Source organism: Aythya ferina (assembly GCF_964211825.1).
Source record: "Aythya ferina genome assembly, chromosome: 1".
Lineage (NCBI taxonomy): Eukaryota > Metazoa > Chordata > Aves > Anseriformes > Anatidae > Aythya > Aythya ferina.
In genome coordinates, this window is record NC_140296.1 from 110,272,376 (window position 1) to 110,407,592 (window position 135,217).

The 135,217-nt window shown below is 50.7% G+C and overlaps 2 protein-coding genes across 3 annotated transcripts; one reads left to right on the forward strand and one right to left on the reverse strand.

The window, feature by feature from the left end:
* The first annotated feature begins 8,703 nt into the window (after positions 1–8,703).
* ADPRH (ADP-ribosylarginine hydrolase) lies at positions 8,704–21,833 on the forward strand. The gene is made up of 5 exons (XM_084527362.1): positions 8,704–8,883; positions 9,707–10,053; positions 16,058–16,418; positions 17,134–17,995; positions 20,990–21,833. Exons 1-4 carry the CDS (start codon positions 8,828–8,830, stop codon positions 17,519–17,521), a joined length of 1,152 nt encoding a protein of 383 aa, XP_084383488.1. The 5' UTR covers positions 8,704–8,827; the 3' UTR covers positions 17,522–17,995; positions 20,990–21,833.
* Positions 21,834–22,187: 354 nt separating this feature from the next.
* Positions 22,188–105,648, reverse strand: IGSF3 (immunoglobulin superfamily member 3). Of its 2 annotated transcripts, XM_084527144.1 has the most exons (10): positions 105,221–105,647; positions 81,023–81,400; positions 53,553–53,963; positions 52,101–52,490; positions 50,020–50,421; positions 45,035–45,439; positions 31,375–31,785; positions 29,404–29,811; positions 26,474–26,899; positions 22,188–25,209 (listed from the first exon to the last, which is right to left on the reverse strand). In XM_084527144.1, exons 1-10 carry the CDS (start codon positions 105,273–105,275, stop codon positions 24,959–24,961), a joined length of 3,537 nt encoding a protein of 1,178 aa, XP_084383270.1. In that variant the 5' UTR covers positions 105,276–105,647; the 3' UTR covers positions 22,188–24,958. The 2 variants fall into 2 exon arrangements, with proteins under 2 accessions (XP_084383270.1, XP_084383271.1); XM_084527145.1 differs by lacking the exon at positions 50,020–50,421 and having other exon boundaries at positions 105,221–105,648.
* Between the last annotated feature and the right edge of the window lie 29,569 nt (positions 105,649–135,217).

The following is a 135,217-nucleotide window of genomic DNA, read 5'->3' on the forward strand; positions in this document are numbered from 1 at the left end:
AATGCACGTGTAAAAATGAATGAGCTGAGGTATAACATAGCATTTGAAAAAGAGTCTGCCTTCTACATGAGGTCTGCTGGGTGTTTGTCCTGCCAGCTTGGGGAATTGGTAAGTATGACTAAGGGCTGACTCCCTGTTTTGCTTGAGTTTTGCTTGTCAAAATCTTGTTTTGATTTTAGTACCCCCCAGTTAATTCATATTGTATGTGGTTTCTATGCTGCACACTTGCAAGAATCCTGAGAATTATTTCAGTATGATCAGTCAGAGAGAGGGACAAACCTCACCCTGGCACATTCGCCCCTCAGTGATCCCGTGGCATCTGGTTCAACGTGCTAACCCAGTGAAAAACTAACTCACTAAAATAGACTTCCTTTTCTGTGCCATCTTGGTGAGATGCATCAATTTCCTGGCGTATCAGACGAGCCCTAGAACCAGCATCAGCAGCAGAACCTGGTGAGTTGAGGTTAGAGAGAAGGGACGGCTATTGATTGCAAACAGAGGGCATGAAATCAGCACCAACTGTCCTATACAACAGTGTGAATACTGCTCTGACATAGATCTGTGTCAGAAACACTGATTTCAATGGGAGTCAGACCCCAAGAGCAGAACTGTATGTGCTCGGTAGAGGGGTTAGTACAAAGAGCCTCCAAAACCTCTCTCTGCAGTAAAGTCACGCTGACACCCTGTGGGATGGCTACTCCTCATGTTAGAGTTGTTTTCTTGCCAAACACAACATTTTTTGGCAGATTTACTTATTTAGAGATAGCTATGTATCTGTCCTTGCCGATGTGTCCGCAGACACAGATCGTGCTAATGGGCACACAAATCAGGCACCAACTTGGGAAGTGCAGACTCAAGGTTTTCAGGAAGCAAAGCTCAAAAGGACTCAATTCCAGAAACCTGCCAGGTTGACATTTGAAGGTGGGAGGGGGAGTTCAGGAGACAACAAACAAAAGCAAAAGCCCCCACAACCTAAAACAAGAACCAAACCTGAAAACATTTGAACCTCAAGCCTAAATGTGGTGTCCAGTGTTGGTTTGTTTCTTTTCCCTTTGAACCTAAAAAAGAGTGATTTTCTGTAAGTGCATGCCATGGGACTTCCCCCTTTACATGGGTATCACACTTTTTTGGACGAAACCCTCAGACCTCTGGGGCATGGGTACTTGTTTGTGCCTTCCTGGTGACTTCAGGGACACCATCCACTTGCCGTGAGGTTCAGGTGTGCCTGCCTGTTGAATTCAGCTCCTCCACCAAAATGTTGTCTTCTGCTTATGCCACTGGGAGAGGGCACAGGCTGAGGTGAGGCCCGAGACCTCACCATACTCATGAAATTCCGTGAGAGGAGACAAGGCAATTTCATGGCACAGGTGCCGTGCTTGGCCCGTTCAGCAGGCATGCTAAGGCACATATACATGTATACACACAGATTCCCTCTCTGGCATTGCAGAGCTGAGCTCTTGTTTACTGAAGTATGAGCAGGTATCACTGGCAACCGTGGGATCACCTTTGGAAATAAGAAGAGCCTTCATAAACACCCTAAAGTGTCTTCAACCTGAGGAGACTTTATCTCTGCTCAGTTTTCTCCTCAGCTGCACAATGGTGAGGATTCATCATCATTTATGATCAACCAGAACTGCCCTTCCCCTTTACTTTCCAGATGGCAGGGACAAGCTGGGAGCACGATGTCCTACAGCCAGGCTCTGCACACACAAGCTGTGACTTTTTGCTGCTGACTTTCATCCTGCTGCCCTTATTCCAGTCCTCGGTGCCGTCAGCTCTCCTTGCTGCAGGCTGAGTGATCTCTGTAGGGACCAGCCCTTCAGATCTGACCAAATCTGATTGATGCCTGTTTTCTTTCTGGGTAAACAAGATCAGCCCTTTGAGGAGCCCAGTTAATAACCTCTTTCCACCCTGCTTCTTTCCCTTAAGACAGAGCCTCCTGACATCCTTTCTTTAGGTAAATACTTACGATACTCACATTAATCCTGTTTCTCCAGCTTAGTGGTTTTGTCTGTAAGAGCTGTCTTTCCAAAGTCCTCTGTCTATGTAATCAATTATCTTATCAAAAAAAACAACAACAAACAACCCCACCAACCTACCAGGATAGCCTGGCATGAGATAGATAGCCTTGGTAAACTTGTTTTGCACTGTAACTCTTTTTCCATGAACTGAGGCCAGGCTAGTGGGCTGTTTGGAGGCCCTGGCTCACGTACCTCTCCAGCCTTGGCTGTGTAATGATAGGAACGACCTTTGCTATGCTCCTCTCAGTGGCAGAAATCCTTACCACTGGGCTGTGTTTTCACATGCTATCTCATGAACTTGGGGGCAATGTAGCCCCTCGCTTCCCCCTCCCACCACCCACGGGTACAACCGCCTGCTTTCCAGCTGGTGTGCAATCAGTTCTTCTGGCTGGCTGCCTCCTGGCCGAGGCATGAGGCACTACGGGTTCCTCATCCTGCCTCAGTTATGGCTAGACACATTTGTGTCAGGCCAAGCACGGCCTCCCAGGTTTTGCTATCGCAGCCAAAACAAGCCATGCATGGCTGGGTTACATCAAAGCGGCTGCCATGCCAGGGATATTCCGTGGAAAAACGGAAAAGGCTGTGGAGGCTGGGGTAGGATAAGCAACGTTTCATTTCCAGCACATGCAGATGACTGAACAGCATGGAAAAGATCTCACCCTGCGCTGCCTCTTACACCCACCAGCTCTCCGGCAGTAGCTGCTTTGACAGAGCAGAAACCAATGCATTTCCCACATCCAGCACACACCTGTCCTGACACAAAGCCTGGTCCCTGAGCTCATGCTCTTGTCACATCCGTGTCAAACAAGAAGCTGTTTGGCGTTCTTGCTCCTGAGGGCTTGGGCGGAAGCACAAGGGAGGGGTCTTCTATAAAGAGTGTTTCCTCCCGTCTGATCCACATTGAGGGATTCACAGAATCATACAGCCATAAACTGGGTTGGAAGGAACCTTAGGGATCATCCAGCTCTAATCCCCTGCCATGGGTAGGGACACCTCCCACCAGCCCAGGCTGCCCGAAGCCCCATCCAGCCTGGCCTTGAGCACCTCCAGGGATGGGGCATCCACAGCTGCTCTGGGCAACCTGTTCCTGTGAGGAAGAGGTGGTGCAGAGCCACTGTCCTTGTGTTGTATGAACCCAGGGAATACTGGGTTCATGAAACTGGGTTCATGTGAAACCAGGGAATACAAAAGGAGCAGCATCTTGGTTTCCACACCTCCCTGTGCCTGCTGGGGCTGTGATTTCCTTAACTTTCAAATGACTTTTGACAACGTGTGGTCTAACAGGCATCACCAGTCAAATATGTTTGTTTTTCTTCCCAAGCCAGATCCTCTTTTCGCTATCTTGCAGGTCTGTGCAGCCATCTACTTGGCAGGTCAGTGACAGGTCATCTCCTCCCAGATCTCACATGCTATCTGTTTTAAAAGCAAGAGGTTTCGTAGTTAGCAACAGCCTCTGCCTAGTGATTGCCGTCAAGGGTTCACCCATCCTTCCTGCCAGACCAGGGCCTTCCTGGGGGCAGCACAGAGGTGCCTTTTGTGGCCTCCTCCAAAGGCGTTGCTCCTCTGCGAGCGTGGGTACGTGCATGGGGTGCGTGTGAGTTCGGAAGTGGGGAGGGCAACTTACACCACCTCCCCGCCCCTCGTTCCAGCAGGACTTCTCCACGCATCAGGGCAGTGCCACCATTGAATTGCATCACAGAAAGTGCGTAAGTAGAGAAAGGAAGCAGGCAGATATTTTTAAGCCTCATCAGACCAATGGATACAACAGCGTTCAGTGAGCTTGTTCATGTGTTCCTCTTCTGTCACACACCAGCACTTCCCAATTCTCTGAAATCCAATTCATGAAGAATCAAATGCAGAAGTAAACTTTAAAATGTCGTGCCTTGCCATCCTTTCTGCTAAGCATTTTCCCACTAATTCTATGACCCTTTGTTATTTGGTATACGGCTACAAATGGGAGTCTTTCCAAGGAATGGCAGAGTTTTAGGGGGAGCTGGTGAAGAAACAGCCCGAAGAGAAAGACAAGAGAAGAGGCTCAGGTCACAACCCAGCATAAGAGAAATCCCACTGGTGGAAAACAACCACCCAATCAAGTAACTCAAAGACACCACAGGGCTTTTCCTAACCTATCATATCTAGGATTTTGCCTACTTTCAGTTTAAGTCATTCAAGTTAAGGAAAGTCATCCTTCAGCCCGGCAGGTCCTGGTGCTGTAAGTGCTCCCTGATAAGCTAACGGGAATTTCTCAACACCATTCCCACACATCTGCTCCCCCAGGCCTCATCCAGTGCCCCCATCTCTACCCCACTCAAGTTAGCTGACTCTGGTAGGATGGAGACCCAAGTGGGCTTTACGCTGCAGACGGATGACCCTCACCAAGAGCCTTCAAATTATCCTGCTGGTGGTTGTGGATTGAGCTGGCCATAAGGCAGGCTTGGTGGGCCCCTCTGCTCGCAGGCACGACACCCCTCCAGTGTGTTCCCCAGCCCCTACATACTCTGAAAGGACACAGGTGCAACTGCCAGCAGTTCATGGAAAGAAAGCAGCCCACAAACGCCTTCGTACTGCAGGTGGGGAGCACAGTGCCAGCACTGGCACACGACTGAAAATGAATATGTCACTTTATTTACATCAAGGAGCAACTAGCCCGCCAGCCCCAGAGCCTCATATCTGCCGCTTGAGCCAAATCCCACATCCGCAGCAGCTGACCAGGATTGCTTCACTGACTTCCCCGGGCTCATAAGCAGGACCTGCAGTCTGCCAGGGTGGTTCCTGTCCCCATACATTCCAATTTGCCAAAAAGACAGCTATAAACCCAGCGGAGAGGTGGTAAAGATGAATTTGCAGTTCTTTTTACCAGATTTGGATGAGGGAGAGGTGATTGCAGCCCTCAGCTCATCCAGGAACTGACAACCCTGGGATTGACATTCCTGGATATCCCTGGTGGCCATCTCAACGCCTCTCTCTCTGTGGTGAAGAAATTGATTTTTTTTTCCCATTTATCTTCTACCCTGAAGAACCGCGGTTACTTGAAACAGTTTTTTTTTCCCCCTATTTTTTTAAATGCATGTTAAAATGGCTTTTGGAAGCACTCTGTAGAGAGGTGCAGGTAACACAACGCACAGATCACACTAATTTTTCAGTTTCCTCTTTGCCCCGGCCAGAAGCTCCCTCAGATGGTTTGTAGAAGGAGCTTGGAAAGAAAGAGGCAGATACTTCTACAATGCAATTTTGTTTCCTGAATGAGAGGCTGAAGAGCAGTATTCCCTGAAGCCAAGTCGGTCACACGGAGGGACTTCCTCTGCTGTGCTCTCTAAAAGCTGCTTCAGCCAAGTCCTTCAAAACTTCTCTTGTCAATCCCCCAAAACACCCACACAGGATCCCATTTCCAGGCAAAAACACCTCTGTACTGGCTTTCCCTCAGACACAGGCTGTGTTTGGAGTCGAGGCACTTGCCTGCTTACTCAGTCGTGCTTCCCTGGACAGCACCAAGCGAGGTGGGAGCCCCCCGCTGTCATGACCACGGGAAGGCAGGCAGCAAGAAGAGTCTTTGCCCCACCAGATGGAGAAGCTGAGGCAGAAAGCTCCTCAGGTGAAGGAAGGGCAGGGCCAGAAGCACCTGCTGATGCTGGCTGCAGCCACCAAGCCAGACTGAGTGCAGCAGCCCCAGCTGCCCCATGACGGCGAGCATCATGCGCAGGGTCACGCACCACCACCTCACCTCCACTCAGCCCATGGAGGGCTGCAGCGAACTCTCCAGGTCCCCAGCAGCCCTCACGTGGCCCTGGAGGCTCCTGCTTTGAATGTCGGTCACCGCGTGTTGCAGTGTGTTGTTATTTACTGGCCAGTGACAAAGAAAGACGCACACCTGGGGACTGAGAGCTAGGGTAAGCCCAGAAGTATTTCCCCACTCAGAAAAAAAATGCCAGCTGTCATTACAGAGAAAAAAAAAAAAGTGCTATTAAAAGAAGGAAAGACTGCTAGAGATTGGCCCTGGTCCAAAATGAACATGTGTGAGGGCCCAAAAGACTCTTTGGAAAGCCACCTTTTAATATAAGGGGCAAGGGAAAGGTTCACACTAGAGGTGAAGAATGGAAATCCCAGATGGCCCCTTGCAGCCCCATTTCAGGGACAGCTGTAGGGTTTAGAACAGAGGCACTGCCAGGTTCAAGAGAGCACAAGTTTGAGCTGCCATCATGTGTTTTTAATTTGCACATTATTCTAGATTTTGGCCTGAAGGCCTCAAGTAGTTCTGTGGAAATGTCCCACAGGGTCTAAACCTGCACATGGTCCCAACACTGCAGTCTGCCCTTCACAGCCCCCCAGAGTCAGGCTCATCTAGAAAAGGCACATTTTTTTTTAGTCAGAGAGAATTACCCTTTTTTTCCAGATGAACATGAAGGAAAATTCTGAGTCTAAGCAAGTACTAACCACAGTGTCCAACACATGGCAGGGACATGTCAGTGAGCTTCTCCAAGGTGGTACTTTCCAGAAGGCATATCCTGGCCGTAGGTCCACCGCAACCTAAATTTTCATCTAAAAAAAAAAAAAAAAAAAAAAAAAAAAAAAAGCAAAAACCCCAGAAAGGTGCAATATCATGAGTCTTTAACTTTTTGCATGGCTTATAAACAGAAGGTCACCCTTGCCAAATGGGTCCCCACCTTCCCATGCTGTTGGATGAGTCAGGGCAATGCTGCCCTGCACCGACCCCAGGCTGGTGGTGTGCCTGATGGACAGCGCTCTCTTCATGCATCCCACAGGGTCCCTTTGGGATTAACACATTCATTCAAGCCTGAAAATTGCCCCTCTCCTTACCCCATGCTTGCAGGCTCCTGACGATGGCTCCAGCTGGTAGTTGCTCAGCTGCTGCCTGTCAGTGAGTAAGTCTCGTTTTTTGGTGACACATCTGAGATGTTGCTTAGCTCCAAAGCATGTTTTGGTTTTATTTTTTAGGAATCTGAAAGAGATCAGGAACCAGAAAACAGTGGCATGATCCGAAGATTTCAGTGCCACAGGTATTTTGTGCTAATGCAGAGGAGTGCTCTCATTTTCCCGGCCATTTGGGGAACCCTGCAACATTCTTTTCTTCTGCCCTTACTGCTGCAGCAGAAGCCCTTCCTCACAGAGAACCAGCAAAAAGCAGGAGGGGTTTTCCCTCTCGCAAGCCCAAACCTTAGGAGACAAAAGCCCTGTTTTGCTTTTAAGCATAGGAACAGCCTGAGTAAATTCTGAGCTGCTCTGTATAAAACAGACCCAAGCAGAAAAGGTCAGCAGGCACCACTGGCTCTGCTGATACACCAGAAACTTCTTTTCCCACTTTCTTTTCTGTTACTATTTTCTGTACCAGATACTTCTCAAACTCCACGTCTACAGCAGGGTGGCAGAGAAGCAGTAAATACCTGAATGGACACTGAATACCAAACAGCCGAGGCCACTGGGGTGGACGCTCCAGCACAGCTCAGCGTTCTCAGCTACCTGAAATCCCCCAGGGCCCAGCTCCAGCCGGCTCTCTTACTTGCCCCCAAATTCCCCAGGGACTCTGCTCTGGCCCGGCACTGCAGTCTTGATTGCCCTGAAATCCCCCAGGGCTGCAGCTCTAAAACTACCACTGCTTTCTCTCATAGCCATGGGGGAATTTTTTATTTTGATTTTTTTTTTTTTCATATGTAAGAGCTGTTGGTACCTTCTTACATGAATCAGGGCTCCAGAGATGCGGCATGCGCCTGTCAAGGGACCATGATTTGATGAGAAGGTTCAGCCTCTGCAAATGGTGGTCCAAGCCATGCTTATTCTTATTTCTTGCTCCTACTTCCTTTTTCCTTTTCCTTCTTTGCCCATTCAGTAGACACCCTCAGCTACACAGCCACCACCAGCATAAAAAAAAAGAAGTGTAAAACTTGTAGGAGGCAATGGTGTCATCAAGCACTTTGAGATGCAAAGAAGCAGGACCACCAACACAAGACAAAGCAGGGATCTGTCCAGAGGAGGCCTGGGTCTGTGAGGGGTTTGTGCTGCCCCATACAGAGCTCCAGGTAAATGCTGGAGACTTGCAGGGCCCAGGGGATAACTTGCGCTAGCACCCAGGAGGAGACTGGTGGTCTGGCTAAAAGGGGTATGTGTGTGCTCAGGAAAATAGTGCATAGTTTCAACAGAGAAGCAAAGGAGGGGATGCCAAAAATCTGTCATTTTTACTATTTTATATTCATTTTATTTTATTTTATTTTATTTTAAGAAAATAATCATCTCCACGTGGTGCCTTCATTTCCAAATTGACTGTATGGCTCCTAAGGGCACAAAGACAGACTAGAACCCCAAAAATGAAAGGGGGGAGGTGTGGGAAGGAAAGCGGGGGCTGGCCAGGAGCACACCAGGGGGCTGAGCAGCAAAACCACAAGGCAGGGGACACCCTGGGAGCGAAGCCTGGCAGTGTGGCGGCAGTGGGGTCGGTGAAGGCTGGTGCTCCCCTCCGCCGCCACCCTGCTGGCCTCGGTCTTCCCCCCACCCCAAGCAGTGACCGGGGACATGGCCGCTGTGGTGGCTTGTGCCAGAGGGTGGCTGCGGGGCTTGCTCGGTGGCCCTGCTGCAGCTGCTCTGTGTCTGGAGAGGGATCTCAGGGCTTTGCTGGCAAGCCTTCCGCCTCCCTCCCCCTCTTCCCGGGCCGGGCCTGTCGCGGCGGTGGTGACGCAGGAAAGAGGACGTACTGCGCCATCACCGCTGCCGCCATCCTGGAGGCCTCAGCCGGGTAGCCTTGGGAGAGGTGCTGGTGGCAGGGCCCGGTGTCCTTGGCTCGGCGCTGTGTCCCGCCAATGGTTGGGCGAGGGGGTGTGACGAGCCAGCACCCTGCCTTCGGCATCCTGGCCGTGTAAGTCCCGACAGGCTGCAACAGCGCTGTGCAGCGGGAAGCAGCCTCCTCTCCCCCCGGCCAGGCGAATTACGTGCTTAACCTCAGAGCGTTTTTTTAGTAGCTTAATTTCTTCGCTGTGCCTCTGGTTTTCTTTCTGCATTTTTCCTGGGTCATGTGACAAAGGGAGACTTACAGGATCCTTAGCGCATATCGAGGCATAGAAGCAAAAAGCAGCAGACCCAGAAGTGTTTTGGCTGGGGGGGGGGGGGGGGGAAGTGTTGCTTAAAATATCTGCTGGAGTGCCTGGTTTTGCCTGTAAGAGCACATGTTTCTGTAGCCAGCCTCCGGAGATGGGCCAGCTGTTGGTCAGAGCCCCTCTCTGCCACTTGTACCAGGCTCTGCCTTATGCTGCTAAGGGTGAATGGACTGGTGGGTAAAAGCGGGCTTCACTCTCAAGTTATTCTCATGGTACGAAAATCACAGGAAGCCTGATCCTATCTCCTTACTCCTGTGGGTTATATCTGGAGAAAATGTGGGTTTCCTTTACTTCCCTACGCATTTCTGCAGTACTGCCATTGCATTTTGGTCCCTGAACACACAGTATCATCCTGGCCGGCTGCTGCCCTGGCAGGACATGCCCTGCTCTCCCTGCCTCAGGGCCAGGGGGATGCGTATGCTTTGAAGGAACATCATCTCTGAGGGAGATGCAAGTGCTAGGCCACAAATCCAGGCTACCGGAGGTTAGCAGTAAAGGCTTGTACTGAACTGAGAAAATTTTTCTTTACTATCCTCCTCTCTCTCTCTCTTTTTTTTTTTTTTTTTTTTTTCCTTTTCTTCATAGTACTTTCTGCATTGAAGCAGTCCTGGGGCAAAAATTTTGTCCTAAGGAGATGGAAAACTACGTGGCATCTATGGTGCTGAGTGCACTTGGAGACACGCTGGGCTACTACAATGGGAAATGGGAGTTCCTGCAGCACGGCCCAACCATCCACAAGGAGCTGGCGGAGATGGGCGGGCTCAGCAACATCAGCATCAAAGGCTGGAAAGTCAGCGATGACACAGTGATGCACCTGGCCACAGCCGAAGCGCTGGTAGCTGCTGGGAAAAATCCACGTTTAGAGCATCTCTATTCCCTGATTGCAAATAACTACAAGGAGTGCATGAATGACATGGAAGGCAGAGCTCCAGGTAACCTCTCCGCTATGTCACCTTGGCAGAGCTGTCCTCTGGCCCTCTCTCCTTGTGGCTACTGACTCTCGCGTTCATGCTGCTTGGAGCCAAGGCTGGCCCTGCTTCTGCCCAGCTTCTCACCTTAAGGCTCTGCTTTTGGCTGTTTATAGATGTAGCATTAATTGTATTTTTTGTACAGCCAAAAGTTTTCTACACTCAGTAACTCTTTCAGGATGAATTGAGAATAGAAAAAGGCAGGCTGAAGTGTTTGGGCCATCTCAGAACTAGATGAGAAAAGATACTGTTTTGCCCACATTTATAAGACATTCTTACAGGTGTGTTTGAGGCCTGGCCTTGAACTCATGAGAGGAATGAGAGGGTTTTCCACTGGTGAATGCTGTTTTTTTTTTTTTTTTTTTAATTATTATTATTATTATTAATTATTATTATTTTTTACTGTCTTTTCCTACACCCTTGGAGGAAAAACACAAATTCAGTCATGTATAATGTGCATCTTGAAATGCTGTGTTAACACCTCTAAACAGAGCATTAATAGAGAACTTATTTTAACAAATGCAATAAATTACACATAAAAAATATTTAAAGGCAGGGAAATCCCTGCTTGGAATAATTAAGTTCATTAAACCCAAAGTCTACCTTTGGCTAGCTCTGAATGGCTACTTTCTGCAACTGGACAGTCAGGCCACATTTAAGATCTCTGAACCTTGTAGGTCCAGCCTCTCTCATTTCTTGGCACGACCACAGTGCTGCCAAGTTTGGGGCACGAGTTGCAAGGACTGGCAATGCATAGCAGCGTTTGGGAAGGATACATTGACAGGCTGCAATATCCAAGCTGCATGCCATGTATTTCTGCAGATCCTGGTTCACCCAGGCCTGCTTACCCAGCATCTCCCTGAGGTCCCCATCTCTCTCTGCAGATGGCCCAGCCTCCTGCAGATGCTTGAAATAAACTTAAATAGGATCTTCAGAGGCTGGGCCTCTACTTTGGCTAGTGCATGCAGGATAAGTGTCAGGAAACACTCAAATGCTGCAATACTATACAAAGTTTTAAAAATGAAAAATGTTCGGCTGGACTCATGCCTATCTGGATTGGCCAAAATATAGCACGAATGTTCTGTCTTGACATTAAAAGACATTTTCCTGGGAAAGACCAAATCCTGCATTGTTCTCATTGGTAAGCCAGATAAGAAACTTGAGCAGGAAAGTGTTCTGCGTACCTTTCCGCAGCCACTGCTTATCCTCATCGCCAGGACTGAAATATCAGCATTCCGTAAGACAGATAATTTCAGTTGTCAGTGTAGATTAATTAATAAAATATTTAAGAAGAGGTAATGATGCTTGCCAGGATAGCAGCAGCCAGCAGGTTAAAATTTTGACAGAATTATTGCTGTTTTGGCAAAGGAGCAACTTGTAAGTCCCCTAGCTGATGGGGTCTGCCAAGGTGGACCAACCACAGCTGTCAGAGAGACAGCACCTGGAAGTTATTTTTGTCTCTGATACCTAAGCTTGGTGACTACAATCTGAGATGAAAAGGAGAAGAGCCTAAAATTGGAATGTTAGTAATTAATAGCTAAGTATAATAGCACACCTGCTGCAGTCCATATGTGAGTAACCAGGCTGCAGCATGCCCACAAGCAGCTCCCATTTGGAAGTAAGGGATCTCAAAGTAAATTTGCTATGGTGACTAATTGGAGTGACAAAAGGTCAGGTTATTTGGCTGAACAAAGAGATGGAAATTCTTCTGTGAGCACTGGTTCCACGGATGCTTGCCTCATAAAATTCTGCTATGGAGAGAAAGTAGCATGGAAAAAAATGGAAATCTGCTGAAAATGCTCTTGCAACAGCATTCAGGAGTTCTCCTGCTGCAGCCACAGGAAAGGAGTTGAACAGGTCTTAGCCTCTGAGAGCTTAAATCTGACACTTAGCTACCTAATGTTCACTGCCTTACTACAAAAGGGAACACCTAATCCATATCCTCAGAAGCTGTCTGCATTCCAGGGTCTCCATGTTGTATTTGTAAATAATAATGGTAGACGTTGCATGTCAGTAACTTCTTAAGGCATTTCAGAGTAAATAGATGATAACTGAAAACAGAACCTGAGATGATGCTCTTCTGAACAGATTAAATACTCACTGGGGAATTGCAGCTTTTAAGGCTGAGAATGGAAAGTTGCCGCTGCAACTTTCACCCAATAGAGAGGAGATTCCCCTAGAATAGTGGGGGAAAGTCACATTGTTCACCCACACAAGGAAAGCCAGACCTGAAAATCAAAACCCACAGTAACAAAGGGATTCCCACATCTTTATTAGTCACCAGAAGGCCACAGTGGGGTCCCTCAAATAAGCAGCCCCAAGAGAGAAGAGCAGTCTATCTCACTGTCTTAATGGCAAATTAATCCCTACATCCATTATTGCTCTTTGTGATGTGCCACAGGCCCAAATTCATTGTTCTTTGCAGATAGCAAAGCCAATGAATTAAGTGACACAAGAATGGCCATATTTCTTTTTCCATAATGTTACACTTGCCTGCAAAGATCTCCAGGAAACCTTCTGCTTCAAAGCTGTTGCCTGTTGCTCTGTTCCTTTTGGTCTAAGTCCTCTACCTATAGAATTTTTTGTGACTATGTCATTGTTTGAACTCACCTTTATTATGCTTACTGACAGACCCTAACCAGCTGGTACTGTGCTGTTACTGCTCCCAGCACATGCCTGTGCTCATGAAAAGTCAAAATAAATGGCACAGAAGCCTAAAAGCCTATTCCAGAAATAGCATCCAGCTGTACATGAAACTTTTCCAGATTGGCTTTTTTTTTTTTCACAGTGCTTTTTGCTTGCATTTCTTTTTTCCTTAAAACAGTATTACATTTAGTTTAGTTTGCATGGAGTTCCTAACCAGGATTTGGTAAGTGTCCAAGATAGAATTTCTGGATTCAGAAACTCCCACAAGAGTGTTTTTTGTTTGTTTGTTTGTTTGTTTGTTTTTAATCCAGTTTAAAAAAAAGGCCTAACAGCATGTTTTCAACTTAGTCTTCCTTAATCAGATTTCGAATGCTTTAATATTTTAATTGTTTAAAAGCATGAGGATAATACTTGCAATACATCACTTCTTAAATCACCAGAGTCCTACCTGTTGTATGCTGGTATGATTTACAATTTTTTTTTCATTTGCATGTTATGAGAAGTAATTTCCTAGAGTAATATGTACAGGCTTAAAGCTGCAATCAAATGTCTGCTTGCTATTGCAAAATAACAAGTCTTTCTTTACAGTTTAAGCTTTGTCATCTTCCTCATTTTTCTTTGGTAATAGCTAATGAACGATCTCTCTGCTTATCAAGCACTGAGTTGCCTGGTCCCAACGTGTCTAAACATGTCCTGATGAAATGCCCTTCTTGCAGTTCCAAGAAGATTACAGAGTTCATTTTTTTGGTGCATATTTTGATTTTGAGCTATCCTAATCCCTTTGCTCTTTCCCTTTCCTCTCGTCTTTCTGCCAGAAAGTCTGTTTTACCAAGTACATACAAATATGATAATTAGCACAGCTTTTTTAAAGCTTAGTTTTGTTTGACTGGATCTTTTTAGGTCCCATGTAGGTCTAAGTGCAATGCTTAGTATATTTAGATTTGTAAAGTGCTTCAATTTTGTGTTAATCATAACACAGTTAGAAATTATACTGATAGCACTCTTAATGATTTTAATAAATAGCAGCCAGCACTGAATTAATAAACTACACAGAAAGCATATTTAGAGGCTTGAGTGCATGCCCACTTTGAGACACCACAGAAATAACCTGCTTGGCAGTTCAGTTAAAGGTTGGTGACCATCAGTGCTGGTGGAGCCCAGTGCCACCCCTATCAAACGCTGTGCTTGCTGCTGCTTCCTGCAGAAAGACACAGCCCTGCAGTTTTCACTCTAAGTCACCCGGAGGAAGGCTGCATAAAGAATATCTGGACTGATCCAGGGGCTGGCTGGCTGTGTGGGACAGCAAAACCAGCAGGCCTTGTCTACCAGTGTGACGCCAGCATCACAGCAGAGGCCGGTGTGCAGGCACGCCAGGCAGGGCTGAGGCTGGTGAGATGGCAGCTCTGCTTTGTGCCAGTGTCACACTGCGGGGAATTCATGAGAATGAAAGTAGCCTGACAGTGTGGGCTGCACTGGTCGACAACCCTTTTTTTTTTCCTGTGGGGAAGCCTTGCATATGCTGTTCCCATTCTCAAAATTTATTTCCGATGACAGTCTGGTTGCACAAATAGTGTGAGAGCAACAGGACAGAGCTACTTTTTCAGTTTGAGACGCACTGAGCTGGTCCACCAGAGCACAGTGGGCTGTACCCTGTGCTGATTTAATATGCATGTAATGCACCAACACTGTCAGAAGAGAAGGATGCTACAGAAACGTAGACCAGAACTGTGAAAGGATCCATGTGACACTATTACTGACAGTGGACAACCAATGCTAGCACTGCTGGTATGTGGCCAGGAGCCAATCTTAAAACTGTACTTGGATTTGGAGGTATTTTTGTTACAAGGGTGCTGTAAATGCCATGTGCTGGTAAAACAGACTGACGTACACCAAATCCTACTGCCAAGCAAGGTAGAAGAGGATCAGAGATAATGTAGTATTTGAAACCTATTTCCTCTTCCTTGCACACAAGCATTCAGGCTTCGCACTTAAAATTTTTTCTTGGTCTTTGCCAGGGAAGGTTGCTGGGCTCTGAAATGTAATTGTGCAGGTGGCTTTAACCTATGAAGGGGCTATACTAACATGAGCATTATCAAAGCAGCAGCACTGGAAGAAGCAGAGTCACTTCAAACAATAAATAGCAGAACTAAGAAAGGGATGGAGGTGCGCAGCGAGGAGTTAATGTGTGGCTTCCCACCTGAAGAAGGGCGAAGTTGGACTGGGGTGTCCACTTAGAGCAGAAGGCTGAAGAGAAGAGCCGAAGTATATACAGACTGGAATAACATGGTGAATCGGTAGTTGTTATTTCTTGCAATTAAAAAAAAATCAGAGGGGAATTTAAGGAAATTGTCAAATGGCAGTTTAAAATAAAAGGAAACACTTTGCATAACCAAATCGTGGCTCAGATTACCATAGGATGTTAGAGGAGGCTGAAAGCATGCGCGGGTTCCAGAAAACAAGGGCAGCTCAGGGCTGCTAGGTCCACTGGGTGTTACTGAACGTCATCCTTTGGACCCAACTTGAGACTCAGGACGACTCCTCTGTCTGCTGAAAGCCATATGGGTGTTCTCAGGAAAACATTGCAGCTGCCACATTTTTTGTAGTTTTTCCATAGATATCTGCTGGTGGCTATGTTCAGAGAGCAGCTGGGCTGGGCAAACCTTTCAATTGACATAATACAGTTACTCTTCAGCTTATTTAGGAGAAATACAGCAAAGCTACTCATGCAAAACCCTGTTGCAGTGAGGAAAGTACAGTGTTCCTCACTTTCTGACAAACTTAAACTGCAGCAAGGGAGATCTGGGTTTATTGCAGGGAATATTTCCTAGCAGTGAGGCAGAGAAGTTAAGCACCTGCCAGGAAAACAGCAGAGGCACTTAGTCTTGCTTTGGGTCTGGATCAACGTGATCTGATGGATCTCCAAATCTTCCTTCTGTTTATGGATATCTAGATATCTATTGTGCATAATATACCTTGTTTAGATAGTATAAATGTTTTATAGATGCTATTAAGCAAGCAACATCAAATGTAAATAGTGACAATATAAATTGCATAAATAAAAAATCAGCAGTGGGGTGGTTTTTACCACCCTGGGCTTTATAATTATTTTCACAAACTGGAATTATCGTGTCTGCTTGAGAAAACGCAGGGTGTAGTGGCAATTTAAGGCAAGAGCCAGACGCGAGCAGACAATTTCTGCGTTTATAGGGAAGCCTGAATCCCTTCCACAGGGCAATGCCCTCCTGCCCTGCCTGTCTTCCCCTGGTTTCCATGCTACAGAACACTATCTCTGCATGACGTGTGGTTCTTCCTCCCTGCTCAGGTGCCATGTGTCAGAAAAACGCTGTGAATCTGAAACCGGATAAGCCGGATGGCTGGAGGATCCCCTTCAGCCCCAAAGGTGGAGGCTGCGGGGCTGCCATGCGCTCCATGTGCATCGGCCTGCGCTTCCGCCGCCCTGACGAGCTGGACACGCTGGTGCAAGTCAGCATTGAGAGCGGCCGGATGACCCACCACCATCCCACCGGCTACCTGGGGTCCCTGGCCTCGGCCCTCTTCACGGCTTTTGCGGTGAACAACGTGCCCCCACCGGCCTGGGGGAAGAAGCTGCTGGAGGTGCTGCCGCGTGCCAAGGCCTACGTGCGGGACACTGGCTTCTTCGTGGAGGAGAACATGGGGCAATGGTGAGCTGCACTGCTGCCGCCAGGCTTTGTTAAAATTAAAATAAACCTCATGTACGGGAGGGTGAGTGCTGTTTATACCTAAGTCTGAGTAATCACATTATGGTTCACTCGGAGAGCAGCGCATGCCTACCATGGGATCCAGTCGGTTCAGAAAGTCTCTGATGTCCCCCAGGAGAAAAATACACCTAACATAACAAAAAATCGGCAGGTTGTTTTAGTGTCATGTAGCTTTGACATTTTTTGGATCCAATATGAGGCAGCTAACTTGCCATCTCAACCATGACCTGATGAAAGATGGGAACCAGGGCTGGGGAAGAGCACCAGGTCTAGGGCTGAGCTCAGTCTGAAAGTCGTAACCAAATCTGGATGCGCATTCAGCGTGGCTCTGTGCACAGACACGGGCAGAGGTACGCTGAGTTTGTGAGGATGACTCAGTTCTCGGTCTGAGCCTTCGAATCCTTTGCAGCACAACAGCGGCAGGTGGTGGGCTGCCTTCTCCCATGTGGCTGGAGGAAGGGGAAATCTAACTCACTGAAATGTGTCCTTGTGCCTCTTACTGTAAATCCTGTCCCTTGTTTGGCAAACAGGGGACGCCTACCATTTTGCTGAGCTGCTGCTCCGGTCTCTCTCGGCGCCGCGTTTTCTGGCGGCTGGGTGTGTGCTCCTGCAGCAGGACTTCTCTCACACCCCGTCTGTCCCATGCCCTCTTCTGCAGGTACTACTTCGAGGAGCAATGGAAAAAATACCTGGCGAAGAGAGGCATCTTGGATGGGGTCTCGCTGCCCACCTTCCCCTCCAAGTACGGCGTGGAAGAGAGAGACTCCTTCTACACCTCCCTCAGCTACGACGGCTGGGCAGGCAGCAGTGGGCATGACGCCCCCATGATCGCCTATGATGCACTGCTGGGTGCGGGGGACTCCTGGACAGAGCTGGCCCACCGGGCCTTCTTCCACGCGGGAGACAGTGACTCCACCGCCGCCATTGCGGCCTGCTGGTGGGGGGCCATGCACGGCTTTCGGGGGGTCGCCGCCTCCCTCTATGCCCCCCTGGAGTACAGGGAACGCCTGGAGAAGGTGGGCAAGGACTTGTACCACCTCACCTAGGTAGGGGTGGAAGGACCACCCCCCTGGGAAGCATGCTTACGCCACCTGCTGCCTTTTGCTAAATGTACTTGAACGTAGGTAGACCTGTGTGAGGCTCATGTTTTCTGCTTGCGTGTGCTGGTGTGGCAGTGAGGCAACTGTGGTGTTTGGGAGCATTGAGAGGGGAGCATCTGTAGCATTAAAAGCTCTCCTTTGCACAGTGATTGTAGCAGATACAGCCCAAGATAACCCGCTAGGAGAGAGGGAGGGAGCAAACAGCTAGCTGCCTCAGGGACAAGAGAGTTTTCTCATGTGGTTATTTTAGTGGATGGTATTTTTTATTCTAAATAAATACCCAGAGAGGGATGTGTGGGTTTTGGTTGATAGCAAGTTGAATATGAGCCAGCAGTGCGCCCTGGAAGCCAGGAGGGCCAACCGTATCCTGGGGTGCATCAAGCACAGCATCACTAGTCAGTTGAGGGAGGTGATTGTCCTGCTCACAGAATCACAGAATCACAGAATTTCCTAGGTTGGAAGAGACCTCAAGGTCATCGAGTCCAACCTCCAACCTAACGCTAACAGCCCTCCACTAAACCATATCCCTAAGCTCTACATCTAAACATCTTTTGAAAACTTCCAGGGATGGTGACTCCACCACTTCCCTGGGCAGCCTGTTCCAGTGCCTCACAACCCTTTCAGTGAAGAAGTTCTTCCTAACATCTAACCTAAAACTCCCCTGGCTCAACTTAAACCCATTCCCCCTCGTCCTGTCACCAGGCACGTGGGAGAACAGGCCAACCCCCACCTCGCTACAGCCTCCCTTGAGGTACCTAAAAAGAGCGATAAGGTCACCCCTGAGCCTCCTCTTCTCCAGGCTGAACAAGCCCAGCTCCCTCAGCCGCTCCTCGTAGGACTTGTTCTCCAGGCCCCTCACCAGCTTCATCGCCCTTCTCTGCACCCGCTCAAGCACCTCGATGTCCTTCTTGTAGCGAGGGGCCCAAAACTGAACACAGTACTCGAGGTGCGGCCTCACCAGAGCTGAGTACAGGGGGACGATCACCTCCCTAGCCCTGCTGGTCACGCTGTTCCTAATACAAGCCAGGATGCCGTTGGCCTTCTTGGCCACCTGAGCACACTGCTGGCTCATATTCAGCCGACTATCCACCATCACTCCCAGGTCCTTCTCTGCCTGGCAGCTTTCCAACCATTCCTCTCCCAGTCTGTAGCTCTGCTTGGGGTTATTGCGCCCCAGGTGCAGGACCCGGCACTTGGCCTTGTTGAACTTCATGCAGTTGACCTCAGCCCATCGGTGCAGCCTATCCAGATCCTCCTGCAGAGCTTTCCTACCCTCAAGCAGATCGACACACGCACCTAACTTGGTGTCATCTGCGAACTTACTGAGGGTGCACTCGATGCCCTCGTCCAGATCATCGATGAAGATATTAAAGAGGACCGGCCCCAGCACCGAGCCCTGGGGGACGCCACTAGTGACTGGCCTCCAACTGGACTTGGCTCCATTCACCACGACTCTTTGGGCCCGGCTATCCAGCCAGTTTCTAACCCAACGAAGCGTGCGCCAGTCCAAGCCAAGAGCAGCCAGTTTCTTGAGGAGAATGCTGTGGGAAACGGTGTCAAAAGCCTTGCTGAAGTCAAGGTAGACCACATCCACAGCCTTTCCCTCATCCACCCAGCGCGTCACTCTGTCATAGAAGGAGATCAGGTTTGTCAGGCATGACCTGCCTTTCATAAAGCCATGCTGACTGGGCCTGATCGCCTGCTTCCCCTTCAAGTGCTGCATGATGACTCTCAGGAGGATCTGCTCCATGAGCTTTCCTGGCACTGAGGTCAAACTGACAGGCCTGTAGTTTCCCGGGTCTGCCCTCCGGCCCTTCTTGTAGATGGGCGTCACGTTTGCTAGCCGCCAGTCGATTGGGACCTCCCCCGATAGCCAGGACTGTTGATAAATGATGGACAGTGGCTTGGCCAGCTCCTCTGCCAGTTCCCTCAGTACCCTTGGGTGGATCCCATCCGGCCCCATCGACTTGTGCACATCTAAGTGCCGTAGCAGGTCACCAACCAGTTCTTCATGGATAATGAGGGCCACATCCTGTTCCCCATCCCCTTCCACCAGCTCAGGGTACTGGGTATCCAGAGAACATCCGGTATTGCCGCTAAAGACTGAGGCAAAGAAGGCATTGAGCACCTCCGCCTTTTCCTCATCTCTTGTAACTAAGTTTCCCCCCGCATCCAGTAAAGGATGGAGATTCTCCTTAGTCCTCCTTTTTGTGTTGATGTATTTATAGAAACATTTTTTGTTATCTTTAACGGCAGTAGCCAGATTGAGCTCCAGATGAGCTTTGGCCTTCCTAATTTTGTCCCTGCACAGCCTCGCTACTTCTTTAAAGTCCTCCTTAGTGGCCTGCCCACTTTTCCAAAGCTTATAAACCCTCTTTTTCCTCCTAAGATCAAGCCACAATTCTCTGTTGAGCCAGGCCGGTCTTCTTCCCCGCCAGCTCGTCTTTGGGCACGTGGGTACAGACCGTTCCTGCGCCATGAAGACTTCCCTCTTGAAGATCGCCCAGCCTTCCTGGACCCCTCTGCCCTTCAGAACCGCCTCCCAAGGGACTCCACCAACCAGTGTCCTGAGCAGTTCAAAGTCAGCCCTCCGAAAGTCCAATACAGCGGTTTTACTGGTCCCCTTCCTGGCCTCGCCAAGAATAGTGAACTCCACCATTGCGTGGTCACTCTGCCCGAGACAGCTCCCGACGATCACGTCCTCCACCAGTCCTTCTCTGTTTGTGAAGAGAAGGTCTAGCGGGGCACCTCCCCTGGTAGGCTCACTAACCAGCTGCGTCAGGAAGCTATCTTCCACGCTCTCCAGAAACCTCCTAGACTGCTTTCTCAGGGCTGTGTTGTGCTTCCAGGATATGTCAGGGAAGTTGAAGTCCCCCACGAGTACAAGAGCTGATGATTTTGCAACCTCTGTCAGCTGCCTGTAGAATTCCTCATCCGTCTCCTCATCCTGGTTCGGCGGTCTATAGCAGACCCCGACCAGGACACCAGCCTTGTTGTCCCTGCCGATCCTAACCCAAAGGGACTCGACCTTGTCATTCCCAACCTCGAGTTCTACAACCTCGAAAGACTCTCTAATACAGAGAGCCACACCACCACCCCTTCTATGCTGCCTGTCCCTTCTATAGAGCTTATAGCCAGGCATTGCAGCACTCCAGTCATGAGACTGGTCCCACCACGTCTCCGTGATGGCAACCAAGTCGTAGCCTGCCTGCCGCACGATGGCTTCCAGCTCCTCCTGTTTGTTACCCATGCTGCGTGCATTGGTGTAGATGCACTTCAGCTGGGCCATTGCCTTATCCTCCGGCCTTGCCATTGTTCCCCCTGGCACAGCCCCAACAATCCTAGCCTCAGCCCCATCCCCCTTCCTACCTAGTTTAAAGCCCTCTCAATGAGCCCTGCCAGTTCCTGGCCCAGGATCCTCTACTCTGCGCGGCCTCACCTCGAGTGCTGTGTGCAGTTCTGGGCACCACAGTACAAGAAGGACATTAAACTCTTGGAGACTGTCCAGAGGAGGGCGATGAAGATGGTGAAGGGCCTAGAGGGGAGGACGTATGAGGAGTGGCTGAGGGCACTGGGCCTGTTCAGCCTGGAGAAGGGGAGGCTGAGGGGGGACTTCGTCACGGTCTACAAGTTTCTCACGAGGGGGAGTGGAGGGGTAGGCACTGATCTGTGCTCTTTAGTGACCAGTGATAGGACCCAAGGGAATGGTGTCAAGCTGTGACAGGGGAGGTTCAGGCTGGCAACCAGGAAGAGGTTCTTCACTGAGAGGGTTGTCGCACACTGGAACAGGCTCCCCAGGGACACAGTCACAGCACCAAGCCTGTCGGAGTTTAAAAAGCGTTTGGACTGTGCTCTCAGTCATACGGTCTGAATTTTTGGGTAGACCTGTGAAGAGTTGAACTCAACGATCCTTGAGGGTCCCTACCAGCTTGGGATATTCTGATTCTATGAATACTGGAAAAAAAAAAAAAAAAGCATCTACTGGCTTCTGCATTGCAAATGCATTTTGCACAATTTCACAGTGATTTTGCTGTATGTGTAAGAATATATCAAGATTCCCTCTTTCATTTAACCAGGGAGTTCAATCCTACTGACTAAACCCTTGTGGAAGGTAAAGGTGGGTAAAGAGAGAATTAAGATGTTGCATTTTTCATCAACTTAGGTAGTGAACTACAGTCTTATGCTTCCATCAAGAATATTAATATTTGCTTACTATTTACCATGTATTATTCTATTAAAAAATGCTTCTTCAAATCCAGACTACTTCAGTGAAAAGTGCTTACTATTTTAAGAGCAATTTCAAAACCAGTGTTCAGTAAATAGCCCTGGCATGTCTCTGTTAAATACTGTATGCTACAATGGGATGAATGAAAGGATGGGAGGAGACAGTATGTCTGAAGAGCCAGAAGGTGCAAGGTGGCTGCAAGCTTCATCATGGATGAGTAGAGATGTACTGCTGGGGAGGGAGGAGAGCTGGTGCATCAAGAAGCATGGGTGGAAGGAGAGGCTGCCTAAAAGGGGGAACTGGCTTGGGAGTTCAGCACACCTTTATGTAGGGACTGTGCATAAAGGTACAACAAAAGCCCAAATCAGACAAAAACCAGCAGCAGTATGAATCACAATTTCAACACAGTTTACTACAGCTCTCAGGTGTGTTGTATAAAACATGTTTTAGTGCAACATAGTACAAAGTTTTTTTGTTTTTGTTTTGTTTTTTAAAAAATCCAAACATTTTTCCACATCATGCATGGATAGGCTATCTCTCTTTCATCTCAGGTTCAGTACAGAAAGTTACAGCAGAGAGAGTGGTTTGGAAAGCTTCATGTCGAAACTCATTACAGGAAGAGTCTGCCTTATAAAAACAAAGATAACTTAGAGACTGGGCAACAGACTGCCAGAACAACGGAGAAATGTCAGTGGCAAGGTACATTCTGGGACCATCACAGGAGCCGCTTCCTGGGAAAGCCTGGGCTCGGTGCAAGAACTGTTGGCTGGGCAGGGACCAGTTTGGGCCAAGGGGAGCTGTGGAAAAGCCCTCCACGAGAGCCCTGGTCCGGGGCAGTGCTGCTGGGGCAGGCAGGCTGGAGAGGAGGAGCCTGGTTCAGATGCAGCACACGCTCTCCAAGGAAGAACAGCTCCTGCTGACTTTCTCTTTTTCCTTTAAAGCTGAAATGAATTGCAGTTCCTGCCCTGAAGCAGTATGTACAAGAGATACTACATTTATGAAACAATACCCACTGGCTGCAGCTGCTGTTGTTCATGTCTTGGTTCTTCAGTTCCATTCACTTTTCATCCCACTCCTCTCTGTGCAGACTCCTTATCCAGAAAGGGAAGACAAGTGTGTGGGTGTGTGAGATATATATATATATGTATATATATAGGAGTGTGATATTATGCGTATGCTGGGGCCAGTAAGCAATTACGTCTCAGGGAGGGAGACTTTGCAGAGGGGTGAGTGCAATTTGGGCTTCTCAGCAGAAGAAGAAACGAATGACATTCTGGTGGAGGAGTAGAGGTGGCAGCGGACTCTCCTGCCACTGGAGTGGGACCATCTGCATCCCCGCAGATAAGATGCAAGCTCCTCTTCTAGCCAGGAGAGAGGATGTGCCACGCAGATCTCCCACCTGAGGCTTCACCACTTCTGAAATGTCAAGGCATCAGGGTTTAACCTACTAGTACTACAGAGCATCTGCTGAGGTCCCCTTCTCTTCACAAAGAGGGGTCCAACCCTCCCAAAGAGGTCGGCAGCTGCAGGTATGGCACCTCTCTCACGCGAGGCGGGGGGGGGTCTTGCGGCTGCACCCATCCGCCCACGTTGGCTTCAGCCATGCTGCAAAAAACAAATGGCCAGATTTGCCAGGAAGACATCAAGGAAGACAACAAAAGGCCGTTTTTGGCAAACATTTTCTTCCGCCAGACAAAACGCTTAGGGTGTATCGGGGAGGAGGCGGTTTCCTCCACAGGACACAGCAGGGGTACTTGGCAGTATGGGGTACTTGAGCGTAGGTGCCCCACATGGAGAGAGCCCTGGTTTGCTTCGTGAGAGCCATATCTTTCACAGAAAGAACAGCATTTCCTGTCACGGCAGTTGCGTACAACAAGAGCAGGTGACTTTGCCAGGAGAGAGGGCTTACGGCAAAACGGTTTCTCCTCCTAAAGCCCCAGAGATGGAAAACAGCACACGCACACACACACGTACGGGAAGATTTCTCTCAACCCAAAGGGACGTGGAAGCCCCCAGGGTGCAGGTGCGATGCAGGCTCCTTGCCCTGTCCAAGCTCGTGCTGGGAAGCCACACGAGCTGCTGGGAACCCTGGTGACATGAGGTGGTTAAGTGCACGTCCCCGCTGCGTGGCTGTGACTGGGCTCCTTGGCTGAACCATCCAGGGACCGTGAATCCAACCCACGGAGCTTTCTCTTTCCCCATTTGTAGAGTCATTACTTTGGTCAAGTTGAAGCCTTCAGAGACTGGATCCAGCCACCCGTCCCCAGGCAAGTGGGGCACGGAGAGGAGCTGCCTCATCAGTGGTGGCAGCATCTCTCTGGCATGCTGGACCGCATGAGGACCTTCTTTGATTAAAACAAAGTCAAGGCTTTCAGGTACCTTCCTTCTGTTTCCCCGCTCAGTTCCTGGAGACCAGCTAAATTGCTTTTGTCCTGATTGCAAGCGCACTGAACATTCAGTTCAATGAATGTTCAATTCCCCAAGACTGGGGAATGCTCCCAAAAGGTGTATTGCCTCCTCCTGAGAGAACAGTAAGACGGAGGCAAGAAGATCCTGAGGCTACAGCCAGTTTTTGAGATGGACCTCCCAATACCCCACCTAAACCCTTCAGAGGTGGTCCTGGCTTTGCCTGCTTTGGAAGAGGGAGCAGCTAGCTCAGCGCACCTTGGGAAAAGACCTTCTTCACCGTGGCACAGAATCTCAGGAGGAAAAAACAAGTCTGTTTTGGTACACATACACATTTACCTCCAGAGATCATCCCAGGACCAAAAGCCCCCTGGGAACTCCTCGCTGTGTGGAGAGAGGGGGAAGCCTACAGTTCTTTGGGAGACGGAAAAGAAACGACGACGAAAAAGTAACGGCCCAACGGACAACAACGGATGGGATCAAAATTAATGAGAGGAATATCCGCTATGTACAGCAAACGCACAGGCTTGGTGCTGTCTCGGTGGCTGGGTGCGTTCCCACAGGTGCTGGAAGAAGCCTCGGACCTTCCCGTCCCCACCGGCTGGGCGCTCCGCAGAGCTCAGCCGCCGCGTCGGAGCACAGACACTGAAACAAATGAAACAAGAACAATGAAAACCACTCTGTTCCTTAGGGTTCCTGGTGTGTCTCTGCTTCTCTCTCTCTGCGTGTCCTCCTGGGCACCTCTCGTCTCTTTAGTCTATGGTTCCCGGGTGGATGCTGAGGACTGGTGGCTCTAGGCAAGTGGGCGAGTAGTTGAGGTGCGGCTCTTTGATCCACAGCAAGGGGACCCCGTTCTTGCCCTCCGAGTTCTTGCTGGAGTTCCGGCTCTTGAACCGCACCAGGAGGATGGTGATGATCAAGATGCCGAAGATGGGGAAGGGGTAGAAGAACACGAAGTAGAAGAGGGCGTCATTGGAGCAGATGACAGACTGCAGGGTGGAGCCTGAAAAGAGACACAGGATGGTCACGTTTTACAGCTTCTACGCAGCACATAGCTTACGGACTTCTTCAGAAACATAAAAAACAGATGCTCATTAATCTGCTCATTATCCTGGCTTGTATTAGGAACAGCGTGACCAGCAGGGCTAGGGAGGTGATCGTCCCCCTGTACTCAGCTCTGGTGAGGCCGCACCTCGAGTACTGTGTTCAGTTTTGGGCCCCTCGCTACAAGAAGGACATCGAGGTGCTTGAGCGGGTGCAGAGAAGGGCGACGAAGCTGGTGAGGGGCCTGGAGAACAAGTCCTACGAGGAGCGGCTGAGGGAGCTGGGCTTGTTCAGCCTGGAGAAGAGGAGGCTCAGGGGTGACCTTATTGCTCTTTACAGATACCTTAAAGGAGGCTGTAGAGAGGTGGGGGTTGGCCTGTTCTCCCACGTGCCTGGTGACAGGACGAGGGGGAATGGGCTTAAGTTGAGCCAGGGGAGTTTTAGGTTAGATGTTAGGAAGAACTTCTTTACAGAAAGGGTTGTGAGGCATTGGAACAGGCTGCCCAGGGAAGTGGTGGAGTCACCATCCCTGGAAGTCTTCAAAAGACGCTTAGATGTAGAGCTTAGGGATATGGTTTAGTGGAGGGCTGTTAGCGTTAGGTTGGAGGTTGGACTCGATGACCTTGAGGTCTCTTCCAACCTAGAAAATTCTGTGATTCTGTGATTCTGTAATCTGTACCATAACAGGAGGTAGGGCTCTGACAAAAACCACCAATACTGGAAAACAGAGCAGCAGAAAAAAGCTATTACAGGGCATGATTCGGCTTTATCTCCTGCTAAGAGTTTCATGAGTGCTAAAGATCTTCCTCCCTGGTGCAGATTTTCTGATATCTTATAAAGCAGGGAGCCTTATCACAAAGCGTTTCCCTCAGTGGTGGTACAGAGGCAGCATCTTAGTGTATCTCAATTAACGGACCACAAAACTCTCACGACCTCAGCTATCTCTGAGGCCTCTAAACCACCCAATGGCTTTGAGAGTTATGGGGAGGAGACCCTAGTGCCACAGCCCTGGGCCCACACACAAGTGACTGTACGGTGAGCATGGGGTCAACCCAGCCCGCAGAGCTGGGCTACAAGCCCGCAGCTCGATTGGAACAGCACCAGTACCACAGATACGCCCCGTTGCAGACCAGGTCCAGGCTCCAAGTCCCCAGGGCAGGGGGCTGGTCATGCCCACACAAATCAAGACACACGGGCAGCTTGGGGTCCTCATCTCTTCTCACCTGCATCCTGCACGTGAACGGCGACCGTGCCCGACTCCTCCTCCGCCAGCCGGTACCACACGCCGTTGGGGTCGGCCAGCCACTCCTCCACGCGGCACGAGTAGTTGCCGCTGTCGGCACCGCCAGCCTGCAGCACCGTCAGGCGGAAGAGCACGGCCGAGAGGCGCTGGAAGCGCAGGCGGCCCTCCCAGCGACCCGTCTCGGGGCTGAAGACGGCATCGGGGCCCACGCTCAGCACCGCTTCCCTCTCCTCTTCCTCTTCTTCCTCCGCGCGGCCACCCGCCTCTTTGGCCCGCAGGTTGTACCACGTCACCGCAAAGTGGGACTCCGGGCTGGAGCGGGACAGGATGCTGCAGTCCAGCGGGAAGGACTCCTTCTCCTGCACCGTGAGGTTGGCGGTGGCCGTGTCCACCTGCAAGGTGGGGTCTGGGAGAGCAAAACGGGAGGGAGAGGTGAGTGCGGAGCAGATTGCCACCACAGCTGCTACACTGGGTGCGATCCAGGTGAAACCTGAAGGCTTGACCCCACACAGGTACCTGTGTACCTTGGCTTTCTAACCTGCCTGAGAGTGCTCAAAGGACTTGAAAATCAGTGATGTCTGAGGCACAGGAGGACAGATTTTTTTTCCAGCAATTTGGGAAGTTAATTAGGTAACAGACTCCTCCACAGAGATGACCGCAGCACAGAAGCAGCATGGACGCTTCCTAAAGTCTCTCTCTTTTCTTCCCTATTACTTGCTGCAAGGCTACAGAGATGTTTTTAGCTAACTGATATACAGTGGCCAGAACCTCAGATGAGTTGATTAAAGGCTGACTTCAAGAGCAATTAACATTTGATTTAGTCATCCTGCCAGGGAACACATACTCAGGGGATCACAATCAGCCCAGATCTAAGCTTTCATTTAAAGATTAAAAAGCCCTTCCTAATGCAGGAGTTCAGCATGAAGGGCAAGCCAGCAGCTTGAAGAGAGGGGTCCTTCCTCCTCCAGCAGCACCAGCTGGGCAAGCCCTGCCCCTCGCAGATCCTGGGGTCCCTGCAGGAGAGGGCACAGGGTGCTGCTGTCCCCCAAACCTCACCTGGGGCCCTTCCCCAGACAGGAGGTGTCCGGGTTTCACACTACAGTGCCTGTCCTACAATTCTTAAACGGTCCCCTGTGGAAAATCTTCATTAAGGCCAGAGCTGTTAGGGCTGGAGGCAACACGAGTGTTTTCAGTTCTCATCTTCACCACAGGGATTCCTACAGGAATGAGGTAAGCCCTGAGATTTTGGGGACTTCTGAGGTAAAAAGGAGGAAGGGGAGGAAATGGCTTGTCAAAATAAACACGGAGCCTCCCCCACCTCAGCAGGTTAAACAGAAAGAGAACTAAAGTCTGAAGACACTGAGGGTTGTGTTTTTTTTTTTTTTTTTTTTTTTCTTTGTTCATGATTATAGTACTGGAAGATGAGTATGGAGATCCTCACTAATGAGACATGAGTCACAAGCTATGCTATTTTTAAATTCAGTCACTTTGTTAAGTACTGCCTGTCATGAAAGAAAACCAAACACCAACAAAGCACTTGTAACAAAAAAAATTAATATATATATATATTGAATTGTTGCACTCCCAACTCCCCCTCTTCTTCCCACTCCACATCCTTCCACAATTCAGGTGGAGCCTAGAGGATTTCCCCTCACGTTCAGTCCCCTGTCCTTCAGGGCTAGCAATTTCCATCCCAAATGAGGAGCTGCACGTAGAGCTGTGCAGGGATGCAGCATACAGGGTCTGCCTGGGAGCTCTGGGAGACCTCTGCTGAAGCCATCTCAGCCAGAGAAGCTTCCTGAGCAAGGACTTCATGGACAAGAGCTGGGCTGTCCCCTGAGACAGCTCCCACTTTTTGCAGCACCAATTTTTCTCTGCAAGGAATTACCAATAAAACCTTCCCAGGACCTTATAATCTTGCCAGCTCCATCACAGAGTTACGAGGCTGACACCTTGCTGAAGTGGGCAGGCATAAAGCACCAAAAAATACTTGCAGAGTGTGTTTTTTTTAAAGCTGGAAGGTATCCAGCAAGTGAAGACTATAACTTTCGTTTGACCTACAGCCTTCCTTTAAGACAGGCATTTAATCTGGAGTCACTTGGCTCAAAAACTAGAGAATCCATATTTCCCAAGGTAAATTGTCCTTGCAGATTGTCATCTATTGGTAAAACTCACTGAACTGGAGTTTCCTCCCTGCTTTGAACTTCCTGAGAATTTTTCACCCCCCTAGATCTTGGAAAGAGCGAGAGGCATCCCGATCCCCATCTCCCTGTGTCTGGGCATAGCCAAAACAGTGGTGCTACACAGTGGGAGCCACCTGAACCTCTATCATGGGGAATAAGGTAGCCAGAAGGCATGGGAGGCTCCCCCTTGCCCATACAGAGGCAGGCTCTTCCTAGCCAGCTCCTGCCCCATGGAGAATCCCCAGCCCTGGTTCTAATCCAGACGAAGGCTTGGAGCTGGCATTGCCCACATCTTTACCTGTGGAGCAGGGAGCAGCATCGTGTAAAACTGCCTGGACACCAGTGAGGGTCTCAACCCCTCTGCTGCCCTCTTCCCATGCAGAGACCCTGCCTAGAAAGCACAGAGAGCTTCTGCCATCTCATTCTCAGTCCAAATGTGAATAAAATCTGAAGCCTGCTCTACTGAATCTGCCAAAACTGCTGTAAAAAAATAAATTTGCAGATGCAGTGATGACAAAATCCCAAGCCTGTCTAGCTATGCTCGCAGAGCTTGCTGCACACTCCTTCCAGAAAAGCAAGGGGCCAGTGAAGACACCCAAGAAGGCATCAGCATGGCCCATAGAGCAGCAGCCATGCCCTCTGCCCAGACCCTCCGCTGGTGACAGACGGACGGTGATGCAGGAGGGCAGAGAGCTGCTCCGAGGCGGTGGCATGAGGTGCTCCTCACCTGGCTGCTTCACGGTGAGGGTGGTGAGCCCGGAGAGGTCCTCTGCCCGCTTGTACCAGCGGTCGCTGGGGTCGAGGAGCCACTCCTCCACACGGCAGTCGTACACCCCGCTGTCCCGCACGGTGGCGTTCTGGATGGAGAGCAGGTAGAGGCCCAGGGACGGGCTCTCCATGTGGATGCGGCCCCGCAGGTCGCCCAGCGCCGCCAGGTCCCCGTAGCGCAGCGTGCTCTGCCGGCTCAGCCGCGCCACGGCCTCCTTCTCCGGGTGCCCCGGCCGCCAGACGTACCACTCCACCGAGAGCTGCGACGAGGGGCTGCTCCGGCTGCTCACCTGGCACTCCAGGGTCACCCACTGGTTCTCCAGCACCGTGATGTTCCTGTGGGTCTGGTTCACCTGCAGGCGGTTATCTGCGGGGGAAGGCCGGGAGAAACGCAGGGTGACTGAGGGATGCCAGGGGCCGGGTCTCCCCAAGTGCACCTCCCTCCATAGATATAGCCCTGGGGTGTGATGGAAGAGAAGAGGAAGGGGAGGAAGGAAAAAAAAAAAAAAAAAGCGAGGAAAAGAAAATGGGACTGATGTTTTTGAGGGCCTTCTGAAAATCTCAGGCTAGCAACCAGCAAGGCTGAATTTGGCACAGGGAAGTGGGAACCCCACATCTCCTCATAGGACCTGGGGGATCTTGAGTGCACAAACATCTCGTGAAGGGAAGTCACACGTGAAGCTCTTCTCATTCTCCCCTTGGGGCAGGGCACGAGCCTGGTCACACCCCAGCCAGTAAGCTCCGCTGCAGTGGGAAAAGGGGAAAAAAAACAAGGCAGAGAAGGGACAGCTGGTTATAGGGAACCACTACTGCAAAACGAGAAGTGGCACGAGGGCAGAGGCACACACGGTGTTTTGCTGCGTTGGGAATGCCCCTGGTTTTTGCTCAATAATTTCATTGATACTCGGGGGGTGATAGCAATCAGCTCTTTTAAGTGAAATGACGTGTGGTACACTCCTAATTCCTTTACAACCTCTTTTAGGGGGCACAGTGTGGACTTCCCTGGTACGGCCACAGGAGTAAGCGACAGGCACCATACTTCCCAGTGAGAGGTGGGTGATGTGAAGGAGGGGGCAAATCGCAGCTCCCCGCTCCCTGACTGCCCCACAGCCAATTCGGGGATCTGCAGGTGGAAACAAGCAGCTGGGACTGGCCGTGAGCAGTATGCTCTGGCCTGCTGCACTCCCTGCACAACCAGGTGAATTTAATCTCCAGAATTAGGCATCGGGAGCAAGCCAGGGCTTCCTTATGGAGTACTGATGTTCCGCATCAGCAGCGTGCATGGGGTGCTGGCTGCTCTCAGGGACAGTCCTTGCCTCTCTGCCTGGAATGAGGGCTGTGGCCCCAGCTTCTGGTGGCCACCTTCAGCCCATCTTTGCCAGAGATGTCCTCTGCCACGGAAAGCACCAGCAGAGCAGATTTCTCCTTTCCTGGCAGCCAGCTCCCCACCTCATTAAACTGATTACTCACATCTCATGTGCACAGCGCAAAGGGAAAAGAGACAAGGCTCCCCACGCCTGCCAGGATACAGATGCAGAGTAAAATTAAACCATGTGCAAAACATAAAAATGCTCTCCCAGGCAGGCACACACCAGTTCTCCCTCATTAGGTTGCTAGCTGACACACTTTCTACGTGACACCTTTGAGGATAAAGAAACCTGGCTCATTACAGCGGCCCTCCAGATGGAGGGGCACAGGCAGGGACCCTAAGATGGACACCAACCCGGTGTAGGCGGGTGACACTGAAGGAGAGGAAATAATGTCTCCCTGAAGGGATGTGCAGGCATGAGGATGCAAGGAGGGGGCGAGAAGGCTGTAGCAGAAAGAAGAGCACAAGCTCCCTGCTGCCCCAGCGGAGCTCAGCAGGAGATGTGCACAAGAGCCGGCGCCGAAAGGCCCCGGAGGACCCCAGCAGCGTGGCGCGCGCTACCTGGCTGCTTGACGGTGACCTCGGTCCGCCCCGACACCTCCTCTGCCAGCTTGTACCAGGCGTGGTTGGGGCTGAGCAGCCACTCCTCCACGTGGCAGTAGTAGCTGCCGCTGTCGCGGACCTCGGCCCGCTGGACCGTCAGGCTGAAGAGCCCGCCCGACGCTGAGCGCTCGAACTGCAGCCGGCCCCGCAGACCCTCCTCCTCTGCGTAGGTGCCGTACTCGAAGGCCGAGCTGTGGGTGGTCTTCAGGATGAGCTTGCCGTCCGCGTCGGAGGGCTTGTGGACGTACCACAGCACGGCGAAGTGCGAGTCGGGGCTGGTCTGGGATTTGACAGAGCAGTTGAGCGGGATGGGGCGGTTCTCCACCAGGGTGATGCTCCGCTTCGACTTGCTCACCTGCAGCTTGGTCACTGCCAGGGAGGAACGGGGACAGGTGAGAAGAGGTGGGTCATGGACATGGAAAAGAGACTCACCTGTTTGGGGGAGGACCAGAGAGCTCTCCCCCGGCTGCACACACGGCTGCTCTTGCCTTACAATGAACCTTCAGGAAAAAAACATTTAGCTGTTCTCCTACCAAGCCTTCTCTCCTTTTCACCTCCCCTCTATTCCTGAATTTTCCCACCAGGTCCCTCAGCGAGGCACCTGCTTTTCCACAGTCTTTTTTAAAAGTCTCCCTTTCTTAGTTTTGCTGTGGTTGAGAGCACCAAACCTAGTGTGAAGGCTACACCCAAACTCAGTTTCCCCGTCTCTTCAGCTGCAACCATCCTTCAGACACAAGTGCTTTTTTTCTTAGTGAAATCACACAGCTTGCAGCATATACCTATGGGCTTTTGACCAGTTCCACAGAAAACCATTTCCAGAAAGAGTGAATTAAACAAGCCCCTACTGCTGTCACACCCCGGTGTGACACGCAACCCGCAGACACACACTGATTAGGGGAGCAGCCACGGGCGTGACTGGGAGAGAAGCATCCCACTGGGGAGGACCAGCAGGGAACACGCTCCGCTCCAGCAGCCAGGAGCTCTGGCTCCAGGGCCACCGAGGACTGCATCACCTGGGAGAAGTCACGGCCACGCCACCGCTCTCAGCTTCCCAAGTGTGACTGCAGCTCCCGCATGGGCAGCTGAGCGGTCACGCAGTGTTGAGGACAGCATTAGCTCTTGTTGTAGAGTGAGATGTTGGTCTCCAACTGCCCCCTCCCTGCAGGAGCAGGAGACAGAGCCTTCCCCTGTGTGTTCAGGCTGTGCCTGATGCGGCAAGCCCTGACCCACGGCACTGACACTTGCAGAGGAGGATGTGAAGCGCCCTCATGTGACACTTGCACTGGGGGAAGCCTGGCAGCTGAAGACCAGACGAGAGGAGCAGCCTCTGGCCACACACTCTCCGCTTGAGCAGCCCTGCCAACACCTTCGCCTCTCCTACAGCGACCAGCAGCTCCTGCTGAACATGAGGCTGGGGGAAGTGCAGACCTGGAAGGGATGAGCCGGAGGTGTGAGTGTGAAGGATGCTGCATTACCCAGGACACCTGGGCACAGGCAGGAAATCAGGCTTCCCTGAATGGAGGTGATGCATGAGGGGTCCTGCACGCTGTTCCTACCCCTTTCCTGCTGCACCCCGTGGCACCAACACTCAGCCACAGCTTATAAAGGGCGTCCTGACACTTTGCGATGGTCTTCAACAGTTGAGAGGCAGAAGGTGTGTGCCGGTGCTGCTCCAGCCCCTCCTGTACCGACCTCTCCAAGCTCCCCTGGTGCCTCACACGGCTGCTTCCCCCTGAAAGGGAGCTGCCTGGCAAAGGTCTTCTGCGTACAATTAGCAAATCTCTTAAGGAAGCCTACCGAGCGCCCTGGGCACCAGAGGCACGGCAGCAGCGCGGTGCTACGGGCGTGGAAGACTGAGCCCTGCCAGGGGAGCCGTGCGGATCCGCACCCTGGAAGCCCGGCCCACGCATCCTCTGCTCGCCTGCGAGGAAGCGGCGCTGCCTCCTCTCCCCACCACGGCGAGGGCTCCTCGCTTTGTGTCGCGCCTTCCTGCTGCTGTCCCTTGGGCGCCAGGGTCTTGGATGCCTGCTGGCACGAGCGATGAGCGAGGGAGCTAATGGGTACGGGCAAGCAACATCAAATGGAAGGGAGAAACTCCCCCGACAGTGACACTTTCTGCTCCAGCACAGCATCTGAGACAGGCGTCCTGGCAATGCATTAGAAGTTTCCCTGGAGCCCACGTTGCCCCTGGCTTTAATCAGTATGCTAATAAAGCCCGGATGGCTGCGTTATGGGTACGCAGACAGCGGAGGGAGGGAAGGAGGGAAAAGGCCCCTTGTTCTTCCTCTCTGGGGGACTTCAATTCAATGGGGAGATTTAGCATCATGCTGTCGTATTTCTGCTGCACCCCCGCCCCCCAGGCACACTCCAGCCCCTTTGTTTCACCCCAGGACACCAGCCTCAGCTGCTGCACGCACGCTCATCCCACCTCCCCAGCTCGCTGTCGGCTAAGAAAGGTTATTTCAAGCATTAATCAATCTTCCGAGTCCCCGAGAGATGAGCCAATAAAGGGGAAGGTGCTTCTCAGCAGTTTCCTTTCTCCCCCCAGCCCCCTTTCCAAACAGTTTATTTTTAATTGGTACTGGATTATTTTCTGCAACCGTTCCTAAGGAAACCTCTGTTCCTATAGCAACTGTGTATGTTAAGTCGGCAGCCCTATATCTATTAAAATGCAGCCTGTACACACGCGGCGGGGTCGCTCCGCATCCACGCGCGCTGTCGGGGCGTGCACGGGCGGGAGCTGCCGGCGCCGCGCTCTGCCCACCTCGCAGCACCACCAGCAGAGGCAAGCGAGGATCTTTTACGTGGGGGTGAGGGCGGTGGGGAAGAATTCTTCCCAACTCTGCCAACAACGAGATCCTAAATTCCATGCTCGCAGGCCCTCCCCAGCCTTTTCCTACCTGCGAACACCAAGCGCTTTCCCACCCAGGTGCCACATCCTACACAGCGAACGTGCACCTCACGATGCCAGCCTGCCTCTTCCCTATTCCCTTCCGCAGATCCTTTAGGAAGAGCTCCCTGCTTTCGCAGACCAGGGGCTGCACACCACTGGCTCACAACCACCACGGCACGGGGGCTGCCTGGGAGCAGCCGCTCCGTCGGGCTGCAGGCTGGTGCGCTCGCCAACGCGGTCAGGATGCAGGAAGCTCCGCGGGGCTGCTCACACCCCTGCCATCCCACGGGAGTGTTGGAGGTGGGACCACCAGCCACCATTCGCAGGCATGCAACCGATCCAAAAGGCTCAGCTGGCACTCGGGAATGGAGATTTGGAAGAAAAAATGAATCCTGAAGTGAGTGGGCCAGGGCGATGGTGCAATACACCACCACAAAGTCCGGCTCTTTCTTTCATCCCGATGGGTAAGACCTCTCCATGGTAAAGCACATCTCGCCACGCTGCGTGTGACTTGCCAGGTCATGTCTAAAGACGCCTGCACGACATGGAAATTACCGCAGTTGCTGGTGCATGAGCGGGACTGCAAGAAGACTGACATCCCAGGCAGCAAGCCAGCCAAAACTTGCCCTCCTGACACAGGGAAACTCCCTTTCCTGGCTCGGGGACGTGTCTGGGCCTCCACAGGGAGCTGATGCAGCCTGCCCCGGGGCTGTGCTGCGCCAGGGCAGGGCTGCTCCAGCGCTGCCGAGCAGCAGGGGCGGTGGGTACAGCCACGGGAGCAGGCAGGGTTACACGGCACCTTCTGCTGCGCTGGCAGGAGGCTGATGTTCTCTTAACAGCTTCCCAAACATCTGCTTGAGGAGGAAAACAGGTGCATGTGTCGAGGTGAAGCTACCGTGCCTATCGTCTGCAAGCCATAATCCTTTGCCACGATGTCTGCCGGCTCCCCGGAGGGTGCCAGTAAAGAGGATATCACACCTTGATGTGCTGTAATTGGCACTACATATGCTGTTAAGGCTCTCAATTTACACTGGCAACAGGTCATGGTTAAAACCCTTGTATTTCTCTTAAACCAGCCCCGTCTCCTCGCCCAGCCATGCGACCTGGCTGAAGAACACAGGTGTATTGAGTTCTGCAACTGTGCTGGTGCTGAAGACATCAGCTCTCCGATGGCACGGAGACATAAATGCTCTCCTGCACCAGTACAGGCATCCCACTGTGTCTGCTGGAGGAGCAACGTGAGGCTGAATGGGCGATGCCTCACGCTGGAGCCTGGCCAGGATGCAGGGACATTACTTCCCTGCCTGGCTGGAGTGGCTGGCGAAGGCGCGAGGTGTCCGCAGCACGTCCGTATGCTCGCTAGACAGCTCACTTCATGCAGCATCCTCCAGCATCACAGTCTCCTCCCTGCATTAACTCCCAGGCTGAGGAAAACGTCCCTATTAATTTGCAGGGACAGGCACCGCCTCGGGATACCTGGTCCCGAAAGCTTGCACCTGTGGGCTGGGGACCAGATCTGGGCCACCTGGGAACCACAGCAGGCCACGATATGGCCAGGTACTCCACAGGCCAGTATGTATGGAAGGGGATTTCTACACACCACGAAGCAGGCAGGCAGTCTCCTCAAGCCAGGTATTTGATAAGCACAGATACACAAATGTTAGGGGGGAAGGGACACGAGTCAGCAGAGGAGGGTAGAAGCAGCGGCACGATGTGCAGCTCTCCTGCTGACTCCCTGCAGCGGTAAAGCCGCCTGGCTCCCTCGTCTCTGCTCCCTAATCATCAGGCTGGGGTTACAACACTCACCTTTATTAAAGCACTTCGCAATCTGTGACTTAAGATGCTCCGATAAAAAAGGTGCTCGCAGACTTTTTGCATCATCTTCCCTTGTAGGTGTCGAGAAAATGTAAGGGCAGGCCTTTGATAAGGGTTCGTTTCCCACATGGGAACTGCAGTACTCAGTTGTAGCTGAAGACAGCCTCCTTAATAAAAAACCCCCACAAAACCCACCATGCCCCCCTGTTGTGTAGAGAGAGGGGGCTGCCAGCTAGGGGATGACCGAGCTCTGCACGCCCCTGGGAAGCTGCCATGAGGCAGAAGGGGTGGGCACAAAGACAGCCAGAAGCAGACCACAGAGCCCCCGGGGAGCCCCGTCACGAGTACAGGGAGGCGGCGAGGGCTGCTGTGTCCCACTTTGGAGACCGTCACCCCCCGGGGAGCACTCCTCCAGAAGACGTGCTCTCCTGGAGAGACCTGGTGAAGTATTACACAGCTTTCCCAGGGACTGCCCTACTTGTAAAAGCCTCCGCTGGGATCTTGCCGTCTCAAGGTGAGGGAGGTGGGGACAGGAGAAACGGGGACACCGCAGCGCGAGCCCACGCACGGTTTGACACCAGGGATGGTGCCTAACAGGTCCATCGGGAGAGACCCATTTCCTCGACCCGAAACGATGCTTACGCACAGGACCTGCGTCTCTGCCCTGCACCCTTGGCTTCAGACATCACTGTGAAGGGCTTTTGGCACAGCCTCAGCTGACGCCCCAACCCTGCAGTCACAACGGCTGCGCACCCTCAGGCGCCTCGCCATTTCCCCGAAAGCACCCAGTGACCTAATTCCTGTTTGCCTCGGCTCTGAGAGACCTGTATGCAGGTCACCGCTCTGCCGCAGGCTGAGACATGTGCGAACGCTCGGCACCTCTGCTGCCTCCTCCATAAAAGCACGGATCGAGAGCCTCCTCCGCCTCCACAAGCGTTGCAAGGACACGCGCTGTGGCGATGGGAGCAGAGCAAGCACAAGCCGGCCTACTGACTCAGCGCGATGAGGGACGGGGGCCTCGAATTTCCTAGGAAAAGGAGCATACAAAAGGGAGAGACGTGGGAACTGGAAGGAGTGACCCTTCCCTCTGGTCCCTCTCTTCTCCGCAAGGCGTTCACAGGAGGGAGGACGGTGAGAGGCTCCGAGGAGGAGCTTGCTCAACGGGCTTAAGCGTCGCGCAGAAATCACCGCAAAGCAAAGACAAAAGACTTGGAGCGCCAGCACGGCCTCCCCAGGGAGCCCGGGAACATGGCAGCACAGCTCCCGACTCCTGTTATTCTCTCTTAATAGAACACAATCCCTACTGAAACTGGATTAGCGAGGCTGCAAATTGTGTTAGCCAACATGGGCCGCTGCTGGTGCAACAGGAGCAGGAGAATGGGAAATAGCATTAGACTTTGCCTGCCATTATTACTGCCATTATTAACTTGTCACTTTACTGTAGTGTTCCTATAACAATGAATTATTGCCTGCAAACAGGCTGACATGATCGAATTACTGGGAGAGCAGCTCTATGGAAAGGAGAGACAACGTTAACCCTTTCTGGAGGCACGTTCGGGTGCTGCCCCCTCCCAGGCAGGCAGATAAAAAAGCCAAGGCTTGGACTTCGAACACCACGCTGCCATTTTCCCCTTGTGATCCGCTAGTTTCAGAGCAATGCCCGAAGTTTCCGCAGCCCCCAGGTGGCCCAGGTTCTCATTTCAGGTGGGCTGCACAGACAAAGCAAAGCAGCAATGTGAGTGTCTGCAACAGAGAGGGAGAACCACAGCTGGAGCTCACCTACCTTCGCATCTGGAGGTGGCTGTGGACAACTTACCTTCAAGAAACAGAAACAAACACAAAGACAGCCCAAACGAAAGCGCCCTACAACCCTAAAAACAGAAACCTTCCTGTCAAACCCTGAAATAAATGTAAAAGTTCTGCAGGAGAGGCAGGGGGAGGGAGTAAAAGACTCCCAGCACGAGTTGTGCCTGCTGTCAGAGAACAATATACGGCTCACTGATCACTTGTAAATTAAAATATGGAGATAGGATCACTGGAAGATAAATTCAGTACCAAGCTACAGCCGCCGAGGATAAGGAAAGAGGAAAATAACACATGGAGATATTGAATCAATCCTTCAACAGAAAGATTTCAAACAAAAGAGTGCTACGTCAATTAGGAAAAAAAGTAATTAAATGCACCCAAAGAGCGAGTTACAACACATATGGCAGCACTACACACAAATTCCCCTGTCGTTCTGGAGCCTGGCTATTAAAGGCCAAACTTCCTCACAGGGTGTCAGAAAGATGGCTGGGAAGTTTGCAGAGGTGCATGCTAGTGCAGAGCTGCTTCCCATAACCATGATTACTGTCTGTCTTCCTGGTGCTCACTCTATTTACCTGAGTAGTTTCAGAGGCCACTGCTGAAAAGCTGGCGGCTATGCACAGCGAGATGAGGTGCTGAGGGTGGTATGAGACGATATTTTCTTGCTATGCAGAGAGCAAGTTCCCTAGACAGACCTGCTGTAGGATCGCGAGGTCTGCTGGACACTGCCTGCGCCAGCGCTGCTAGCCCCAAGCTGTCAGCGCTGCCCTCTGCAAAAATACAGCCTCCTGGGGAGTGCCCAGCTGAATCCATCCAAGAGCTCACTCACCTTTAACTGCTTCTTTTCACCGTGTTCATTTTCTGTGGGGGGATCACAGCAAGGCTGATGCTGGCACAAGGAACGGGGCAGGGCCATGCAGCCAGCAGTAACAGCCAGGGCTGAGGATCACCTCCCCCTGCACAACCAAGTGCTAGACCAGCTCCACCTGCCTCGTGAGACCCAAACTCACGATTCACGGCTTCATGCTGCGGCTGCCTCCATAAGCTAACTGGAGAGCCCATCTTCCCATCAGGGGAAGTCCTGGAAAAACACTCGTATAGAGAAATTGCCCTTAAATGTTCTGCTGACATTAGCTCCACAAGGTAAAATACGGATCAAGAAGAAGCTAAAGAGTGTGGGGAGAAGGCCTTCAAAACAACATTGAAGAAGCTGTGTGTGCACAGACTGCGAACAGGCTGACATTCTGCTTCTGTGCATGCATCCTGCAAGTGGGAGCAGAAGACCACTCTCAAGGTATCAAAGAGAGAAACTGGGACTGCTTTGAAATGGAAGTGAAAAACTTGCACCTCAAGAAGTAACAATGAAGAGCATGAATTTGGACAGAGCAGCACACCCTGCATACAGCGGGGATGCAAGAATCCCCACAGTAAGACCAGTGGGCACACACACAGCAGGGTTAGGGGCAGAGGTGGAGGAAGCAAACCCACGCGTGCCAACTGGGAAAGGAAAAAGGGGACCAGATGGGTCGCTAATGTGATTCTGTGCAAAGGCACAGCGCCGGGTCACGCACCGCTGGAAGCCGACAGGGAAGAGCAGCAGCTCTGGGGCAGGACAGCAGGTCTCACCCGCGGGTGGTGGAGGGGAAGGAGCGAGGCTCTGAGCACCCAGGGAGAGGAGACTGCTCCGTGTTGCAGTCACGGCTGCTGATGAGCAGCCTCCTGTCCCTGCTGAGCGCTTCTTGAACTCCTTCATCACTCAAGCAAGAGCGCAGCTATATGCCAGATGGAGCAGAAGGCTTTAAAGCAGGGAAGCAGTGCTGTTCTGCAGAGCAAAGCCACCCTGAGATCACGCAAGCAGCAAACTTGAGATAAGTTTCCAGACTTCACTTGTGTAAGGAAGTTTCCAGCTCATTACCTTTTCTTGTTTAACTGTATTGTTAGTTGCTCCCAGAGGCTAAAAGTGTTGGGTTTTGAAGAATGCACCTCGCAGCCCTTGCAAAGGCTCATTTGAGCCTCCACTGAAGTGCCCGGGAGAGGTCAGGGCCTCACTGGCCATCAGTGGTAGGAAGGGCATCTCCAGCATCCAAGCAGAAGAGGATTCCTCACACACAGACAACATTATTAAGAAATGAGAAGGGAGAAAGGCAGCAACAGCAATATCTGATTTTCATTTGTTAGGGAACACCTCCCCTTAAACTCCTCCACAAGCAATTGTGTTGGCAATTGTTTGAAAATCAGTCCTCTCCCAGCACCGAGCGTGCCATATGGCAGCCTGCGTTCCCAATTCTCCCCTGCCTCTTCCTCTCCTCGTCCTCCCAGCATCCCAGTATCCAGTTACAGCCACCACTGCCTTGGCTGCTCACCACGTCTTCCGAGGGAAGGAGGCGCAGGACACTGAGCAGTCCCTCTACAACTGCTGGTGACAGCTCGGACCACGAGGTACGGGTCCTCCTCCTCTTCTCTACCATCCTTCGGTTTTCCAGGCTGCTATCAGTGGCCAGGGCAATTTCTAGTGGAGACCAGGAGAGAGAGAGCTCTGCACCCACCCAAGCACAGGATTTTCTGGTTCACCCCGATCTCAAACAAAGTTCAGGCACAAGCATCCCCCTTCTCCGAGGCCAGTTGAGGAGCCTGCACCCTCCCCCTCCACGACAGTTTCAACTTGACAGCTCCTAATAAACCAAACTTTACGGAGCAGCCCCTGGAGAGCCCCTGGAAGCTAATTAATGCTCTAATGAAGAGCCTGACGGTCTTGTTTGCTTGACGGTTCCCAGGTCAATCAATCTGCTGTAGCCCGGCTTGTGAAAAAGCAGCGAGGAGCCCGGCACCCCTGGCGTCTGCTTGGTTATCATCCCCCTCCGCCCCTCCCCGTCCCTCCTCCCACGTTCATTACTGTCAGAAACCCGGGAGCAGGAGGGCAGATTTATGGAGGTGATTGCAGCCTCTCCCTGTGTGCCCGCTGCAGGATTAGTCACGACAGGACCGGCGGAGGGCTGACGCCAGGAGGGAGGGCGGGAGAAGATGGGAAGAAGACATCAACTTGCGGGCACAGGGGCGGCCGCGCATTTATCACAGGCTGATGGTCTGTGGGCAGCTTGCAGCTGGGGGGTGGAAAGGGCCGTGTCGGGCTCTCTAATGGGGAAGGGGGATGTGAGCGATCCCAAATGTGATGCTGCCCCAGAGCCAGCTCCCCACGAAGGTGCAGCGCTCGGACCCCTCGAAGCTCTGCCGAAATCATCCCGCAGGGGAGAGACGAGTGCAGGAATGCGCGCGAGGACAATGTCAATGCGATGCAGCAGCACGAATCTGCTCCAGCCTTCTTGCCAAGAGAGACATATTGCGATGTCCCAGCCTGCCCAGACCGCAGCACAGCCCCCCCGCCACGTCCTGTGCCGCCAGAGACTGTCTGCTGCCCTTGTCTGGGTCCTGCAGACCGCGGGGACGCACGCTGCTCGCAAACAGCCTGCCCTGTTTCAGCTGCTCCGTCCCTGGAAACTTGGCAGGGAGAACCAAGATCTACGGAGAAGCCACGAACAATGCCAGCCCGCCAGCCCTCGGGTCCCCCTTGTCCCCTGCACACCTACTGCCTGCCTCTCCTGGGCTCCACAGGGCACATGGCCAAATCCAAACACCCTCAGGCTCACTGGGGTACGAAAGAAACCGCCTGCACCAAGGGGAAAGGGCTGGTGAACCCTCAGGGGAAGCCCCAGCCTTGGGGGCTGAAGGATGCAGGTGGGCTGCAGGCTTCACCCCTGCACTTGGGGCTCGCTCCAAGCTCGGCCCATGCTCCTGTGCGTGGTCTCCTGCCAGCTTTGGCTTCAGGGAAGCAGCTGGCACGAATTCAGCCTACTTTTATTGTTCCTCCCCTCTGCTGCAACATGAGCTCACCGAGAAAGGAACAACAGGCAGCTCGAGAGCTGGAAGGAGAGCGCTGCCTTGGAAGGACACGAAACAGCCACAGGCAATCTAGCCAGTCGCCAGCCCGGTCCCTAATGCTGCCCGACAGATCCCCGGAGCTGGCTGCCTACTCCAGCGGGAAGAAGCTCAAACCCAGCACTCACCCTCGAGCAGTGCAGGTCTCTGCCCCTCCGAAGCACACAGGAGCTGCCTGGGGCATCGTGCCTGTGCACAGAGCCCTCTGCTCTGCAACCTGGTGTGCTCCAGGCTGCGTGACACCCAGGAGCAGGCCGTGGAAGGGACAAACACCGGAGTGCCAGGTAGTGCTGCTGCTGCTGCTGGGTTGTCATGCACCGCCAAGGGATGAACACCATGCCCTCCCGACGCCTCGTTTCTCTGCAAGCTCTCGCATGTACAGACCGCATCCTTTATAGGGCTTTTCCTCATGCTGCCAGTCCATGTAATGCCCCAGGGACTAGGAACAACAAGTTCAAAGGTCAGATCTAGCTCCAGATGTCACGCAGGCCACTCCTGCCATCCCACCTCCAGATCTTCAGTTCTCAGCTGGGTTCGTGCTGCAGTTACCTGCCCCGTTCACTTCCTTCTCCTGAGATACGTTTCCCAACCCCTGCTAGCTTCTTCCTGGGAATAAGAAAGGGCTGAAGCGTTTGAAGCTGCTGGCACTTCCTCAGCATTACCTGTTGGCCAACTGAAAAGCAGCACATGAAATGATGCAGCCATGCTAACACACGCAATTCAGCTACCACTCAGCCTGCATGACAACTGCAAACCCTTCCCACCACACGAGTGCCAAGAAGAGACAGCCGAAGTGTTGAAACAGCAAACTGACACACCACGGGAAGCTCCGGCACCTAGTCCCTCAAGGATGCGGGATTTCACACAGCGAAGAGATTAATGGAGCAATCAGGCAGCCACTGTTTTACCTTTCTCACCTCAACAGGCTTTAAAGGCTGACATATATCGATTGCCACTTCTGCACCTGGAATCTGTCAAACAGAAAGGTCACTCTGACAAATAGGGAGCAAGGGTCTTCAGGGAAAACTCGAATCCCAACATTAGCTTACAATCTGGGAACATAAGCTAGCTCAGTTTGCCAGAAGACTTCCAGACTTGCCTTCTTCATTGCACATCCCTTAGTGGATCTGTAGGGGAGACAGCTCACCCCAAACCCACTGGTGTATGGGGCAAGGCAGGGAGCTGGGGTGAGTGACAAAGGAAGGCAGCCCCTAGGACTAAGGCATCCAGTAGCAGCCTCAAGTTATGTCAGGTTAAGGTGACTTATGGAGCCGCAGACCTGGACTGTGACAGCGCTCTCAGGTTCTCAATTATTCTGAGGTCCCAAACGACCCCTTTCGAAGAAGCCCTGGGTAGTAATCTGAAAACCAGCATCTGCTTCGTCAGCACAGGTCTGACCGTGGGGACGTTAGGACATCCATTTGGAGGTGACCGAGGAAGGTGTTTCCCACATCATCCTGGGCCCTGTTTGGAGATGATCCAGCCAAGGACCCGGTGATGACACAACCCTCTGCAGCTTGCAAAACCAGCAAGAACCACAGCAGATGCTGGCATGGCTGCCAGCACCACATTCATGGAGAACTCAAACCATCGGCTCTTAGAGGCTGCCTGGGGCATGGAAACGAAACGCGGAGTGCAATAGCAGTGCTGGGGACGCTCTGAGGAGGAGGGTCAGAAAGGAGCCCTCCTCTTCTTGTCCATCCCCTTGCGGGCCATAAAACCACAAACATTACGCAAGGCTCATTGGACTGACAGCTAAGATTTGTGTAGCAGTAGCTCGCTGAGCAGCAGGGAGATAGGGAGAGGTAAAAACCATGGAGACCTAGATCACTTGTTCTGTTAAGGCATCCCTCGATGCTTACTGCTCCAGTAAAGAAGAACCGGCTGCCAGAACATGGCTTAAACGTCCTCCTGGCCACACTGAACTGTGGCACAGAGGCTCTCTTCTGGAAGATATTACCAAGGATTTCTCTTTCTCTCTGCGTCACACACAAATGCACGCACAGAAATATGCCATGAAGAAGCATATTACTCCAGGGACCATCTCCAGTCACTGCTGTTTCCTAGGGAAATAAGCTAAAATGATGAACATCACCAACGTGACCTTGCAAGCAGTAAAACATGTATTACAAGGCAGGGTAATCAAGACAAATGGAGAAGATTAACATGGAGATGATGGCAAGGAAGGAGGAAGGGAGGGAAGAAAGAGGGCAGAAAGCTCATGAGGGAGCTCACAGCATCCCCTGACTTTTCCAGAGGGTTGGGGAAGGTGGAGGAGAGTATGGAAAGGGCCATTGAGGGGAAAAATACAATCCCTAAGCAAGAAGGCAGGCCCTAGGGAGGCATCCCTCTGCACAGGAACATGAGGGCAGGACTGACAGTGCTGCAAGGAGCTGAGTCAAGAGCCCTGAAGGTGCTAAAAGCCCCACTTCAAACACGAACTCTAGCCCTAAGGCTGAGATAGCAATAAACCATTCAGCTCAGTGGTGGCCAACAGCTGCCCTGACCACACATCTTAGCAGCCTTCATGAGGAATAGGAGACACCATCAAAGAGTCCTCATCAACAAAACCTACAGAAGGAGCCGAAATCTCTCCACTGGCTGTACAGGGAGCATAAGCACTTTGTAGGTTTTCTGACTCTCCCTGCCAAAGCAGGTCTCTGTTGCCTAGATGTTGCTCGCTGTGAATGGGCACCCATGGACTTGGGGACTTCCAGCTGGAAAGGGCTTGGTTTCTAGTGGGGATGAAAGTCAGGCTCTTTAATCACTATCTGCTTTTGAAGATGTCTCCAACCGAGCAAGAGATGCAGCCAGTCACTAGATAAGAGCTGTAGCACAACACCTGTGGTGGGTGTGCACGTAGGGGCTTTGGTGGGAGAGCCACTCTTCCCTTTGATCTGGCCCCTCTCCTCTCTTAGAGGAGGCAGCATCCTGAAAGCCATTTCCATTTCACAGGAACAGCCCAGAAACTGGACCGAGCCTCAGTCACCTCACCTCCCAGAAGAAAACCCTGTGAACAGTTTCAAATCCCACCCAAGACTTTCACAAGTGTGAGATGTCAGTTGCAGCCACAAGAGCAGTCCTTCCTCTGGAGAGACTACTGCAGCACTGACATGCAGCCCATCCCCACGGCACACCTCCCAGACCCTCTTGTGTGCTCTCCAAACTTACCTGGCCGCAAAACCCTAATCTCCAGCAGGTTGGATGTCCTGTCTGCCAGCCGTGTCCAGCTGCTGTTGTAGTTCTTCCTCCAGAGCTCGGCCACGCACTGGTACTTGCCAGCCTCCGTGTCACTTGCCCGGCTGATGCTCAGGCGCACGTTGTTGCTGGACTCGGCTTTCTCGATGGCAGTGCGGGTCCGGAAGCCCATGTACCTGTCACCCCACTGGACCCCGCCGTCACGCGTGAAGGTGACCAGGTCGTGAAACTCAGTGCTGCCTGCTGGCTGGAAACGCCACGTCACAGACACGGGGACCCAGGATGGGTAGTGCGGCTTGATGATGCACTGGAGGTCGAAGGACTCATTGTAGGTCACCCCAGGGGTGCGGGAAATAGCTGTGACAGCAAAACCAGCCTCTGCAAAAAAAGAGAGAGAAGGGCTTTAAAGAGCATGGCTTGACTTTGCATGAACAAGCACGACCACTCGTAGACTCCATGATTCACAACCACCTCCTGGCCAAGCGATCCTCCCTCCCTGTTCCCCCATCCAGGTCTGTAGCTGGTCACCGCAGGTGAGGGAATGATGGGGAAAATGAGAAGAAAAAGTTTTCTTCTGTGCTTTGGAGAGTTGGCAGAAGTTATGTAATCCAAGAATAGAGGCAATTTATAACAGAGAGAAGGTGGTTGCTTCTATTCTTCACACAGCATCTCTTTTGTTCTCTTACAGATCCTAGCTATATACAATTACCCTCACATCTGCATGACTCCACAAGCTAGTCAACACATCTTTACTTTTCTAACCCCAATACTTTGTAGGTTTAGGGGAGTTTAAAACCAGCAATCTATTAACAATTTAAAGATAACAATGATAACGTATTCCCAGTTGACTGGCTTACATTTTGGGTCAAGGAATTTCCATTGCTCGTTTGTTCTGAGGTAGAGAGAGAAAATATATATTTTTTTACTGTTATGATTACTTCAGTGAAGCCTAGATATAGCAGGGACCTTGTTTTCCACCATCAACATCTCCAAGATGCGTTTACTTTCTGGAGGTCTCTGCTGGGCGTCCAGGTGGACTTGGTGCTCTCCTTCCTCCCACAGCTATGCCGATGATCCAGGCTTTCAACAAAGCTTTTGCTGAAGCCCCATGGGTAGAGACCCCGCCAGAAACAGGAATGTCTTCTGGATCAGCATAGAGCTTCAGCCTGCCACAAGCTTGAAATTACAGTTTGGGGGATGAGCTGAGAGCTCACTGCAACCCACAGAGCTGCTGCTGAAGGCCAGACCAGCCACAGTGTGGATATCAGCGTATCTGCACACCTCCAGTAAGTACCTCTGCAGCCCCTGTTACTCATGGCATTGCTCATGGATGTGTAATTACTGAGAAGAGAGGCCAATCTTTGGGATTAAAGCCCCTTGCAACACAGTGATTACGCCAGAGAGAAGAGAGCGGCTGAGAAGGCAGAACTGCCACATCTCATCCCCACATAAGCCATTACCTTCAGACACTGCAGCAGCTCTGGCCTTAGAAAGCCACCTTAATTTTACCAAGATCAGCTGACTCTGTAAAGTTTAATCTCCAGTTGGGCTAGGCAAGGAAACTTAATGAAGTTCTCTCCTCCTGTCTGCCATGTAAAAATCAAATCTGTTTCTCAGGTCCTCAGCAAACATGCTCATGACATTAAGGTTAATGTACAAAATCCCCTCTTCTTAGAATCACTGATTATCCCAAGTTGGAAGGGCACCACAAGGATCATTGAGTCCCACTCCTGGCTGCACACAGGACCACCCAAAAATCAAACCCTATGTCTGAGAGCGTTGTCCAAACCCTTCTTGAACTCCAGTAGGCTCAGTGCCATGACCACTGCCCTGGAGAGTCTGTCCCAGTGCCCGACCACCCTCTGGGTGCAGAACCTTTCCCTAACCCCCAGCCTGACCCGCCCCTGTCCCAGCTCCATGCTGTTCCCTCGGGTCCTGTCGCTGTCCCCAGAGAGCAGAGCTCAGCGCCTGCCTCTCCGCTCCCCTCATGAGGGAGCTGCAGGCCGCCATGAGGCCTCCCCTCAGCCTGCTCTGCTCGGGGCTGAACAAACCAAGGGACCTCAGCTGCTCCTCATATGTCCTGCTCTCAAGACCCTTCTCCATCTTTGTAGCCCTTCTTTGGACACTTGTCTAATAGTTTTATGTCTTTATTACATCGTGGCACCAAAAACTGCATGCTGCACTCAAGGTGAGGCCACACCAGTGCAGAGCAGTGCAGGACAATCCCTCCCCTTAACCAGCTAGCAATGTCGTGCCTGATGTATCCCAGGGTATGGTTGACCCTCCTGGCTACCGGGGCACACTTCTGACTCCTATTCAATTTGCATTCAACAAGAACAACCAGATCCCTCTCCACAGGGCTTCTCTCCAGCCTCTTGTCCCCGCGTCTGTATGTATATTCAGGGCTGCCCCTACCCAAGTGCAGGTTCTGGCACATGCTCTTGTTAAACTTCATGCACTTGGTGGTTGCCCAGCCCTCTAATGTGTAAAGATCTCTCTGCAAGGCCTCTCTACCCTCAAGGGAGTCAGCAGCTTCTCCCACTTTAGCATTGTCCACAAACTTATTTAGTACACCTTCAAGTCCTACATCCAAGTCATTTATGAAAACATTGAAGAGAACTGGCCCTCAAATGAAGCTCTGGGGAACCCCACCAGTGACTGGCCACCAGCCTGATGTAACCCCATCTAGTATAAACCTTTGAGCCCAACTCATTAGCCAATTGTTCACTTACTACATTATGTATTTGTCTAGCTGTATGCTGGATATTTTGTCCAGAAGGATGCTGTGAGAAACAGCATGGAAAGCTTTGCTGAAATCCAAAAAGATTACATCAGTGGGCTTCCCTCAGTCAGCTAGGTGGGTAATCTTGTCATAAAAGGAAATTAAGTTCATTAAACAGGACTTTCCCTTAATGAACCCAAGCTGGCTGTGACCAATGACTGCATTGTCTTTCAGGTGTTTTTCAGTAATTCCCAGAATAATCTTCTCCATAATTTTACCAGGGAATTTATACAAAAGGACAGCATCCACACATGTAAGCAGGCACATTTTGGGCAAGACCCTCCCCCCCCCAACAATACAGCAGAACCTCCTCACCCAGCCTGCCCTCCTCTACCCACAGATTTCAGAGTGCCTGCCCTTTCCTTCCCATCTGCCAGGGACTAAAATCCCTGCTGGGCTCTTGAGATCCTCAGAAGTTCAGGGACATCTGGTCTCATCTGACAGCACATCTCTCTTGTGGCTGTTGCTTCACAACCACAGTGTCGATAGATTTATGGGTTTGAACATTATCTGTGCTGGTTCAGCTAAAGAGTTTTTTACCCTGCCAGACTGGCAAACGATTAGACCTTAACTTGAAATGTGAGTGTCACTAAATTTACTGCATTTTTTTACTAGCACTTTCTGTAGCAATAAACCTCTCTTGCTCTTTCTTAGCACCTTCCATTATAGTTTCTTGAGACACTTCAAAAGCATTACTCTCAACAAAAAATATCAGATTCAGCAGCAAGAAAACAATATGAGGTATTTTCATCGCTAAATGTTACTGAGCTACTACAGCTTTGTTAGTTATAGAAAGAGGACTTTGGAACGACTTGACAGAACGTGACAGTCAAATTTCTCTGGGACAAGGGACAGAGGTGGAGGGACAACTACCTTCAAATTCCATCTTCTGGAACTGCTGATCAATTTCCAGTATCTTAAATTTTAGCAAGAGTGAAAGTGACGCATTTTAAAATCTCATCGCTTCATCTACCACTGTACTCCCTGCTTCATCCCAACAAACCTCAACGAGTTGCAAAGTAAAGAGAATGGCCAACACATGGACTTACAAGAGGCCAAATGCCCCTGACCTCAAGACAAAGACGCTGCTGAAACCAGCTGAGAATCTGCCTTGAGTTCTTTACAAACTAAAGTCCCTACCTGCTCTTGAAACCGATAGAGCAATGGTTTCTAGCTCTAGACAGAGCAGCCTCTGAAAGAAGGTCAAAAGTGAAGGGGAGGAAAGGGGAAAAAAAAAGCAAGATTTTAAACAGAATATGATATGACTTTAAAGTCTGGTCTCACACATCTTGCCAAATCTTAAGATTAATACTGTGGATAATTGAAAAAAAAATCTATCTTGACTTTTGAATAGCTCGCACTAATTGTTTATAGCTCTAGCATTCTGCAAATCAGGGACCTTGCAGGGATATTCATCAGTTCTTCGGTCTCCTGCAGAAAACTTTGGGAACCTGTCCAGGGCTTAATATAGCAAGGCCTGAGTGAGACCCAAGTAATTCACAATCTATGCAAAATCTCTAATGCCCTACATGCCCTCTCCTAAATTGATGTCATTTTGCTGTGTTTGAACCAGAGGAGCTATTTGGCAGAGCAGAGTACCAGCCACAACGATCACAGCCTCTAGTTTGGCTCAGTCCCGGGTCAGCTGCTCAGGGCCTCTCAGCAGAGGCAGTGAGGACCGGTCCTGATCCACAGCTCCCAAGGACTTCTGATGCTGTTGGGGATGCTCATGATTTCTGGTGGCTGGGCCAATAGATGCCCTATGTTTTGCTCTCCCAGTCTGGTGAGCTGAGACAAGGTTTGCCCAGAGCATTCAAGGAGGATTTGACGCCCACTGGGCATTGATGGAGCACCACCATGTCACTTCCCATAGCCCAGGCCGTTGGGACATGGTGCCCCCTTTCAGCGTTGGCAGTCTCTCTCCTCAGCTCCCATCAGCCATCCCCTGCTTTGCTCCTGCCACAGCCACCCCTCAGGTTTTGCCCTCAAATGCAACTGGGCACACAGACGTTTTGCACCAACCTTCACAGGAGCTGCAGGTGGGCTGCTGGTGCCTCTGTTTCACTGGCAAGCACAGAGTGCTGAGAGCAGCCCCAGGTATTTGCAGGTGACCTCCTGGATTGAGCCAGGCTTGCAGGGCGCATGGCCCCACAGCCCCCACACCTTGAGTACTCACCCAGAGGAGTGATGGACACTGGGGTACCAGCGTGCCGCTCCCCAACCATCTGCCACTCCCCATCCAGTGTCCGCGTCCACTCGGCCACCCGGCACTCGTAGTGGCCCTCGTCCGCCCTGATGCTGTTGAAGATCTCCAGGGTGAAGGAGCCGGGCCGGACCTGCTCCATCTGGATGCCCCCGTAGCTGCTGCGTTCAGCATACAATGGGCCGGGCTGCAGGGTGCCGTCCCGATCCAGACGCACGATTTCGCTGCGCCGGTTCTGCTTGTCCACCAGCTGCCAGGCGACAGAGAGGCGGCTTTGGGGCCCCACGCCTGAGCGCACGTTGCAGCCAAAGCGCAGGCTCTCCCCCTCCAAGACACTGCTGGCGTTGTTGATAATCTCCAAGGAGATGCTGGTCTCTAAGGAGAGAAACGCACACACACAGGGGAGATGATACACACTCGGCACTTCTCAGTCTGCAAGGACGCTGCTGGCCAGAGAGGTGTTTTACCAGGTGCAGGAAACTGCCCACGCATTTGGGTCCAGGCACGTCTTAAGTTCATGCGTGACCACATCCAAAAACAGTCTGTGGGCAGCGAGCTGCTCCTGGTGCCTTGCACACTCAAAGCAGGTGTCGGCCAAAGCTGGGAAAAATCTCTGCCTAGGGCTCAGGAGGCATTGCCGCGTCTTCTGTTCGCAGGTCCAGGCTGGGGTCTCAGCAAAGCTTGAGGGAATTTGTGCTGCTACAACATGCACCACATGCTACTGGCTCTGCCAAAAAAAAAGCTTCCAGCTCCCTGGGCTTTTCAATTCATGTCAATCTGATTACCATCTTGCCACGTCCATTTCTGCAACACCTTTCGGGAGAAGCTTTCGCAAACTCCCATCACTCTCAACACTAGAGGTAGCTATCAGTGTTTGGCAACATCAAAAAAAATGTTATCCTGAGCTTCCCAGAGATGCTACGGCTTGTTTTTCAGAGATACTGAGTGCTGGTTACTCCTGCTGTCTTCCGTCGGAGTTATGGACACTTAGCACCCTTGAAAAATCACGTTTGTTCCTAGAGCTGGTGATTTACGAAACCTCAGGAATGAAATCTGCCTGAAAGGTGGCTTTGCCTAAAAGCATTGCATTTTAACAACTGTCCAGTGCAAGATTTCTAACTGATTTTCAATGCCAAACAAATGAGACCAAATATTGGTAGAAGAGAAAAGAATTAGAATTTCTTTTGGAGAAATGAGGAGGAAAAAAAAAGCTTGAGGAAAGGGCTGCATTTCCCTACAAGCCTAAGAGACAGGAGACAAACGCTGCACAAAATCCTCTGTCAGCTTCCCATCTGCTTGGTCAAACCCTGCAGCTAGGGTAACCTGGGCAACACTTGCCTGGTTCTTCATGCTGCGGCTACCTGAGTTTGAGAGAGCAAAACGGAGGAGAAATAAATCAGCTGACCCTCTTCTCTCACCCTGCCTTTCACGTCTTTATCACATTTGTCTGATAAACACAAAAGGCACTCAGGCGGGCCTCTGGCAGGGCTGTTTTCACCAGGGTTGGCAGACACACAGTGACCACAACAGGGCTCCATGCTGAAGAGCAAACTGGGGCTTGAGGAGCAAGTGAACCTTGGTTTCTCCTAGTGCAAGGCGCAACCCCAGCGCCTTGTATGACAGCTGAACAACAGGCACAATCTGCAGGAACCCAGCAGCTCTTAGGATAAAGCAGGGACAAGCCACTCTCCCCATTATGCCTGCTGAATACTTCAGGGCACCCAGCTTCGTGCAGAGCATAGAGGTGTGAGGAGCAAGCCAGAGGCTGTCACACGGACCTTCACCTCAGGACCACAACTGCCAGGTTGGAGTGATCACCAAGGTGAGGACACATTTCCCCACTCACAAACCTGAGCAGCACAATCCCCTTGCTCTATTGTCCCCCTCCCCTAAAAAAGACTTGCAGTTGGGATTTCAAGCCTCCACAGCACACAAACCCTTATCCTCCCCATTCCCCTTCCGAAGTCTGATTTGGGCTGGTCACACCACAGCCTCACCAGCTAGCTGCCCAGCAGAGCAGCGTCCCAGGATGGAGCGGGCAGGTCTCTACTTACTGAGCGGCAGGACGGTGATGGGGATGTTCTTGGGCCGCTTGCTCTCCTTGTCAATGAAGTCCCCCGTCACAGTCTTCTCCCGCTCGGTCACCCGGCAGTTGTACTTGCCACTGTCCTCGAGGCGGAGGCGGTAGATCTTCAGCACAAAAACGTTGTCGCTCTCTTTGGCTACCTTGAGCTGGCCCAGGGCCTCGCGCTGGGCGAACTCGTTGTTGAGCACCGGCACGGCGTTGGGCCCCAGGCTGGCGATGAGGGAGCTGTTGAAGGCCCAGGAGATGGAGAAGTAGCGGTCAGGGACATTCTGGGCCTCCAGGATGCACCGAAACTCCACTGGCTCGCCCACGATGTACGTCCGCTTCTCCGTCTCCAGCCGGACACTGAACTCCTTATCTGGGGACAGACAGACCAGCTCACGTCAGCACGGCAAAGCCCACCTGGAGAGCAGCACACCTCATGCGAGATGGCTGCAACCTGCCAGACCCTATGTGGTCACTACCTCTTGGACACGTGCACCTCCAGGTGGAGGGGTGAGAGGCTTGGTTTGGCTGTAAGAGGCAAAAAGTATAAGACCTCCCCACCCAAATTGCCTTTTCCCCAGCCTTTCCTCCTGGGAACAGCTCTGCTGTGACACCGGGATCCAGCAGCACCATGGGATGTGAGCTGGAGCCCAGTCCTGCTTGCCCCAGATTGCTGGGGCTGAAAGGCAGGGCTTTTAGGGATATCAGAGAAGACAAAAGAGCTCTTCTTGGATTTTAGATCCTTAGCAGGAACCTGTGCTGCTGGCTGCGAGAAGGATTTTGACTTGCAAATGGGCCTCAGGCAATACAGAAGTGTTTGCTCAAAGTTTTAGTTTAAATTTCTGATGTGTCACTCTTATTTCCTCACTTCCCCACATCCTCATTGCCTGTGCTAGCACCAAGTGCATAAGGTGTATGTAAGCCTTAGCTCCCGCTGCAGCCCAGACACTGGCTATGTCAGACAGCAGGGGCTGCCGCCAAGCCCCCTTGCTGGGGTGCGGTAGAAGATACCACTGCTCCGGGTCTCAGCAGTGCCACGTGAAGGGGACCTCACTGGGGTACCCAGCAGCGAGAGACCTCAGCAACCCTCCCAGGAACAGCTGCTTTCCATGGGTGCACCCCAAGAGGCAACTGGGCTTATCTGTGGAGACCACAAACCCCACTGTGGAGTCAAGAGAGAACCACAGTGTGAAACAGTCAAGTCCCTGACCAGGCACGGCTCTGCAGGCCTTGCTCCAGCGTTAGGTGTGACGGGACCTGGGGCAGCTCTGCAGCTGGCCTTGCAGACCCTCTTATTTAGATGGTAAAAGCTGTGGTGTGCATTGCTCCCTGCTTGGGTCAGCACCTGAGTCACCTAACAACGCACAGCCCCGTTTCCCACCTCTGCTTCCTCCCACCACCCAGACAAGCAAGGAAAGAGAGAGGAGACACTGACCAGTGGCTTGCACGTTGACAATGGTGCCCTGAGAGCGCTTGCGGGTCATGGCATACCACGACTTGTCTGGGTCCTGGATCCACTCAGCCGCCTCGCAGTAGAACTCGCCTTGATCTGATGGGTGGAGGTTGTAGATGGTGAGCTTCGAGGTGGTCTCGCCCACCTTGTCCAAGCGGACGTCCCCCGTGGCCTGCCGCTGGGCGTAGCTGCCCCCGGCCCGCAGGACGAAATCGCGGCTGAGGGAGATGACCTCCACGGGCGCCTCGCCGCCTCGCTGCCGGTACCAGGCGATGGAGACGTGGCTGTGCTGGGCCGTGCTCTTGGCCACCTCGCACTTCAGCTCCAGGGAGTCGCGCTCCACCTTGTGCAGCGTCTGCGGGACCGCGGTCACTCGCAGCGAGTCGGGGATCACTGCAGCGCAGGGGGACGGAGAAGCACAGCGTTAGGGTTAGGAACCCAGGAGAGGGTGTTATGGTTGCAATTAATCACTAGGATTAGCAAAGGCCTGCCAGCTCACACCTAGCCCCAAATAAAAAGACAACCATCCCCAAATACCCGCAGTCCATGAGCGACAGCAGAAAAGATCACACAGCTGGATTTACAGCGAACAGCCACTAAAATTAGGATGAAAAAAAAAACCCTGCAGCACCGCAGATTTGCTTAATTTTAGCAGGAGGTCCTGCTACTAGAAGGCAGGCTTTCTTAAAAAGAGCTATTTATGAATTTTGCTGTCTCAAGAAACATCATATGGAGAGGATACGGCAAGCCTCCTTCCCAAGTCTGCAGACAAGGCAGCGCCAGTGAACCTGTTAATGCCCACGGTTTCACCATGCACCAGCGGAATATAATTAACACATCTCAGCTCAGTTTCATTGACAACACTGGAGGATCTGACAAAATTGGTTACGTTGCCAAAAGCTGCATCTGTTTCATTCAGTCGCTGCTACGGAGAGCAATCAGTTGCCCTGAGGACAACCGCTGGCATTATTTATGGCAGGAAATTCAAAGCAGGAGAGAGGGAAGAAAAAAGCCACAGGATGGAGTAAATGAAAGGGAATTTTTTCTCGTCCAGCTCAGCCCAGAGCATTTGCTTTGACCAAGCGTGTGCTTCTCAGGGAATTCACTGTCCCAAGAGGGAAAATACCTGGTAAGACTCATTTACGGCCAATTGACCTCATCCCTGCAGCCACATCTCCTCCTGCCTCCCATCCCCTCATCCTCCTCGCCCAGGCTCCCCATCCCCTGCCCACGGGCAGCAATAGCCTCTGGCCACGCCGTCCCACACCAGTCAGGAGCTGCCTTGCTTCTCTCCCCTCTTCCCTCCAACTCCAAGCACAGCGGTGATCACGGCCAAACTCCCCAGCTCACCACGCCTGCACGAGGAGATTTACATTTCTCATTTCAAACCGTTCCATATGATCTCCAGAGCGGTGCAGCTCCTTGCTCTTTGCCCTCCAGTCACGGGCTCTCGTAACTTTATTTTTACATCGGGTAGGTAAATTAAACCCAGTCACCATCTTGCTGGAGCTACTTTCCCACTGAGCTGCTTCAAAGGCAGAGCTCCCTGCTACACACACCAGCCTCCCTGTGCCAGTATCTAGGGTGAAAGCAGTGCTCTGGGAAGAAAGCCTGCCCATCCTCCTTCACGCAGCCAGTCTGAGAGCCCTGCAAGGCACGGAGCCGCCCGCTCCCCGGGACGGCAAGAGGAAGCCTGTCCCAGCACGGGCCCCATGCACAGCCCGCGGCAGCGGCTGCCCGGGGAAGCGCAGCTCCCACGGTGGGAAGGGAAGAGGGGAGGACCACGGCCGTGTCTCGCTTGCCACCCCATTCCCCGAGCTGCTTACAGGCTGACACAGGCACCGCTTTGCCAGTTGGACTTCATGTTTCCAGGTCATAACCTGGAGGGAGGGTTAGCATCTCCTACACCGCAGCTATTGCAAAATGCATTCCTGGAGAAAAATCCGGAGGCGGTGGCGTGCTGGAGGCTGTAATTTGACTATGATAATGCCCAACACACTGCATTGCACTCCTTGTGCTCTTTTGGTTTAAAATAAATAAATAAATAATTCCAACCATATCCTCCCCACTAGATGAATCAGTATGGCCTTTGGGGTTCACGCTGCCTTGAGGCTGTGAGCTTGAACCAGCCTGGCGTGGGGATGCTCTCGGCAGGCTGCCTGCACAGCCAGGAGGACCGGCTCCCACCCTTGCCCTCTGTCTCACCCAGCTCCTGCTCCTCTTTCCCCTCCCTCCAGCATGCCACCCAGGAGCCTGTATCACGCTTCCCCCCAAACCCAGCCTGGCATCCCCCTTGCTCCCAGCTGGCAGAGAAAGGCAGCATCTCCTGCTAGCCCCTGAGCCGCCAGCTGCTGCAGAGGGGGTGCTCGCAGCCCCCACGTTTTAAGAGCTTCTGAAACATTAAACGTCGATATTGCCACTAGAGGGTGTCAGGGGCCCAGCCAGGGACAGTCCAAGTGTCCTGCTGCCACGAGGAGGAGGAGGAGGAGGAGGAGGAGGAGGAGGAAGGAGCAGGAGGTGCTCCCCTCTCCCCTAGTGCACACAGCTCCAGCCAAACCCACCTCAGATACAGACACCTCAGCAATGTGCAAGCGAGGAGCACACGGTGAGCTACGCAGAAGTATTTACAGATTGGGAACCAAGGTGTCAACTGTAGGATAAGGAACTGGCTTACATTCACCTGGAGCAGGGACTGGAGCTCCCTGGCCCAGACTCAGTACACAACTCAAGCTCTCCAACATGCTCTCCTCCAAGCCCCCAGGACCAGCCCCATTTCCAGATGAACTCCGCCTCACAAGGACATAGACGACCCGAGGCGTCCTCGTTCCCTGGGCTGGCTCTGGTTTGTTCTTAGGTATCCAAAATGCCAATCACCCCCAAGGAGCAGGGCTGCAAAGCCGTTACAAGCTGGACACAAATCAGAGAGCTACCAACGTTTTGTGTACTCCCAGGCAAGCAGCAGACCTGCCTGGGATACCATTTCCTTGTTAGGTGATGCACGAGGAGCAACAGGCTGCAAGCCAGAGGCCCAAGCTCGTAAAAATCACCACCACAGCAGCCTTACCCTGCAGGCTCTTCAGGAGAAAAATAACTTACGCAGGGTAGGCAGCACAGCTACACACAGCTGTCTCGAGGGCCAGGCAAAAACCCGCCAGTTCCTTCTTCCCTTGGGTTTCATTATTGCTTTTACCCTCCAACACGCTTTAGGGGCACTGCATGGTGCTACCTTGTGTCCCCAACTGCCCGCTTCCTACCGTCTGGACAGAGCTACGCTTGCCAAGTGTCAAGTGTGAACTCTTTAGGAAGAAAAAATGCGCACGCTCCCCACTCCTAGGGAGCTGCTTTTGGCTGAGAAATGCTGCTCTGGATTTTACAAGGAATTAGTGCAAGAGTTATGTTTCCATCTGCCCCGTGACATCTTGCTGCCCCGCGGGGATCCCAGCTCCGTGCCACCAGCCTCCTTCCCCGACGCCTCTGGTTGTGCTCGCAAGACAGAAGCAAGCTGCTCAAGACGAAGCGCGGTGCCAACGCCACCACTTTGGAGGAGAGCACTGGCGGGCACCAAACAACAACACTAAGGGAATGTCACCTCCACAAGGGGGTGAAACTGAGTACATCATGCTGCTGGTAATGTCCCCGACCTGCCTTAGCTTTAAATCCCAAAGAGAAACCAGCAGGGGCCTGGGGTGTACCTCAACTCCTGCACCACGCCAGAGAGCAAATTCTCCCACAATTCGGAGAACTGAGCTCCTACAACAGCCCACCCAAAAGGTCAGCTCAGAGAAAGCAGCAAGCCTTCCCAGTAACAGCTCCGGATCCGGCAGCCCAGGGAGGGAAACGCTCTCCAAATTTCTCTTCCTCACCGACCTGCACGTAACCACGTGTTTCTGGTACCACGGGGAAAACGCACGACAAGCGTTAATAATCTGGTTGGGTAGGGGATTACTTTCCTTGGGTAGAGCCCAACCTGCACCGTCTTGTCTGGGACACGGGGTTGTCAAAGACGGCTTTAAAGGGAAGGCGGCTGCGAAGTACTGACCCAGCTGCTGCCAGCAGGCAGCGGGGGAACCGAAGAGTTAAGTAAAATGGCACGGCAGTTGTTTCACAGCAGCAGCAATAAATCCTCAGATTACAATAGTAGCCTTGTTTGTACATTAATGACTGGCTGGAGTGATTACCCCGAAAGAAACGCATCTCTCAAAGCAACTGGACGAGTTCAGGCAGCCAGTGGGAAAGGGCAGAGAAAAAAAAAAAAAAAAGAACACAAAAGAAACAACAAGAAGTAGAAAAACGGGGGAGAGAGAATCAGATAGAGGACATGTAAACTCGAAATTAGGTCAGCTTCCCCTCTCGGGGCCTGAACTTCTCCTTTGTTGCTGCCGGGCCCGTTAGTCACACCCGCCTGCCCCACGCGGCCCTCGTCAACGCTATCCATCCCTCGCCCTCCTCCTGTGCCGTGGGAGCAGGGTCCCACTGCACACCCTGGTCCTGCTCCAGGACGTGCCTCATGCCCGAGTGACCCCGTCCGTGTGCCCCCTGCGCCGCGCAGCCCCTCTGCTCCTGCTGCAGCTGAGGTGGGGAGCAGGGGAGGCGCCTGTCAACGAGCCCCTTCGCCTCTCTGCACCCAGCCAGTCCCAAAACACTCCGAGGAGCATCTGGTTATTAGGACGGCTAATTTAAGTGGAGAAGCTCAAGTGGCCTCATTAAAAGAAATTAAAAAAATAATCACAAAATACACACAACCAAGGATCCCAAGAGCTGGGCATGTCGAGGGGTACAGAGAGCACAAGGCCTGCCTTCACCTCCCAGCCACAGCAGTGAGGGAAACCTCTAATCCCTCACACATGCACACTTCTATTTATTTATTTATTTTTGCAGTCTTGCTCCATGGCTTTGCCTGTGCCCCCTGTCCCCCTTCGAGACCCAGCCCTGCAGGCAGCTGGGCGACAGCCAGCAGAGGTAACTGGCTCCGGCAGTGAGTCAAGGTGAATCAGCTCCCAAATCCCTCTCTCTCCCTCCCTCCTTCAGAAACTCACCTTTTTGAGGGTTTAGCACTCCCTCTGATCCCAAGCCCGAGAGCCACCGGTTAGCTCCTGCAGCTTAATGCAAGCCTAAGCCACCGCAAATACAAGGGCAGAGCACATCGGCACGTACCTCTTTCACCCTGGGTTAGGCTGATGTGTTTTACTTAACAACACTTGAGAGCTAAGAGCAGGGACGTGGGAATTTTCTGTGGCTCAGCTGGCACAGGGTAACCTGCTAAGCCCCAGCCTCCTCGACCCACAGAACAGCCGGGGAGAACAAAAAAATACCCAGCACGAGGAGCGGACACAGCCTGGTCTCCTCTGGAGCTGTGCAGGCAATGCTGTCTTAATGTTTTACACCTCCGAAGCTGCAGGTAAGAAATGATAGAAGTGGAAAGCTTAGAAAATCCTCTTTTCAGCAATTTTAGTTTAAAGCCTTATTTCTTTCAGCCCAGCGTTCTCGGGGTGGGCAGGCAGGCAACACAAACAGCTGCGCAGGGAGGGAGCTGCGCGGTGCCATCTCAGAACAATCACGGCCCGTCTCAGGCCATATTCCCCGGGGGCTGTAACCACGTTTGTGGTGTTTCAGGCAGGTGGGCTGTCCCTCCCCAAAATCAATTTTCGAGGAGGATTCTCCTCTCTCTCTCTCCCCCGACTGCGTGCGGAAGAGAAAGAGCAGACCGGAGATAAGAGCGCGGAGCTGCTTGCAGAGATTAGCGCCTGCCTTTCAGGAGCCCAGCAGAGATCACACCGAAGGTCAAGGGGAGCTTGTTAAGAGCTGCGGTTCCTTCATTCAGGCAATCACGAAGGGTCTGAGTCCTACCAGGTTCCTTTCTCCTGCCTGCCTCCTGGGACCCGGCCTGTCCCACGTGTCGCAAAGCACAGGATCAGAATTTCCGACGGAAAAATATCTTTGGTGGAAGATAACCCAGGCCAAGATGCACTTGGGAGAGGAATCCTGAGAGCATTTTTTAAATTAAGGACTCTCGAGGCTCCAAACTGAGAATATGGATCCCTGTGCCTCGTATCTAGTGCAGACCAGCATGACTCCTATAATCCAACACATTAACCATCAGAGAGGCACTGATCAGTGGAGGAGAGCATTTCGCATCACGCACAAAAGTCAGTAATACGGATGGGCAAGCAGTGCTTGCTTCCAAAACGCTGGCCCTGGATCTCCTGCCCCATCCCCTCTAAAACAGCCTTCCTACTGAGCACACAAGCAGAGCATTTCAGTCCCCGCAAACAAAGCACCGAAGGAAGGACGGAATTAGGTTTTATTCTATTTTACAGCCCTAATTTCCGTTCAGCCCCGGTCTGGGTCTTAAGTTCCCGTGGGAAGATAAAGTAAAGACGCTGGCTTTCTGCTGCACGGACGGGGAAGGAGAAATGAGAATCTCGTCTCTTCATGCCTGTCTCCAAGCAGATTGCTGAGAGACACAGGGTGGCACATAAATAGAACAGAGAAAGTTTGGAAATCTCAGAACAAAAAAATCCCCTGTACAAACTAACGGTAGGAATTTCGTCTAACGGTCCTGTTCCAAGTACGGGGATTGTTTGCAACGCCTCGCCCAGCCATACATCTCCGGCAGACAGCAGGCCATCTACCGAGCCACAGGGCAGCCTGAGCTGGGGGATTTCTGGCAGCTGGAACGAAGGACGTTGCTTCTGCTGGATATTTCCAAGCCACCGTCTTCCATCGAGGTTTTGGCAACCCCGAAGTGTTATTGTGAAGCTAGCACCCCCGTGATGAATGAAAGGCACGGTCTGGCTCTTGCAGGATGGAGTCCAAGCCCTCCAACCACGAGGAGCACCTGCTCTCTTCCTGCACTGAAGACTGCAGGAAACAGAGCTGAGACGAGCAGTGCAAATTCAGCCAAACACCGTCAGACTTCTGCCACCAGATAAAGGCTGCACTGATAAATCCAGGTAACGTCCACTACTGCAAATCCCTTTTCCCAAAGACGTTCTTTCTACTGTACTTCTGTAATTTTGCCTCTTACACACGTGGCGATAGCAAGCTCTCCTCTTTAAGCTCTCCATGCTCCCAGCTTCTTCTAGTTCAGGCAGCGGTGGTCTGGGGAACAGGGGATAAGGACAGGAAGACAGGAGCCGAAGTGCTGTGCTTGGAAGTGCATTTTCAGACTGTGTAAAGCGTTCTCCTGCTCCAGCATAGCAATCAGCTACTCTGGAAAAGCTACTCTGGCACACACAGCCAGCTGACTTTATGTACGAGTGTGCTTGCCATCTTTATATTGAAAATTTTTAAAAATATTTTTGTTTTTATATTCATTGATCTGGGCATTTCAAAGCACCCAGTGCCCTTCCCTCCTCCCAGATTTCTGTTGACCCCTCTGGTTATCACCACGAAGACAGCTGGCCACCACCAAGCTGCTCGCCCTGTAGAAGAGCACTGACTACAAGATTAGAGCAGCGCCCCTCACAGCTACAGAAGGGGACACCACTTTTCCCTACAACCTGTGCTGTGCTTGAAGGCGATGAAGACGACAGGCGGTGGGAAAGCTGCGAGCAAGAATCAGTTGACAGGAACAACCAAGGCTCTGTCATGAAGTCCTGCATCGCCCTGGCAAGGCACACAAAGAAATCCTTCTGCTCACCACGTCTCCAGCAGCAGCTCCTAAACCAGGCAGGCAGAAACTTAACAGTTCCTGCTGTACAAATTATATATTCTAACTATTTTTGTGGCTTATTGGTGCCTCATTTCACAAAGATCAAGGGTCCTGCGTTCTGCCCTTAGTGAGCTTCTTCACAAGCCAGCAGCAAAGCCCTCCTTGCAGCTGCATCCTGCCGTGGCTCTTGGGCTGCTCTTATGTGGACGACTGTCTGGGGGAAATCTCACTGCTAGGGAAGAGTAAAAGCTTTGTGCAACCCCAATGAACTCACACTGACAGCAGACTTAGCCACAGAGCAGCCACCAGGTGGTCTCCCACAACAAATGCTAAATGCTGAGATGCAACACCCATTGCAGAAAGAGCTAGACACTTCCTCTGGCTTTACAGTCTCTGGTCGCTTCTCAGCCCCGTGCCAATCACCGAGCCCTGCTGCTCATCAGGAGGTCCCCACGGGGCGAGGAGCCCCACAGAAAGATGGCTTGCTCAGAGCCAGCAGCACAGACACACAACTGATGGTTACGGACAGAAGGCAAAAGTTTGGGTCTCGCAAAATACATGTAAGGTCTTCTAGAGGTCAGTACCCCAGATTTTCTAGGATATCCCAAATCCTTTGCAGTACAGAGCAAGGAGGCATTTTAAAATAAACAGTCAGGAAATAAACTGTGCATCAAAATAAAGAAAACAAGTTTTTGGTGCGCCTATTATTAAACCCAAGGCACAGACTGTATCAAAGTAATGCACTGCAGCAAACAAACAAACGAAAAAAGCAGCAATGAAAATAAGTCAAGAATAAACTAGTAAATAGGAAGTTTCCACGATGTCTCCAGAGCAGGATCAATACCACTGGCTCCTGCAGAATCCAGGATTTTATTTATAGTGTTTCCAGCCTTCTGCCGGTGAAGCTACTGAGTGAGAGCCAAACGCAGCTGACACACTGCTGTCCCCAGGTCTCCAGACAGCTCCATTTTTCCCCGTCAGTGCCTGTTTCACCACCGCATCAGAGTGCAAAAGGCGCTGAAAGCTGTCAGCTTCCCAGCTGCTATTCGCTACCCTGTAGGTAAATGGCAAAATGACCAGCACGGAGCATTTCACTTGCGTGGCTGCTTCCGTGCGTACCCTCAGCAGAGGCAGGCTGCGGATCTTCACCAGCTGAGACACCAGCCCAGGAAGAGCAGCAGATGCTCCGCTGGCTGCTGCCTGCTCAGCGGGCTGGGGAAGGCACAGAGCAAGGGAAACATCGCCAGCTCACATCAGCCCAAAGAGACTCTTGAACAGGAACAGGGAAAAGACAGGAGACTGCAGACTTCTCACCGCAGCAGTGCCCTTGGACAGCGTCTTCTTGTATCACTACCTTTTATTTTATAACTTTCTCCTGCTGGTAGATATCCTCAGGTTAACATCTCCCTACAGACATGCAAGCTTCAAGGAGACAGGAACAGGAAAGGATTTCCTGTAAAGCTTCAGCTACTGATGTTTCCATCCAGAAATGCCACCAACGCTGCCTGATCTCCGCCTGAAGCTGAGCCTGCTCAGAGCCCGTTCACCCTCTCCAGCTCTGAGACAACGGCTTGTCTCACAAGCACCTGTAAAGTTTGAAAGCCCAAGACCTCTTGTGCAGATGCGCTACGGCATGCAAATAAAGAACATCTTAGGAGCCTGATAAGATACACAGTCTTGCATCACCCTTGCTCTGTACTGTCTGGGGGGGGAAGAACTTCTCACAACTGCCTGATCCAAGTGGCCTTTTTGCAAGCAAGTAGAACTGGAAATCAACACAGGTCGATCTGGAGAATTATGATTGATTAGTCGATGAGAGCGATCATCTCGTTGCTGAAAGCAGAGGACACCGATGGCAAATGGTCAGAGCAGATTAATTATTTAACTCATGGCAGGTGCATGGACCCACAACCCATTTAATAGGTTTTCTCCTGCCACACAATGGAAGCTTGACTGATCCCACAATTAGTACCACCCGGAGGCACAGGAGCCAGCTAGAGCGCAGTCTACCTGAGCAGAGCTTAGTACCCGGGAGGTGAGGTTTGATGTTTGCAGTTCATGCTCTGCGGGAGCATCACCATTCTGCCCCAGGTAGAAGAAAAGCAGAGCATGAAATGACAGCGTGAGCATGCCTGCCTGCCTCTCACCTAACTTTAGAAAGTGGCAACTACTTTGAGAGTGGCTAAAGCTCTCAAACGAACACTGAGAGATGGAGAGCAGTCTCAGAATAACATCTCACAGGTTTCATGGAATAGCTGGAGAAGCACAGGAGATACCCACCACATATAACTATTTCTCTGAGGAGATGAATGCACTGTTTGTTCAAACCTCAGATACTAAAGAAGTAACCTGGAAGACAAGCACGGGAATATCCCAATCAAGGAAAAGCAACTTTATCAGCTACCTAGGAATTCAACCATGAAGCAAAATAAATAAATAAATAAACCAACCACAGGAAATCAAGCTTCACTAGTCCCTCTACTCGCATTTTTCTTCTTTCTTTTATAAAATAACTCTTACCAAAACTCAGCCCGCTATCAGCTACTCTTACTCTTCCCAAAATTCAGCACACTATCCTGTCTAAACCTGGGGGAAGCATTAATCCACTTATAAAAAAAAACACCACAACACCCTACACCAAAGGTAGACCCAAGAGCATTGCTTTTGGCACAGCTAGGACATGTCCTCCCAGCTTGCCTATCGAAGTTCTGTTCCCTGTAAGGCAGACTTACAAAGTGGGGGTATTTTTAAAGGCTATCATATTTCAAATCATGGCTAAATTCCTGTAAACACGACCTTCTGAAAGGAAGAAGAAAATAGCTTTTGCCTGTTCCTTTTTCTGCTACACTAAAAGAATGAGAAAGATTTATTTTTTCTTAATTATTCTGTATTTTTTCCAGAACCCTTGCTTGAGCACATTAGGTATTCAGGTCTCCTGTGCCCTGGCAGACTCCAGGGTGACCAAAGAGCTCGTGGTACCATGACAGCGCAGCAGGAAGAGTGGAGAAATCAATGAGGGAAGAAGTTTCTATTGGACTCTCAAAGCTCCCAAATCCTGTTTTTTTCCTACTTACAACACAGCTGGGAGAAAAATTCCTTGCGAAATACTTTCCATTTGCAGCCAGTTATGGGACATATGGGATATATATATATGGGAAAAGGGCTTACACCTGAGGTTGCAAACAGCTTGGCCAGGCTGGTGCTTCCAAATGCCACCATCCTACAGCAAAATGAATTACACAGCACCACTGCGTCCTACTTCCCCTAAAATAAACAAGCTGGGAAATGATCAGAAAAGACAAAATAATGACCCTTGTTTAAGAAAAATGTTCATTCTTCCAACCATCACTAAAAAAACAAAACACAACATAAAAGAGACAGAAAGCCATTTCCCCTTAGAATTCATTGCAAGTTTATTTGAGTACTCGATCATCCCCAGACATCCTGGATCTATTAAGGACTGGTTTATGCCAGAAAAATCCATGCAAAGTGATTTCAGTTAAACTAATGCAGCCTCTTATACTTGCATGTTAAAACAGTTTTACTGCAGACTTCAATCCATGCAGTTTACTTTGAGAACTTAAGGAGTTTAAAGGTGCCCACATGGGGGAGGGGGTATTAAGGCTGTGGAAAGGATACACAGGACAGATCCAAAACTCACTGCCTCATACGGTGCAAGAGAAAGGCCAATGCCTTTCAGGTCACCAATGTAAATCCAACTGCTGAGAGCGTCCCAAAACAACACAAAAAGATTTTGAAGATAAAATTCCTAGGAGGCTGACAATCACAGAATGGTTTGGGTTGGAAGGGCCCTTAAAGACCACCCAGTTCCAACCCCCTGCCGTGGGCAGGGACACCTCCCGCCAGACCAGGTTGCCCAAAGCCCCATCCAGCCTGGCCTTAAACACCTCCAGGGATGGGGCACCCACAGCTTCTCTGGGCAGCCTGGGACAGGGCCTCACCACCCTCTGAGTGAAGAATTTCTGCCTTATATACAATCTAAACTGACCTTCTTTTAGTTAAAAACCATCACCCTTTGTCCTGTTGCAACAAATACTCATCCTTTCCCTCTAAGAGCTGCTGATGTGCCCAACACCACACCGAGCACGGCCCTGCACTGCCTGCAGTTAGATGTGACACATCCTCATGCGGAGCATGAACAAAAATGCACCACCGAAGCCTGGTCTCCACCAGTCTTCTACTTCCTTCTTTTAAGCTATGGTCAGTCAGGTCCTCGTGACTCCTTGAAGGAAAGGAGTCATACATCTGCTTTCCACCCTACAGTTCATAACTGCTGACTCTGTGCTTTTGTTAGTACACCGTTCATATAGATTTTAGGACAGGACATCCCAGCAAACTGTGCACACTGCCTCCTTCCTGAAGTGCCCCCAGCCATCCTGCTGGGACAGAGCCCAACAGACCACAGCATGGCAAACAGCCCTCAGGAGCAAAGAATTGCAAGGTTTGGGCTTGCTTTGTTTTTACAAAGCCCCCGGTACCCGTCACATATTAGAGGTGATTATGGAGCTTCTCTGCTGACATGTTCAACAGCGTACACCTTTGAAAACCTCTTATTTCCCTTTTAAGTATTTCTCTCCTTCCTGTCTTCCACTTTTTTTTTTTTATTGTTTCTTTACAGGCTCCTCATTTACCTTCAGACTCAACCATTTAATTTTTAATAAGAGGCTTCACTGTCTATCCCCTGTCTCTTCAAAGGCCCAGCTTTATTTTTCTGCCTCTTCTTGGTCCCCCCTAGCCTAATTGTTATCATTTCTAACCTTCCTTTGCCTTCTTCTCCCCTCTAATCTCTCCTTGCTCCCATCTTCCCCTTCTGAAGTAAGTCCTTTTCATCCCTCACCTCCCTCTTGCCCTCAGCCAAGCATCCAAATACATGTGGAGCAAGTGTAACCAAGCATAAATATGAAAGGGATCCTCAAATTCTAGCAAAACGCTTGCCCCTACCTATTCAAATATTTGACTTACAATGATTAAGTGCAAGAAGATCATAAATATTTTTTTACAGAGCTGTGCAGGTCTTTAATAAACCCCAGCTTCTGCCTCAATGGCAGCCAGGACTGCAGTTGCTGAGCTGTTTCTATGCATTACAGGAGATTTGCTCCAAGGTAAAAGAGAGGGATGCCTGAGCCAGGAGCTTGAATTATAAGCAAGGAGATTTCATTCCCCTGCTGCTGCTTGATTGAAATTCAATGCCTTCCTCTCACCTGCCTCTTTGTTATGCTAACCTCTCCTGGCTGGCCAAAAAGTTCCTGTCCATGCTGCCACCAAACCTGGGGAACTTCATCTTGCAAAGTCCAGGCTTGCTGGATGCAGCCCAGCACGGCCTCTTACAGGGCATATCCATGCCATGGCCAGCAGCTTGCTGCCACCCCTCCTCAGGGCAGGTAGGTACGGGGGTGTCAAGCAATGCCAACATCAGTGCCAGGGGACATCAGGTGAAGTCGTTGCCCTGTGAATGCCCATCAAGGAACATGGCAGGTTTTACACAGCACTGCCACAGCATCCTCAAAAGCACTGGGTTTGCAAGGGGTGGATTAGGACTGGAGCATGAAGTCTTCTCTTACGGTCTCCCATTCCTAGACAGAAGGCTGCTGCAAATAAATGGTAGCAAAAACTTCACTCCTTGCCAGCCAGGTGACCAAACCTGGCTCAAAAACGATATTTATCTCATTTTCTGTGTTTTGACTTGAATTTCTGCATGGCCTCCTGGGCTTTAAGCTAGCTGCTTACGCCTGCCCCCACCACAGAGATGCCATGGGTCACCTGAAAAACCTTTGGTGAAGACTTGCTGTTCTGCTCCAGAGCTAGCCCCATACCCGCTGTGCTCCTCCAGCCCCATCTCCAGCTCCCATCCTTTCTCCACAAGGGAGCACATGCTCGTTTTTGGCATTCCACAGGAAAAGCAGGTCCCACCAGTGCAACGAACCTCACAGCAGCAGGCTGCGAGCGCTGGTGAGAGCAAGTTTTGCAAAAAAAATGCCCCCAAGCCCCTACACCCCCCTCCCAGTGCTCCCCAGATGCTCTCCCAGAGGGCGGAGCTGTTTGCTGGGACCTCAGAACGGTCTCTTGCCAGGAGGAAATAAATAAATGAAATAAAACACGCCCGTGTGTGGGCTCATGCAATTTTAATCAAACTAATGTCTGCAAAAAGGGGGGGATCAAGGGGCGGGGGGGGGGAGGGAGGGATTACGGTGCCACTTGTTCAAAGCGCTCCCGTTTATTCCACATCTGCGATCCCTTCTGAGCTCCCAACAGCAGCGAGGAGCATGAGACGCACAAAGCGAACACGTCGCGCGTACCGAGCTGTCTCTTTGTTTTAGTCACTGTCTGCAGCTAATGTCAGCGAGAGAGCACTCCTGGGAGCAACGCTTCGGTGCAGCGCCAGCTAATTACACACTGACAAAAGCACCCGGGAGGGGGGAAATGAGAAAGAAAGGAAACCGAGCATCCTAAAGAGCAGAAAACGGACTGGAGATGGGAGCAGGGAGCCCAGACCTGCTTCCCACAGGGCCAGGAGATGGAGTTACACATGGGATGCAAGGAGCATGCCCTAAACCAGCACATCGTCCCCTGCCCCGCAGAGCTGCGATTGCACTGAAGGACAAAGGGTACCCCAAAGCTGGCAATGCCGATGCTCAGCTACCTCATGGGGACGTGTAACACTTGGTAACACTCTGGGGTTAGATGTCCTCTACTCAGTGCAACACCTCCTTCTGAGAGAGCTGAGAGCCACCTGCCTGGGGCTGGGCAGTCAGCAGGAGCAGATCCCCACAGGGCTTCGGTCTGAGCTACCCCGGCCCCGGGCACTGCTCACAGACAGGGATTAAAGGCAGGGAGATGAGAATTTCAAGCACGTATCGGGCAAACCCATGTGCATTCCCCACAGCGACAAATAATCGGGTGCCAAGGAGGAGATTAACCCTGTGGACCAAAGAAAACAAAGGCACAGGAGCCGGCCTGCTTACAAAGCTGCTGCTTCTTCTCCCAGACGAACACAAATCTCTCTAGCCAGGATGAAGGTAGCACCTGCACGAGAAATGCTGACTGCTGCCAAATAAATACAAGCCTCCGATTTTACGTGGATCCACAGCAAGCAACACCAAGATGTTTGTGACAGCTGTTGTGGTGGTGAGCCCACCCGAAGCTGTGACAGGACATGACTGAGCAGCACCAGAGGCCGCCCCTTGCTATCAGGCAGATGTGGCCACCCCACATTTGGGGAAGAGTTGGGAAGAGGCTTTCCCCACAGGCTGCCAACTAATGACCATGAGAGATGTCTGTGTGCTGCCTCCTTGACAGGCAGGTGTGTCATGACAGGCTTCCAGTGACACATCCCTGTCACGGCAGCGTGGTGGCCAGTCAAGAGACCTGCAGTAACGCCACCCTGGGCTGTGATCCTGTCACTTCTCATGAACTTAACCATGCCGGGCTCCTGATGGCATCTACCTGCATGCTGGCTGTCCCGCTGCTCCAGGAGGCCACCCCGAGCAGCAGCGCTGTGTCCTGGCCATCACCAAGAGGACTGGCATTTCTCTCCCGACAACTTCAACTAGCAGATAATAAGGGATGGGCTGGGCGGCCCACAGGGACCCTGTGGCGGCTGGCTCAGACTCATTGCGCTTGGGCAGAGATGGAAAATGCCTTCTGGACACTCAGGGAGGGGACCAAGACAAGTGGAGGATTCTGGTGTGGCCTAGGGCACATGCCATTGAAAACATCTTGTTAGCACAAACCGGTGGCTACTACCCAGCTTGACTTAGCCCTATCAGCCCTATTAGCCCCCTCAGCACACCACAGGAGGGGACAAGTCCATCTTCCTGCACGGACGGTCTGCAAAACCTGCAGAAACTCCCTGCAGCCCTGCTGCGGGTGCACGGGGCAGCTCAGCACCCCAAGCCAGCACAGCACTTCTCTAAAGCAACAGGCCCGGGCTAAGCGGGACACCACGGATGCGACTCTAGGCACCCACCCAACCATGTCTACAGTCTCCCAATTCCTCCTCTCCCCTTCTCTCTGTCGACATCAGGCCCTTGTCAGATGCCTCTTGAAGCAGATGAGATCTGACAAGCCTCATGTCTCTGAGGATGAGCAGGCAGCAGACGCCGCTCTGGCCACTGATAGAGGGGAGTGGAAATGATCTGAGAGCAAAGAGTGCCGGCATCTCATTACCCACCGCTCGCCAGCCCGCGTTACTCATAAAGTCACTTCAAAAGGAGCTCCTCAAAGCGTGCCGGCTCTGCCTCCTACTTCCCAGTCACAAGGGGAGAGGAAGAAAGGGTGGGCGGCAGTGCAAAGGTAATTACTGCATCCCGATGGCCCTGATGGAAGACTGCACTGAAACCCTGCTTGCCTGCTCTGGGGTCAAGAGCCTGAGTCAGCCACTAGGGCACTGCTGAAGGACACATGAAAAGGGTGGGGAAAGAGCCCCCACATGGTCCCTGCAGCAAAAGGCCTGCTGGAAGTGGTGCCCATGTCTCCAGCAGTCCTGGATCCTGTACCCCAGGAACCAGCCTGGAGGCAGTAGTCCCTCATGCGCAGGGACATCCCCTCATCCCCCAGGGCCACAGCTACTCAGTGTTCAAGTGGCTTCGGCTGCCAAACAGCTCAAGCAGGGCTTTTTGGGTGGCTGGCATTGCTCCTGACTGCTTACTCGATAGCTGAGCTCTGCACAGGTTTGAGCTCTGTTCCAGCTTTCTCCTCCTTATATTCAAGCCCGGCGCTGCCAGGTGGGCCATCCGTAATGCACAAATGTCACCTGCCATTCTGCAAGGCATTGTGTCAGAGGACAGGTGGCATTTGTACACCTGAGGGAGCTCAAAAGGTGACAACGCAGTGCCAGAGGGCCTGTGGTCATCTGCAGCACACTGATGCAATTCTTCAGTGGATAACAAGGCTCAGGCGCCTCACATTAACCCTCTAATTTAATGAGAGCCTCATATTAACCTTCTTAATTAAACCTCTAAAGCACATCAGCTTGCTGCTTCGGGAACCACATGGGGTTTCCACGCAGCACACGAAGCAGTACGCAACCCAGACTCCACACCTTCTGACCTTCTGGGAGAAGACGTTTGGCACTACAAGTTATAATTGTGACACGTGTTTGGTAAGGAACGGATTTATAAATGCCTTGCTCTCTCAAAGAGGCAGGTAAAAACGAGAATGACAAGGTCTGAGAAAGCAAGTGCTTTTCTCACACCATACCCAGGACAGAGGCACCTCTCACCAGAAAATCCTGCCCACTGTGCTGCACCTTCCCTAGGCAGCAATCCCTACTACAACATCTCTTTGTGGAGCCCTGAGTTATCATTTTAAGCAGTAAGGAATAAAGCCCTGCAGGGCTCAATCTGTTGAGAGAGTCAAGGAACTGGAGCGGGATGGAGCAGACACTGCAAAGCATCTGTCCCATTAGTGCCAGCACAGCCAACACCCATCGCTTGTGGCAGAGGCTCGCTCAGCGCTCAGATGGGGAGGAAAGCAAAGTACAGGCAAAACCACAGTCCTCTCAGCACTGTAAAGCACCTTTGTTCAGACTCAGCCCTCTAGCTTGGGCTCTGCTCCCTTTGCGGGCTCTCTAGAAACATCTCTTGCTGATGGCAAAGGGGCGGCTGATCCCTCCCTTCCCGTCAGGATCCTCTGGAGCACTCCAAGGGCTAGGGATGCTGCACACCATGGTTCCCCGCTGCTCTTCTCTTCTGAAGGTGGCAGGGAAACCCTACAGTGGGGGCAACATGTCCACATAACCATGATGTGGGGCTGAGGCAGGCAGCCAGCTGCACCAAACCCCAGACACATGGCTGGCTCTGGGGTCGGAGGTGGGGAGATGCCACCCCCTCCTCAAGTGATGTGCATAGCCCGCAGCTCTCCTCCCCATTACATCTCCTACTTACAAGCAGCTGTTTGGCAGCATTACTAATCAGTGCCGCGTGGAATAATGTTACATCTCCCCCAGCACTACTCTGTTATCTTCTTTCTTTCCCCACCTCCAGCTGCTGCTTTCCTTCCACCACCCCCAGACTGGAAAGCAATAATACATTCCTTTGCTTTATCCAGGCTCTACTTTTCTAATAATGTAAACAATTTACTTATAACCCATGCAAAAAAAAATTAAATACAGTTAAACCCACTTAAAATAAATACTTGCTGAAGGAATATCAGCTGGAGACTGCTCTCTGACTTATAATAATCCCACTGCGCCCAGGGAAATCCTCTTAAACCTATATCAGATAAAGATTGTAAAACTGTTATAGGGCTAAACTGGCAGGGCAGCCACAGAGTCAAGATGGAAAATGTCTCGTCCCAGCTTCTCCATACTGAGAGGCAGCCCCATCCCCATCCAGGTCAGGCATCCCTCTCAGCACCCCAAGAATTTTCTCCTGTGCAGGAGCATCGGACCCATGCCGCATGGCAGGAGGCAGAGGAGGGGGAACAGCCCGTCCCACCAGGCTTTGGAGGGGCTGGAGGAAAGGGCAGGGAGCCCCAGGACTCACAGCCTGCTGTGGAGCATTGCTCTCCTGTTCCCATCCACAGCTGGAAGCATGGAGGCAGGCAGATGTTGGGTTAAATAGGCTTGGAGGCTGAAAGCAAACAAGCACACATCACCTTCTGCCAGTCACACTGGACTGAGATTTTAAAGGATATTTAGGCCTCTGCACAGCCCTGCAAGTGCCCAAGTGCACCTGGGGCTTTGCCGTTCGCCACCAGACCTACCTTCAATGCCACCTGAGAAAACCATTGGGACTGACAGCAGGAGCAGCTGCCCTCGACCCTCCGGGCAGCAGACCGACAGGAACGCAGAGCAACCCAATCGAGGGGACTGGCATCAGAGAGCAAACAAAGCAATCCCCGAGGGAAAATGGATGAAAAAGGAGGAGTGGGAGGAAGGAGCAAGCACAGCAAAACCTCCCCAGGGAAGCAGCAGGAAAAAAAAAAATGGGCAAAGAGGAATGTAATATTTTTGCTGGTAACAGAAGAGCGGCCGGCTCCGTTATGGGATTTCTCAGCGCTGCAGCTGGCTGGAGCTGCAGGCTCCGTCCTCCACTTTCAGAGTTCACCGAGCAATTGCTACGAGCGGGGACGGCTGCCATATGCTGCCAGCTGCGCTCGCCTCTACCGCGTTCCCCACACAGCGCCCAGAGCCCATCCAGAGGCGCGGGAGCAGAGCATCCTGCACATGTCAGCCCAGCAGAGCTGCCAGCAGGGTCCATTGGTGAGGCACAGAGAGGGTCCCCAGGGCAGAGAGCTGCCAGGATGTCCCCATACCTGTCACATGCAGGTGTGCACAAGCGGAAGAGATGGTGCCCCTTGGCTGCCATCCATCCCGGCTGTTATTACAGCCAGAAGAAGTGTGAGAGCCTCCATTGCCCTCCCTCATTTGGGGAAAGGAGACTGGGGGCAGCCCAGAGCACACAGGAGGTAAGCTAATTTCAGGACGGGAGGTGGCATCAGACTGCTTCTGACACCAGACGGTCTTTGGCTTCCCATGATTAGCAAGCAGATGCTGACCTGAAGGAGCTCCCTCACACACCGAGTTCACCCGCTTGGAAAGGATGACTAAAATCCCAAGTAATCCAGCTGTGCTAGAGCTGGCCTTCAAATGCACCAAGATCCCTGGCTAAAGATTCTTCTATCACACCTTAAAGCCATTCTTTCCCTCCTATCAGCACTTAACACCTAGATGTTACCGGCAATCTACAAAAGCAGCCTATACCACCCATTGCTCCTCTCACAACCAGGGACTGAGAGGCATCCTATAAATAAAGCAGGCCATTCAGGACTACCAAATACTCCATTTTACTGGGAACTGGCAAAGCACGCGGGAGAAGAGCTGGCAGGACGAGCGATACAGGCAACACGGGCTAACAATGCGCGTTGCTTTAGCAGCAGCTCATCTCACGGCAGCTGGCACCCAGGACGCTCAGAGGAAGGATGAGACCCATGGTCCCATAAAGCAATGATCAACCGGAGCCAGTGAGAGACCAGGCTGGAGGTGAAAGCCCTGAGCCTCCTGGAAGCAGGCTTCTGCAGGCTCTTTTGGCTTTCAAACACCATTTTAACCGACTGATTCGACTTTACTATTCAGGCTCAGTACCGCACAGAAACCTACCCGAGCAAAACGCTGCAATTCTTTACAGTCTGAAGGCACGGTAGCATTTGGGCTTCTGCGCTTCCCTTTATGACAAGTAAAAGGCATCATAAGTCTCGAAGTGAGAGGGTGCATTTTAAAGACCAGGCTAGATTTGAGAGCAGAGGGCTGTGCAATTGCCTGAGTCTGTGTTCATTTCCATTTTTAGAAATGCATTTTAAAATACATTTTCTCTTACAATGCCTATGTACAAGTGAACAGACAGGCATAAAAAAGGACACACGTTCACAGTGTAAACCTTTTCCTACGTACATTTTAGGATGTGCCCCTACCTCAAAAGGGACAGTGTAGGAGAAACATATGGAATGCAGTGATGTGCCCCAAATGTGTCTAACGCCAGGTTTCCCAGAAATGGGTAGGTGGATGAGAAAACAAAGAAAGAATTAGTTCCACAGCTGAAAGCTCAACATGTCGTGTCACCGAGTTGCCTGTGGTTTTGAGGGACAGGGCAGGAAGATAAGGAAGGGGGGGAACGAAACACAAAGAAAGTGGAGAGTAGATACAATGGATTTTTTCCATTTTTTCAGGTATGGTCCACCTAAAATTTGTTCCATTTTGCCTGCACAAATAGAAGTAGAGAAAGAAGTAGAGAAGGAATATCACGTAATACAATAATAAAGAAGTAAAAATCAGGCAAGAAATTCCAATGTGAAAGAATAGGAGACCGCATGCTGCAACAAAACAGGAGTAATTGGAAGTGTTTAGCAGGAAAAAACAACAATAGGAGACAAGATAAAGATACACATCATAATAAGCGAGCCTTCTCTAGCAATGTAAGGACACTTAAAGATATTGTTATAAGATTTCAGTTAGAGCCTGGAAGGTATCTACAAAAAGGTGTTTTAAAAAGCCCAAGGAAGAACTAGCCCATGCAATTCATTGCCAGATTGTCCGCAGCTAAAGCCAAGATTAAAAGAGAGAGCCTGCCTGGAAATGTAAATGGGTCTTAGTGCCCTCCTCCCACCAGCAGTTTTACAGCTGGCAGGGGCACATTGCCCCCTGGCAAGGCAGCTCCTGCTACCACCACAGCATCCCCAGGGGCAAAACCATGTGAGCTGGAGCACAGCTCTGCTTCCAGGGCATCAGGAACGACTAGGCAGGGCTGGAAATGAATCCTGTTCAGGATCATTACCAGGCAGAGCAGGAATATAAGCCTTTGTTTCTAACTCCCGTTATCTGAGGAGCTCAAAGCACTTTACAATTATTTAGCTTAGACTTTGTGAAAGGCTTGTATGCTATTATCCCTAATTTTACCAGCTGGGAAGCGGTGAGAGAGACAAGGGGGGGCCATACTCAGGAAGATGCAGCGAGCTGGCAGCATGGTGCAGGGCAGGACCCAAAACCTGGAGCCCTCCAGCCCCCCAGCATCAGAAACTGGGTGCTCTGGTTTGCTGCTGCCTTTGCCCAGGCTGTACCCATAGGAATCGCTAGGGGTAAATGTGTTTACCCACCCTCATCCCTCCCCAGTTAACAAACACTCTATCTCCATACATAGCAGGAATAGAGAAAAAAAAAAAAAAGGAAAAAAAAAGCAGAGCAGTATAGGTCTATTTTTTTTTCCAAGACTACTACAGAGAGATTTAGTCATGTGAAGGAGGATGGTAAGAACAAAATACGCCGTGTCTAGCTGCAAAGGACCACCTAGGAGAAGGTATTTGAATTTTTTTTTTTTATGTCAGCTAAAGGGGAATTTGAAAGCAAAGGACATTTTACTCCTCTGGGGAACTAATTACTGCAACAAGCAAAGCCCGAACAGGCAAAGATGAATATAACTCACAAAGCAGGAATTTCAGCGATAACCAATCCTCGAACTTCCTTTGCTTATCTGACTTCTTGGCTAAATAAAACATACACATAGATTGTGGAGGTAGCAGAGCCATCGAGATGGCCTCAGAGAAACTGGGAAACCTGAGCTTAGAATCCCCAAATTCTACCTTTACACACCAAAGTGGAGCGATAAACTCCTGCAACCTCTCAAAAGAAATAAGAAACATGACATACAAGAATATCCTGGTAAAAATAATGTGTGTGTATACAATAGGTCTTTGCTATTCTGTGATTGCCCACATTATGCCATTTTTTTTTTTAGCACTGACATCACCACTATATTCCACTCTTCACCTTTCCATGCAAATCGGTGCCTAACACTGGTTTCTACTACCCCATAGCCACGTGAAGCTCCACAAGACCATGGGACAGTGCAGGGTGGAAGGGACCTTTGAGGTCTGCAGTCCAAACCCCGTCCTCTGGCAGGGTCATCTATCAGGCAGAGTTGGCTATAAGGTCACACCAGGTTGCTCTGGGCCTGATCCTGTCAGGGCTTGAAAACTCCTAGAAGTGGAGGCCACGCAACTTCTCAGGGCTGTCTGAACCTCTCGTTTCAATTTTTGTCTCTTGTTGCTTGTCCTTCTGCTATGCACTGCTGCAAAGAGCCTGCTCTCTGTCCTCCTCTGAGCATAAGCTGCTAGCATGTGTGACAACACTTTCCCCTGTCTCTCAGGAGAAGAGGTTAAAAAAAAAGGAAGAGGCTGTGAACACTTCTACCAAAACCAGTAGATCCTTGTCTGCATGATCGCCTTCTTTCTCCCCAATACTTCCCTCAGGGAAAGCCACCTTCAGCCAAGTTGACAAGTGGAGTAAACTCGCAGCCAGCGAGGTCCACAAGCCCCCCGTGAGCGGCAGTAACAGCTCTCACGGTGAGCCCCACGGGTCCCCAGGAGCAGCTGCTGCTCTCCCCAGCGCGGCAAAGCCGTGAGATAACACCCTCCCTCTGCTCTGTGCGCAGACACACCACGTATGGCAGCACTTCGCATCGAAGGGGGGAAGCTGCTGGCAACAAGCAGCCGCAGCTGTTACGGGCAATAAAAGTTCATTTTTTTCTTCTTGCCTGTTACATCCCCCTTGGCTCTGCACAGATAAGTTCTGGAGGGTTTTGGTTGCAAGTTCAACAGAAGAGAACAGCCTTCTTCTCTCAGAAAAGCAGATCCGAGACACGCTCATCTCCTTCCCTTCCAACACAAAGTGTCAGGCCTGTATAAATCTTTCTTCTACCTCCAGCTCCATCAAAGCTTGTTGTGCCCAGTGCCAGGGCAAGAGGCACTTGTCACAAACTGGAACACGGGAGGTGCCAGATGAACATTAGCAGCACCTCCTTACCATGTGGGTGACTAAGCACTGGCACGGGCTGCCCAGAGAGGTTGTGGGGTCTGCCTCTTTGGAGATCATCACAAGCCACCTGAACATGGGCCCATGCAACGTGCTCCAGGTGGCCCTGCTTGTGGAGGGGGTTGGACGAGATGTGCTCCAGAGGTCCCTGCCACCCCCAAACACGCTGTAATTCTGTGAAAGCCTCTCAGACACCCTTCCCACCGCAGGCATGGACTTGGGGCTGGGCCCACAGCTCAAGTGCAGGGAAGAACCCTGCAACACACTCCAAAGGGCACTGAGTCCCCACAGACTGAGCTCTGGCCTGTGGAGAGTTTCGAGCAATGCAGGCGGCTCCACATTTGGAGATGAGACCTGACAAGGCTGCCTGCCAAAAACACACACCCAGCCCCTGAGGGTGGCCACAGCCAGGCAGGGCCATGAGGAACAGTGCTGAGAGCAGTGCACCAGCCTGCATGGTCCTAGAGCAGAAGCGTGTCCTGTCTGAGGGTGGATGGGGGAGCCACCAAAGAGCTCCTACCTGGTGCTAACCCTCTCTGCCTGTCTTTCACCCAAGCCTGGCAGGAAAGGGATGCCAGTGACCGTCCCTGCAGGCACCAGCCACCTGCACTGCAGCTCCTGCCCACCTCTGAGACCAAGCGCTGCTTGGCTCTCGGGTCTGCACCAAGATTGCTCCTCCTCACTCTGCAGTACTTTGGAGGTTGCTCTGCCTCTCCCTGTCCCAAGTCCTTTCATTTTTTTACTTTACCTTGTTTAAGATTGATGCTGCACAGCTGCTTCCCCAGAAGTAAGAAGTACAAGAGCTGCCACCTCCTCAAGTGCTTTGAAAGCTTTTCTCCCACTCTGCTACTACCTGCTTAAGAAAAAACCTCAAAGCTTGATTTCTTCCCTCAAATCACTTACTTTCTGAAAAAGAGCTCAATGTTTTTTGGAGCACAGATAAGAAAAACACTGAGATAAAAGTCTAAAACTTCTGAAGAGGTTAGACCTGGGCCTCTGTGCTGTTATCTAAGTAGCATACAGGCACACAAACAACTCATTGCAGATACAGAGTGGAGTACAAATTTGCAGTGACTCACACAGTCTGAAGTAACTGCCATGTGCTCACTTCTACCCCACAGCAAAACGCAAGTTTATTTACCCATCAACATAAGATGAGAAGCAGGGACCAAAATCTCAGATTGCACAGCACCCCTGCGGCTTCACCACCTAAGTTACTGCACAGAAACCTCTTCTGCCCACATTTCAGGAGGTATTAAGACAAGGATACGGTCATGGCAGTCTGGAAAATACTTCTGTCCTGCCAGTGATGATGCTCTGTTACTGGGATGCTGCTTTCCTTCACCTGCAAATTCCTCATCAACCTCAACTTCTGCAAACAGTGAAGGAGCAGCCCATGTACTCCTCACAGCTAGCACAAGCAGCAGGTCAGGACCAGCATGTAATTGCCAGTCAGGTCCTTACACTCTTCCATTTAATAGATGCAGTTTTGAAAAAAACTCTCTTCAATATGTCAAAGTGTCTTCCAAAATCAACTGCAAAGCCAGAATCTCCATCAGTTACGTAGGAGCCCCATGGGTGAACTTTCTGCAAGCAGCCAGTTTCTTCAGCCACTACAAGAAGAATTCACTTCACTCAGCACTAGCTGCCTGCCCCAAGGTAAACACCCTGGCTCTCTCTTTAGTAAACCCAAAGAAAGATGCTCCTAACCTACATAAAGATTTGCTCTCCAGATTTTTCTCTCTGTCCTCTGTCGGCAGATATTGCCTCAACATCTTGCTTAGGCAACGTGTTTAGGTTAGATGAGTGGGACAACATTCGTCTGATCTAAAAACCTCTTCTCCTCACCCGAAGTCAAAAAGCACAAACTAGCTTCAGCAATTTCCTATCAGCCTTGGGGAACTGAAGTCTATCAGCTCTACTCACAAGGCAAACAATGGAGCTGCAGACTTTGTACGTGGGCTAATCCTTTCTCATAAATCAATCACAAGGCCTTGGTTCCACAACATCCTGCAGAGCTGCACCTGTTTTTTTGCTGCCTCCCTCAGCACCTGCAATTCATGTGAGATGTCTTAAATTCCTCCTTCCAGCACATCTCACACGCTGGGCATAAACCCTCCTTCCCAGTGACTCCAGTCAAGAGGAGATGATAAAGGGGGTAGGAAGACAGAGGCAGAAACTTGTTTTTGAAGCAATGGAAATGAAGACTGGCAAAAAGCATTAAGCGTTGATATATGCTCCCCTATGACAGAAAGCCCTTGAACCACATTACTGTCCTCATTTCTACCTTAGCTGAGATTAGTGCCTGTGCTGTATGCCTCAATTCAGATCAGTGGAGATGAGAGTCCCACAGAGTGCCTGGGGAGCATTTCTCACTCCAGATCATCAGGGACACCAGGCTCTCAGAGCAGCACCAGATTCTGAACAAGAATGAACCTTGTAAGGACACACCAAAAATGGAAGAGGGACAACTAGCCATGCTTACTGTTCTTAAGGTGGGTAGAAATATATTTTCAAACCCAACCACCTACCAAGTCTATTTTTTAGCAACTGCAGAGCCCTTTATGCTGCTCAGATGGGAAGAGCAGAGATACATCCCAGCCACTTGCTGCAAGCCGAGACGTCCTGGTGCTGAGAGCAGCCCCGCATGTAAATCTGCACTGGTGCCCCATACAGCCCCCACAAACCTCCCCCACCATAGGCTTGTATTGCCTGTGTGAAAAAGAGGAAAACTCCTCCTTCAGATCTTCCCTCAAACCACGGGGCACCGCAACTCAAAGCTCCCAGAGCAGCAAGCCTAAAATCAACACTGCTCCAAAGCCATCCATTTCACACATAAACGGAGAGAATAAAGATGCTAACAAACCTGTCTCCCTCCAGGCTTTTCTGCTGCCAAAAAAGAGACACTCAATCTAATGAGTCAATTAAAAATTCATAACTGGATGAAAGAAAAAAAAAAAGTTTGGTTCTGTTTCTGAGAAAATGAGAACAATAACTCTCATTTAGCACTCATGTAGTTCTTATTGAATACTGTCTGCAGCAGTGAAGCTGTCCCGAAAACCCACGACCTGTAGCTGACAGCCAAACCACCAGAAACAGCTAGAGCGTGTGCTGCCTGGCCCCACAGAGATGCTCTGACCGGTGGGCAGGCATCTGGTACTGGGATAGACAGGGTGCCTGCTCACCTGGATGCCAAAAAGCCAAGCAGGCTGAGGGACAGCCCTGTTTGGGGCAGACCAACTGCTCCCAGAGCACTCTGCCATCTCTCATGGGCTATCACTGACTCAGATTTATTTGAATGGGGAACCACAAATGCAGACACCCAAAGCAAGTCACCTAACTACAGTAAGAGTATTTAGGCGTCGGTCTCCTGACTTAGGGAGCTGCTCGCTGACAGTAAGTGGGAAGGCAGGCACCAAAATAACCCCAGCCCTTGGGGCTTCTCCACTTTGGGACACCAGGTGGGAGAGTGATTTTGCTGACATCTCTGAAAGGACGCAGCCAAGGCAATGGCACAACCCGAAGAAGGGCTACTGGGATTTGAACCCACACCTCAGCTCCTTTCACAAGGATTTTCCTGCGTCAACACTATTGTCTTCATCGGCAACACCCAGATCAGACTGGATAATGCCAACCTGGTTTCTAAATGGGAGGCCTGCGGACACCTGGAGACTTGTGAACGTCTCCTAAAGAAAGCAAGCCTGCTGTCTGTGTGTTTGAATTTATCATCTCCTACAGTGCAACTCCTCTAGGAGTCCTTCAGCCAAGAAGTTTGATGGAAGCTATTTGACCGCTGTTAGCTGAAATAGAGACTTCAAATCCAATTCCATCTTGAGACACAAAAAGCAAGCTGCAGCTTGAAAAGGTCAAAGAAGCTAGTCAGAGAGGTGCTATGGAATTACTTCGAATCTTATAGAACCTGTTTTCGATTTTTCTAACACACAGGAAAAAAAAAAAAAAAAGGCACCCAACTCCCCCACATTCATCTACAGACAGCTCAATCTGATTGGTGTGCTGGCTTCAGGACTCGTTCAGCAGCGCCCCATCAAAGAGCTCCAACACCACGGTCTCTGCTGCTCCCTTTACACACCGCTCATTCCTGCTCCTCTCTTCCCTGCCCTGCTATTTTGCCACCTTTGGCACAAAGCTCTCTGCTGTGCCATCTGGAGCAGCCTTTCTCTGTCTGCATCAATCAGCCCTTGCCCCTCCTGCTTCCAGCCATGGCTTTATGCCTTCCTCACTGCCTGGTTTCTCTGCTTTGTAGATGCCTTGTTAGAGAAGTCCTGAATTCTCCCGTGTCCCTGTACAATGACTTTCTGTAATTTACACCACCGTGCTGCCTGCTTTCTGCTCCCATTCTCCCTCACCGACGCGTTTTACAACAGCTTGCATGGTCTACATCACCCACGGGGTCTGCTGCACCCCGGCTGGGTAACACACCCCGCTGCCCTCGTTGCCACCAGGAGAGCTTACCCACGAGGTTCATCTTGGCGCTGTAGCTCCCGAAGTACCTCTCGTCAGTGTTGGGCGTGTGGCACTCGTACTCGCCGGCATCCCGGTCCTGCAGCTCCTTGATGTGCAGCAGGACGGCGTCCCCCTGCACCCGCTCCACGTAGATCTCCCGGCTGTGCACCCGCTGCGTGTAGATGGCGTAGGGGAAGGAGGGGTCGGCCGTGCTGACGATCTGCACCTCACGCTCGGGGGCCGAGGGCAGGTAGATGGACCACTGGAAGTTCTGCTCGGCCGGGCCCTGGTAGCCGCTCACCTTGCACCACAGCGTGACGTGGGACCCCTCCGTGCGGTACAGGGGCCCCTCCTGCACCGCCACGTGCCGCTGGGCCGAGGCCAGGCCTGCAGGAGGAGAGGAGAGAAGAGGAGAGAGACCAGCGTTACTCCTCAGCAGGCAGCCCACACGCCTGCCCCCAAATACATAAGGGCCAGGCACCAGAAGGCCTCCACAGTGCCGGTGTTTGGCCAGCAAGGCACCAAATTGGCATGGTGGGCCCACAGGACAGGGCTTTGCGGGGGGGACCATGCCCTGAGCAGGGCCATGCACCCCAGCAGCCACCCCCATGAGCCACTCTGCCCCTTCACCGTACAGCTCCCGATTTGTTTTACCCCGCTCTCACCCTCCTTGGGTTTCAGGCCACGTGAAGCAAGGCCACAAGCAGCCCTCCTCCCTCGGCAAGACCTCCAGCTGGTACAAAATCCCATTGTTTTCCCCCGAAACCCAGCGTGCCTGCCTTCTCCCAGCTTCTCAGTCACGCTTGTGAAGGCGTAGTGGGGAATACCGCGTTTCCAGCGCTGCCTTTCCAAGTCTATTCGAAAGGAGTATATTTAGTACACAACAAAAACAATTAAAGCTAATGGAGGGAGTGGGCACATCACACTCTCAGGCTCACCGCCCCTGGCTGCTGGAAATCGAGCCCCAGCACCGCGCGCTGCGCGCACGCAAACTCTTGCAGCTCTGAACAAAGACGGGGCGGCTGCAATCTGCTGTATTTTTACACAGATTATGGATGGCTGGCCCTTGGGCTCATGGCACATTACCAGCACAGCCCTCCAGGGGCAGGATAAATTACAGCAATCTATCTTGTTTGTTGCTACATCAAAGGCTGGAGGTCTGGAGACCACGGTGGGTGTTCATCGGTTATTGAGTTACCAGCAGCATGTGCACATGGCGAGGCCAATCACCCTGGCTTCTGTGACTGCTTGCTTGCCATCATAAAACAGCAATAAGCCGATTTAAAGCAGGTCCTGCATAATCACGTTTGCAAATTTCATCCTCCGTGTGTTTGTGCGCACACACATCGGGTTTGTTTTTTTTTTTTTTCCCTCTCTAATTTTCGACAACAATGCTCAAGTCCAGAGAAGAATTTTATCCTTCAAAAGCCAGCAACTTGCAAGCAAAGGCATCGGGAGGATTACTGGCTCCATCCCGCCCTCTGGACATCAGTGTCCAGACAAAGTTTTTCTCGACAGACACCTTGGATGGGAGCCAGGAGAGATGGGTCTTACCAGCTTAAAGCAAATGGTGAAAAAGGGTTCAGCATGTCCATCAGGCCGTGCGGCTGAACAGATGGAGTGCAATTCAAACTATTAACTCGGGCTCAGCTTGCTGCTGGTCCGAATTATGTTTCTTTTTACTCTTCATGAAATAACGTGATTTAAGAGACGGACGGGGAAAGCTAGCACATCTGAAACAAACAGGGAGATGAACAACAGAGGCAAATGCTCCCACACTGTTTGCTCTTCATACAATCTCTTTATCCTGGGGATAGATACTGCTAGAGACAACTAAGATCTACGGAGCAGACAGCCTCTTCTCTCCCCATAAAGGCCAAAGGACAAAGCAAACACTACAGCCTTTGAAGTGAAGAACTGTTTTTAAAGCAGGAAGGACGAGATCTTTACTGCACACACAAAGACAGCTCACAATACAATTTCTGTATGCACGTGTAGCCTTGCTGCAAGCAGGGTATCTGTACACTGCAATGACAATTAAAATTGCACCACCATGCAAACATGCAGCGGCAGGAGCTGAAAGTTGCCAAAACAACACTCATTTGGGTATATCTTAGCTGCTGAGTGCATGACCTTGTATTGTGGGCTTTTAATGCACTACTGTTGTTTTTACGTAGAAATGCTTCCATCCCGCTGAAAAACAGCGCTTTATCAGGAACATGTACCAGCCCTTCCAAAGCTCACCAGCAAGATCACGACCTCAGGGATCCACAGCACGGATCTCCACACCCCGATGCATGCAGGTAGGATCCCAACAGCCTCACAGCCAGCACAAAGGTGGGCCTCCTCCTTCCTTTGCCAGTGGCTTTTGGGAACCTGACAGTCACCCTACAACCCGTCATGCTGCTATGAGACCTGCTTTCTGCATTCCTCCTCTTCCATTCCCCTCTCACACCTGCACACAATACCTCACCTCCCTGCCCTACTTGGTGGATCCGAGGAAAGGGAGAGATGTAAGAGGCGGTAAAGCATCCTGCTTCCCATCCTGGCTCTAGAAACCTGCGAAACTGAAGGACAGGAGAAGCTGGTGTGGGAAAAACCATGCCTGGAAGGAGAGCTCCAGGTATTTTGCTACAACTTGCTGCAAGTTTCTGTTCAGCCTCTCAGATTGAGAGGCTCAGCACTGGGTTGAGCTGGGTGCACGTCCAGAGGGTCAAGATGTGGCACATCTACGGTGCTTTTCCCTGGCTGAGCCGCAAGTCCCTGCTCCAGCACTGAGGGGCACGAGAGCTTTTCAACGCTTCGAAAAAGCACACACTACAGAAAGAAAAAGCACTTCTCAAGTAAATAAATAATGCAGCTGAGAAAGGGAAGGAGCAAAACAATCAGCCTGAGACAGACGTGCAGCACTAGAAGGTCTCTCCCCAAAGGGTTAACTTCTTGCATGGTAAGGCACATTTGGCAGTTCTCGAGCTCTGGGAATTGCTCTATCCAGGCACATACAATATCAAATTGCATTTCTTAGCGCGCAAGCGTTTTGATTAGCAAAAATAATATGCCTGAGATCCCATTTTAAACTCTTATCTTGTCCTCTTGAAGCGAGAGAAGAGCTCACTGAAGGAAGAGTTTTATGCTCCACACCTCCCCTAGGAAGCCTAGGAGACGGTTAAGTTTGGCATTTGGCTGGTACTTCACTGGCACAGCTGGCTTTTAATTGCAAATCCAATATAATTTACTGACAATGCAAGGGCTGATATGGAGGAGGTAGCGAGCCAAGAGCTACTTTAAAATTAATAAGAAATGATGGGTTTTTGCATCTGCTTTTTTTCCAAAAGGCAGCAAATCCTGCACGCTCCAGAGGAAGCGCTCCCTCATCCTCATCCCCTCCAGATGAGGGCTGTTGTTGTGGGCCTTTTGAGCTAAGCACAAGTGAAACAAGAGCTGGGCAGCTCTTCACAGCTCCGCTGGCATTCCCGAGCCCTGATTTGGAAGAGGGAGGTGTGTGGGGTGAGGAAGAGGCAGCAGGCAGCGACATGTGGCTGTGGGGCACCAGGTGATGCTACAAGCAGACCGGCTGGCACCGAGGCACCAGAAGATGCCTGCTCCCAGCACAGCCTGCTCAGAGGGCTCCAGGGGCCACAGCTTCACCTTGAGCATTTTGGAAAGGCAGGTGGAAAGGGACAGCTTCAGCAGGAGGGCAGGGGAGAAGCACAATGCCTGAGTCACCTGCATTCGTGTGCCGACTCACAGCCGAGGCTCCAACGCCTCTCTTCAACCCGCACTGAAAGAAAGGCGCGCACAGCATCCCTGTCAGCGAGGCATTTCACCCAGAAGTGCTCTAACTCAACACTTATTTTCTCTTCTTAAAACCAACACCCTCCTAGTAATGCCTACTGACTACAGCAGGAGCTAACTTCTCCACGTGGAGACATGAAGAGCTCAGAGCTCAGGTTTTTCAGGTAACTTGTCCCGTCGGGTGCTCACACTGAAATACCCTGAAGATGCCCCATTTCAGGAAGCGCCAAATGTTTATTCTTTAGGAAGACGGTGGGCTTTCAGGTCCCTTTTGAGAGAACAGGCATGCATCTATCTGGGAACATGGATCCAGGAGTTACCACAATGGATTAGTGGGTACAATGAGAGAACAGACAGCTATGTGCACAGAAACTCTACCACAGCACGGACACACCAACATAAACAAAAATTAGGGACCGCATGACCAGGAACCTCTTGCACAAACACTTTCCCTGCTGCTGAAAGCATGGGCCACGCCTGCACCACGCCACGCTGCATCGAGCTATCTTAGATAGCAATAGTCACTGCCACCGTACCTTTAATCCAGGAGAGAAACTCATGCTCCTCGAAGGAGTATTATCCTAGGTCCCTAATCATTAGAGAGGAATTAAAAGATGTCTTTATGTTTTCCATATCTTCCAGAAGTAGAGGGCTGACAGCTCTGAACACCAAATAGATTCTGTAGCTTGAGGGGCTTTTTCTACTCCTGCAGCTTCACAACAGTTTTCCTTTGCTCGGAGGCTCTCAGGCAGTATTTGTCAATAACTGAACTGCATGCTAATCTTAAACTCTCCTTAAGAACTACTTTGTGCTGCAGACTACAGTTACTAGACAAAAAGCACTTCAAAAGAGATTCCTCTTTCTCCTCTCACTGTCCCTTGCACAAACACACGGAGCACATTTATGGTTTCTTTTGTCGCTGCTATCATTTGTTAAATTTATAGGTTTTACAGGAAGGGTTTCAGAAGAGAGCAACAAGGATGATAAATGGTGGGAAGCAGTTTCTACATAAGAAATGATGGGGCAGGAAAGGACTCTAGCCTGGGAAAGAAAGATGCCTTTGAGAGGATCTGGTAAAAGTCTGTACAGTTGCAGATGCCATGGAGACAGTGGTCAAGAATGGAACATTTACTAGATCCTTCTGTTTAAAAACCAAGGCCTGCCAACCAAGATTGGTCAGATCCAGTTTCATTCCAGACCATCCTTGCAACTCACAGCTGACCTGGGGAACTCCTCACGAAGGTCTGCTGTGCACGTGGAAAGCCTGCACAGCTCCAAACAGGGATGGAGCAAGTACTTGGAAAAGGACTACTATATAGGTAGGTCACATCAGGTCCAGGAGGCTCCAAAAATGAGCTGCAACCAGCCTACGTATATTTTTTTGAGACATACTGAGCTAGGTGGTCCTTTAGTCTGACCTGGCGGAGCTGCTCTCATGCCCCTTCACAACCTGTGTAATCGCAAGCTGTACCCATCAGCACTACAGCCACACCTGGTCTGCAGACTGCAGTGGCTATGTGACAACAGGAGCAAGTAATGCACTCTTTCAGCTTTTTCTCTAGAAGCACAGCCAGCTGAACTGGCTCCCCCCAAACACCCCTGAACCACAGCAGGAACCTCTGCCCATGCAGAGGGCAGGGAAGGGGAGCATGCACAAACCATGCTTGGCTATGACAAATGAGCATCTGCACTAGACCACAGGAGCTGGCAGGAAGTCCCCAGCGATGAAGACAATTCAGGCACAAGTGCTAAAGAGCAGTTATGCTAAAATGTCTCCTTCCTAGCTTGAGAGAGGCTCTGGGCATACACCCATGAGCAGGTGCGAGTGCCAAGCACACCACTGCCTCCTGCGGGTTAGGGGCTTGCTTAGGGGCGAGCAGCTGACCCTCCCTGCAGGACACAGGACTCAGCTTGAGGCTGATGCCAGCAGACAGCTCCTCCATCTGTGCTCAGCACCACCAGCCCCAGCCCAGCACTGCAGGACACAGAGGGTGTACCCACACCCTGCTCTGATGCCAGAGGAGAAGAGATGCCACGACAAAGACAGGGAAACACTCAGCCGTGTTTTCAAACTGTTCAAGAACATGGATTTATTAATGGTAGTTTTAATTTATCACTTCCCCTCCACCTCCTGTACAATTTTGCCTTGCACCACGAAGAAGGCAGGCAGCACCTCTGGTGAGGCCATGCCAGCATCTCCTGGGCAGGACACGGTGGGGAATGGCAGGGTGGGCAGGAGCATCCTCAAGCTGCAGTGGTCTGTGTGTTGGCCGTTCTCACAAGCCCTGACCCAAACCCCGCAAAACCCAAATCCACAAAACCCTGTTTCGTTTCAAGAAGGCTCTTCCAAGCTCACAGTTGTCCAGCCACTGATAACACATCCCCCAGCGGCCGTCTTAATTCACATCGGCTGAAGACTGTTGTGGTCTCTACAGGAGACCCTGCTACTACAGGTGACGCCAAAACCAGGTAGTCTTCTAGCAATGTGCACCTGCTATTCTGTGAAGTCTCCTCTTAACGTGCACAAATAAAAATTAGGTTCGGGCTTAATTTTTGCATAAATAAGTCACAGCGGGGACAATCTCTGCGCGCCGCAACCTGCTGCCAGATGGAAGAAACAATGCTATCAGAAGAAAACATGTGGTAAGCCCCTCTGCCTTCCCCCCAGCACACCATTATTACTGCGAAGCCTCGTTCTGGGAAAATTCAGTCTTGTGCTTGATGTATTTCTTGTCATGCCAAGACGGTTGACTGTACTGAAAGGCTGGCTGGAGCCACCTGCAGAACAGTCCTTTCCCTACCCTCCACCCTCTTGCTTTGATGTTTAAATTGTGCTACCAAGGGTGCCTGATCCCATATCCTCCTCCTCCACTCCTGCCACCACCCCACCACGTGGACTGTCCTCCCTGAACCGAGCCGAGCAGCTATTCATTCCTCATTCAAATTCCTCCCACTGCTGAGCCAACTAAGGATGGCTAAGTGGAGAGGTCAGCCAGGAACAATTTATACAATAATTGGTATGGAAATATCACAATCAGCAGGGAAATATCAAAGCACAGGCAAACGAGACAGGAGCAGCCAACGAAGCTTTGTTCTTCCAACACAACTGCTTTCACTCATCTCCGCTTGCTGCTCTGTTTCACATCCACTCACTTCCACAGCAGATGTTTACTGTCTTTTAAGAAAAATGCTTTCAATAAATATGAAAGAGGTGACATTTCTTTTAATCACCATAGATTGCTCTGGCCTGTGACTAGCTTCCCAAGTTCTGACTGCAAAAGAGGTCTTGTACCTCTGGTATAATTATGCAGCCAGTCAGACATCCAACCCCCTTGCCAAGATCAGAGCCATTTTTCATCCTTTGGTTCTTCTCAGATCTGGTCCTTATATTGACAGATGACTTCCTTACTTTCCACAGCACAGCATTGGTATTCTACAGCTGCACAGTGTTAAATGTGATCTGCCCTTGTGATTTTTTTTTTTTTAAAGCAAACCTCATATTATATGAATGTCACATTCCTCTAACTGTTTTTTCTCTGTGTCTATAATTAGGCACATTAAAATACGCTAGTTTTAAACATTGCCTTAGAATGGCTTATTCTTGAACCACACATCACTTCTATTGCTACAACTTCTCAACTTCCACAAATGCTGGAAGAAAGGAGGAGTAATTCATAGTATCGGATATGGAAAAGACAGTTATCAAAACTGGACTTGATGAGTACAGACTCCAGAGCTGGTCATTGGGGCTAGGCATATTTCTAACTTCCCAGCAGCAAGGAAACTGAGGCACCAGAGAGTGCCTCTGAAACTGTGAAGCGTCTCACAACAGGGCTTCTTCTGACAGACATTTAACTTCTTCAGGAATACCACAGGTGGAAATGAGCCTGTCCTGGGGGATGCACGAGACAAGATCTCCTGCTCTTACAGTTCTGTCATTCTCAATCATCCCATCAAAAAGTAGATTTTTGGCTATTTGGCTGTGCTAAATTCTGAAACTATTCTTTAATCTACTACAACTTGAAAAGTCTGGATGTTTGGGTCCCTGAAGCCAGCCAAACAGGCCTGCATAAAGAGAAAAGGGAGACACCCCATTTTAACAAAAGGACAGAGGATGGCAGGACATCCACCCTGCACATTGGTCCCCAAGCCCCACAGCCTGTGGTCCTCAGCCTCCTTACTTCACGCAGACTTTGAGGAAGTTGGTGGATCGAGGTGTACCTGATGTAAAAGGTGGATGATAACATCACATGCTGAGGTATAAGGGAAAGACTGAGCCAATTTGTCCTGCTGGCTAGAATTTGTAATGGTAAGCAACTGTTGGGGGCTCAAATATCCTTGTGCAACATGCCCACTACTTATTATGGTTTGACTGTTTTCCCGCAAAGATGCTGAGAAGACTCCCTTGTAATCTGAAATCCTCGTGTTCCCCAAAGGAATTTTGTTTCCTTCCAGTTTTGACTAACCCCAGAGGACAGCAGAGTGCTCAAGCAGCACTACAGGCTCGTTTTGCAGGATGGGCTCTACCCTAAGCACAGAACCTATTTAATCAAGCATTTCTCTTCCTCCAAGGTCAGAACAGGACTTTCCCAGCTCTTGGGTCAGCATGTTCTCCATATACCATTCCATCACTACCCTTATCATTATGGGAAAAATACGCAAGCAGAAGCTCCCTGGCAGATTATATTTATATTGGGAATATGCAGGCAGGAAGTGTTGATTTGCCCACGCATTACTTAAAACTTGCACAGCTCCTTGTGTCTTATCCTTAGGAGCTTCTTCTTTCCAACAGCACACTGAATACACACCCTGCTGACTTCTATCACTACCACTTCTTCCAGGCCTGGTTAAGCACTACCGTACTGACACAGCAGCATTTACAGAGGCCTGGCTGCAACATCCAAGGTATTGCCTACTTTTGTATTTTCCAGTGAAAAGCAGTGATGGTTTCATTACTGCCTTCCCAGCCTAAGCTTTGAAGCCACAACCACAGGTACTCGCTGTAAGATTTAGTGTAGACCCACACAAAAAGTGCAATCTCCCAAGACTGTTACATGTGGTTTTCCTTCTGTTCCTTTAGCTCTTAAAATACACATCAGGACACACCATTTACTCTGGCATCTCTTGTAGTGGTCCCAGACCTCTAATAGATTCAGCATTGTCGTGCCAGTATCAAAGCTATGCAGTATCAACACACGTCTCAGGCTGCTGAACTCTTAGATGGTCTGCGTTGCCAACCTATCCGGAGGGGAGGGAAAAATGACATTGTTAGAACGACAAAGCTAGGCAGGAAATTTCTGACATCGTTCATTATGCCCTGCAGCCTCTGAATTTCTTTTTATTATCCTTCTTTAGTCTTCAGGTCCTACATGTTCAACAGCCAGGGTCAGTCCTGGGATTGTCAAACACTATTCCCTGTGTGATCACTCATTCTCAGACAATAAGAAACCTCATTTTGTTTCACAGTCAATAATGTTTTAGTATCACTTCTTTTTTCATTTTCCTACACGCTCTGCAGTCCTTCCCAATATTAAACAACAGAATGCCCCTATTATTGCTGTAGTTCACCTCATAACATCCCAAATGTTTAAAATACTCTCTCAGGAGAGAAAGTGTGGAGTCCCAAATCTCACCTTCACAATATCCTTGACAAAAGGAAATGCTATGTACTACCCAGCCTTTCATTAAGAGAAATCCCTCTCTTTCATGAAGAAGTCTTCCAAAATACTTCTGATCCACGGAGAGCTTGGTTCCTTATCTTCCTTTGAACTTCCTTTTCCTGAAGAAAAAGAAAGCTCCTTGCTCTTTTCATATGAAGCAAGTGGAAGGAGGGAGCACACACAAGTGCAGCGCTCTCCTTTTACCTCCAAGAGGTAAAAGAGGTTTCCAAGAGAAACTCCAGTGGTTCTCACCCATCTTTCTATACTCATTGAATTTCGTTCCTCTTACTTTGCTGACCTCCTCCATGTCATCCTTACCACTCTGCCTCTCTAGGACCTTCACTTGCATGCTTCTTCTGGGTTAGGGCTGGAGCCTCTTCATACTAAACCAACCATGAATCAATCGCTCATCCCCAAATCACTTGTTGTCTAAGAATACAGATGTAATCCCTTCGATACAGGAAGTCTGGAAGCGCTAATGGCAAGCTGCACGGCTGCACACCCCTCCGTCCCTCCCACAGCCTTGCAAAGCACACTTCCTTCTCCTGCACTTCAGCTGTGTCCTTCAGCATGGGCTCTGCACCTGGTCTCCACCTCCTCTGAAGCACATATTGCTGCAGAAGCAGCACAGCAAAAAGTTATAAAGTGTAATAACTAGAAATGAATGCAGCCAAGAGCAATCTCTCCTGCTTCCTCCTGGCACACTGAAGAAGCATTTGTGCCCCTCAGCCATGGCCATTATCATGAGAGAACATCCAATTTGCAAGGCAAAGCTGCCACCGTGTACCTCTCCTTCAGCAGAAACAGCTTTCAGGTAAACAGTAAATTAAGTTATCCCTGGAGTCAAGTGTACTGCCTAAAAGCATCCATTTCTTTAAAACGGTTTTCCCACCCCACCATAAAGGATCACAAGAATGCAAAACGTGGCTGCACAACAGCAGTTCCCATTTTCCCCCAGATCCTCCTGGTGCACTGTCGGCAAGATGCTGCCTCTCAAAATCTCCATGATTCGGTGAGAGACCATCCCTGAAAGACAGATACAGATCCGGGGAGATTCTTCAGCTACCTACTGCCTCTGATTGCTAATTAAGATGTCAGAACTCTTCAGCTCCTTACACTGTAATTTATTAGTTTGACATGCTACAGAGACTTCCAGCAGTTGTCACCAAATTACTGAGGCTCCCATTTCAAAAGGGAGGACAGGTGCTTTCTGGTATTTGGGAAATCAGGAAAAGAAAAAAAAAAGGAGATGTAGAAGTATTTACGTTACTATTGTTTCCCATCTGGGAGAAAGGCACACTCCTTCCCCCGACAACCATTCATAACATGATGCTATCAGCAAGGAACAAGGAGGAGAGGCAGACGGGATTCTCCTCCCTGTGAGGAACCACCCTGGGCACCAGCACATGCTGGGGGCCACCCAGCTGGAAGCAGCTCTGCAGAAGAGGCCCTGAGGATCCTGGCAGACACCGAGGTGAACATGAGCCAGCAGCGTGCCCTTGCTGCTAAGGAGGCTCTGATGGCATCCTGGCTGCATTAGGAGCAGCGCTGCCAGCAGGTGGAGGGAAGTGAAGCCTCCCCTCCCCTCAGCACTGGTGAGGCCACACCTGAGATGCTGGGTCCAGTTCTGCCCCCCCCCCCCCCCCCCAGTACAAGAGAGACAGGGACGGACTGGAGCGAGTCACAGGGCCACGGAGATGGTGCAGGGTGGAGGCCACCACGGCACGTTTCTGGCAGGCCTCGTGGCGAAGCACCAGGTGAAGCGGCGCTGCAGCTGCTCGCTGCGGGCTGCTCCCAAGCACACGGGAGAAAACAGAAGGGCTCCAAGCCACCACTTCCAGCAAACAGCCCCGAGAGCGAGGGACTTAATGAAGCCTAGCTTCCTCTGCCATCAGGAGGGAGGCTGTCTCCAAGGCTAATGATTCGACTGGAAGCTTCAGCTGAAGCTTTTCCCGTGGCTGGCAGGGTAATTTGGAGACACAGCGAGAGTCCTTGAAGAAAAGGGTCTCTGCAGTCCTCGGCACCCCCTCGCACTCAGCTACCTCCTCTTCACAAAACTTGTAGGAACTCGCTTATCTGCGAGCTCTCTGCTCCCGTCAGATTTGCGTGAAATTGGCCAAAGGGCTCCCAGGTTACCCGGGAAGGGGAGGCAGACGGAGGCAGCATGATCAGATAAGCCACGTTTCTCTGAGAAACCAGCCTGAGGAAACCAAACCAGAGACAGAGGCTGGGAATCAGAAACCACGTGGAGGGGAGAGCCAAGGCTTCGGCACTGGAAAAAGACAAGGTGGAATGAGGCAAGGAAGGGCTCTTAAAGGGAAGACAAGCATCTCCCACTTGGCAGGGCAGAGGAGGAGGAGCTAATTTAAGTTCACGGGAATGAGCAGAAAGCACAAAAAGCTGAACAAATTTCAGAGGCAGACAGATAGGAAGTGCTGCAGCTTGAGCAGAAAGACTCGGGTGGGCACGTGCACACATTTAAGTGCTTGAGGCAGAGGCCAAGATTTTGACTTAAATGGAAGCGTGAACATGTAACATCAGCAGAGACAGGCAGTCCAATTTTATTAATGGGCAACATTACCCTGAGACAGGGACTACAGGAAGAGGTGGAAAGTGCCACAGAAGGAGCCCCTTAATGTCTTTTTAAAAAAAAAAAAAAAAAATAGACCTAAAACTGGGTAGAGGATACTCATGAGGACCTAAGAGGCTCTGCAAGAGAGGCAAGGGAAGGCAAAGACAACAGGACACGGAAAAAGAAACTCCAGAAAGAACAAGAGCAGCTGCTGAGTCAAGGAAGGCAGTGCTGGAGCACCACTGAGATGTACAGCAGTGGTTAGCATCAAGAAAACCCTTGGAAAGTAAGTTGTGGAGACAGAACACACTGGCAGAGGTCTGGGCTGGGAAGTACAGCTCCAGCCAGAGCACCCCTTGGGGCTTGCAGAGACAGAACAGCTGCTGGAGAAGGAGGGGATAAAGCAGCTTTGCATTGAGACAGAGAAAGAGAGAGAGGGAGATAGAAGCTATGAGTAGTGAACAGCAAAGACAAGGGAAAACAAGCTGGGACCCTTAAGGAAACCAAAAAGGTTAGAAAATCCACATTTGTGGTAGCGCTGGGGAAGAGGAGCACAGGGAGAATCACCAAGGACAAGGCAGATTTTTGTGTGTGTGCCAGTCATCTTTGTACAGGTTGGTAAGGTTTGGGGAATAAGCCGGAGGTGGAAAAAAGGGGCAATCGAGAAGAAGCACCGCTAGTGTCACCCAGCATGGCAGAAGTAAAAGCATTTAAGAGGAATGCTGTGACGGGGAGGTCGGCGCACTCAGAGGCTCGTGCCAGCAGGGCGACAGCAGAGGCAGCAGATGGCGTGCACAGGAGAGAAGGCGGAAAGTGTCCTGAGGATGGGGGCACACACCATGTCTTGGTGCTGTGAACAGCTATGGGACAAATACCAATGAAAAAAAGGAGGGGAAAATGTCTAAGTCCAGGCACAGGAGAGGGAAAGCAGAAAGACCCCAAAGGGTGTTGGCTGAAAACCAAGACGAGCAGAAGCTGTGCTGGCAAACGGGGCACTGAGAAGCCAGGTACCCCGCTGCTGCATGTGGGACCTGGGAGCAGGGAGGAAGGTCCCCAGAACAAGCAAGAGACCCTGCTGCTGAGAGGGGCCCCAGCCTCCAGCACCACGCCAAGAGCCAGCACAGACACAATGAAGAAAGGGGCATGCCCTTGTGACCACGGGCACCGCAGCCTGACTTGATGGATGGAGTCTGGAAAAAGCTGCAAGCCGGATTTTTTCAGGGTGACAGCATCAGCTCAGCCACACCACAGCTTGGGCACAAGTCCAGACGTCCTCCTGCCACAACGCTTCTCGGCACCCATGTGGTGAGAGGAGAGGGGCCAGCGTGGCTGAGAGATGCTCCAAAAGCAGCACACCCCAACGCAGCAAGAGCAGGCTTGCCCCTTCCCACGTCTGCAGGTCTGTAAGGAAGCACAGCCCCACTTTCTGGGCACAGACCACACGTCTCAGGGTGACTGAAGAGCATGTGTCACTTCAAACACAAAATCTTTCCCGATGATCTGTGATAAGGGATGGCGAGGGGAGAGGCAAACCCTCCCTCTGCTGCTACGCAGCACTGATCGTCCTCCCGCCCGAACTCCCCGAAGAGCAGATGCACGCAGAAGTTTTGATCTTCAGCAACGTATTTAGCAGAGCCTGGTCCCTTCTGATCAGGGAGTTAAGGAAAGGCTTACATAGCTACTAGGGAGAGAGGCTTTTTATTTATCTGATTTCAACATGCCCAAGTTATCTTACTCTAGAGGAATTCAATTAATGAGAATAAAACACTTGTTTGATGCAAGTCAGGAAGGGTTTTTTTTTTTTTTTCTCCCTCCTGTAAATAGCTACACCCCAGAGATTTTACTCTGATTATGGGCCCTAACAGTGAATCAGTGAAACCAGCTGATGAGACACAGTGACTGCACCAGAATGCCATACACACTAGACCAGTCAGGGACTGAAGAGCCTGGTGGACACCAGCACAACGGTGGGGAGAAGGTGACAGAGACCTCCACTACCATGGAGATGGGGGTGGGAGCTTGGTTTATGGTGTTTTTCTTTGTTTTAACACACTAACTTTTACCATACTGTTAAAATGCTCCTTCCTCCCCACCTGGAGGAAGATCAGAAGCCACCGCAGCAGGCAGGAGGGAAGCTGGAGAGAGCTGTGCAGTGAAGCAAAGACAATGCCACCAGTTATGCAGTGCTACTGCGCACACCCGAGCATGAAGGGAAGCACTGAAAAGGCAAAAAGGGCTGCAAGAAGTTCCAAAAATATATATTTAACAATGACTGCATAAAGCAGTGATCACATGAATGGAGATTTCCACCTGCTCCAGGTCTGCTGACCCCCCTCTGCTGATGAAGGAGCCACTCCCATGCTTCTGCCCAGGAAAACGGTGTAAACGAGACCCAAACCATCTCCAGCCACAAAAGGCTGGGCTGACAGGCTCCATCAGGCCAGCAGGATGACACGAACACATTAGCACGGCAATGGGTCATGCCTGAGCCCAAATCAGCTGCTGACACCGTGGATGGGGGAGAAAGAACCAACACTGACAGCATATAGGCATACAAAATTTTTACCCACATAATCCTCTCCTAAAGTTGGTTGGTTTAAGAGGAAGCATAAGAAGGAACATCACAAATCACTGAATCACTGGAAACCAAACGCATGGCACAAAGCTCCTCTTATCGGATGATTTTTCTTAAAATTCTGCCATAGGAGACAAGCACAGTTCCAGACACCAGCAGCGCTTGTCCTAGGAGATTTACCCGATGTTTATTCTATGCGCATTTCACTAAAACACTCATTATTATATCCAGCCAGGAGACCAAACAAACATCCATAATTTCCTTTGACACCTCCTAGCTGCACTGCTCTGACAACAGCAACCAGAGGCATCCAGTGCTACTACATGCCAAAGAGAAAAAAAGAAACTTCAACTACCTCCCTAAACCTCTTCAACACAGCGAGAGAGGAATCACAGGCTGAACTAGCCAGAATTCATCCGTTGCTTAGGACAGCACCAATAACACCTCCCGGCTGTATACTTAGGATAACACACGTAGGTGTTTCTGCAGTCTTCTCATGCAGAAACCTCAGGAACTCTTCCTCCTCTTCCCTAAGGGAAATTCAAGACATTTGAGGTTTAACAGCTGCAACAAACAGTCTTCTCTTACAAGAGAAAATATTCAGGAACAAGATAACAAGAGACACAGTTACTGAAACAGGATGAAAACACAGAACAAGCCTCTGGGGTCTAAGCACTGCCCTAATGACTGCAGACTGCTACTCTGAAAATCTGAATTCAAGTATACAGCTCTCATCATTGCTTGCAGATCAAATAGGAATGGCAAGATGCAAACGTTGCTGCCTGCAAAAGCAGTAATCTAAGCCACCATTTGTGAGCAACCTGCTAGCAATGCCACAGCCCCTGCAAAAGACAGAAATAAAAATCTGCAATTGCCCTTGATCTTGCATTCATTCCCCAGTAGATTACTGTGCTTAACCCAAACATCCCTATTTTTCTGTTGGGGGAGCTGAGTGCACAGTCTTTATTATACTTAACATGGCATGGAAATATATACTCTATTCAAATCTGATTGCAGACAAAGGAGATGGGCTAAATAAGGGGAAATCTTGCCTGGAGAAGTTGTGGATGCCCCAACCCTGGGAATGTTTAAGGCCAGGTTGGAAGGGGTTTTGAGCAACCTGGTCTAGTGGGAGGCGTCCCTGCCGATGGCAGTAGGGATGGAATTAGATGGTCTTTAAGGTCCCTTCCAACCCAAATCATTCTATGGTGCTATAATTCTACAAATAATGCCAGCTATGCTCCTTTAAAATAGTTTTAAGAACATTTTTTCACTTATTTCACAGCCAAGAGGTACTGCAATTGTACAAAGCCAACTCGAAATTAGCAAATAATTTTGCCTGTACATGCAAAGAGAATGCAGATGCTAAATACATTATATAGACAGTGAAGTGTCATCAAAGCAAAGAAGGTAAAAATAGCGAAGTTATCTGTAAGATGACTAAGCAAATGGATTTTCAAAAATATACTTTCAAATACAACACCCTTTTCTTAGAGCTGCAGACATCCGTTTAGGTTTGTTAATTTCTCAATTCTTTCTTTTGATAATTTATTTTTGGCCTCTAGCTGTTTAACGCGCTAGCGTGCTTTCCCCAGAAGCCTTTCTGCACGCTACCCACACTCAAGACTCACATCCACGTACCGAGAACAATGTAGAAACTGGTGCTCATCACTCCTGCAACTATAGAGCACCTAACACAGCACTTCTATGGTCACATACATGTGTTTATTTTACACGAGAATAACATCCATCCATCAGAAAACTTGAGTCCTGCTTTCTCCCATCTTCACTTCTATCCCTTCCTTACCATCCTTGCAGATCCGGTGGGCCTTCATGGCTCTGCTGATGGCTTCCAGGACTGACTCTTTTCATTAGATAAATCTTACTTCCAGCATTTTTACAGTCAAGAAACAGTCTACCTCTTTTCCAGGCCACTGCCCGGAGCAGAAGATGAGATTTTGTCACCTGACGAACAGCCATGGTTGGAAGAACCACAAGCAGTGGAGCTCCTGCTGCTGGGTTGAGAGCTGCAGCTCCCAGCACCTCTCCCTTCACATGCTCTGCAGCATCCAAGCTCACAGGCAGTGCTCTTCTGCCCCTCTCTTCCAGCAACACCCAGATGTCTCCCTAAAGACAATTACCCTTCCCTCAGACTAAATCTCTTCAGGGATTTTGCTGGCCCCCACACAGCTGCAGTCACTGGTAGGCAGCACCTCTGAGGTAATAAGGGTAGCTGCTACTTGGTTGCATCTCCCAAGTTGACCCCATATCATGGCAAAGCCCCGTACAGGGCTCTCCTCCAGCCCCTTCTCATGGACAGGTACCTCCTGGTGCTCTGAAGAGCCTGCTGGGAACCCAGCTCTCCTCCTCCAACAGCCACACACCAAACCCTGGGCTGCTTTTCCCAGCAAGTGGGTTTCCAAGGCTCCAAGCCATTACATCGAGATCATTAGGATGCTTTTAGTGACACATCCCAGTGGGCCTGCTAGTGCAGCTATTAGGTGTTTGAGGCACAATGATTCTTCTCTCACACTCACCCCCATCATCCCTATATCCTCTCTCAAAACAACCCATCTGAAGAACAGGAACAGCCTGGACCACCCTTTTTTTTTTTCCCATCCTGATGAGAGCTAAGAGATGCAGAGCGGTACGGGCAGGCCTCTGAAAGGCCACACACCTCTCTAAGGCACAGCTCCCCCAGCCCCGTCGTAGCTCAGCGTGGCCTCAGATGGCACGGCCGCACATTAACTTCCCCCAGGAGGAAAGCAGCCTCCCTCACCACACCTCTGCTTTCAGACAGGCACAAATCTGAATAATTGCTCCTAGAAGCCCTGTCCTTCTTGTGTGGGTACGGTGCAGCAAGGTCCCCTACCAAGCTCCCTGAGAGCACCCAAGCCAAAGCAAACCCATGGCCTCACAGCAGGGAGGAGCGAGGGCTTGTTGACTTAAAGCACTTGACAGCTACACACTCTGGATTAGATTTAAATGCCAACTAGCACATGGCACGGGACTGATTAGACATAGCAGCTCTACACATGCTGGTGACCCACAGATCAACTGTGGTGCTGCAACAGCTGGTGCAGATGCAGGGTACACCTGGGGTACACCAGCCCCCTCTGTGCAAGGCAAGCATAGAGCTCAGGGTAAACATCCATCTTCCCCTGCCCCTAATATCAAAGGCAAAACCCATCAGGGAATAACAGTCTCTTCCATGCTATGCTCCCAATGTGTGCAAGGGAAAGGTGCCCTGCTTGGTTAACAGCAGCAAGCAAGGCCTTGGCCCTAACACCATGCTTTCTCCTCACAATCCCCAGGACACCTTTTCAGTCACCCTCTCTATTTCAAGGATCCAGACACAGAGGCAGAGCACCTTTCCTCTGGAGGCATCACAGATCAGAAGCAGCCCAGCACCGTAAGGGTGAAACCCTCCAGGCAACGTCTGCAGGCCACAAGCAGCCAGCAGAAAGCCGGGCGGTGGCACAGCACGGCGCCGGCCAGTGCCTCGCAGTGCTCGTGCCCTCATCGCAAAGAGCTTTATCATCTGAGCGGGTGGCTCAGCAGTGATCTCTGTTCCTCCTGTGCAGCGGGATCAGACAGCAGAGGAGGGAGGCCGGTGGGAGCTGAGGCAAAAGCTCAGGAGGCGGAGGGGGCAGAGGACCTGACGGGAGGAGAAGGGAGGGAGTAGCACGCGCTGAGTTGAGGAGATGAAATGATACGGTAAGAGGAGGCAGAGCACTCTGAAAGCACACCGGAGATAAACGCATTCAGATAATTGCTTAGAAGGGAATAAATATTAGTAAGTACTATAATTACCACGAACACTTTACAAAGCCGTACGAAGAAACATGACTAGGAGAAGGGCTGGCACACAGGCTTGTTGGGAGCTCCTATTTCAAGCTCGCAAGAAAGAACCAACAAGGCCTGACACCCGGGTTGGTAATTTCGGGCTGGCAGCCAGCCACAGCCCGTTGGCAAGATCGTAGGTACTGGGTAACTTGAGTTAATAAGTGCCAGACTCCAGCAGCACAGCTTTCTCGAGTAAAGAGCTCCTGGATGACTTCTGGCAACAGCCTTCTGCCTTCTCCCATCGCTCTTATTCATAGCCCAGCTCCACCTGCGCAGAAATTTGGAGTGGCCTGGGCAGGTTCCTACGTCACTGGTGACGATGCCAAATGGAGGCAACAGGATTTATCCAAGAAGTAAGGCCTCAGTTTACTCAAGCAGCCTAATCTCCATACCCACACTCTCATGAAATCAGAGCCTTTCTTTTCCTGAGAGGCAAACAGAAAACATTTTGCTTTTGGGGGGTCTCAGCATCACACTCTGCAGTCTCCATTTCTCTACAGGCCTCAGCCACCACCCATTTCGCTCAGCACCCTCCTCAATGCCAAGCTCCTCATGCACACACACCAGACATTCAGCTCCACAGAGTCCACAGAACAACTGCCTCTAACGAGCTTATCAGCCTCCATACAAAGGCCAAAACCCATAAAAGTGACAGTGTGTCGTAGGCGGGGAAATCAGGGACGCAGGTGGGGTTGAACCAACCAACAAGGGAACAAACAAACTCACTCCCCGGAAGGGCCAGATGTGGCACTCACTCCCCGCTACTCCCCTGTAATCACAAAGACTCCAGAAGGGAAGGAGTTTGCTGGGAAGCAAAGCTATCTGCATATCTCCGCTTTTGAACTAGTCAAAAACAAAAACCAAACAAACCACAGAATACACCACTTGGCAGCGCTGCCACAGCCATGCATCAAAATCACCTCCAACCATGTCAGCCCTTGACAAGCTGTTTTGCAAGGGCCAGAAAAACAAAACCCAGCGCGCCAAACCGACCAAACAGGTGGCATGAGAGTAACGCTGATGTTGCTCATGGTTGCACAGCTGCCCTGCATGGCGCTCTGCAACACACACTCCAGATCTGGCTGGTTTCTGCTGTCCTGACAGGGACAGCTTCATGGCCAGAAGCTGCGCAGGAACCTCCTCAGCAGCAGCCTTAGTGCCTCCTGACCAGTAAAGCCCTGCTGCTGCCAGGACCAGGAGAGGTGAAGAGCTATGAAGTTTTTCAAGTCCCAAATGGAAGCAAAAGCTTGGCAGGAGAGAAGCTGGTTGAGGGTGGAGTTAAGTACTGCTCTGGGACAAGAGGGTGAAGACAGACCTCGCTATCTACACACAGTTCTCTTGCACTCAGGAGTCTTTCAGGCTTTGAAAGCTATGGGTGTGGTGGTTAAAGGCCCAGCACTTGGCAAGATCCTGCCTTCAGAGCCTGCCCTCATCTACCTAAGCAGCTGGGTTCATCACCTCACTTCCCCTCCCCATGCTTTCCGGCTGCCCATCTTTTCCCCACTCCCACACCTGAGAGCTGCCTCTTCGTTCCTTGCAGACCTGCTACCCAGCAAGAGCTGGACCTGCCAACACCAAGCAGGCACCAGCAACAGACAGAAAGCCACAGAAGCAGGGCTTCTTTTAAGCACTTGTGCAAGTACTGTGCAGCAGAAACTGAAGTCCTGAGCGGCAAAGCCTCTCCCTTTTCGAGAAAAGCTTCCCATCCTTTCACGGAGATGGCTTGGTTTTGTGCTTGTGTTCAATTACTCTCAGATTATTGAAATGCGACTTCAGCAGCAGCTAGAAAGGCAAGATTTCCTCTTGTCTCCTTGCCATTTTCTACTTAAACCTCCTAATGACAAAAAGCTTGCTAACATGCATCACTGGAAACACGCTCTCAATACACTAATGGGGACAGGGTGAGCAACAGGTTAGAGCTGGTAGTGACATAAATGCAGGGCAGCTGCCCTAGGCCCATAGCAGGCAGCTGCAGACTCAACTTCTTTGCCCTGCAATTTACTCAAACCCCACATTGTCTGGAGAGGCATTGACTTGAGCCTCTGCATAGCTGATGGGAAACAGATGCTGAATGTCACCAGACATTTAACCAGAGAACCATTCCTTAAGAGCATTTCATGGAATAGAAAATAGATGGCAATACAAAAATGGTGTTGAGACAAATTTAGCAGGTTATCATTAAGGAGTATTTAGTAACTCAAAAGCCAGAGGCAAATCATAACACTGCAGTTTTCCAGACACTGGCTGGAGGGCCTGAACATCCTTGGTACAAGCAGACAAGTCGCATCACGAGCAGAAGAACCCTAGCAACAAGAAGAAAACTCAATTGTGCTTTAAAAGCTTTCCCCTTTCTTTCAGGCAGTTTTCCCAGCCTAGTAAGTTTCTGGGCAGGGTCTGAAGATCACTATCTGTCACACAGTGAGGAGCATGCTTCCAGCTTACAGCACTCTCGGATTCATCTGAGTTACACCACATAAAACACCTCTGGTTTCATACTAGTCTGTATAACCTTTGTGACAACGGCTGGAGTCTCACTGACTTTGCAGGAGTACAAAAGAAGACTGAGACAGAAGGAAGGAGGAAAAAAAAAAAAATTCACTTTCCTGGTCCTAAAAGTTTGCTAAGTCTCCCAACACTGAAGCACTCTCCTTCCCAAACTCCATGTGACCTCCCCCCCTGCAAAGTCTGCGTGTCTGTTTATTCCGCCTTTCACTTTACATAATGGGTCTGGTTCCAAGTACACATTCGATTTACAATAAAAACCGCTTTAATAAAGTAATCTAACTTGACGGAAGGTCAACTAGAAGACAACAATTCGCATAAACCCAAACCTCCTGTGTAAATAAACAGGATTTGCTGGAGCCTCAGGATGTCACGCAGCCTGGCCAAGACTGAAGGGATGGAGCCTCCCCCCGAGGAATCCCATTTGGGGACGGGAAGAATTACACTTGGGGACGTGCACGAGAGGAGCTTTCCAGCCCAGCACAGACAGCTGGGGCGGGCATAGCAAGGCAGCCTCCGCCGCACAGCCTCTGCCTGACATCCCGAGGTTCACCCCAAAAGAAACACGGTCCAGGTCCTTCAGCACGCACCTGGGTGACAGCAGCACAATGGGCTTGCAAAAGGAAGCTCACAGTGGAGCACTTCGGGCAGACGCAGATGGAGCAAGCATGATCTTGGCCATCGATGCTAACAATGCATCTGGGAGCAGATGAGGCTCCTGCGATGCTCCTGGGCTGCTAGCTTCAGTAAACAAACAACCCCAAAGCCCGCGTGTGCAAACACCCACTCCATCGTTTCTCCGTCAGCAGCAGCGAAGCAGGAGAGAGCAATAGCAGAGCGCTTCGGCAGCGCTTGGCAGCTCCCCAGCCAGCACCCCTTCCCCACCAGGTGAGCTCTGCCGGCAGCCAGGCCTGTAAGATCATCCCCCGTCTCCCCGGGAGTCACCCCTGCGTCATTATTTCACTCCAACATGCCATTTACAAGTGATCTGCAGTTTCAAGACCTTCCGCAGGCTGTACTCCCCTCCAGGAATCGCAAATAAATCACCAATTACTATGCATGAATAGAGAGAGGAAGAGGGTAATGAGTCTATGTACATATATACATATGCAATGTTTGAACACAAAGAGCTGTAAATTGCATTCACAGGTGGCATTCTGGATACTGCAGGAGACTCAAAGACAGAACTATTCATAAACCAGTCACCAATGTGAATGAATTCAGCATTCCCCAGAAGCCTATTGTGTTTCCTATATATTACACCATAAATATGAGTAGTATCAGACTTTGCATCCCCGCGAAAAAAAAAAAGAAGGTAAATCTTACAACTACACATAGGATTAGCACTGGCTGGCACAAGTATTAATGGTCTCCTCGCTGCATGAGGATTATTTACAGCACTTGCTCTATTTTCCCATTTTGTACTTGCTGTGATGAAGTGCCACTTGTTTAAAGAACCCTGTAACAAACACTGCAGCGAGAGGGGGAAAAAACAGCAGAGATCTACAAATGTTACACCCACGTGCCAGATGTGGGTTTTCAAACCCCGGGTTTCCAGTTACTCGGATCCCGTTAGCTAGTTAATGCTTGATACGTTGCATTAAATCATCTGCCGGCTCTTTGCATAACCGTGACTCCTCCTTCGGTAATTTTGATGAGTTTGCAAAACGGTAAGGAAAAAATTGAGTTGTATTTCTTCTCCTGTACACTCAGCCCACAGTATCTTATCCTCACATTCTAGCATTAACAGTACTTGTTTGGAAAGCTAGTGCTTTCCTACCCAGCCCAAGATTTATGCTACAAAGCAAGGCTTTTTACTCCCAGCCTCTCCCCCTGTAAGTCAACGATGTCTCAGCTTCACACACAGCAACCTAAAACCACTTCAGCAGAACTCAAGGCTTTGAGTCGCGCATCTCTGGCCTTGTTAAAACCACTGGAAAGCACCCAGAGGCGGCTCAGCACCACCATGGGGTGCCTTGCACAGGCCCCTGGGTCCCACTCGTGCACCTCCTCGGGAAGCCTTCGGCAAGGCAATGCCCTCTGCTGCTACACGGCCGCATTGGCCAGGCACGCTTCGGGGCGACGGGCTGCTCGCTCCATATTAGGAGCACTTAACCCAGGAGAAGGGTGTTATTGCTCCTCAGCCAGGGAGATCTGGTGTGCAAATGCAAGGCAGCAAGCGAACGCTGCTCATCTACACCCATCTTGTGGGCTACGGCAGGCTGCCCGTAGCGGTGGGGCAGAGGCACCCTGGATAAACTTAGCTTTAAGATGGTTACTGTCAGGGAACCCAAAAGAGAAAGCTACTGGTTAGGGGAAGTTTGAACCCTCTCCAAAACCATTTCAAAGAGTTGCCTCTCTTTCTCTTTCCTAAAGAAGGACAGGCGGTGTGAGAAACCACATGCAAGCGTGCACAAATGCAGATTAGAGACACGGGAGCACGGCTGTGACTTAAGATGTAGTTTCCAAATCACAGAGCAGGTACGTGACGATTCCTAAGGCAGGAAGACCGCCAGCCTCGCCACTGCTTCCCCAGCATGAGTGCGAGCAGAAAATCTCCCCAACGAAAAGGCAAACCACGGCAACTCCAAGGTGGCTCCGTATACACGCAGGCAACAGCAGCGTGAGGGTGCTGTGCTGTATTTGCTACAACCGCTCCTATTGACTCATCGGGGCTCAGCCAGGCTCGCAGGCTGCCGCAAAGAAAGCAGCCTCGCAATTGTCTCCTCTCCTGCCTTTCCCAAATTTGCCGGGGGGGATCTCGCACCGTGACGGCAGCTCTCCCCCAGCAGCGGGATCCCGAAGCACTTCGCAGGGCGGCGTGCGGGCACTCCCGGGACGGGACGGGGCAAACCCCGGCGCTTCGGGGCTTGGGGCACACGATGTCCCGGCACAGGGCACCCGATGCGGGCGGGCAGGGACGGAGGAACTACCGGAGGAGTTTGGAGAGGCGGCACGGAGCAGCCCAGCCGCCTTTCACACCGCGGGGGCTGCCTTCTGCAAGGGTCTCCCCCTTACCCCGCCAGAGCCGGGAGGAGGGCTCGGCTCCCGCACCCCATACTGCTCCCCACAGCCCTGCCCCTCGCCCCAAAAGGGGGCACCCGGCTCCGGCCGCCCCCTGGGGCTGCCAGGGGAGGCGAAACCCTCCCCCCCCCCCGCAGACATCTTCCTCCCCTCCTCCCTCCGCCTCGCCGGAGCCGCGTCCCCAGCCCCGGGGCGGGGTGGGGGTGACCCCCGGGGGTCCCGCCGGCACTCACCGAGGCAGAGGAGCAGCAGCAGCGGCGGGGCCAGGTGCGGCGGCGGGGTCGGCATGGCTGCGGGGCTCCGGGAGCCTCTAGGTCCCGCCGCTGCCGGGGCGGGCGTCGGGCCGGGCCCGGCGGCACAAAGGGAAGGCGGCGGGGCCGGCACGGGGAGGCGCCAAGGCGGGCGGGGGCATCGCCCCCGCAGCGGGGCGGCCGCCGAGCCTCCCCCTCTTCTCCTCCTCCTCCTCCTCCTCCTTTTTCTCCCCTCCTCTCCCCGGGGAAGGAGGCAGGAGGATGGGGGGAGAGCGCCTCGGCAGCGCAGCACTTCAAAAAAAAAATTAAAAAAATCTCTCTATGAAAACAATACCGATAACACCGGGAGAGGAGGGGGGTGAAAGGCCAGCCCCGCGGCCGCAAAGTTCCCCAAAGCAGCGGGGCCGCCCTCACCTGCCCGCCCGCCCGGCGCTGCCGCCGCCGCGGGGTGCCCGGCGCTTCCTCCCCGCCGCCAAACTCCTCCCCCGGCCCGCCCCGGCCCGCCCCGCTCCCCCCGGCGGGGGGCGAGGGCTGCGGGACCCCCCCCGAGCCGGGGGCAGCCCCCCGAGGGGTGGGCAGGGGGCTGGGGGCGCCCCCCGCTGCCCGCCCGGGTCGGGGAAGGCGCTCGGGAAGGGTTCACCCACCCCGATGTGAAGCCGAGGTTGTAAAGGGTAAAGCGGGTTTCTTTGTTTTTAGGGGAAGGGGGGCCCTCGGGGGCTGCGAGCTGGGAAGGGTCCCCAACGCTCCGGGAGGGCTGCCCCCGCCGGCGGTGGGATGCTGCCGCCGGGCGTCGGCGCCGGGCGAGCACGGAAAGTGCAGCCAGGGAGCGCTGAAATGCTCCCTAGGGCAACACGAGGGACCGGGGGGCTTGTTTGTGACCTGGAGATGAAGGACGCCCTTCTCAAGGGCACAGATGCTCGAACGTCCTTGTGAGTGAAGCCCCTGTTTGCTCGGCTGCTCATAAAAGTAAGAGAGAGATCAGGAGTGACAGCAATTGCAAAGCAGGTACCCTCCTGGCACTCTGATCCCGCACGGACCCTGTGCAGGAGACCCTTCTGCCTGTGCACAGGGTCCCAGATCAGGCCTGGGTGCTGCAAATGCAGGAGCCCAACCTGCCCGTGCCACGCCAAGGCAGTCCCAAGCCTCCCGGTACGACCTGCCAAGTCCCTAGAAGCTGCACACACAGGACTCAAAGCTGTCTGTACTGCCATATGGACTCGTTTCCTGGCACGGTGGCTGTGGCAGATCCAGTGGTAGCTAGCACCTAGTGACCTAGCAAATTCTGTTTCTGCAGGCTAATAACGTTAAGCTGTGACATTTTCAGAGTGGGAGGTTTAATTTGCAGCTTTGTCATGCTCTGAGAACAGAGGAGCCGGAGAGCAGAATGACTGGGGAAGAGTGGAAGAGAAAGGGTTAGTGATGTCTTTGCGCTGAAAATGAAGCTCACGCTTTGGCCCTTAAGCTTTAATTACATCTAGACTGCCTTCAAGTGAGACTTGGAAAAAGAACAGAGGTGATGATAAGAGTTGATGGAAAACACCAGTCTATTTGCCTTCTCTCTTAGGTGATTTTGGGGCTGAAACGTCACGCAGTGTGATATCACTGAGCTTGCTTAGTATTGTTGGCGTGCAGTCTCCTATTATAAGGCCTCATGAACAAGCCCACGAGTATTTAGAGCAAGCACTGGGGGGCTAATTTGAAGAAAACCTTCAGCATTTCTAAATGTATGCAGGATAAAGATCTTTAATGCTTCAAACGATGTATAACTAGAGAAATAAATAAAAGCAACAGGGGGAAAAAAAAAAAAAAAAAAAAAAAAGGAAGTGAACTAAGAAATACAGGGCACAGGATGGGGAGAAAACATTTGCTCAGGATACGCTGAATGAGAAGGAAATATTAAAGCTTGGTGATACCAGCAGGGTTTTCTAGATGGAAAGGGATATAGACCAGGGACCCATTCTGTTCCTGTCTAGACAAATTATTTCCATTTCAGGCTGGAAACACTAGCATGATTCAGGTAAGCTCCCAGAGCAGTTCAGAGAAAAGCTGGGAGCAGAGCCCTGCTTTCCTTGTTCTGAATACATTGCTTTCACCAGCAGAGCCTGTTGCAAGACAATTTGAGGTGAATTTGGGTGCATTCTTAGTTTTTACAGTACGTGTGACTGCACAATGTACGAGCCTAACAGAAGCACAGAAATGCCCCGCAAAAATGTTATCGGAGATTCACTAAACATTCACATCCTCTTCAAAGAGCTCTTGCAGAGTATTGCATTAATGCACAGTAACAATAAAAATATAAAAAGACCATGGAAATGACATTATAGCATTATAAGATTAATCCAATTCCAGTCAAATTAGATTATAACAAGAACTGCGTGTGCTAAAGACTATTAATGGGAACCTGTGTTTCAAAAGCCTCATCACCTTTGCGCTTGTTCTCCCACCTGACACCAATAATAAAAATAGCTTAGTGTTCACCAGGGCGCTCCTCCTCAGAGGACATTGCAAACACTCCCCAACTTCGGAGGAAAACATCATCCCCAAGCCTGCATCAGTGGGGAAACCGAGTCAGTGCTTGGGTTCAGCCAGGCATTTCTGACTGCTGGTGGGGCTCATACTCCCTGGGACATCCGTCCGTCTGTCCCTGGGTTTGTTCCCGTGCCCAAGGGAGGAGGAAGGTGATGGTGGTCTGACAGACACGCCTTTCAAGCACGCGGCGGCCACGAGGAAGCTCTCAGGAAGTCAGGCCTGGGCTGCCTCGTGCTCCCAGCACAATCGGGCCATTGAGCAGCACCTTCCCCTGAAGAGGCCATGCGTTGAGGCCTCGCCACGTGCTTGCTTGCTGGCAGCAGGGTACTGCAATAGCCACGGGCAGGCAGGCATCACTCGGGTGCTGCTGTTGGTGTGGGCGTTAGGCCGCTGCCACAGCATTAGGCCACTACCCGCACTGACAGCTTTCTTCTTACTCAGCACTGCTGGCCGGCCGCTCAAGCCTGCTTCCCCTTTGCTCACCCAGGCAGGGTGACTATGGGCAGTGCTCCCACCCACCCTGCCTCTTCTAGCACCAGCAGCCCCCAGGGTGTCCACAGCCCTAGCAAGATGGGCGGCTGCTGTGTGGACAGGGAAGTGAGGGTGGATTTCCTCCGAACTGCCAGGAGCTGTCGTAATGCAGCAGCTGTGACGGGGAGTTGTATCTTTTGCCCTGGGGAAGCAAAGGGACATCCACACCCTGACTCCGGGTGCTCTGCTCACCCAGTGTGAGGCAAGAGTAGTGGCAACAGAGCACAGCAGCCAGGGGACTGGGCTCAAGCCAGGCCCCAGACTTATTTTTGGTGAGGCTGGAGGCTCCCCACTCCTCCTCAAGTCAGGAAGAGTGATCTCCTGCCTGCACAGAAGGAAAGCAGATACGGGGAAAGAGATGAAGGGGAGGTTAAACTACAGCTGCAAGATTGACCTGCTGTGAGGGACTGCCTCCGAGCAGAGATGGATGGTTTAAAAGAGCATCACTCAGAGAAGGTTGTGCCCGCACACACATCTGTCTCCTCTTAGAGGCCACCTTAGAGCTGCAGACTGAGCAATCAGAAATCAAATCATGCAGAAAACAAACTAACCCCACACTTTTTAACAACATCCTATGTGATTTGTCCAAGACCATGCAAGAAAATCCACAGAAATCAGGGTCCTTTGGCCTGAAGATGTGCACGGGGGATGTCATGATCCAGTCAAACCTCCTCTGCCACATTGCTGAAAGGGAGAGGAGACACACCTACAGCTCAGGGGCATGGAGGGGACAAGTGGCCACAGCCATTTAGCTGAGCTGAAACACTTCTAAAAACATTTTCTCCAGCCCTTATTTACACTGCAAAGTTTTGAACACTGGTTTCACCCAGAGGAAAAAGAAGATATTTATATTTAATGGCCAACGTTTAAGCTCCTTTAAAACGATCTGAGAGGTTGCAGTTGGAACAGAGATAAAACCCTAACTGCCCTGGTACAAAGCAGCGGTACTGCCATCGCAGGAAAGCTGGCAACTGCAGCCAGGCTGAGTATCTGGGTCTAGTGCAGCTGAGATTGCCCCCTGGGACCAGCTCGCTGCTCCGTGGATGGCACTGAGGCAGTTCCCAGGCTGCTGCTGGTGAAAGGAATTCCCATTTGTACCCTGGGCAGAGGGAAGAGGAGAGAAAAAGAGGGGGAAGCAAAAAAAAAAAAAAAAAAAAAAAAAAACAAACAAACCCTATGCAAAGATAGATCGACGTGTTTCCAGATTTTCAGGACATCTGTCAGCAAGCACCAGAGTGTATGGCAGCTAATCCCTTTGCAGATTTTAACTGTTGCTTGACGGAAGAGTATGCCAATTTTTTCCTAAATGTCCCCACATACGAAGTTGTGCTCTGCCTGAGGTTATGATCTGTATGCGAGGAAAAACATGACACCACTGGCTTGGAACACGTGCAGAGCAAAAGATGTTTGCCGAAGATGAAGAAGCCCACAGGCAAGGTGGCCACCCAACTGCTTTCTAATCCTACCTCCTAAAGCCAAGCTCAAGTCCCAGGTTTGTGATGTTTTACTGGTTAATTCAGATTTCCCTGTGATTTGCATGTGCCACAATGAGATAGATGAGTAAAAGGTTGGATTCTAGCCTCGTGATAACTGGTGGAGCAGCAGTTCCTTTTCATTTACTTGTTTTCACTGGGAAGAAAAGCAACATAGAGAAGTGGGCAAATAGGCATTTCCAGCATCAACCAGAAAAAAAAATGGATTTTTCATTAGTAACAAGAAAAAAAAAAAATCACCTTTGCCAAGCAGACTTTTAGCCTCTTATCCCACAAGACTTTGAACTCCTGGTTGCACTTCACGTTTTTCCACAGAATCATTTTGAAGAAAGAAAATCAATTTCCTGGCTGGATCTAACACCGTGGGACTCTTTGGGTGTGTCTGAATTCTTTCTAAACGGTCCTGGGCAACTGTACAGAAAAAAAAAAAGCAGTCTCTCTGTTACTGTCATTTATCCTGAAACATTTCTTTCATCCAGTTAGCTATGATAAGCACTTTGATTGTTACTCTGGATGAAGTATGTAATCATTAGACTTCAGAGTCCACACCTTCATTTCTGTGATTGAGGCCAATACATAATGCATACCTCTCTCAATATTGGCCTGACAGCAGATTTCGGAAGATAGCAGCGACTCTGTTTGCATTTTGCTGTGGGCGTTGGTCACCTTTATGTCATAACCAAATGATTTGGGAATCATCTAGGAGGGAGAAGTCCAGGACACCATTCCCTTACTCACAGGATTATTTTGCACTTTACATAGAAGAATCACTATCTAAAACCTAAAATATTCATGACAGCAGGAATGAAAGCCCAGAAGTCTCACCTTCTGCCTGGACCCTGAATGTTAAATTTCAAGACTTGCTCCCCCATTCATCCCCTCCACCAGATTGTTCTCTTCAAAAAGAAAAGGCCCTGGGTGTCCTGGCACACACCAAGGTGAACACGAGCCAGCAGCGTGCCCTTGCTGCAAGGGAGGCTCTGATGGCATCCCAGCTGCATTAGGAGCAGTGCTGCCAGCAGGTGGAGGAACGTGAAGCTTCCCCTCCGCTCAGCACTGGTGAGGCCACACCTGGGGCACTGGGGCCAGTTACAAATTGGAACACGTGAGGTGCCAGCTGACCATCAGCAGCACCTCCTTACCATGCAGGTAAGTGAGCACTGGCACAGGCTGCCCAGAGAGTCTGTGGGGTCTCCCTCCTTGGAGACTTTCACAGGCCGCCAGGACATGGGCCTGAGCAATGTGTTCTGGGTGTAGTGGCTGTGGAGATCAAACAGGAGGTATGTAGGCTCACAGGTCAGTGATGGGTTTTGGACTCAGGTAGTGAGGAGCCCTGCTTTGGTTTTGGTCTCAGCTTACCTCAGGGTCACAAAGCTTTGTGGTTCAATCCTTCTCCCACTGCAGGCAGGCCTGTCAGTAAGAAAAAAAAGCAAGCCTACACCCCTAGAACCAAATGGAGTCAAGAGCCCTTTCTGAAGAGCCAGGAATACTTCTCTCCCCCTCCTCCTTACTGTCACCACCTGTCCTGGTGAGGCTGGGAGAAGTGGCAACAAATCTACAGGATGCCTACTGCCAGGTGGATTCACTGTCCACAGCAAATGTCTTTCCTGCAGACTTGTTTTAGGATAAAAAGTTAACTAGTGCACTCCTCTTTGCCTTGGTTTCAACCCCAACAGGAAAAAGTAGTGCTCACTGAAGCATCTCACAGCTTTTTGGCAAGTGCCCCTGCCAACAGCGGAGGAGCTGCCTGTCACTGCACTGGCACTCAGACCGGGCTGCATGAGCACAGAGACAGACCTCACGTCGGAGGTCAGGTCTGGTACCATCGTGCTCCTGAGGCAGAAAGCAATCAGGAAAAAATACTCAAGGCACTCTGGAAGAAACACACCACAGTGGGACATTTGCAAGTGTGTCCCAGACCAGAGACAGAGCCTGGGAAGGAGCAAGGCAGGAGTTTCGTAATGCAATCAGAAGATAGCTCCATTTCCACTTCAGCAGTCAAACACAACGGTGTTATAACGCAAACATGCCATCACCGGGCTATTTCACAACTCACACAGATGGGATGGTCCTTCGCATTCATCGTAGGAAGCCTACCCGTACCAGCAGGACGTGAGTCACCCTGTGGCAGTGGGGTGATTTTGGAAGCTGTCATAGTCCCTAGGAGCAACAAGCATGGAGCAGGGCCCCCACGTAGGTGGGTTGGAGAAGGGAAGAGGAAGTGCCCTGATTCACAGTTACTGAGTGGCAAGGAGAGCAGCAGCAGCTACATGTGGAAAGAGGAGCACAAAGAAGCCACGAGGCAATGTTAGTCATTGTGATTAAGCCACTGGAGTGTCTACGTTTGCAGTTATTTTGTTTACTTACTCGTGGCCACACATAAGAACTTCGGAGAAATGTGAAAAGGGATGACAACGGAGTATCGCGGGTGTCCACAGAAGCCTCCTCACTGGCAGGAATGGCTGTGCAAGTACAAACCAGCAATGTTTGTGTGAAGAACTAGGAAGGGAAGGTCAGCACAGGCCTCCATGCTTTCTAAGTTGTTTGGGAAAGGGCAGCACAAGAACAGCTGAAGAGCTCTGAGGGTGTGAAAAGCCAAGGCAAACAACGGAGAAGCAAAAGAGGAGACAAAAATCCAAGCAGAGGGGGATAACCCAGCCCAGCATCGTTATGAGGAGTGTCTTCAGAGCATTAATTCCCTGTCGAGGCCCACGGATAGGGTACCGGCTGTTATGAGATGGTCTAGTGTCTGGATGAGTGTGTGGATGGCTAGGCAAGGCTGCACATCAGCAGTGTGACACAAGACAAGATGGGGTGGGTGGGAAGACAGCAAGGCCCTGAGTGCAGGCCAAGTGATGTGGGGCAGGGATAGACACCATGAGAGGCACTGGTGGGGAGGACTGGGAGCAAAAACAGGCTGGTGTTAGCACTGCTGAGCGCGAGCTTCTGACAGCCATCTGTAACAAAACAAAGAATCAAAATCATGTTTTAGTTTGGGCTGAAGAGGATGGACACAAAGATGAGAGTCTGATTTGTGATCAGCATAAGGACAGTGTCTGGACTTTTGTTGGTAGATGAGGATGGGGATCAGAGACAGCTCCTGTTCTACCCACTCAGAACAAGACAGCTGTTGAGCAAGGAAGGTGGTAACCTGAAGGACCACAGGTTTATTTAATCTCCATGGCAGCATTTCCACCGAAGGTGCCCTGCAGGGCCTGAAAAGAAAGCATCTGTGCTGAGAGAGAAGGAAAAATAAAAAAAGCAGGACCAACCTCTCTACATTCTGCATCTTCCTCCCCACACAGGTCGGTCAGCAGCAGCCCCACGGGAGGTATGGCCTGAAAGGATCAGCAGCGACACCTCACTTTCAGCACACAATGGTCCTAAACTGCTTAGGGAAACCACTAGCCTTCTCACAGGGCAGCACAAACACTAGGTTTTGTAGGATGAGGCTTGGAGCAGGGCACAGTGGGATCAGCGTTATGAAGGACTCATCACGCCAAGCTATCCCATTTGCAGCACAGACCTAGCAGTCCTGCCAGACAGCAAGCAGCATAACTAGGTAGAGCTTCCCAGAAGGGAAATTACAGTCCAAATGCATTTTCTGTATAGGAAATCCAAAAGAAGAAGGAGGAAAAAAAGAAGCCCTTATCTATATTTATAAGATGAAGCTTTTCCTACACGAATAAACCTCTTAACACATTTTTCTGGGCGCTGAGGTTATATATTTAATAGGTTTTTCTGGTATCACTTAAAAGTAGATCACCACCATGCAATGACGCCTGCTGCACTCTTTTTCTGGCATCCTCACTAGCTCCCTTCACCCGTGCCCCCCGTAACTGGAGCACCGCGTGTTATTCTCACCAGACTGTGAGAGGATTTTTCCTTTACTGAGGAACTTTTCCTACGGAGACACTCGATCACCTCATTTTCTTTGGTCCTCCATGCTTTCTTCTTTCCAGCTAAACAAAGAAAGGAACAGACAATCCCTGGAAGAGAAGGGAAAGCAAGAATTCTCCTGCTAACTTTTCATTACTCTCCCGGGGATGCAAACCAACACTTCTGCCCTTGAGCATGGATCATAGAAAGCAGGAACTTGTACAGGCCTCCAGCAAGGTTTGAACCAAGCCCCCTGCATCCTAGTGCTAGCAGTTCTGCATTGCTATGTGGAGGGCAGAGCTCTTAAAAACCTTTAGCAGGAGTAAGTATAGGTAACCACAGAAAGAGAGCATCCTTCATCTCTAGAGCCAGCTCTGTGCAGAAGTGCTTTGTAACCAATGCACTCCCAATTTCCACTTTTCAGACTTGCCACTTGGACTTTAACCTCTTTCCCCTTCCTGCTACGTTGTGGGCAGAAGTTTCATTTTGTTGCTTTATTGTCTCTCCCCTCCTTATTAAATACAATAAGTTAAAACCTCTGTCGCTACAGCCATCTCCCAGGAGGGAAGAACCGTGTTACTCCAGTGTCACTCCTGTGCTCCCAACCTAGGAGAAGAAAAACAGTGGGACTGCTCTCCTTTGCCTCTGCAAGGAATAAATATTTTGCACTGATTCTTGAGCTGTAGCTCACTGTAGGCTTCTCTCTGTTTCCTCCATCCACTTCCCACTCTTCAGGACAAAATAACTGCCTCTTCATCTCAAGAGATTTATCTATTCACTTTCGTGCACGGACAGAAAAAACATTTCTTCCCCCGCAACAATGCAGCTAACTCTGGGGTAGAGCATGACAGCTATTTCACAGCACAGAAGGGGTGGCAGGGAAAATGCAGTTGTTTTTGCCTGTAGAGATGGAACGGCAGATTGGAATGGCAAAAACTGCAATTTAACTGGAACCTTGAGAAATCCTTCACGGTTTTCATAATTTAGTCCAAAGGAAAAAAAATCTGCCTGTAGAGGCTGAATCGCCAAAGCACAGGCTGACTCAAAGGGAAGGGCTCTGTTTGGTGAAGCATAACACTATCTACTATAGCACCCACATATTTCTTAGAAGTTTTTTCATCTCCCAAGTGAGTAAGCCTATTTCTGCTTACTTGTGAAACCGGGCAAGCTTGAAGGCAGGAGCATGAGGCTTGCAGGTTAACTAGGAAAGGTGTGGGTCGCTGCTTCTTCCCATGCCCCACATGCAGCTCACAAGACAGCCATCCCATCTTACCTGCTTAGAGGGTGTGATACTCCCATGAGAGCTGATCACAAGCACTTTTTCACCTGGTATTTCTAATGTAGCCATTAGCCAACACTATTCCTTCTCTCCACCACCACCACCATTTCCCTGCCCAAACCTGCTCCAGAAAATGAAGGCTCAGCAGAACTGTGTCCCCATCGAGGCTGGATGAGGGACTATCAAAGAGCACAGTAAGGTGAAAGCGCCCAGGTTATCACACTGATTGACTCGGTGTAATTATCTGCTCAAGATGCTGCAGATAATTTGGGTGTTCTGAGCTCCTGAGCAGGCAGAAGCAAACCCTCTCGACACAAGTAGGAGTGGAAGGTCAGCAAAAGACAGCCTTTAGCAGGACCCCTTAAAGGATTACCATTCACCTATAAGGTATTAAGTAGAGCAGATATTCTGTGTGTACCCTTGAGCAGAAATCCAGCTGACAGCCCTCTGCTGCCTTTGCCCCCAGCTTCCTTCTGCGCCCCTTGGGCAGGATGCGCGCTGGGAGCTGCACACACAGGCACATCTCCACGTGATGCTGAGCATCAGGAAGGAAAATACTCTCCTCTGCTTGGCACAGCACAGGGAGCCCCAGCTCCTGAGCAGCTCAGAAGAGCACAGGATGTCCTTGCTCCTCCTGGTAGCATTTCATGGTACCGGGTGCTGGAGGCTCACAGCCCCACATCCTGCATGGAACAACACAGGGCTGCATGAGAGAGCTCCCAGGAGGTGAAGCAAATGATCTAGGGCACCCTGCGTGGCTGTTACAAGCAAAACCTGAGGACTCATAAAGGCAGACACCTCTCCCACTGCCAGAAATAAGCTCCAGGGAAGATGCAGAATGTGACTTCTAGTTACACCCAAGCCACACGTGCCCGCTCTCCAGCCCTGGCCACTTTTTTTATTCATTTGCCTAAAAATATATTGCAGCAGAGATCTCTGAGCAAAAGAGGCTGGATCAGAAGCAAAAGAGTGACTGATGCATTATGCAGCATGCAGTGACAACAAGGGAATTAGATTTTGATATGCTTGCTGAAGTCTGCTATTTCTACTCTGGTACCTGGTGGTCAATTCGTTGCCAACATCTGTATAACATCAAACATTTGCATCCATATGGAGAATGTATAATTAAAGCTTGCTGCATACAACTGTGAAAACTTTCTCATATCCTCCCTAAATTGCATTGCAACCCCCAGATGAGGGCTGGAAGCCAAAATGGAAAAAGTCTGGCATAAATATTTAACTAACTTGAGATACGTATTCTTTAACTATTAGCTAATTATTTTGTGCCAGCCATAAATGGCATCTGGTCCTTTAGCAGAGGGTACACAAGGATGATGCAGCTTGGACACATAAGTGGGAAATGAAACGTGACTCCTTGCTAATTAATATTAATGAACGGATCAAGAACCAACATCTCTTTGAAAATATGAGCACAACAGGAGCCCGAGCGTGATTCATTATGATTAGTGCTGGGGTGACAACCATTACCCGTCTCAGAAAAGCCTCTGTTTCATGGAGTATCTCTTCGGGAAGGACTTAATTGGCTTCTGGAAGAAGCGAGGATGAACAAGGAAGGTGGTTTCAGACCAACCTGTGGGTATGTGTTTGATAATCACCCTGGAAGAGGAGGAATAATAGTTCCTTTTGTGTTGATGTGCTGAGGGTCCCCTGCATTGGTTTGGTTTGCCCCAGCAATAGCAACAGCCCATTGTCAAATCCCTGCCAAGTTATTCCTATCCCTCCAAACTCAGTCCCTTCCTTCAGCCCTCATTCCCTTTTCCTCCAAATTAGGTCCCTTCTTCCCCATACACCGCCTGCTCTGACACTGTTTCAGGCCACCTTGGCATCCAGTAGCTTAGTTCTGTCACCTTGTACCCAAACTGACTGTGTTTCACCTGGGAAGGAGAAAATCTGCCCTCTCTCTCACACAGCATCTCTCTGGGACCAGCCCACCATGGAGCTGGGGAAACATTTCGGTGGTTAACAGGGCAGTTTTCTTCCTTACCTAATTAATAGCCATCTAATAGGAACTGCTAACATTTCTGTTCCCTTCTTTCAAGTCTCTCTGGATTGCTCTCCACTCCTGGGACACACTAAGCCTCTAACAGAAATGTTTGTCCTCATCTGAAGGTCTTGAGCAATCATGATTTATTGGCCTGTTGCTTTGCTTTGCTATCACGTCTGCACACCACTTGGTTCTAGCACCAAGCTCTGTAGCTTTAGCAGGGCTCACAAGGAAACGCTAGATCCTCTTTCTTTGGTTAAGCCTGTTCAATCAAGGAAAAGGCCTCCAAGTTGGCTCCTGCCCTCAAAGCAGCTCCTGAACTTGCATTATTATATACATTTAGGAAGTATATTAGGTTTTTGGACCGCATCAATCTTTTTGCTATGACTACCTGGGAATTACCATTCATCCCATCATTCACCAACTGTTTCTCTGCTGTGTTCTCCATTTCTCAGTCAATTTTCTGCTAAGAGCCAGTCTACCAGCTAATTTCCCTCTGGTCCTGAACAAACATCAGCAAAAATCAGCTGAAGCTGAAAGCCTGGTGCTGCTTTACACTATCATTTTCCTGAATCGAGCAAGTCCCAAAGACCCACTAGGAACAATCATATATCTCCAGAAAGGGAAGAAGTCCGCTGTCTCTGAGCCATCATTACAGTTCCCATTAGTGCAGCTTAAACATTGCCACTCCTGCATTATCTTCACCACTCTCTCAAATCTTTGTAAAATCAGTCATGTCACTGAAGACTAACAGAGAGCGAGCGCGATCAATGCACAATTCACGTTGTGGGCTTGTAATGGGAATTGGAAACAGGATCTAGGAATCCTTCCCCAAGGTAGTCTATCGTGCCTTGTGACTTTGTGTAAAACCCTTATCTTTCCTCCCATCTTGCTCAAGACTGAATGGAAAACTGGGTTAACAAAAATGTAAAGAATCTTCCAACGCAGCAGAGACTGCTTCAGAGTCAAGTTTCCCAGGGGAAATAAATGATGAACAAAAACAAACAACAGCACAGCTCAAATGATTCCTCCCCTCACCACAGTCCTGAGATTTCATAATTGCTCCCTTCATGGCCATTTTGGTTTGTAATATGCAGAGTAAAGATTTCCATTATAGCTGTGTTTACTTAATCACTATAATTTTTTTTTAAGTGAAGTTCAGGCTGTTCAAAGCACCAGGCTGCTAGCCCCAAGGAAATTAGCCATCAGCTAGTTGTTGCTCTGCTATGATCTGTAGCAAAGGGTTTGCTGCCCAGCAGTCTCTTGGTGCTCAGATAGATCACACATCTCTAGGAGCGAGGAGGCCATTTACCATGGTCTGTCCTGCCCTTGGCCTCATTGTGCAAGATGAGGATGGTTTTCTGTGTTTGTACATGTAAAAAAAAAAATAAAAATCAGTCTCTGGAATGGGATGATCACATGGGATAATCCAAGACCAGACTGAAGTCCATCAAGGGGAATCTAGAGAACTAGCAAAAGCAGAATTCATTTCAGCAAGCTGCAGCATATTGGTACATCTGCAGCATAGTCCTTCCAGTGAGGTTACATTGCATATTCTCATCATGCATGGCAGAATATCCTGGCATGAATATTTAATCATGCAGGGCAAATATAAGCAGATTGAAATTCTAGGTGATGACAACTTTCAGATGACCTGGGTCCAGACTAGAATTTGTGATTTAAGATGGTAAGGCTCCACATCCCGTTCCTGTCCTTCCAAGCCTTTTATTCCCTGGCATGGGACTAGAGAAACACCTCAGCCTTTATGAAAGTGGCAACAGCTACTACACAGGATGCTTAAGAAAAGGGACAAACACATGGAAACAGAGTCAATGCCTGCATGAGGTTTCCTGTCACTGGAGGCAGTCTCTAACACCAAAGAGTTTTTTGGCACTCTCATGGTTTCCAGCACCCCAGATCACTATGGTCAAAACCAAACCAGATTTCCACTGCCATCTTCAAGCTGGATTGACCTGAGTTACTGAGCAAAACCACCCCAGCCAGCTTGTAACCTTTTGGCAATGAAAGACCCAGCCTCTGAAACACAACCCAGGAGTGCAGAAGATGAACTTCCTTGGCTCTAGGGGATCTAGGACCCTCAGAAAAAAAACCTCACAGAGTAGACTAGATGTCCTCCATCACATAGGCCTTTCTGGAGGTGCTCCACTTTTCCCCACCACACTTCCCAACGTCTTTACAGGTAAAAGACGGACAGGAGGAAAAAAGTTCACATGCATTGGTTTGGGGAGATGCTACAGACCAGCTCTATCATAACGTTAGGTGCCCAAGTCCCATAGAAACAACAGAAAGCAGACACCTCATTTTTTCTGTCCGGAAGCTTCCACAGCACTGAGATTCAGTGCATGATTAGACAAAAGAGATGTAAATTGTCAAAAAGATGGGGCATTAATAAGCTTATTCCTTTCTGTAGTAAGATGTGCAAATTCCTCCCTTTCCTTTCATAAATAGCTGTAACTCATTTCAGATTTTCTGCTGATAGGAATGTAATTCAGTCATTTCAGCAAGGTTGTCAAGCACAGTGAATGGTCCCTGCACAGACAGCACCAAGTATTATTCTCATTTCCTCGTGGGAGAGATTCAGGATGCAAAAAGTTCAATATCATGTTGGTTTGCAGAAACAAATCCATGTAAGGTGAAGCTATTGTAGGAAATTTTAGTGAACACGTTTGCACTGTGGAGAGGTGGAGGAGGGATACAGGAGGAATCTCACTGTATAGGCAAGAGTCAGAGATTAGAAGAGCACCAAGTGGCCAGGTGGTGAGGGAACCTACTTCTGAGTTACAATTGCAATGATTGCAATGAATAGGGAGAATCTATGATTAAAGACATGCCTGAAAATAACAGTAATGATTTCCACTTGTATGCCTTTGATCAGACAATCTCACAGTATTGTATAAATGAAATCTCCCAGTATCTCTGTGAGGTTGGAAAGCCTTCTACTGACACGAACATGTCAGAAATAAATAGCAGCTGAATGGTGCCAGACAGGTGACGGCTTAGATAATTCATCCTCTTTTGGAAGAAGAGCTTCTAGAGATGGAATTTGCCCCAGTTATAAGAGAGGAATAGATCCTCAATATGAGCTATATTGGACCACAAGCATAAATTACTGTGCAAAACAATCAACCAACCCATTCAGTTCTCATTTCCATAGGTGAAAGTGCCAATAAGGCAAGTAATCACCTGTCTGTAAGGATGATTTTAAAAGATGGAGACACTGCCCATCAAGAACACCCCTGGGACTCATCAACCCTTTTCAAACAGGCTGCTGGTAGCCACCATGAGGTAAGGACTGCTTTTAGTCACTAACTCCATAGGATTAATTTAAATTAGCCACCTGGAGAGGAAAAATTATGCCTGTTACCATGCCCTTGTGCACTGCATTCCCCAGAACAATGTTGTACGTGACCATCACATTCAGACATGACCCAGGCATGGGGTGTGCATCCTCTGACTTTTCTCTCTGGAAATCAGGAGCAGCGTAGGCAGCTTCTGCACAGGGTTGACTGGGATTTGCAGCAAAATGCCATCAAAGGGCAGGAAACATCCCTGAATATTTCTCTTGCAAAAGGGGAGGTGGACCCCAAACTGAACAGCAGGCACTGTTTACTGTGGCAAGACGATTTTCTATTTTTGGAAAACTTGAACAATTTATGTTTCTACTCGCTGGACTGCTGAGAGGGTTAAATATGGCCTGGCACTTATTTCACTTGTGATTATGCTCGTCTTCCTCTCAACAAGAAAGAACCCAAAATACATTGATATTCAGATCTGGCTATTTTCGTTTGTGCTTTTCTCTATTATTCAGTGAATATGAAATTACTCTTTACTGATTCAGAAGCTATTTGTATAGTATTTTTCAAGGATAAGTTGTAGGGGTCAGACACCCCAACTTCACTGTTATGACTGATTACCATAATTCCTGCTCTTCCTCAAGAGCCAGTAATAAGCTGCCTACTTTAATCCTATTTAGATGTTTGATTTGGGTGTATTTGTCAGCAGAAAGATTATATAAATACAGGGGCTGGTGAAAAACCCTCATACTGCAATGTAACCAAACGCAGTTTTTACCCCTGGTTGAGGCAAGAAACAATTCCCTGGCTAATCAAATGCCAGAGGTGCTCTCTGGGTGGCTAGAGGGACTTTTCTCCAAAAGATAAGACAGTCCTTAATTTATCCAGGACCATGTCAAAACACCACCCTTAATAACTTAGAATTTAAATGTATTTTGGGAGGAAAGACTCAGTCTGCCTGCACTCCCTAAAAGCATTCACAAAGGAGAGTGGATCCCAAACCCACACATTGTTCCCACCTTGCTGCTGCTGTTCCCTGCTCTGGGGACACTCCTGCAGGAGCAGTGTGTGGACTGGTGTCCTCCCCCATCATTCTGAGGGCTGGGGGAGCCAGCCAGGCTTGGCACCCCTCTGCAGGCTCCTCTCCTGGAGCAGAGTGAAGGCTTTCCACCAGCATTGGAGAACGCATTAGCTACACAAGCCCTCCAGCTACCAGCCCGGAGCAATGGCTACAGGGGCATATTTGAGCTCTCTGATTTATTTATTTGGGAAGCAATCATTAGCAACACCAGCCTCAGCACACATCAAACCCCTCTGCTCCTCTCCCAGCCTCCCTCTCCACCCAGCTTGAGTCTCGCTGGGGCTTGCTGGAGGAAGGAGAGCCACCCCATCATTCATCCTCCAACACTTTCTGCTCTTCTAACAGGTACTCAGTTAAGTGGGTCCTGCTGTGTTTAATGGTCTCCCCCGCCCCCATGTAACCTACTTACATATTTTCTGTGAGCCTGCTGGCCTGGTGTATGTATTTTGGTTGTGTGGCAGCTGCTCCAGGAAGGGTCACATGGCTCCTGTAATTAAAACAGGGTGAAAAGGGGATTCCTCTGCTTACTAAGAGGAGGGAAAAAAAAAAAAAAAAAGGATTGGAATGAGGTAAAAGAGGCCATTTGCTGCAAACATGAGGGCTGGAAGGCCTTGAATTTAATCATTATCACAGAGTTGCACCAGAAGTCATCAGGCCCTGTGCTATCAACAGATCGTTCAAGTGATATTAATTATTATACTCATAAGGAAAGAGTATGGGTATATTTGATTTCCTCTCTTACTTCCCCAAAATAATTCACAAAGACTGAGCCCACCAAACAACAATTTCTATTTCAGTTACACCCCTCCTGACACCCCTAGTTCTGCAAAGTGCAGAAGCAGCACTCCTTAGAAACACTGCTGAGCACAAATCTCATTTGAGTTTGAGCTGCCAGTTCATTACCTGAGATTTTTATACAGCTCTGTATATGTTGCTACCGTCCTCTGAGTTTGTCCTAGTGCACATCTTGGAGTTTTTCAAGTGGAAATTTTTTGAGGCAGAGAGGGAGCCTCCTGCATAGCACATGCACACTGCATCCCTGCTACTGGGAGAGGCAGGTACCAATTTCCCAATCGCACAAGTGTTCAGCTGGTGAATGATCCAGGTCACTGCTTGCCAACATTGTTTCCTCCCTCTGAATTGAGACCTATCTCTCTCCCATTGAAGTTGAACGTTCTGTGGTCCTATTGAACATCACAGTGGCATTGCACATTGTTAGGGGCCACCATTATATCTGGTATATATGTATTGGATGCGATGTGGGGTGTCTGGGAGCTGTGGTGTGTGGGCTGTGAATTGTAAAAAGGCTGGGAGACAAATGGGACCTGAGAGGGGAGGGAAAGGTGGGACAATGCTAGAGAGAGCTTCTGTGGAGGCAGCTGTAGAAGGGGACCATGAGTTTAAAGCTCACTCCAGGCTGGCACTGAAAGCTAGCCCTTCACTGGAAGGTGAGGGAAATCTATTTCTTATAACCTGACAAGAGGGGGAGATGGTCCTGTGCCAGGGGCTGAGTCAGCCAGAGGCATCATTAGTATGTCCTGTGCAGTCTCCGTGGGAGCTCTGCAGGGTAACTCGAGTTGTGGGTGTCAGAAGTAGTGCATAAATTGTGGGAAGTGGGGCTGTAATGAGAAAAAAGTATGGGGTCCTTATGCATGAAATCAGGTAAGAGAGCACATTGCAAGTAATTCTGCCGAGGAATAGAGAATCCAACAGAAAGACAGCTGTAGGATGCTGAAGAACTCGCACACTGAGTAATGTGGAAAATGATACGATGGAAGCTTCTAAGTGCCATTCACCTGACTGACTTTGAAGAAGGATGGAAGCAAAGGCTGGAGAACAGCAGTGCACAGTCCTCTTTCTCATCAGGGCTGTCTGTTTTCAAGTAAGCTTGAAAGTACTCCATGAGTAGTCTCACAAATGCTGGGTGGCTGAAAGCAACACCACTCTGTGAGGAGAGCCCCTAAATTAGCATAAAATAAATGAGTACCTGTAAAATCCCCAGCGATACCCTTCACTCTACAGCTCTCCTGAAAAGATAGGAACATAAATAATGGACTGTAAGGAGAGGAGGGGTAGGTACTTGAAACCTCGCTCTCTCAGGGAGAGCTATTGCTAGAATCCACCCCCAGTTTGTGTGCTGAATAGATGAAAGCTGGATCTGGCGGGCAGGATGGAGTTAAGCTTGGAGGCAGATGTTGATGGAGCCTTCTGCTGTCTTCTCTCTCCTTAACCTTGTTTCCAAACATTGCAATCTGATGCTTAACTTTTTTCATTATTTTTTTTTAATAGCAAAATAACCTTGCTATTAACTCTGCCTGGTAATAAAGTGTGGTCGCTCTGCAAAACAGATTTGCAAGTCACTTTTTCTGTTCCAGGAAACAGAGGTCATTCTTCAGGGAAAGCAAAATGTTTTTCAAGTCTCTCCCCATTAGAGCTAATTGTGGTGTTCCTGAGAGCCAGGACGCAACTTTGCGTATCCCTGCAGGGGCTGGTGCCCAGGATCGTTCCTTGCTACATGCGGAGAAGGGAATTTCCTTTGGGGTGCAGCAGGAGAGGCGGGAGCGTGGCTTCTGGTGCTGAGAATGCCTTGCTCATAAAAAGTAACTGCGAGGGATCGTCCACATGGGGGGAGCTGAAGGTACTCTATGTGCCGTGCAGACTGGCCCCTACGCATTAGTCCAATGGGCCATGAGGCTCAGAAGGAAATTTGGCCATTATTTCTTCTGACAGGGATGGAGGTAGCATGGGGCCCTAGACACCGAGTTACCCATCCTGCCACAATAATTCTTCCAAAAATGCCATCACTCCTAAGGCCATTTAGCATCTGGGCAGTAGTTCTGATCTACTCCTTGCTAACGGCTGCTCAATAAACTATAATAAACCTATTAGATAGCTTTGCTGAAGTGCACTGCCAGGTTGGGCCGGGGAATCTCAGTCATTTTTCATGGCATTCAGTTACATCCAAAGTAACAGACTAACATGAATTAACGTTGATGTGATGGAGTGGTGTGGTCTGAAAATGACCTTTTCCTTTTATCCTTACGCTATCTATTTTCTGAGAGCTCTCCTCCTGCAGTGGGGCAGGGCTGGTCTTTGTGTGACTGCAGAGCAGTCTTCTCCCCAAACCAACGTGGATGCTGTCATTCGGGGCCACGAAACCACGCTCTGGCAGCTTCTAAATTATAAGAGAAAGAAAATTTTCTCCTCGGTGCATGAGGGCTTTTAGTATCTACACCGTCCCCTTTTCTTTATTAATTAATGTTATGTTTAAAACATAAGAGTAGCTTCTTATTTCTGCTCGCTACTTATTATACTGCCCCGTCAGCACTTCAGCGCCCAAGTTGGGCGCCACGTGTGATGTGTTAGCCCCACTCAAAGTCACAGACGGCGACACCCGTCCCAAGGGCATCTGTAGCAGAGGCCGAGGCCGAGGACAAGGGCACTTCTTTTTAGCACGTGAAACCCCTTGTGGCCCCTTCTGTCTGCCAGCCCCACTCCACACAGGACAGACCCCTCTCTGGCCAGCCGGAGCCGCGGGCAGACAGTGGGGCAGGCGCTCGCCTGCATCCCCCAGCACAGGGCTATATTTAGAGGCAAGCTGCAAACAAAGCGACCACGGTGAGCTGCTCGCCTATAAATTATCCAGTGGCGTGGGACTCTGAGGGGTGAGCAGGCACCGTGCTGGAGGGGGATGAGGACAGGAGGCCGTTTTGCCAAGATTTGGGAGGTTTCCCCCCCGCGTCGCCCCCAGCCCCCATCTCGCCCGCGCCCCACCTCCCCGATAAGCCCAGGCGGCGTGAATTGCGGTTTAGCAGATGGTTGCCATGGGTTACCTCCCTGCGCCACAGATATTCCCTTCAGAAATAGCAACGTTAATTGAAAACAGGGGCCCGGCCCCGTCACTCCGAGGCTCGCTTCGGCGGGCTGGCCGTCCTCAGCCGCGGCGGGGACATAGCCAACGCCAGGGGAGACGACGGAGGGACCATGCCACGGCCCAGCTCTGGGGGAGTGTTTCATGAGGTGCAGTTGAACAAAACTGCGTCTTGGAGGGGAAGGTCGGGCCCCAGGTGGTCAGCAGCCAAGCTGGGAAGAGAGGGCAGATCTCCTGCCCTGTGCCCATGGTGAAATTCACCTTTTAAGAGGAGTTTAGTGGGGCTTTTCTGGAAGTGTTGTCACACAGATCCTGCTATGGCAGGATAGCCACAGCAGAAGGGGAACAGCCATTAGAGAGCCAGGGTGGTGGAGGAGGCGTCTGGTGAGGTGCTCAAGGGATCAGTGGTAGGTCTCATCCTGCTTTAACCTATCCCTCTTTCAGGATGATTAATGTGTAAGTGGCAGGTCTTGCAAAATTTAGATAGTGTAACCTGCTGCCACCAATTAGCAAGGATATTTTTGTTCCACAGAGGATTTTTAACTTGCAGCCTGGACTGGCACTGCAGGCACAAAGCCTGCAAGCAAGGAGGAGAGGTGGTCTGTGCCAGAGAGGGAGCGGTCTCCCACCCCTCCCGTGCCAGCTCAGAAAGCTCCCAGCTCCTTCTCAGTGCATCACAGGCTGGCCCTTGAACCCCTAGCACTGCGAGCATGTTGTCTCTGCCCAACCTGGGGGGCTCTGGGGACATGCACAGGCAGCAGGTGCTCAGTATGGTGGGAGAGGCAGAGCTCCATGCTGTTCTTGCAGTCTGGGCATTAGTAACTCAGTCCCTGCATTAAGTTATCACACTTCTGATCTATTCAAGCCCTACACTAGTAACATTTTACCTGAGGCTGCACCACTTCACACACAAATGAGGCTTTTGCTGTAGCCCATTCAGTGCATGGCTTCTTCTGCGACCCCTTCTGAAGATTCAGTTCTGCCTTCCTTGATGCCAAAGCAAACTATCTCGCTTCTCACTGTTTCAGTCCTAAGTGCCACTGGGTTTGATTCCCAGTGCCATAGGCATCTTCAAGATCTTCTCCAATGTCTTGTCAGGGTTTCTTGGTCTTTTATGTGAGCTCGGAGGGACATCTGTAGAACTCTACTGCCAAACTCAGAGCCCAAAGGCATCTTGGAATCCCTTGTTCCCGAATTGCTTGTCACACACCTAAAAATTGAAAGTTCAGGAGAGTTATCTTCAGCCTTTTCACTTTGTCAGCCATTTTCAGGGAGCAAGTTCCTTATCAGGAACTTTTGTGCCCTCTCTCTTCTTTGCCTTGACTATGCATTTACTACAGATTACTCACAAGAAGTTCTGCTTAAAAAAAAAAAAAAAAAAAAAAAAAGACTCCAATTATCCCTATATCATGTTAACCAGCCCTCTTAGCTCTTACAGGGTTTTCTCTTTCCTCAGCTTGAACAGAGGAGTACTTGAGATCGATGCTGTTCATACCACGGAAACTCCACAACAGATGGAAATCCGTAGCATGAACACATCTGAGGCTAACAGAGTCATTCTGCATGCAGCAATGACATCAGAAGCCTGACATCATATGTGACATCTGCAAAGCACCAGGGTGTCTGCAGCACAAAGCAGCTCTGCAGAACTGCTATGGGAATTACACTGCTTGAAAATGCATTAGCACGAGCAATGATGTGTTGCACTACAGAGGCATGATATTATGCACTGGAGGAAGACCAGTCTTTCTGCAACCGCATATGCTGCTAATCCCTTGCACTATATTGTCGGAAAAGTATTGTCCTGCTGGGAAAGCTCAGAGGAGGTTTGACTTAGCAAAAACTGAAAGAGTTTGAGATGTCTTTCCTGGCCCAATGTCAGCTGAGGGTACATACGATCCTATTCTACAAGTATCCTAGGAGGTATAATGGCCACAGTGGGAAAGTAATTGCATCCAGAAACCAAAAGGAGAATTGATAAATGGAGCGAGATGAAATTGAGTTAAAGAAATTGGACAAAGATTTTCCTAACAGCAAAATCTGTTGAGCCATTACGAAGCAGACTAGAGGGCATAGCCCACATTGCTCTCTGGAGCAGAGCAGAGCACGAGCCAAGGAACAGGTCTTTTTCTTTAATCACAGGTCTGTGTCATTGGGAAAGCAGCCTTGTATTTCCCTTTTCACAGCCATCAGAGAACAAAAGCGGGATTTCCATGCCTACCTAGCCTGGCAGGACGTTAGCAAATTTTAGGGAAAGTAGCCAAATCTTACAGCAGAGCATTGCCAATTGCTCCCCAGAGCAGTCATCTCTTGCTCTCAAACGTAGTACTGCAATGTGGGCTGCGAACGGCAGGGCCACGGCCACTTCGCTGGCTGGCTGAGCGAGCGTGCCTCATTACCAGGGATTCATCAGCAGCGCTGTTAATAATGCAGGAGCTGCTTGTCTCTGGGGGAGTTCCTCAGCAAAAACAGCCCTGCTTCTGTATTTCAAACACAGCCGATGCTGGCGTGATGGGCTTTCATGCTGACAAAGCATTTTGGTTATTTGTTATTCTCAAACGGCGTCTCGGCACTGAGCAGTGACAGAGCTAGGAGAGGTACGTCCATGGTCGAGGAGAGCTAAACCAGCTACCCGTGTCTTGGTGTCAGCCTGGACCGGTGGGATTGCTGGTGCTCTGGTCCTGAGGTCGCCTGTGGGGAAGGAAAGGGCAGGAGTTCAGCCTGCCCTGGCGTTGCCCTCGGCTCCAGTGGATGAGCACGCAGAGGTCCTTTTGTCTCTGACCTATTGCAGTCATAGGATGATCTTCGTGGTGGTTTCTGTGGCTCTGCCAGCACACAGGAAACCGCAAATGGGGCCAGCATCTCCCATGAAATTGCTCAGTCTTCCCCGTTTTGCAGCCTGCACGAAGGACGGAGCAGATGTTGTAATTCCATGAGGACCACTTGAAAGCCTTATTTTGTCATTACCCACTTGTGCATTGCAGCACATGGGATGAAGGATAATTTCCCGCTTTCCAGTGGGGATGCCGTGCCAGGTGCTAACATGAACCTGCCTGTGAGTCCTGCTGCTGGTGGGGCTCGTGGTGGGGACTGCTATTTAAATTTGTCCAGAGAGGAAACCTACAAGAAGAGACTTTAAAGAGAGCAAGATAGCAAAGCAATATGTTGAAAAACAAACCAGTAAGACACCTGTCCTTTAGCTACTGTCAGCGGGGGTAGGTCTCTGTGTCCGAGGTGGGATAGCACAATGTCCTTCATGCAGCTCAATGTCCTGGCACCACCCCTGTTTCAAAGCACATTTGGCAGCTCACCCCTAGAGAGATGAGACCTTCCTTGCAGGCATGCAGTGCTCAGGGGTGGGCAGCCCTGGTGGCAAGCAGTGTGACACACGGCAGCACCATCCTGGCCTTGCTCAGGTGAGCATCTCCCTCCCTCTGACACCATGCTTGCATGGCACACAAGAGCTGTCAGACCAACAAAAGGGAGGAGCACTGCTCACAGCACTCTGTAAGCACCAGGGAAACAAACAGCGTGTTTGTAAACCACACAAAAAGTCAGAACATTTTGATGACTTTAGCTGGGAAGGCCTAGGTCTGGTGAACGCCCGTCCTGCTGCTGAGAGGGGACAAGGCTGTGATGCACACAGAAGTCTCGGTGGACACAGGGAGGAACAGGGAAGTCAGAAGAACAGCTGCAGGGCCACACCAACCCAGCTGCCTGGCGAGTGGTCCACCCGCTGATCGTATGCTCCTGTAAGGAGCCAAAAGCAGCGTGGTCATAGACCATGCACAGAGCTTGTCTGAGGAGCTGGGAAGATGACCTTCTAGCCCAGGGCTGGGGCTGATCTTGCAGGCGTTGCTGCCCCAGAGCCCAGGATCCCAGAGCCTGGGAGGCAGTTCATCTTGGATCTGCATTTCCCTACATCTTTCCTCCTCTCAGCTCTACCAGTGCTGCAAAGTAAGCTATATCTAAATGTAGAAAACAGGCTAGCAGGGCTTTGGGAAAGCACCCGAGAACCCAGCTCGCTTCCATCACACCCACAGAAAACTCACAAGCTGTCCAGCCCAGTACTCCAGGCACTTTGCATGCCAGGCTTTGAGAAATTACTGAGTTTTTTCTGGCCTGGTATTAACACAACAGCACTAGCCGTTCACCATAGGAAGAAGAAATACAAGGAAACCACAAAAAAATAGTGGCATGAAAAAACTGTCAGCATCTTCCTAACAATGCCCAAGAATAGGCACAGGTCTGGGAACAGGATCTTATTTTCTGAGCTCTCCTCACCAATTTTGTAACTCGGACTCCTTGAACTCTGCCTACGCCTAGCAGCCCACAAAAGTAAAGCTTCATTCCCACAGGGAATTTCCAGCTCAATGCTTGGAAAAGCAGCCAGCAAGACCCTCAATTTCTGAGGAGCATTTGACGCTGCCCAAGGCTTCCTGGGAAGGTTTGTGGGTCAGTGGTGGCAGAAGATCTCAGCAGCTCCCATGCAGGCTCCTAAACCTCCACTTTCCCAGGCTGGGGTGGCATGAGGAGACAATGAGCACTTGTTCCTTCCCCACTGGGGCTGAGCAATAAAGCTGCGAAAGCCTGGGCTGAATAATGTAACAGTGACAGCTAGCTGCAGTAAGAGATCTTCCTGGGCACCCCTGGGACTGCCTGCAGGTGCCCGCTGCTGCTTGAAGCTGGGAGAAGAGCCCTTTGCTCTACTGGTTACTTGGGGCAGCAGAAGGAGAGCTAGGTTTGTCCTGACATGGGTTAAATGGGGAGGAAGGAGGCAGAGCCCTCATCACCAGCCCTGCCACCAGGACCCTGCGTGCCTGCTTTCAGAGGCCAGATGCACCAGATACACACAGATCTCCTTACGTTTGTTTTAAAGCTTGAAGAATCTCTTGAGATAAACATCCTAAATTAAAGATAAAAGCACCGTGGGTTTGCCAGCAGCCTCCACCCCCCTCTCCCTGGCAGATAAGCTCACACTCAAGCCACGCTCGCATCCTCCTGCCCTTACCTGGGGTTTTACCCAGGGGTGTCTGTCCCCGGGGGTCCCAGAGAGGCAGTGGGACCCCTGCCTGCCATGCTGTGGCTCCCTGGGGTGTCAGGGGCACCCGCTGCACTGCTCGCCCCACTTTCTGCTTCCAGGATGTCTCAGGAGGATGTTAAACCCAGGCTGGCCCCAGCTGTATTTAAAGTGATTGTAATTCACATGGATTGGGCCATGGTTATAAGCTGAATTACATTCTGATTTAGCGGCAGGGGATTAAGGCTCTGTATTTTAACTTATTAACCCCAGCCCCGTTTGAAGATTCCTCTCACCGCCTTGCTAAGCTGATGGAGGAAGCAGCTCCTGCCCTTGCCCTGCCATCCCACCAGCATCTGTGTGGCCAGCGGCGGGTGGAGGATGTCTCCTGGGCTAAAGCTGGCAGAACGGGGTGCACAAACAGCAAGCAGGGAGAAACCAGGCTCTGCTTGGATTAATCAGCTGTCTCCCTCCTCCCTCTCCCACTGAGATGCCTACAAGAGTTAACTCTTCTCTTCTGGCCACGGCAGTGATGGGACAGCTCATGGAGGTGGTACAGGAGGGTCCCTGGTGCTGCGGCTCCTGAGCAGGCAGTGCTGCACCTCTGGACCCGGGTTCACCCACTTGGTTTCTCTTTGCTGCCAGACAGACAGCAGCCTGGGCACACTCCAGAAAAACTTCACTCCATTTAATATTTAATGAAAACCCAATGTAACTGTCATGTCCTTTTCTGTTTTCTCTTGCTAACGCTGCTGGCTGCACAGGTATCTGTGTGTAAACAGAGCCGGTTTCCTTTCCACTTGGCTGCATCCCCAACTCAGGGCACAGCTCGTGATATCCTTGCTCACCTTCAGAGGAGCTCCCAAAACAGGCCTGCCAAAAACAACAGGAATGCCTACACGGTGCTGTCACCACCCCAGCCAGCTAAGGGTGTCCCAGCCCAGCAGGACAGCAGCTCTGCAGATCACGGCCACCTCCTGGCATGGAGCTGTAAGACCACAGCTGCCCTGTGGCCTCTTTCTTGCTTCTGCACCACGTTGCTTCCATCCCTGGGACCCTGCTGCTATTGGCAAGGAGAGAGGCAAGGCGTTGTGCTTTCATTCCCCTGGTGGTACTGAACCACTGGCTTGTGACACATCCCACTTGAGCCTGCTGAAGGGATTGCAACCAGGGCCAGCTGGGTGACAAGGGAGGGAGAGGGGGATATGTTGTCATGGAACAGCTTTTCCCTCACAAGACTAAGCTCCCTCATTTCTTGCTTCTCAAACTGAGTGCAACGTGGGGGGAGGTAACTCCTGGCATGTGGGAGGCAGGAGAAGACTTCAAGGTCACACCATCCTCACCCTTTTCTCATCCCCAGCAGAAAGGGCTATGCAGAAATCCTCTCAGAGGATGCTCCTGCCCTCTTCCCGTGCTGCAACACAGACAGCAGCCGTGGGAAGCAGCCTCTGCCGTGCATGGTATAACCCTCTCAGAAAAAGCAGACCCGAGGAGGATGCCTACCAGGGAAGAGCAGAAGCAAAAGCAGCACCTGGGAAATGCTTTAAGGCTGGGTCTGCCCTCAAGGCCTCCATCCTCTTGAGTTCCATGATGGGGATGTCCTGCTGACCAGCTTAACTTCAGCATCCTGTTAAGGGAAGAGAAACTTGGCACAAAGAGTCTTCCCTTCTTCCAAGTAACTGGAATTCAGAAACTCAGTTTATTCTACTCCCAGAAAACTATAGCAACTCCTTCCTCTGAGAGCGATTTCACGTAGGTTACTAAATGCCTTGAGCTGGGGAAGCAGAGGTCAGAGGAATGGGAGAACTAACAAGACGCAGGCTGTCCGTCTCTCAGCCACCACTTCCAGCCCTGTCTGTGCCGCTGCCAAAGCCATCCCAGAGCAGTGGTCCCAATCATGTAAGCAGGGGAAAGGATCAGCACCAGAAAGCCTTGCACAAACCAAACCCTAAGGGCTAGGGGTGGCACAGGGACCCTGTTCCAGAGTGAGCTGCCACTGCCTCAGATCTGCTGCCTGGCAAGCTGTCCCTGTTGTGGTCAAGCAAAGAAATGCCATCTCCGAGGCAAGTCTGTCGTGCCTCAACAACAGCAAATTTACTTACAGGAGAAGAAAATGGCTTAACTAATCTTTGGTCACTCAGCTTAACTTCTGCCACTGACACAGCAGGAGGTACTCACAAGCCCAGTGGTTTTATTTATTTAAGTGTATTGATTTTAGCCCAGATTGGAAGAAAACAGGCGGATAAAGGGCAGGAAATTCCTCAGCTGTAAGAAATGCACAGAATACTAGAAGTCAGATTTAAACTAACAGATGAAAATACATTTGCCAGAGCAAGGCAATGAATCATTCTGCCAGGAGCACAGAGATCTGGACAAAAGCCAGACCCTGCCCACTTACAAGGAGTAATTTGGGGTATTAAGTGGCCACTGCATTCCTATCGCTGACCATCATTTAATATAACAGCAGCGCTCAGTGGCTCCCAATCAGGACTCAAAGCCTGCTGTGTTAAAAAAGAGCAAAAGCCATCAGACCTACCCCCAAGATCTTATTTATAATCAATGGCCTCAGAGTCAATCAAATTCAATAAGGGAAGGCTAAACAAGAAGGATAGAGGAGGACAAACCACACCAGAAGTGTACTCAGCCACACAGGCTGCCGTGCACAGGCAACACAGCACTGAGATATGCAGGAAGATGATGAGAGAAGGATTTTTGGAGTGTAAAGTTTTGTTCATGTGTCAGCTCTGATTATCTGATTAACTTCTTTGTGATAGCCCAGTGGATGAAACTTCACGGGAGTGGTCACCAGCTCTGTTGCCCATTATCACAGATCTTGCCAGAGCTACTGGTGCAGTGTGACGTTATCCTGTGGAGGTGGGCAGGGAAAGCAATGCACGTGAAGGGAATCCTACATTTCCCACGGCATCCCAGGATTTAATTGACCACATGCAGTCTGTGAAACCAGTCCCCACCTTCTCTGCCAGCAGGGAGACCTTGAGCAGCTCAGAACAAGAAACCACGCTGCAATCCCCTCTCCATCCGTGGGAATCTTCTGAGTGACTCTGAAGATGTGGGAATACTTTGAAGGACCCATCCTGTGAACATAAAGGTATTGATCAGCTCAGAAGATGGAAGAGAAAGAGATAGCAAAGGTGTTGGGTTAGCAGCCCTGCCTTGAGAGATGAATAAGAAGCACCCCGGATTCCTCCTTTCCCAGCAAGTGCTTTGATCCTTCCCATGCCCATCACCTGTGGCTTTTCCTGCTCCTCCTGCAGGAACAGCCCTTGGCACACCCAATAAATACGGAGGCAGAAGCTGGGCCATTACCAGTCCCTCAGACCCAAGGAGGAGCATCTGTGCCCAGAAGCCTCGAGATCCCTGCTTGCAGGGGTAAAAAGAGGGTCTTTACTGGAGAAGGAGCAGCATGACAGGAGCCAGGAGAGGGGCAGCACTCATTTGAGCAACACAAGGAGCACATCTGAGAGCAGGCAGGCAGGGAAGAGCCACCCCCACCTGCACCACCTCCCCATGCCCTCTTCCATGGAAGGCCTTGAAGGCAGGTGACTCTCAGCGGCAGAGATGGAGGCTCCCTCCTGTTGTGCAAGGGCAGAAGGGATTCTCCCCAGCAAGGTCAGGCAGGTTAGTATCCGAGCTAACCCATATTCCCATAAACATTCATTACTTGCTGCCCTGCAGGCACTGCGAAGGGCAAAGTTTGTCCCTGTTGTTGAAAACAAAGATAGGAGCATCCGATCTGATTTTTGCAATCCAAAGCCCTGGTGAGCCGTCTAAGCCCGAGGCAAACACACAGCAGGAAGAAGCTTTAGGAAAACCAGATTGTGCCTGTGGAACCAGAATCCGTGCTGAGATATGCAAAGTGCTGATACCCACAACCAAGCAGCAGACCTGACATCTTTCCCTTACACATTCGATAACCGACGTGCTGAACTGCAACATTTTCTTGAGCAAGCTGTTGATTTGCCTCCCCTCCCACTGGTAAACTGCAGGATAAAGCCCATACAGTGCTTTGTGAGAAACTCCCTGAACCCGGACCTGCAGGGCCGAGCCTTTTCACAAGGCAGCATCCTCCTGTCACACCTGCCCACCGCTGGGGAGGAAAGTTCACTTCTCAGAGACAGGGGGAGCTGCCTTATCACTTGGCAGGGCTCAACACAAACCTTATTCTCAGTCCACACAGGTTTTCAGTCTCTCAGGCTTTGTTTTGAATTCTGTATTCAGAACAAGTCCAAAACTTCAGAGCGACCACAAACTACAGGGGCAGATTGATCCAGTCCTGCATCAGAGCTGCACTCAGTCGGTTGTTTCTTGCCAGGAAAGACACTGACACTGCTCAGCCAGCACGTCGGGACCACGGTGGAAATGCTAATCTGCAGGCAGGGGCAAGGCTGAACTGTATTTTATTCTGCCATTTTTTCAGATGTCATTAAATGTGATAAAAATCCCCCGAACTGTAGAACAAACCTGTCAAAGCCACGGCTTGCCCACAAAGGAGTCAGTGGGAATTATACATGTTCAGCACTTCTGGAAAAGAGACAGACAGACCGTGCAAGTCCCAAAGCAGGCAGCCGGTCAGCCTACATCAAAACGGCAAGCGATTTTCTTTGCACGCAGGGACTACTTCATGGCAAGTGATTCCTCAGAAAGGCATCCCTTTGTAGGGCAGGGAGGATATGGGGCCTGCCAGCACCACTTGGAGCGAGGCCCAGGCTGCACACCCGAACAAAGCCTCAGCACAGGCCCTGGGCAAATCCGGCTTTGTAGCAAAACCTAATGCCAGCAGAGTTTTGCTCCGTCTCAAGTGCTGTTGATTTCACTCTCTGAGCCCTTAACCAATTGGAAGAAATTGGGAAAGGGATCAATTTAACGCTCAGGGAGAACACTACGCAACGCTGACTAAAGAAAAGCACTTTTAAATTATTGAAACATGTCCTCTTATATGGTGCTTTCACCTAAAAG

Bases quoted from the DNA above. Each gene is read 5' to 3' on its own strand.
- ADPRH (XM_084527362.1), top strand. From the start codon at position 8,828: ATGGTTGGGCGAGGGGGTGTGACGAGCCAGCACCCTGCCTTCGGCATC. The intron at 8,884-9,706 runs GTAAGTCCCGAC...TTTTCTTCATAG, and splicing joins GCCTTCGGCATCCTGGCCGT to TACTTTCTGCATTGAAGCAG. The intron at 16,419-17,133 runs GTGAGCTGCACT...CCTCTTCTGCAG, and splicing joins GAGGAGAACATGGGGCAATG to GTACTACTTCGAGGAGCAAT.
- IGSF3 (XM_084527144.1), bottom strand. From the start codon at position 105,275: ATGCCGACCCCGCCGCCGCACCTGGCCCCGCCGCTGCTGCTGCTCCTC. The intron at 31,786-45,034 runs GTAAGTTTGGAG...CCTCCCTGGCAG, and splicing joins GATTAGGGTTTTGCGGCCAG to TGACCAAGCTGCAGGTGAGC. The intron at 25,210-26,473 runs GTGAGAAGAGAT...GTCTCTTTTCAG, and splicing joins CGTTCACGTGCAGGATGCAG to GCTCCACCCTGCAGTCTGTC.